The sequence below is a fragment of the Gordionus sp. m RMFG-2023 genome, chromosome 4 (assembly GCF_954871325.1).
Source record: "Gordionus sp. m RMFG-2023 chromosome 4, tfGorSpeb1-WG-v2, whole genome shotgun sequence".
In the NCBI taxonomy this organism is placed as follows: domain Eukaryota; kingdom Metazoa; phylum Nematomorpha; class Gordioida; order Chordodea; family Parachordodidae; genus Gordionus; species Gordionus sp. m RMFG-2023.
The window spans coordinates 15,101,498-15,219,741 of record NC_088778.1 but is presented as its reverse complement, the minus strand read 5'-3'; the positions used below and the strand labels follow the sequence as shown (position 1 = coordinate 15,219,741).

Below are 118,244 nucleotides of genomic sequence, written 5' to 3'. Positions count from 1 at the left end.
GAGAGATATAAATGGTTTTGATATGTAAATTATAAATTTGAAAAGTGAATGAAAGTGATACATCCTATTAAAAATTTTAATTTTATTAATTATATATGATAATGGTCGAGTTTTAAAATATTCAGCTCTGCCCGGGTTTACAGGAACAACTCGGCCTAGTCTGGGATGTTGAAATTTTTTTGCGGCCCGCTATACCCGGGTTTTATGCTTGGCTGTATCTGATAAATAGAATATACATAAAAAAGAAAGAATTTATTTTTAATATTAAATATTTTGCAATAGGAATAATTGTATACTTAAAATTTGGATTAAAACATCTTATTTATATGACTTTTTTTAATGCATTCTAAATGGCATATATATTTTTTTAATAATTTATTTTAAATCTTTCCCCTTAAGGTGACTACTCAATAATGGTAAGGCCTGGGATAAAATATATTTTTTTTTAAAAAATAGCCTAAAAAATAAGAAAACCAGCAATAAAAATAAAATGCCATTTTTCTACTCAATTTTGTAAAATTGGCGTTAATTATAAAACCCTAAAAATAGCCAGCGTCTACATGAGCGGGTGGGGGGTCCAGTTTTTCTTGAGGGGGTAGTGGAAGGTGTATTTAAGGGGGTAGGATAAATTTATTGGGAGGTTATGTATAAAATTTTTAGATAAAATAGGAAAAAATATATTGCTGTAAAAATTAATACTTTTATTATAGACCCAAAACTATATATTGCAAATAATCATAGACATTATTTTCCAAATAAAACTTTCTGATATCCTTTTAAATGCTATTTAAAAGGGTTAGACATTCTCAGTAAACCATATTCATGACAAACAATATGCTATAATAATGCCTTCATTGTAAATGAGGGGTTTTTTAATTGAATTCATGATTTAAAAAATAACTCCTTCACAATATTTTGATAGTTGGTAGTAGAGCTAAAATAATTTTTTTTAGAAGGGTAGATATAGTTTTTCAGGGGGGTTTGCATGCAGTGAAAATCCTGTCATGTAGACGCTGAAAAAAGTAAAACAAAAAAACTAAAGCAGGACAAAATACTCAATGGTTCTTGATTTTTTTCCCCAGATGGATGATCCTCATTTCGAAGTAAATAGTTTTGACCGAATAAAAAAATTAAAGATCTTACAATTCCAATAAATATTAACAACAACTGTTTAATTTTTTAAAAAAAATGCTTTTTTATAAGGTTAAATAAACATATAATGTGTTTATAAATGTTGTTAGATTTATAAAAAGCTATGAATAATATAAATACCTTATAGAAAAATATTCTTTAAGGGTGTAGATAATTAAATTAACAATAGATCCTTTCTCTAGAGATATTGTGGGAAATATAAATATAGATTTAAATTATGTAATAGGAAATTTTTCTAATCTTATAGGAAGATAATAATTTTTTTTTGACTAAGTCACCAATTATAAATAATAAAATGATTGGTTTCACAAATTATTATTATTAACATTTAAATGATAAAAATTTAAAGGGTGTAATAAAAATATTATATCGTTAATAGGAAGGGATAAAAAAAATCTCAACTTCACCACTAATTATTATCTAGTAACTTGCCATTGGTCTCTAACTTTGTGTTCAGAGGTAAGACAATGCTTTGGTGCTAGAAAAAGGATAGAGATATCTTTGAAAGTAGATAGTGTAAACTCTCATTTTTTTTACGTCCTGCTCCTCCCGTCCCCTTATCTAATTGAAGAAACGGGAGGACTTTGTCGTGATCACTAATAGCGGGGCTTCTTGTTTTTAGTAAATCTACCGAGATTAGTCTTGGTAAATCTTATACGTAAAGCTTTTATATATTTCGATTCAGTCCAATTTTAAGTTTTAATACTTGATGAAATTATAGAGCTAGTTAAACCATGGCAGACCCCTTTATCCCATCTTTAACTTATAAACACCAGGATACTTGAATTTTGTTTTAATATAGGTTTTAGTAGTGAAGTGAACATCTACACATAAAAAATATTTTGAAATAATTAACTATTAAAAATTTATATGATCAATAAAATATTAATTTTTGGAAAAGTTTTGCAATTCAAGATTATAATTGATATTAAATTTTCAAAAATATAAATATATATAATTTAACATTTATATAGCAAAGTTTGAACCCTCTTTTATAATTTGAGAAAATTTTACAAAAATTTTTGAAAGCTAGATATTATATTAATCATGTTTAGTAAAGCTACTTTTATTGGATGCATAACCAAGGTAATTTGTATGGCTAATATATCATTATAAAATATTTTTTTATATTTCTATTTTATCTTTGGTTATTTTATGAGTATTTTATCATATTTCATGAGATATTATAAAAAATGTGAAGAACGGAGTATTTTATATGTCTTAAATGTATTTAAAATTATTAAAAGTATATTATAATTTTTATTTGTATTTTGGCATATTTTAATGTATAGTTATAACTTAAACAAAAAAATATTAAAATTTTTCTATAAATATCAATCTTAAGAAATAAAAATGACATTATTTTTCCATTATAAAGCAGGAAATCAAAGGTTAAGAAGCGTCACAAAGTTACTCTTACAAAAGGTGAAATTAAGGAAATATATTAGTGAATTGTTATAGTATAGTGTCTCTTAAAATATAAAAAGTTATGGAAGTATTAAAAGATTTTTTAAGAAATGGCTTGACTAACCCCGGTCTCCTTTACCTTATCTCATTTGCAGCGAAATTCAGAATTTCTATCCAAAAGACAACTTATTTTTTGATCAGCAAGTTCAATGGGTAAGATAGATTACAACATGGACACTTATTTAATTAAGCAAATATTATTATAACTGTTATTGTAGCTACCCTTTTGCTGGCTTAGTTTTCATAAACAATTTATCTTGTAACTCTAAATGTAAAATGGGTTTACAAGAAATTTGCTCAATGCTATTGCCAGATTTTTATTAACAACAAAAAATGGCTATTCACTTATCTAAAGTATAATTATTCAAAAAAATTAATTAATGGAGAAGTTAGGTCTTCTTCTAGCGACAACATATATAATCTGTCATAATTTACTATTTGAATTTAATATTAAATTATGAATGCACAATATGACATCATTTTAATAGTTATAATAAGAGTCATATAACCTCTCATGGTTTCTTACCAATAATATAGATAGTTTTATGGGTGGTGTTAAAAAAATTACGAAATAAAACTAAGATGTTTTAGAATATTAATTATTTATCTTTAGTTTTATTATAATAATGTGACCAATATTTTAAGAAATTGTTAATTAATGAGATTATTTGACATTATTCACTAAAAAATTATTTAGAATATACATATGCATCTGAATCTATTTATTGATTTTGAAATATAATATATAATCTCGTCACAATCATAACAATGATAGAGTATATAAAAATATATTATATGTAAATTAAAATTTATACTTGTCGTAAAGAATGATACAATTCAACACGAATGATGATTTTTTGACTAGTTAATTTTATTACATATATAAACATAAATTATTTATAATAAAATATAGTAATTTCAACATTATTATAGTAGAATGCAGATTACGAATAATGATTTATTCTATTCTAAAAATCCAGTTTTTATTAATTTATCTAAGAAAAATTTAAGTTCTGAAAGACTACTCTCTTTAATCCTGAGACTACCGAATGTTTCTGAGTCCCCCTTTTCAATCTTCATTAACATTGATTTTAGATGCACAATATCATTTCTCATCAAATTTAATGCTTTTGCAAAATCTTCAATAGTTTGACTCTCTAAATTTAATAATAAATATATTTCATAAATTTATTATACGTCTCGGAATATATGTTACAGCTAATATACAAACTTAGCGAGAGGCTTAGCTAGTTTATAAACTACCGAGCTAATGTACAAACTATACATAAAGCTACCTAATTAAAATAAATTTTTCTACTCATTTATGAGAATTTTATTATTAAAAAAATATTAATCTGGATTTTCTAGTTTTTGACTATTTTTTTAAACCTATTTTTGATTATTTAAATTATTTGAAATTTATTTCATTTCAATCTATTTATTTCCACCTAATTTCGATTACTTACAAAAAAAAATTTACCTAATTTTCTTAACATTTTATAAATTTTTTCCATATATTTTTGAGTGTTTTATGATTTTTTAAAATACATAACTTATTTTCATTTTGTTCGAATTTGGGGGGCTACAAAATTTGTTAGCAGTAATTATTAGTCAATAAGATTAATTTTATTTTCTTGGGATGACGGTTCAAGGTGTTCTAAATATGTGTTACGAAAACAAATTAAACAGTGTTGAATATATATTAAAAATAATGCTAAGAGATACCAAGTGAATTGCATTAGCATTGTATTATTACATACAAAATAATAAAACCAAAATATAAGTTAAATAAAACTTCAAAAAAATGAAAAATAGCAAAAATTGAGCGGTAGAGAGATATAAAAGTAGAAAAAAAGGAATAAGTTTTGAAGACATAAACAAACTGGAAATACAAAATAAGATTAAGATTATGATATATTAAACTAAAAAAATCTAAATAAATACTAAAAAAAATCGATGAAAAAATTATGAATAACCAAAATGGAGAATATTAGATTAAAATTTTAAAAATATAATTTATTGTTAAAATAAGTATTAAAAACATGTTTAAATAAAAATTTAGTGAAGATGTACCATAGAAAAGTGACAATTGTCATAATCGTTATTTTATAAGTTTTTTGAATTTTTTTGAAGAAAATATGTTAAAATAAGTATTGATAACATGTTTAAATAAAATTTAGTGAAGATGTACCATAGAAAATTGACATTGTCATAATGGTTATTTTTAAAGTTTTTTGAATTTTTTGACGAAAATATGTTAAAATAAGTATTAATAACATGTGTAAATATAAATTTAGTGAAGACAATGAAAAGTGACAATTGTCATAATCGTTATTTTTAAAGTTTTTTGAATTTTTTTGACGAAAATATGTTAAAGTAAGTATTAATAACATGTGTAAATATAAATTTAGTGAAGATGTACCAATGAAAAGTGACAATTGTCATAATCGTTATTCTTAAAGTTTTTGGAATTTTTTTGACGAAAATATTTTAAAATATTGTCATAATCGTTATTTTTAAAATTTCTTTGATGTAAATGGGTAAAAATATAGATTGTAAAATTAAAATTGTCTGAGTATATGCCATAGAAAAACATATGGTAATAATAGATTCTTCCCCAAAAACAGGAGCAAATTGGCATTTTATTACATCCGTTCATCGGGTAAGAAATTAATATGCAAAATTTATATCATAATATATAATCCTAAGTTAGAAATTATTATTTTTTTACCAATTTTCACCAGACAATAATATCGATGCAAGTTAACTATTTTCACCAGACAATAATATCGATGCAAGTTAACTATTTTCACCAGACAATAATATCGATGCAAGTTAACTATTTTCGTCAAAAAAAATCAAAAAACTTTAAAAATAACGATTATGACAATTGTCGCTTATCTAGAGTACATCTTCACTAAATTTTTATTTAAACATGTTATCAATACTTATTTTAAAATATCTTTGTCAATAAATTACAAAAAACTTTAAAAATAACGATTATGGCAATTGTCACTTTTCATTGATACATCTTCACTAAATTTATATTTACACATGTTATTAATACTTATTTTAACATATTTTCGTCAAAAAAATTCAAAAAACTTTAAAAATAACGATTATGACAAATGTCACTTTTCATTGGTACATCTTCACTAAATTTATATTTACACACGTTATTAATACTTATTTTAACATATTTTCTTCAAAAAAATTCAAAAAACTTTAAAAATAACGATAATGACAAATGTCACTTTTCATTGGTACATCTTCACTAAATTTATATTTACACATGTTATTAATACTTATTTTAACATATTTTCGTCAAAAAAATTTAAAAAACTTTAAAAATAGCGATTATGACAATTGTCACTTTTCATTGGTACATCTTCACTAAATTTGTATTTACACATGTTATTAATACTTATTTTAACATATTTTCGTCAAAAAAATTCAAAAAACTTTAAAAATAACGATTATGACAATTGTCACTTTTCTATGGTAAATCTTCACTAAATTTATATTTACACATGTTATTAATACTTATTTTAACAAATTTTCGTCAAAAAAATTCAAAAAACTTTAAAATTAACTATTATGACAATTGTCACTTTTCATTGGTATATCTTCACTAAATTTATATTTACACATGTTATTAATACTTATTTAACATATTTTCGTCAAAAAAATTCGAAAAACTTTAAAAATAACGATTATGACAATTGTCACTTTTCATTGGTACATCTTCACTAAATTTATATTTACACATGTTATTAATACTTATTTTAACATATTTTCGTCAAAAAAATTCAAAAAACTTTAAAAATAACGATTATGACAATTGTCACTTTTCTATGGTACATCTTCACTAAATTTATATTTACACATGTTATTAATACTTATTTTAACAAATTTTCGTCAAAAAAATTCAAAAAACTTTAAAATTAACCATTATGACAATTGTCACTTTTCATTGGTACATCTTCACTAAATTTATATTTACACATGTTATTAATACTTATTTTAACATATTTTCTTCAAAAAAATTCGAAAAACTTTAAAAATAACGATTATGACAATTGTCACTTTTCATTGGTACATCTTCACTAAATTTGTATTTACACATGTTATTAATACTTATTTTATCATACTTTCTTCAAAAAAATTTAAAAAACTTATAAAAGAACGATTATGACAATTGTCACATTAAAATATTATCCTTGAAAAGATCATATAAAATAACATCAAAAAAGTTTCATAAAATCCACCTCATTTAATAATAAATAGATAATTTTAGAAAAAAGATAAAATATTTCACCTAAAAGATTGTTTATTTATCTAATAAAATTTACAATATAATTCCTCAATAAAAGATGTATTTACAAAGAAGATTGTGAAAATCACTAATAAATTATATTATAAAGAATATTACATTTTTACAATATAGCAGCATATTATTTTTTTTATTAAAAAAACATCAAATAAATAAATTTATTTTCATTTCAAAATATAATAATATAAATAAAAAATATTAAATCATATCATGTTTATTTGTTGATAATAATAAAATATTTACATTAAATATAAATAAAATAAATTATTTTACTAAAATAAATAAATAATAATTAATGCTAAGCATCGATGCAGAATTTTGACTAATTTATTTTAGCCAATTTTTAGGTTAGCCCATTTTTAGGCTTAGCCAATTTTTAGGCTTAGCCTAATTAGGTTTAGCCGATTTTTAGGCTTTACCTAATTAGGCTTTACCTAATTAGGCTTAGCCGATTTTTCCACCTAAAATCTCTGCTAAGCCGTTTTTAGTCGGCTAGCTTTCCCCATGAGAGGCTTTTGAGCTACAAAATATTGATTATTTTTAATATAAAAATGATATTTTTATTGATAAAAATAATAAGTCATAATGGTGAATAATTATAAAAAAATAAGTGATATTTGTAAATTAAGAATGAATTAAAATTGTAACAGGATTCATATTCCCAAAAAGTGCATTTACTTGGGACAAATACCCATAAACATTTTAGATGCATTTATTAGAAGATTGTATAATATGTATCTTGCTCTTTCTCGAATATTTGTCATCTTGATGTAGACAAATTTAAAATCTTGTTGTTTCATTAATTTTGATTTATATCTTTTTAGTGTTGCATAACCACAGTTTGTTTTCTCCAGAACGGTTAGCAAGGATGGATTTTCATTAAAAATATTAATGATTTTATCAATTGTTAATTGTTTCATTTTTCTAATATAATTTCTTACCATATTCAAATTTCATCAGACAAAAATATATTTTAAAAATAAGGCTCAAAAAGCTCATAAAAACTTCTGAAAAGTAGTCTCGGGCCCCAATATTCTTAAAATTTAATTTTACGGTAGCTCAAACATTTGATAGGGTTTTATTTTTTATATAAGATATTTGGATATTTAAAGCCTTTATTATTTTTTATTTTTAATAATTGGCAGCATTTTAAAAAGTTACTTTCGAGGGTATGAAATATACAATGTGTTATAAAAATTTTACATGTGATCCGGTATTAAATAAAATTATAGACGAAGCATTATTTATTAAAAAATTAACCATTAAAGTTGAGTACTTTAAAAGAAAACCCAAAGCTCGCAAGAACCTTGGGCTTATAAGATCCCCGATCTCCCCTACTCTAAAATGGGAGAAAGAAACATAAAATTAACAAAAATGAAAGAAAAAATTAGTTTAAGTAAATCAAGATATAATTAAAAATGGGTTTAAAAAAAGAATAGGGATACTGGGATTAGGTAAACCTGGGGGCTTGGTAAACCTTTTAATCTAATTTTAAAATATTGAAGACTAGAAGGTTTAAATGTTATTCTAATATAGCTTTTATTAGTATGCACCTATAGGCAAAAAATCTTTTAAAATACTTAATTATTAAAAAAAATTTGATATAAAATTTAAAAGATTTTTACATTAATTAAGTTATATAATTATTTATATATAAATTCAATTTTATAGTTTTTTTATAATTTGAAAAAGTTTTATTTTTCTATATATTATTTCAATCATGATTAGTCAATTTAGAGCTAACGGGGCTTGCTAAACCATACACGTCAATTATGGCAGTTAATATGAGAAAATATTTAAAAATCTTGGAAAGAAAATTTCATGGCTATGCATGATTGGTATTTAGGCTTTATGCTAAGAAATCATAATCTCTCATTAATATCCTTATTTTTATATGTCCAAATTGTTTATTACATTAATTAAGTTCATATTATTATACTAATTAGCTTCAATTTAAACGCATTATGATATCTTGAACAATAAAATTATTTTATACATATCATTATTCCGCCATTGGGACTTGTTTGGCAAAATTTATTTCAAAAAATAATATTTCAAAAATATGATTATATACTTAAAAATATTTATAAGGCACCTTTTAGAGTATAGTTATAGGTATTGATTCATATATTGTTTTTATAATATATGAAAAAAACATAGAAGTTATAGCCTATTTTTCAAAATTCGGTTCGACTAGTCTGTCTCCCCAATGGAAGAAAAATCATAAAATACACCAAAGCCTGGAAAAAATTGATAAAATGTAAATTAGCGAGTTAGTTTGTATATTAACGAGTTAGTTTTATATTAGTACCTAGTTTGTATACTGACTAGCTAGTTTATATATGAGATAGCTAGTTTGTATATTAGTTAGCTAGTTTGCAACTTAGGCTAGTTTGTATATTAGCTAGCTAGTTTGTATATTAGCTAGCTAGTTTGTATATTAGCTAGCTAGTTTGTATATTAGCTAGCTAGTGTGTATATTAGCTAGCTAGTTTGTATATTAGCTAGCTAGTTTGTATATTAGCTAGCTAGTTTGTATATTAGCTAGCTAGTTTGTATATTAGCTAGCTAGTTTGTATATTAGCTAGCTAGTTTGTATATTAGCTAGCTAGTTTGTATATTAGCTAGCTAGTTTGTATATTAGCTAGCTAGTTTGTATATTAGCTAGCTAGTTGTATATTAGCTAACCAGTTTGTATATTAGCTAGCAGTTTGTACCATAGTTTGTAAACTAGTTAAACTTTTAAATAGTTTGTGAACTATCAAGTTTGTATATTATCTGTAACTGTAACTGTAATATGCATATATTATACTAAAGCTTTGTAGGAAGGCAAGATAGATAGATTGAGAAGAAAGAAGAGAAAGAAGAGAAAGAAGAGAGAAGAAGAGAGAGAGAAAGAAAGAAAGAAAGAAAGAAAGAAAGAAAGAAAGAAAGAAAGAAAGAAATGAAAAGAAGAAACAGGCAGACAAAGAAAAATATACCAAATAACAGTCACAGAAGTAGGGCTGAGGAACCAATATTAAAATCCCAAGATTAACGAAATATTGCATTGGTATTGGGCCCAAAATACTGGTATTGGTTTAAACAATATTTTCAATTTCTTGCATTAATATTGGTTTTGGTATTGGTTTATATTCAAAATATTAATTAAAAGAATGGAAATAGTTATTAAAAACCCAGTCATTTGTAGTTTTAAATAAACATGAAAAAAAAATCATGAAGCATTACTTAAAAACAGGGCTGAGAACCAACTCTCAAAATTTTACTGAATTCATATTCCTTTTTTAAACTAGAAATTTTAGTGATGTGAACAGGCGCGTAGCTAGGAATTTTCTATGGGGGGTGGGGGGGGGGGGTAATTTTTTTAATATTGAAATGATTTTTTATGGAGTATTAAAAATTTATTAGAACTAATCATCATAAAAATTTTATTAGAACTAATCATCATATAGAATTTATTAGAACATGATTCGCAAAAAAACCTAAATAAATATATATATTTATCTATTTTTAATATTGGTATTTAGGTTTTGGTTGCAAATAGTTAATTATATATTGGTTAATATTAGTATTGGTCCCCACCTCTACACAGGAGTTCATGGAGCGGGTAAAAATATGAGTAATACACAAGGATATTTTTTTTAAAATAAATAACTTTTGAATGGATGGCTAATATAAAATAAAATGTAAAACAGTATAAAATAAATAGAGAAAAATTTTTATATTTAATAAAGCTACATTATAATATATGTATTTTTTATAATTATCAGAGTTGTTAAAGTATCTAGATACAAGTATCTAGATCCTGTATCTAGATATAAAAATGTGGTATCTGTATCTAAATAGATTTTTGATAAAAATATCTGTATCTAGATATTATTTTAGACGTATCTGTATCTGTTTTTAGATACTTTTTAAGATACATTTGGATATTTATACGTTTTTTATATTATAAATAAAAATACTTGAATACAAAATTTATTTTATTTCACATGAGCATATAATTTAAATATATATATTAAAAAATATTTAGACTACTCTAATAAAAAATTATATACATATAAAATATTAAAATATATTAAAAAAATAGATATATAGATATTCATTAAATATTATGTCAGAGTTTATCAATAAACCAGACAAATTTTGATATTACAATGCAACTCAAGAAATCTGACATTTTAATTTTCAATGGAATTAGTTATTTTATTTTATTATACTAATTTTAAAATTTATTTTAGAATAATATTAATAGTGATGAAGAGGAAGGAGTAATAATCAATGAAGCATCAACAAGTTCAGACATTGTTTTCATGGCCAATTTATAGAGCATATTTTAAAATAATATCTCAAAATAAAAAAACAAATCTTTGATAGTAAAATTTTTGCCATATCTAAAAAAAAATACGAAAATTTCAGTTAGCATTACCTTAACTTACAACATTGTAAAACATTTAAGAGTATAGATACTAAATAAAATGTTTAAAATTGTAATTTTCAATTTTAAGAGAAAAAATCAAACACTGTTAATGAAAAAAACAATTAATACAAAGATTAGTTGATGAATTATCAAGATCTTCAACTGATAACAAATAACCTGCGAAAAAAAACAATTAATTTAATATCCTATTTCTTTCAGTACCCCGCAGCAGCAGATATGATTGTTAATAATGATTTAAATTTTGATGCTCAACAAATTTTAAATAATTTTTTCGAAAATGAATGCCCAGATTTTATATTTTTAAAGAATATCCTGATATAAAATTGTTATTCATAAATATAACACCATCCCTTCAAGTGCCCCGGTAGAAAGGCTTTTTAGTATAGCTAAAAATATCTTTACGGATTAACGAGGATGCCTTAATGACCAAAATTTTGAAAATATTTTATTATTGAAATCTAATATATTTATAATCATTTAATCATATATTTTTATATATTATATTATTATATTAAAATCTAAATATCATTTTTTAATTTTGATAAATGTGACATCTAGTCAATAAAGTTTTTATCTCATTTCATACATTTTCACAATAGAATCCTAATTTAGGTTTATGCAATTATATAAGAGTATTAAAAAATTGTATCTGTATCTAGATACATTTTAAAATTGTATCTATATCAATATAACTTTTTAGACGATGTATCTGAATCTGGATCTAGATAACTTTTTTGACTATGTATCTGTATCTGTATCTGTATCTAGATCCATTAAAAAAGTATCTTTTAACAACTCTGATAATTATACGGTTAAAAATAATTTATAAACATAAGGATTTGGCGGAAAAAAATGTTTAAATTTAAAAAAATTATTTCATTTGGCTTAAGTATTGAAAAATATCCTAAAAATATATCCAGATTTTTCTTCTCGTCAAAATTACTATCCAATTGGGAAGTTTAACATTGTGTTAATAAAATATAAATATATAATTTTTTGCCTTCAAACCCATCTCTAAATTCATTTATGTCTGTTTTAAAATATTTTTTAGTCACGTGTCACTAATTTAACGAAAGCCTACCTCTAAGCCCTTTCCTCAGCATTCTTCCTTTGCTACATACGCCTTATTTTTCTTACTTAGGGTGGATGTATTTCAAATGTAAATATTTGCAAAACATAACCATGCTCAGCAATTTACAACAGAATTTATATACATTGATTTATCTTTCTAGTTTCTAAGGCGCCTGTATAGTAGATTCATTTCAACTGATAAACTAATCATTAAGTTTATCACGAAACTCAGTCCTTATATTTATCGTTATACTCAGCTAAACCTTCTACAAAAGGGACTCTTATAACATCTCATTAATCGTTTCGTGCTAACTTATTTAATATACCTAAGTAGATTTGTACTATAACTAAATCCCCGACATATTTACGGACACTATGCATAACAGCATCAACGTGGTTATGAATTTTTAAAATCCCACAATTATCTTATTTCCTAACGTCTCGATGGATCTAAAACAGTCTTAGTAAATCCTATTCAGATCCATTTTCTTTAAATTTTTGCAATTTTAATTTAAAATTGGTTTCAAAAGATATGATCCTGTGTTTATTCTAATCTTAAATAATTAGTCTGAGTTGTTACAATATAATCTCTTTTTATTATCCAGCTGATATTGTTATAAAATATTTAGCTCAGTAATGGGAGAGATTATCTAGCATTTAAATAAAATCATTCTCGATAAATCAAATGGATGGACAATATTTAATATCTAATGATTTTCCTATTAATTAATCATTAATCTATAACAAAAATCAATATGATGCTCTCAATACACTTCTTCTTATTCCGATGAATCTTTTAGGACTCCTAAAAAATATTCTTCAATCTTCTTATGAATCATTAACACAAAAATTCTTATAGTAATTTCCCTCGTAGCCTACAATGTAAAGTCTCAATTCTTTTTAAACTTTTTCTTTACACCATATTATATTTTTCACTTAATAATGTAACGACAGAATCTTTGTGCTTTGATAAAGCTGCTATAAGGGCAATCTCCAGAGATCGATTTGGCATTTATGTTAATTATTTATATTTGTATAATCATCTAATTATTTGAAATAGTGGTAAGTATCTAATTTTTTCAGACAAGCCTGAAAATTGATAGAGAGGCAAAAAATTAGTCCCTCAAGAAGCTAAGTATTTAAAAATTATATTCTTAGATTGTTCATCAGATAATGATAAATTTAATTAATATGAGTGATTAAAATGAAGCCTCATAATGGTCATTATAAAATTGTTTTATAGGTAAAAATATGTTCTGATCATTTTCGGCATGTTTAAAAATTACCCATATTTTAAAGACTTATAATAAAAATAAATGACCATAACAACGTTATTTCAAAATTCAGATTTATATTTGTTAATATTTATTCCTATCTCATATTAAATATTTAATTACATTTATTTATCAATCTACTAAGTTATTTTATCAATTAATTTCGATTTTAAGTTTTCCGGCGTGATATTTACTTATAATTTCGAATTTTTAGTGGTGTAATATTTATCTACCATTTTCAAATTTCTAGTCAAATAATAAATATTTCTGAAACTCATTGTCCAACAGGGAGAAAGAAATTGCAAGCTTGTCCAACTAGATAGATTCTTTGCCATCAAGCATTAACAGCTTTTATAGAGTTAGAAGAGCCTATTATTCGCTATTACTGAAATATCACAATGGCCTGAAAGAAATATTTCCTCAGAAGCAAGAAAATTATTGGATTCAATGCTTATTCCAAATTTTTTTTCTCATTAGAATGTATTATTTAATTATACAACTATATGTAATACTTTTCAAAAATATGACATTGACTTGATTAAGAAGATGAGAATAGCGGAGAGCATTTTATTAGAACTCAAGGAAATTAGGGCTAATGTTGATGAAGAATTTCATATTTTAAATGTTATTGTTGAGTCAAAAGCAGAGCTATACGTGTTTAATATTTGTCTCCTTCGACTTGCAGCAAGGCAAGTTCATCGTTAAAACATTAATATAGGATCAGTAGTATAAAACAAATGTCTCCTCTCTTAGATACATTTATAACCCAAATAAATGAATGGTTTTTAATTCATCGTGCAGCATTTATCTGCAAATATTACTTCCGCAAAAGCCTTACCAACCTTTTTCAGATAGTGATAAAAAAAATATTTGTTAGATTTTTATCATGAAGATGTTAAAGTATCTTATGATGCCTTATTAGCTGAATAACTATATTTATAAAATTAACTATGGTTGATATAGTCCCAAAATATGCTATCAAACACATTTAAATTATATTCTCAATGTTTTAAAATAGTTTATATATATTAGCAACTCTTTCCATTAGTAAACTAATGAGAGAACATTCTCATTTTTAAGAAGAATAACAGAGCCCTGCAGAAGTATCATTTGCAGGGCGCGGACCGGATTTTTTTTAAAAATTTTTTACGGCCTGGTTTGGGTTTTTTTAAAAAAAATTTCAGGCCCTCCCCGGCTTTTTTTTAAATAAAATTTTCAGGCCCGGCCCGGATTTTTTTAAAATAAAATATATTTCTTTTAGATTTTTATAGCTAATAATAACAATTTCAATTATAGGCTGTTTTAAAATTTACAACCCGGGCCGGATATTTTTTTAAAAAAGATTTCAGGCCCCGCCGGTCCGGGTATATTTAAAAAATTAAAATACGCCGGCCCGGGGGCCGGGCTGCAGGTCTCTGAAAAACATAACAAGAAGTACAACTCATTTGACGACAAGCAAGGATGAGATAATTGAAAAATTAGCTCAATCCCAACAAAGATAGGATTTTACATGTAAATATATAACAAACAAAATACATTTATTCCTAAGAAACTTTTTGTTTTTTAATTTATATTTCCAACATTTAAATTTTTTATGTATATAAATTTTAAAAGCTCAAAAAACTCAAAATTCTATTTTGGGTCATTTAAGTGATAGAGTGGTTATATTCACTTTATATTTTATAATTCACATTTATTTTATAGTTTTTCTATATCGCCAGTTATATCCGATATTTTTTAATTCACATTTATTTTATAGTTTTTTTTATGATGACGGGTTATACATATAATTTTTTATAATTCACATTAATTTAAAATTGTGTATTAGAAATAGTTATTAGTTCTAATAAATTTATGCTTGATTATTTTAAAAAACAATAATATTTCTTAAAAAAATTTAATATCCCCCCCCCCCCCCCAAGACCAAATTCCTGGAAAATATATATTTGTTTTGATAAATATAATATATTAAACATACAGAACACACAATTAATCAAAATATATATATATATTAAAAATAATGGTTTTTTAGTGATAAAAATTAAATCTTTTATTATTCGTTTCATATATTATATTTTTATTGTAACTTGACTGTGGATGTTTATCTCTCTAAATAACATAAACAAAGCTAGGTTGGTTATATTAATTATATATTTTATGTTTACTTTATATAGTACCTTTTTTCTATTAAAATAGTAAAACGAAATGATAAAATTTAAGTTTTATTTAAGTATTACGGTAAAATGAAATTATAAAATTAAAGTTTTATTAAGAATTGTATTAAAATACAATGTCACAATCACAATTAAATACATTTTCATCTATTAATAAATTAGAGTCTTTTTATCAATTATTTTACCATTAAAATCTACAAATATTCTTTATTTTTATTCTACTCCTTTCTCCCTTTAATTCCTATCACCTATACAAATATATCCCCCCTCCCAACCCACACATAGACGGGCATTGAAATATAAATTTAAGTTAGGCGAGGCGTCGTATTAATTTTAAAGTCCCCCTGATGTGAGTGAGACGTAGTTTAGTGCACTATTGGTCAAAGTTATTTATAGATTTGCACCAATTAGTACTCTTGAAACGATTGATAATGGCCAGGCGGTCAAGCCTAGAGCAATTATGGCATGATGCGGTATAGTTGTGAATGATTTTGCCAGATATGATAAAGCCAGAGGAATTTTTGGCTTGCTATGATATTGCCTGTGCTGCTCATGGTGTAGCATAGGGCCATTATAAAGTATTGTATAGTTTATTATTATAAGTTACTGTGGTCAGGCGCCTATGCAGGAATTTGGTCTGGGGGAATAATGAAATTTTTTAAGAAATATTATTGTTATTTAAAAATATAAAGCATATTAGGACTAATAACTATTTATTTCTATACACAATTTAAAATTAATGTGAAATATAAAAAAATTATATATATAAACTGGCACATAAAAAACTATAAAATAAATGTGAATTAAAAAATATAAAACGGATATAACTGGCGGCATATGTATAAAATAAATGTGAATTATAAAATATAAAGTGAATATAACCACCATATGAATCACTTAAATGACCCAAAATAGAAATTTGAATTTTTTGAGCAATTTATATATAAAGTATAAAAAATTTAAATGTTGGAAATATAAATTAATACACAAAAAAGTTATTAGGAATAATTGTATTTTGTATGTTATATATTTACAATGTAAAATCCAATCTTTGTTGGGATTGAGCTAATTTTCAATTATCTCATCCTTGCTTGGCGTCAAATGCCTATGAATATTCAAAAGATCCAAACTATTCAATCTACTTTCAGAAGTTATACTTCTTAGGTATGTTTTTCAGAAACCTGCAGGCCCGTCCCCCGGGCTGGACCGTACTTTAATTTTTTTAAATATATCTGGGTCGAGCCTGAATTTTTTTTAAAAAAAGCCGGGCCGGGTCTAAAAATATAACCCGGGCCGGGCCGAAAAAAATATGAAAAAAAAATCTGGGCCGTGCCCTGCAAATGGTACCTTTGCATGGCTATGTTATTCGACTAAAAAAAGAGAATGTTCTCTTATTAGTTTACTTATGGGAAGAGTTGCTGATATATATATTAGAGAGCTGCAAAAGTAGGCCAGGCCCGTACCCAGCCCGGCTCAAACAAGCTTCTAGCCGGGTTCAGGCCTATATTTTAAAAAAATCGGGTTCGGGCTGGGTCGGGTATAATATTTTTTTAAAAAAATTCAGGCAGGGTCGGGTCGGGGCATGAAAATTTTGTTAAATATATCTAAATTTATCAATTTTATGTTGAATTTTTTATGTAAAATAAAAATATTTGATTTTATTTATAGAAACTAGACTCCATATAACATATATCTTTTATTTTGAGTACTTATAAAAATAAATTTCTATATTTAAATAAATTCGCACCGGGTCGGGCCGGCAAATTTTTTTAAAAAGTATTTCGGTTTCGGGCCGGGTCAGTAAAACTATTTTAAAAAAATTTACCGGCCTGGCATGGCCCGATTTTATTTAAATATAGAAATTAATTTTTATAATAATTCAAAATAATAGACATATGTTATATGGCGTCTAGTTCTATAAATAAAATCAAATATTTTTATTTTACATAAAAAAATTTAATATAAAATTAATAAGTCTAAATATATTTTAAAAAATTTCTAAAGCCCGACCTAGCCCGAATTTTTTTTAAATATAAGACCCGAGCTCGGCCCATGTGTTTGAAATTATGCAAACTATCCATAGCATTTTTTGGTATATCATAGATAATCTTTTAAACATAGTTATTCAGCTAATATGGCATCATAAGATACTTTTACATCTTCATGATAAAAATCTAACAAATATTATTTTTTTCTATCACCATCTGAAATAGGTTTGAAAGGTTTTTGTGAAAGTAATATCAGCAGATTGGTAAGTGCTGTATGATGAATTAAAAACCATTCATTTATTTGGGTTATAAATATATCTAAGAGAGGGGATATTTGTTTTATAATACTCTACTAATGATCCTATATTAATGTTTTGACGACGAACTTGCCTTGCTGAAGTCGAGGGAGACAAATATTAAACACGTATATCTTTGCTTTTGACTCAGCAATAACATATAAAATATGAAATTTTTCATCAACATTAGCCCTAATTTCCTTGAGTTCTAATAAAATGCTCTCCGCTATTCTCATCTTCTTAATCAAGTCAATGTCATGGTTTTGAAAAGTATTAAATAAAATAGTTATATAATTAAATAATACATTCTAATGAGAAAAAAAATTTGGAATAAGTATTGAATCCAATAAATTTCTTGCTTCTGAGGAAATATTTCTTTCAGTTGTGATATTTCAGTAATAGTTAATCGGCTCTTCTAACTTCATCACTGCTTGATGGCGGAGATTCCATCTCGTTGTATAACTTGCAATTTTTTTCTCCCTAAGAAATATTTGACTAGAAATATGAAAATGGTAGATAAATATTACGCCACTAGAAATTTGAAAATAATAGGTAAATATTACGTTAAGGAAAACTTGAAATCGAAATTAATTGATAAAATAACTGTAGATGAATGTGTAATATTAACAAATATAAATTAATATAAACAATAATATTTTTGAAAATATATCTGGCATCTGCATTATTTGGCTTGGGGGGGGGGGGTTGTCCCATTGCCCCCCCCCTCGCTGCCTACGCGCCTGACTGTGGTTATTATGGAAGTTAGTATATAATAGTTAGTATTGATATTTTAAGGCCAGATAGAGTATAGCCACAGATAATTAGGTTATAATACTGTGTAAACCCAATATAAATCAGGATAATGCCAGACATGGTGACCATATATTGTATGGTAGTAATAAATTTGTCAAAATGATCATTAAACTAAATAGTGTGATTTTTTAAAAAGGGGATTGTAGAACTGCCGGGGTTTGGCACTGTCTATATGAAAGAGGAGGGGTTGTATATCCTTCAGAGGTGAATAGTCGGTAAGCTACAAAGGTGATAGGGTGTATAATTATTTGAAGAGGCAAATCTACGAGTTGCCTTCAAAAAATTCTCTCTCATTAAAACATTGCTGTCTAGTAAGTAATGAAGATAATCAATCAACTCCCGTTTTTCAGCATCGATCTGTCAATCCGAAACGATAAAATATATTTATTTTATAATTTTAAATATTATTCTTATTCATATTAATAACATTAATTAATTTCAAAAGAGATTTTTTTTTATAACTATTTAAATTCCTTATTTTATATCTTGGAAAAAATTTGTTAGTACTAAGTTCCATCAAATCTTTGAATTAAAGTCGCGGTCTCACTCGGTATTTTATATTGGGACCGCATCCTATAACTAATTGATTATAAAGTATAATTATTAATATTATTTTAAAAACTTTATATTTTAATAATTTTAGAAAAGTTCATAAAAGTTGTAGATATTAATGAGTCATTGAGAAGAAATTACCGTTGTATAATGACATTTACTTTACAACGCAATTTTATGACGCATTATCCACTGAGAAATGACTGCCCATGATAGCGTGAAATTAGTAACGCTGCAAACCTTATTTCAAAAAAGAAACGTGTTACTCCTGTCTGAAAAGAGAATGCGTTATCGTTACCTTGTAAAAAAGAAACGCGCGTTACTAGCTATTCAAAAAAGTAACGCGTTACTCGTTATTTAAAAAATTAAATATTATATATAAAAAAAAATCTATATATATATATATACAATATAAATTATACAAAATTAATTATATTATAAGATAAGATTCTTTTATGATAAATATAATATAAATAATTTTCAAAGTTCTGATTAGATAAAGAAGAGCTCTTTATGCTCAACACAGCTTCAGTGCTAAACACACGTTCAACTGGCGCAGAGGATAGGAGGGTTGTATTATATTTAATAAATAAACATTTTAATTGGGTGAATTTATTAAAAATTAAGGAATACACTTTTTAAAAAAAAAGCTTAATAGATTATCTTAAAATGAATTTTCATTCATATACTTATCAAAATATATTTTTATATTTAGCATAAAATAAACTGTTATTTGTGTTGTTTTTAAAAGGAATCAAGTCTGTTTTTCTTTGTCAAGATTTTTTCTCAAACTGGAAAAAACTTCAAGCTTTCTTTCTTCGTCGACCTCTAATTTTATCCAGGGTCAATCCAATTTAAATGGAGGGTGAATTATTACTGATAGTATATAATCTATTGAACATTATAACTCCGTGAAATTAATAATCTCATTAAGGAGATTAATCAATTTGATGAATCTTGTGATAAATCCGAATTGCAGAGATTTTCAGATAATGATACGTCGTTCATATATATATTGTATGGTTAGTGTTAATTAAAAAATATGATATGTATATATATGATTTCATGTTATGGAACCTGTTGCTATGGCTCTTTCATTTTAGAACATTTGGAATATCTTGCTCTCCTATAAACTATTATAATATTAAAACAAAATTGCGTTAAATAATTTCAAGTTTGTAAGACACTTATTAATGCAAAGTTGCAAGACAAAAAGGTATACAGTTGAAATATTGTTCACAACTACTTTTATTTTGATTTTATAACAAGTTTGATCAGATATCTTTTCATTTTTTTCATAAAAATGGCTTCAGAGTTTCGATGCTACCATGTTTATTTCATAATTGAGTGAATATTTGAGTTGGAATACAATTGTACAAAGTGTAGAATGTAGACTTTGTACCATTTTTCATTGGTGTAAAAAATGTTTCATATTGGAGCCAGGGCAGGTTAAACCATCTTCAACTAAAGAAATATGTACAATTGACATAAAATTCTTTCTAAAATAAATTATAATATTAGAGAATAAGAATAAAAATTAATATACCTATATTGATTTCATATTAATTAGATTAACAATCATGACTAAAAATTTAAAATAATAATAAAAGTAGTTTTATAATATAATAAAATATGTTTTTTCCATATTTTTTAAAAAAAACTAAAGTAATAAGAAACGTTTTGTATTATCATTACTCAAAAAAAGAAACCCTTTATTCGTTATCGTTAAACGAATGCGTTCTTTTTTTTAAAAAAAATAGCACTGTTAGTATCGACGTTACTTTAATCATTAGAAATTAATTAATTTAAAACACAGTAGCTCAGTAGCTAGTTATCAGTTAAATTTTAACTAAATTAAGTCATAAAAAATGACTAGGGTTAGATAATTGCCGGTAAAGTTTTTCGCTATAATGGTTTTGATGCATTTTTTAAATTATATTTTAGTAATTCCTCAACGATGATATTTTCGCAATTATTTACGAAAATTAAATTCTTTTTTTACGATTTACTTGCAATAAAGCTTTTTAAGGAAAAAATTTTGCGGAAGAGGATCTGTACCAAAAAATTAATACAAAATAATTTTTATATTAGTATAATAAATAAATATATTCTACTAATATTTTATTTGTTACCTGATAAGGCAACCGCAAGTTGTTCTACTCCTCCTAGAGGCTCTAAGGTTTCAATAGCCTTTGGTCCAAATAGTTTAATTAGAAAATCATTCCCATTTTCAAGAACCATCTTTTTTAGAAAGCTAGCTATATCATTAACAGGTGGCCTTTTAGCTAAATTTCAATAAATGTGTACATTACATAAAATTTTAAAAAAATCTGAAGTAAGAAAAAGGTTAACATTAGTCATAAATAGATCGAACCTCGCAAAATATAGACCTCCCAATATATTCTGTAACCGACTTAAATAACATATTATGATTGTATTAAGTTTAACTTAAATAAAATAATAACCATTCGTTGTGATTTATATATACACTTATTAAAACATTGAAGCCATTTATAAAAAAAAAGCATTAATGAATATGAGGAACTCTAATTAATTGTTTTACTACTGTAAGTTTATTTGGAATAAAGAGCAATCCAGAATCTCCCACCTCTCCGTGGCTATTCCTAATCTTTAAATTTTTAACCAATTACAGTGAGCGATTTTTAATTTGAACCATCTTTTTTTACAAAAGTGAATCCCAGCATGCACAAAGTACATACCCTATTAATTTAAGGCAATTTTCTCCATATTTTTCTGTATTAATTTATATGAAAATCTATAATATGAATTAAGATTAGTTCAAAGTTCATGGGATAAAATTTTATGTTCCGATAAATCAAATTGTTTAAAATTAAAAATTTCCCTCAATGGTTTAAAATTGAGAGATATCAAATTACCGTGGGGGGGGTCCGGATTAGTCTATATTCCTGATTGACTTAACATGTACATCCAGTAGTACTACTATGTGGGCGTAATTATCCTTTATTTAATCACGATAAATATGGTAACCAGTCTTTATAGATAAACTTCTACAAGGAAAACAATTACAAAATATTTTAATGAACAACACCTCCCCCCCCCGCCCAAATCTCCCCTCACACCTCCATATACCTTGCAAATAATTTACCTAGTTTCTTTATATTATAAGGGTAAAAGTACTCTAAATATTGAGAAGCTCTAAGAAGGACTGGTTTAGAGATCAATAAGGAATTATTATTTATTCTTAAATGTATTATATTTTGCATTGAGATAAATTTGGAATAGGAAACATTTAAATCTGATCTAAGCATAAGAATATTTGACAAAAGGACAATCTAATAGCTTTTCATAAGTTATGGTAACGATGTCAATTAAATTGAGAATCACTATGAAAGAACTAAATATTAATGCAAACCAGATAAAAACTTCTATATTCTCCGTTTTAGCATGATGCCAATTTTTTTCTAATTTTTTTCCTTTAAACTATCTACCAAACAGAATAAAACAATATATTGTACTAATTAAGCACCACCTCTTTAATAGTTTGGTATAAGTTTATTCGTATTTATAAAAGCTTGGCTCATTTTATGTTTAAAGCATAACGTAATAATTTTCATTTTGTATACAACTCGATTTCTATTTTGGGGTTCATAAAATTGGTTGGAGTATTAATAAGTATATTATTCTGGCACTAATTATTAGCGCAAACCAGATATTTAGTTTTTCTATATTTTCCATTCTGTCAATCTGATAATATTAGAATTTTTTTAATATTTTACCGATAAGTTTATTTCTCTAAACGGATTAAAAAATAAGCACTAAATTAAATTTTTTGGATAAAAGCTTTCAGTCTCTATTTAATCGTAAGGTTGGCCATAGTTTTGTTTATAATAATTTTCTAATTTATATTGGTTACTATATTGGTTACTATATTGGTTAAAGTACTTATAGGCACTAATAAAGCACTAAACACATGTGTAGATTTTAGAATTAATGTTTCCAATTATTCAGATTTTAAAGGAGATGGAAACAAAATCCACGGAAAAACCCCCTGGAAAAACTCTCTAAATAAAACCCCCGGAATTTTTTTTTCATATTTACAGAATTTAATTAGACCTAATAATGTAGGTATATTTTTATTTAGATTATAATAGATAAACTCATATTTATAAGGTATAGACAAATTAGTATAGAAAAAAATATTATAAAAATATAATTTATTAATAAGCTAAATTTTTTTAGGCTCTAATTCATTTTTAAAGATTACTCATATAACCTACATAAAAAATGCCAAAACAAAATAAAATGCTGATGTTCAAACTGGTACTAGGAAAAAATACCCCAGTAAAATAACCCATGTATTTCTTATTTTCTTAAAAATTATTTCCTATAATAATAAATACAATATCCATCCTTAGTTACGATATTAAATAGACTAAATTTGACAAAATTTAGTAATAAGATATATTTATTTTATTGGCAAATCATGATTATGTATATATAAATTTAATAATTTAGAATATGAATTATATGGGTTGACATCGAATATTGAAGAAAATCGCTCTTATAAAATCTGTAAGGCTTCGCCCCATCACGGTATTTTTCGCAAAGTTTCTTTAATCGAATCTGGGTATTATAACTCTGATTTTGTTTTCGGTGTCCAACTAACACGCCATCTTTCAAGTTTATTTTCATCTGTAGCCACATCGCATTTTATTTTCTTAATCAATACCCAGATTGATGAGTGTTTATTCCCAACCAGATTAGAAAAACGGCATTGATTATTTGTGCGTTCTTCGTCGGATAGTGCTCTGATTCACGTTCCAAGTTTCTGGAGGAAATCGATGCTCAATTCGTCGTGTCTGGGATTAAAAATTCTTGTGTCCCTTGATACTCCATTGATATAAATTTTATCGAAATAATCAAGAATACCCTTACCATTGCTCGGAGTAACCGAACTCAGGATGCATTGCCCATATCACGTAAAGGAAAAAATGCCAAGCCATCCATTAGGCCACTAAAGAAGCTTAGAGTGCGCCCATAACAGACTTTTCGAAATGTATATACACTACCGGCCATAAATGATTGCCCACCCTGCATTTTATTAGCATTTTTCTTAAAATAAAACAAATAACACACAATATGAGGTTTATCGAATTTATTTATGAGTTTACATATTATTGCATAAAAATACAAAAAATAAAAGACATAGCAATTAATTAAGATCAAATTTTGGTCTCATCAATATGACCCCCTTTATTCTTACTAATTGCTGCAAAAATTTTTGGTAATCTTTCGATGAGATTTTTTAAATATTCCGAAGTGATATTGTTCCATTCTCTCTGCAATACTTCCCAAAGGTGCGAATGAGAGGTTAGTGGGATTTTTCGCGCTTGTCATCAAGGTGATCTCATAAAAGTTTGATTGGATTGAAATCGGGAGACTGGGATGGTCAATTCATCAACTCGAGAATACCATGTTGTTGTAGATTTTGTAAATAATCTTTGCAGCCTGGATGTATGCTTTGGGTCATTATCTTGTTGAAATAAAAAGTTATTCCCGATCAAACACTTTCCTGCTGAAATCACATGGTCCTCAAAGATTTGCCGGTATCCCACCTTGTTAAGGATTCCTTTATTTTGACAATGTCGACCGTTGCCCCGGCGCCAAAGCACCCCCACACCATAACAGACCCTCCCCCAAATTTGACTATAGGAATTATGCAGTGATTGCTCATTCGCCCTCCAGCTGAGCGGCGGATATATTGCCTTCTTTTAGAACCGAAGATTTTGAATTTTGACTCATCACTCCATAAGACGTGGTACCAGTTGCAGATGTCCAAAATTGATGTTTTCATGCCCAGTCTAATCGCTTGAGTTTATTTTTTTGCTCAAGTGTCTTTTTGACCGCTACCTTACCATAAAGTTCAAAGCTCCTAGGGCGCCTTTTCACATTGTGACACTTATCGGGTTTTCCCGAGTCAGATTAATCTCCGCAGCTATCTCTGAAGCGACAAGGCGTCAATTGTGTTTAATAATACTTGCTATATACCTATCATCGCTTAAAGTCGTTTTGCGGGGTCTTCCAGGCCTCTTTAGATTCGATATTGTATTATTGTTGCGTAATCTTTTAAGTAAACAATCGACTGTTCGTCGAGCTAGGGTTAATTCTCTGGCAATTCGGCGATTACTTTTACCACTTATGTGTAAATTAATTATTTTGCATTTAGTTGGAATAGAAATTTCTTTTCTTTTAATCATTTTGGTCGAATGTTCTTTAAAATATATATAAAGACTGAAAGTTTCTTTAAACAATGATTTAAAACAAAAAAAAATCTAGGAATTTTTTTTAAAATAATTAAAAAAAGGTATAAATAAGCAGATTAGAATGTGATTAATGACTTTCTTCCAAAAAACAATGGGCAACTTAAAATTTTTGCTGAAAAAAACTAAGGAACCCTATTTTACCAAATTAGTCATTTTTGACATGTTATTTTCAAAGGCTAAAATTTCAAAGAAAGATTTATAGAAATTCCGAGGTTTTAATTCTAAACATGTCTAGACATCTTAAATTAATTAATCAATTCGCTATTACCCAAATAAGTTAAAAAGTTTTAAGTTATAAATTTTTTTATGTAAAAATGCAGGGTGGGCAGTAATTTATGGCCGGTAGTGTATATAAAAGATCAGGAATAGCGGTGATAAAAATAGTGTTTATTTAATCAGATATAATTGCAGAAAGATATAACAAAATTTTTATATATATACCATGCTGTCGTATTTGCAAATTTAAGGATTCATCCGTTGCAACTATGATTATATGTGAGAATTTCATAAAGTATTATTTATAAGCGTCAAATTTGACAAAAAAAATACTATTTTAATTAAAAAATTTTTAAGGTTATTTCCAGGGGTTGTCCATGGGTTTTTTTTCCTGTAGTTTTTCCTCAAGGGATTTGTTTTTCGGAATTTCTTTTCCAGGGGAATTTTTTTCCAGGGGATTTTTTTTCCAGGGGTTTTTTTTCCAGGAGTTTTTTTCGGGTTTTTTTTTCCTATTACCGTTATAAAGATATTACATATTATAAGAAAGTAAAATAAAAATAACCTAGAGAAAATAAAAAATGCGTAGTAATAATTTTTCATACTTGAAAAACATTCTTTAGAAAATCCAAAGATATATATAACTAGATTGATGATTCATTTATAAATATGTACCTCAATAGCCTAACTACGAGATGTGATTCTAGGACAAGACACCCCTTAATTCAAATTTTTACACGATGTAAATGTATAAATTTTTTATAATATATAGGTTAAATTATTAAATTGGTCAAAAGTTATTTTATAATGATATACATTTTATTTTTTTTTATAAAGGTTTCTTCGTAATGATTATTTACAGAGACCTGCAGAGGTACCATTTGCACGGCTCGGCTAGGCCCGGCCCGGATATTTAAAAAAAAATTTTTGAGCACGGCCCGGATTTAAATAAAAAAAATTTTTAGGCCTAGCTAGGAATTTTTTAAAATTATATTCGACCTGGTATATACAAAAAATTAACCTATTCGGTATTATCATATTTTTCGGCGAGTATTATCATTTAATAAGGAAGCATATTATTACATATATATTTTATTTTTTTTATTCTAAACAGATATTTAGTATATTACAAATTGATACTATAAAAAATTTGTCTAAATAATATTTTAAGAATATACTATATTAATTGTATTGTATTTATAAAAAAAATAAAACTGATATTTTAATTAATAAAAAATATAACATATATTATATAATAATGTATATATTACCTATTATCCTTTCCTTATTTATTTCATGGCAGGAAAACTATTTATATTATGTAATAGATACTATGAGTGTTAGTTATTGTTAGCTTTCACCCAACATTATATTAATCATAACTATATATAATCATTATAACTATATCTAATTGACGAATATAATAATTCATGTTGTATAAATTTTTTAAAAAATTTTTCAGGCCCGGCCCGTGATTTAAAAAAAAAATTCAGGCCCGGCCCGGGTATATTTTAAAATTTTAAAATACGGCCGGGCCGAGCTTAGGGTCGAGCCAGCATCTCTTATATATATAAATAATTTTCTCATGAGCTTTATATATAATAAAAAATATATCTTTTTTTATAAAATGTAAATCAATTACGGTTATAAAACATATCTGCAAACTCAAATTAACAATTTAAAAGTAATATTAGAGACCTGCAGGTCCGGATATTAAAAAAAAATTTTTTTAGACCTGGCTAGGAATTTTTTTTAAATTCGGCGATATTATCATTTAATAAGCAAGCATATTAGCTAATGTTGCTAAACGGCTCGTTTTGAGCCGATTTTTAAAAACGGCTAACTCAATATTTTCGTCAGAAAAATATTGACCAAGCCTCGAAATTTCTATACTAAATGTCACCTTTGCCCCTTCCATGAACAAAATTTTAAGACTTGCGTAATATCAACCAAATATTAATCATAACTATATATAATCATTATAACCATATCTAATTCGAATATAATAATTCATGTTGTATAAATTTTTTAAAAAAATTTTACGGCCCGGTCCGGGTATTTTTTAAAAAAAAATTTTTCAGGCCCAGCCCGGGTATATTTTAAAAATTTTAAATATGGCCAGGCCTGGCCCGGCCCGGATACCAGGCTTAGGGCCGGGCCTGAAGGTCTCTGATTATTTATTTGGGATCGCTTGTGTACAGTTATCTTCAAACAACACATCTGATCATAATTCAAGCATTAAACGAGGCAAAATATATTTTAGAAAATTTAATATGTTTAATTTAATACGACACAAGTATTTCAACACAAATTTGCTTCTTCCAAAAATCTAGCTAATAAATTGAAAATTACTATAAAACCTAGGGCAATTTTAAATGATTACTAACCCAAGCTAGAACGTTTGAATAAAATAATCAATACTTATAAATAACTTTCATAGGTGCATTAATAATATAAAATCAGCTGGCCATATTAAAATAATTAAACATTTTTATTTTTTATGGATTTAGCTAGCAAAAATATTACCTCTGTTTTAAGTTTTCTATATTGTATGTAGTTATGGGCTCTCATTTCCAACTATAAAAAATGTATGAAGAAATGGCCAAAGGCTCGATGTGAATTAGACCAAAAATTTTATTTATAGAAATTTTAAACATATATTTTTTAATCATTTTTACTAAGCGCTACATTTTATTTATCTTGGCATTATTTCTTAGATTTTCTTATACAATACTTTTTTTCATATAATTTATATATTTTTACCTTGTGTAATTAATATTTTTGGCCATATTTAGACATTTTTTATTCTCAATTTTATTCTTTAGCAACAAAGTAGTATTTTTAATTAGTTTAGTATAAATATCTAGATTTTTGAATAAATCTCATATCAAATAAATATATAATTTTAAAATCCTTGTGGTATTAGTTCGATTATAATTAAATAGATGTTTGATAAAATTGACAAAATTCTATTTAAGGTTCATGTTGTAAATAAAAAATTTTCAGACAAAAATTTGGGCCGATCATTGGAGAAGTAGGAGTCAACGGTAGACGCCATTTTATAGTCTGCACGTAAACTAAATGATATTTATCATTTATTAATACATTGTTTAAATTTTTTTTAATAATTCTAAGTAGAGGTTATTTAGTTAATGCGCAGTCCATAAAAGAATTTATGACTTCTATGTATGTACACTTTTAAATGCATTTTATTAAATGAATCACCATTCGAGTTAATAAATTTATCATTGATAAAATCAATCCCTATTAAAAATACATTTTCTTATTAAAATTGTTTTCTATATAAAATTTCACTTAAAAAATATTTTTATAATAAGTAAAAAAAATTATATTTTATTTATAACTGAATAACAACTCAATTAGCATTAAGGATGATTTATTGATATATTATACTAATCAAGGATTAGGCTATGTAGCACTTGAGATAATAATAATATTATTCACGAATATTTTTAAATTTACACCTGCTGTACACAATTTTGAATCTTCGTCATAACCATCTGGGCAGTCAGAATTATCATCGCATAAATATTGTAACGGTAAGCAAACTTCAGAATCAGGACAAGTGAATGGTTGAAATGGTAAACATTTATGATCTAACAAAATAAAATGGAATATTAGCATATAAAATTATGGGTTTAAATTTTCTTAGCAGAATCTGAGAACTATTTTTAAGAATGTTTGAGAATTTTTATTTTTCCTAAAATAATTGTTTGCTTTAATATTTTCATTGCCAAAAAAAAATCCATATTTTTATAATTTTAGTCCTATTATCTACTCGGCATATATGTGGTAAATTTATTCGGAATATACGAGGATCTGTATGAATCTCCCAATTAAATAAATTTCGAGGGCGAATTAAATTTAAAAAATTTGATTTTATCAGAAATGTATTACAGCATGTGTAAAGAACCTACCATAATAATTTCTCCATTTTTGCCGTGTATTTATTTACAGATTTATGATTCATGCATGCAACATGCATCGTTGCATATAAAACTAAATAAATCCAACATTTTCATATTTTATTAAAACTTTGACATAAAATATACATATATATGATTGTTATATTTTAAATTGGAGTGATAGCTGAAAATAAAAGGTTAGAACTGAGGGCCTCAAACTATTTCTTTCTTTATTTCTTTGTCCTAAGTTCTCAATTTGATATATCAATTTATTTAGAGTAAAAAATTTAAAAATTACCTACCTTGCAATGCATTTGTATGACCCCACCAAATAACAGATTTGATTTGGGGTTGGCTTATATTGAAAAATAAAATTTGAACGTTTTTAAATAAGTTGCTATATGTTGTTACTTGCTGCATATCTTTCAATATCCTAGATATTTTATAAAAATTAAAAAGGTACTCAAAGGTTTATGACGAAATGGTATAAAATTTATAATTCATTGAGGACTCTAACACATGCTAGAATACATTTCTTTAAATCAAAGATATTGAATATAAAAATGATTCTCGTGGATATTTTATTCTGAGAAGTTTAGAATCCTCACGTGAGGCCTCTAGACGCGTCTTTATTCATAAAAACATATCACCTTACACATCATACAAATTTATTTAAAATATATTTCCAATAATAAACATTTCGAATCAATGCACAAAGAGAATCACATCATAAGCCGAATATAAGTTAAAATTAAAAGAAAAATATATAAATATTAGAATCAATGCAATGGATAAAGAATTAGGTTAAAAAGGTTTAATAAATACACTAAAATGTAAAATATTATGAGAAAAAGAAATACCAAATACAAATCGATTAAATTTATTATAAAATTTTCCCCTGCTCTCTCTTGTTTGAATTTAAAAAATTTCTTACAAAACCAATTTAGCAAATTTAGGTCCTGTTCTAAGCTAATCCAATTAAAACCCCATTTATCTATTATTGTAATTTAAGTTTACATTTAAAATGCCCCTATTACGGTTATATGAATAAAATGCTGCGTTTAAATTTATTTATTACCTGATGGGTATCGCGTCATTGCAGAGAAATTATTACAGAAAAAACAATTATAGTGAAACTTTTACATAGAAAACAATTATAAAGAGTGTCGCTTATAGAGAATTATTTTATAGAGAATGTATTTTACAGAGAATTTTTTATAGAGAAAACAATTATAGAGAATGTCGTATATAGAGAATAATTTTACAGAGGATGATTTTATAGAGAATGATTTTATAGAGATTGATTTTATAGAGAATGATTTTATAGAGAATGATTTTATAGAGAATGATTTTATAGAGAATGATTTTATAGAGAATGATTTTATAGAGAATGATTTTATAGAGAATGATTTTATAGAGAATGATTTTATAGAGAATGATTTTATAGAGAATGATTTTATAGAGAATGATTTTACAAAGAATAATTTTATAGAGAATGATTTTATAGAGAATAATTTTATAGAGAATGATTTTACAGGGAATAATTTTATAGAGAATGAGTTTGTAGAGAATAATTTTATAGAGAATGATTTTACAGAGAATGATTTTATAAAGAATGTATTTTATAGAGAATTATTTTATAAAAAAATGTTATATAGTCATAGAAAAAAAAAGTTATTTTATTTGACATAATTTTAAATATTAGAATTACCTTATATAAGCCAAGTTTTTCGATTATTAAATGAATTAATGGTAAAATAAAATTTTAACATGATTTGTAAGGAATTTTACGAAATTTATTTTTAAAGATAAGTACAAAATAAAATAGATAGTGTTGTTAAAAGTTACTTTGGCAATGTAATGCAACTAGTTAAGTTAGTAAGTTAAATTTGGGAAAATATAACAAGTTACAGTTAATAGTTTTCTTTTTTTAAATATAACTAGTCATTAGTTACAATTATTTTTAGTGGATAGTAGATTCAGGGTTAATCGATTATATTACGTTAAATCGAATATAATTAATATAAATTTATTGGCTCATATTTAAATCATATAGTAAAAGAATGTAAAAAAATTTTACAAATTTAAATTTATTATTTAATTATATTTATTGAAATATATATATATAAATTAAGTAACTAGTTACTTATGGCAGTTACTTTCTAAAAAATGTAGCCAGCTACAGTTACGATTTTGTATGCAACTAGTTATATTTATTTTTTAGCAAAAGTGTAGCTAGTTAATTTGACAACACTAATGTAAAGATTTTCATTTATAAGCTTTTTTTATCTTCAGCAAAATTTATTTTAGTTCTTACTTATATTATTATTTTCCTTAAAAATTTTAAATTCTAGATGGGACACATGCAGTGGCCCCTACACTTTCTGAGGGATGGAAGCAAAATACCCCCCTGAAAAGTACCCCCCCCCCCTCCCTCGAAATAATTGGCAGTTATTTTTTGACACCCATAAATTTTAAAAATAATTTTTATTGCAAAAAAATATTATTTTTAAATTAATAATTTAGATAAATTGGGGGAAGAGAAAGCGAAGGAATTTATAATTATATTATTATTTATTGCAGATACCTTCATGGGCCTTAATTTTTTGATTAAGCCTGCAACCCCGTAGGAAAATTTTTTTTAGGCCCTAGCCCGATTCGGCCCATATCTAGGGGTGGGACCAATACCAATATAATATTGGTTTACAATACTAATACCAATATAAACCAATATATATTTAAATATTGGTATTGCTTTTACAACCAATACCAATACCAATTACCTAAATATATTGGTTTTGATATATTGTTTAAATACAATTTTAACCAATACCAATACCAATATTAAAAATATCATAATTATTTGGGTTTATCGTGGATAATTATATCGTGGTATTTTTTTTACTTTCATTGCAAAAACTGATTACATCTGTTATTTCTTCCAAATACTACTGTGATATCAATATTTCTGTTATTTATAATTATAGTTTATTTTTATTATGGAAGTAAATTTTTTACATGATATCTATCAATTTTATCTATTTATTTAGGATATTATAATAAATGAAGACCAAATAGAGTTAATAAATATAGATGCTGTTGGTACTAATAATAATAGCGATAAGGAACAAGAAGAATTATCAATATCTAATAAAAGACGAAATTCAGCAAAAATCTGGGAATTTTATACTACTTGTGATAATAAAAAAAAAGCAATTTGTAATAAATGTAAAAAAAAAATATCACTTCCCAATTTTGGAACCTCAGGATTATGGACACATCTTAAATCCATCCACCCAACATTATATAAGAAATGTGAGCAAATAAATATTGGCAGTAAAAAAATTAAGACAATAAAATCATTTTTACTTAATAATATAAATAATAAAGCTAATTTAAATAATTTAATTATAAACTTTTTCATTCAAAATAATTTAGCCTTTTCAATAGTTGAGGATATCACTTTTAAAAATTTAATAGCATATTGTAACCCTTCACTAACATTAGTTTCTAGAAAAACACTAAAAATAGAAATTATGAAACATTATCATAGTTCTTTTATCAATTTAAAATCTGTACTTTCTAACATTACATCTAAATTTTCCATAACAATAAACATTTGGTCCTCTCCAAATAAAATACCCTTTATGGGCATAACAATTCATTATATTGATAATGATTTTAAATTAAATAATCATTTATTAGATTTTGATACAATTTGTAATTATAAAAAATACAATACAATATAAAATGTAAATTTAAAAATATCGATGGCTCTAAAAAGAGCTTATAGTAAAAATGTACCTAAAAAACATGTATAATTATGTTTAAAAATTTCTGATTGTATTTTTTGTTTATTCCTTTTAAATCAGCACTTCTATTAATATTTTTAATTCTGTATTAAAAGTAAAATTTGAAATTGATTTTTTTTGCATTACATTAGACAATGCAATTAATAATTTAGCAATTCTAAAAATTTTAAAACAAAAAGATAATTTTGATAATGTGTGTGTGCAAATGCTTTTGCCATATTATACATTTGGCTGTCATGGCTGCATTGGAACCCTTGAATACAACTTTAAAAAAAATAAGAAATTTTTTAAAAATTTTTAAACTTTCTATATCTAAATTTAATAAACTCGAAAAAATATATCTTGAAAAAAATCCACACTTAAAATTTCCTCAAATTTTGGATATACCAACACGTTGGAATTCAACATACCAAATGCTTGAAAGAGCAATATTGCTCAAACCCTATTTGACAACATATACCAATCATTTACAAAATACCAATCAAGAAAATTATATTAGTGCCTTAGCCTGGAATAATATAGAAATATACCGAGAATTTCTGGAACCATTTAATTTTTCTACAGAGATGGCCTCATGTGCTAATACTCCAACAATTTCAACAATTATTTCTTTATATTCCAGTATTTTTGAGCATGTGGAGAGTTATATCCTAATGCTATTTTAAAATAGCTTCTTTAGCTGCCTTAACAAAACTTAATAAATACTATAATTATAATAAACACCTCTTTATTATTTCAACAATGATTGGCCCAAGATTTAAACTATCAAGTCATTTATTAAAGCATAATAATATGGAAACTCTTATTGGATATCTTACTAATGAATACAATATTTATAAAATAAATAATCAAAAATTGCCAGAGATTATCTAGCAATTCCGGCCACCTCATCTAGCTCTGAAAGGGCTTTTTCAGAAGGACGGTATGTTATAACAGACCAACGTTGTTCACTAGATGAGCATACTATACAAGCTTGCTTGTGCCTAAAAAGTTAGATGCGCATGCAAGATTCTTCTTAAATACATAAAATTATTTCCTCTTCTTATATTAAAATTATATCATTATTTTGCATTATATTTTGTATAAATAGACAGTTATGTTACATTTTTAGTTTACTTATTTTGCTATGTTCTTTGTGATAAATAAAATGGTTCAAAATCAATACGTTTATTATTGTTGATACAAAAAATACAAGAATAAATCAAAATTTTTTATATTCACATCACCTAATAAATTCCTAGTTTAAAAAAAGAATTTGAATTCAGTAAAATTTTGAGAGTTGGTTCTTAGCCCTGATTTTATGGTATCATGATTTTTTTTCCCATGTTTATTTAAAATTAGAAATTAAGGGTTTTATAATCACTATTTCTATTCTTTTAATTAGTAATTTGAATTTAAACCAATACCAATATAAACCAATAGTTACCAATATAAACCAATACCAATAGCAATACCAATACAAGAAATAGAAAATATTGTTTAAACCAATACCAATATTTTAGACCCAATACCAATACCAATACAATATTTTGTTAATATTGGGTTTTTACTATTGGTTCCCAGCCCTACCCATATCTAATGTTAAAAAAATTCCCAAACCCGGCCCAAGCCCATGATAAGTTTCAAAAAATTTCCCAAATCAATTTATTATTATAAGAAGAAAAAAGGCAATATTTCTTTAAATTAGCAACTGTTTTAAATAATCTAAATTTAAATTTAATAATTTTAGACCCAAACCTAGCCCAAGCCCATTAAGAAAATTTTTTAAAAATCCAGGCCCGGCCCAGGTCGGCTAGACATGAAGTTGTTTAACTAAATAAAATTTCAATGATAAAATTAGATTTCTCTCCTTCATAAAATCTTGTGCTTTTTAAAAAACATCCAAAAATTGAGTGTTATTATCTATTAGGAATAAAAAATAATTAAAGACAATTTAAATTATACTTGCCAAATTAATCAGGCAATCTTTTGCCAATTAAATTTGATTTATTGAATATACCCTTCGAAATGGTTTGAAATTTTGTACAAGCAAAACTTGTTATCAACAAAAAGTGATAAAATAAGATAAAAATTTTCTATTCTAAAGACTATAGCACTAGCCATAGTGGAAGTGGCAGTATCTTCAGAATCCTTTAAATTTGTTAAAGCTGCCCTCAAGGCATCATAAAGTTGGAAAAATTTACAATAGCTTTATAAGACGATAGCCAGCGTCTATCTAAACAAATAAGATAATAATAAGTCGTATTCTTGATGCGTAGAAATCGCTGCTATTTTGTCCAAATCAATATTTAGCATTTCTCTATGGAATTGCTACGAATCGACATTATCTCGTTAACCGAATACAAATAATTCAGTAGAGGGCTGGCATCGAAGTTTATCGTCTCATATAAGTTCCCATCATCCAACGATCTGGAAATTTATAAAGAGTTAGTAATTATATTATATTTTAATTTTTAGCCCTCAAAGACGAAGATAGCCTGAATTGTTACAAATTGGAACAATATTCTTTAGGACTATTGGCTCCACTGTCAAAGAAAGAATAACGCGAAAGATCCAAAAGGATTTTTCTAATTGTTGAAGATTTTTATTCAAGAACCATGCTGTGGCTTTATCCCATAATTTAAATTTTTAATTTAATCATATAATTGTATTTTGTATATTATTTATACAATGTTTATTTGGATTTTTTATGAATAAAAATTTATTTGATATTTCGAAATGAATATTGCTAAGCTCTTAGTATATTATCAAGGTTTATCTTATAAAAACTTCATATACAAATAGTATTAAACATATTCTTTAAATCACATTGCCAAAGTAACTTTTAACAACACTATATATTTTATTTTGCATTCTTATCTTTAAAAATAAATTTCGTAAAATTCCTTACAAATCATGTCAAAATTTGGTTCTAGTGACAAATAACTTTTAACTTAAGAATGGATTATCGGTGTGTCCCATCTATAATATAAAATTTTTAGGAAGAATAATAATATAAGTAAGAACTAAAATAAATTTTGCTGAAGGTAAAAAAAGCTTATAAATGAAAATCTCTACATTAGTTTTGTAAAATTAAATGGTTACCATTAACTAGCTACACTTTTGCTAAAAATATCTATAACTAGTTACATTTACAAAATCGTAACTGTAGCTGGCTATATTTTTTAGAAAGTAACTGCCAAAAGTAATTAGTTACTTAATTTAAATAAATATAATTAAATTATAAATTTAAATTTATAAAAATTTTTTACAATCTTTTCCTATATGATTTAAATCTTAGCCAATGAGTTTATATTAATATAAATATATTCGATTACGTAATTTAATCGATCCGGCTAGCTATGAATCTACTATCCACTAAAAACAATTGTAACTAATGACTAGTTATATTTAAAAAAAACTATTAACTGTAACTTGTTATATTTTCCCAAATTTAACTTACTAACTTAACTAGTTACATTACATTGCCAAAGTAACTTTTAACAACACTATTTATTTTATTTTGTACTTATCTTTAAAAATAGATTTCGTAAAATTCCTTACAAATCATGCCAAAATTTTGTTCTACCATTAATTCATTTAATAATCGAAAACCTTGTGCAAAGATAAACAAATAATTTTCTGTACCGATTGTAATAATTCAATCGCTTATATAAGGTAATTCTAATATAACATTTTTTATAAAATAATCATTTTCTTAAATAAAATTCTTTATAAAATAATTCTCTATAAAATAATATTCTTTATAAAATAATTCCCTATAGAATACATTCTTTATAAAATAATTCTATAAAATACATTCATTATAAAATAAATCTCTATAAAATACATTCTCTATAAAATCATTCTCTATAAAATCATTCTCTGTAAAATCATTCTCTATAAAATCATTCTCTGTAAAATATTCTCTGTAAAATTATTCTCTATTCTCTATAAACGACATTCTCTATAATTGTTTTCTCTATAAGTTCATTCTCTATTTTTGTTTTCTCTATAAAAGTTTATCTGTAAAATACATTCTCAGTAATGACGTGGAACCTACATGATGTTATTTAAAATACGATTAAAATATAAAATTACTTTAAAATTTTTATTTTAATCGATCAATATGAATGAGTAAATCTTTTATTAAATAAAAGAAAATTAAGTATAATAGTGTAGTTAAATTGAAGCGTTTGTGTTTTTTCTTCTTCAAATTTTATTTTAAATGGAATCGTACAAATTGGGTAAGCGTTTTTTTTGTGTTTTATAATATTAAAAAAATGAAAATGCAATAATGTTATGTTTCAGTTTCACACATTACCAGTTACCACTTCAATTAAGTGGAATAAAATTCAATTCGGAAGCACGGTGATGACTAAATTCCTTACCACAGACCATAACAACATATTAAATAAACTAAGAAAATAAAAACTCTATACATTGTGTTCCCAAGAAGGAACCATGATTATATCTAAAAAGTAAAATTTTTTGTCTAATATAAAAAAAAAAATTCGTGACCTCATATGTAAAGTGTTTAATTTCCAAGCCTGCGGTTTTTAAAATTTAAAAGTAATTGGCGAAAAATGGCCATTAAATTATTAGGATTTTTATATTGGTTAATTTTTTTGTCTCATTGAAGACTTGATATTTGAAAGGAATGAAGGCAGGCACTTAACATCCAATATTAAAGATTTTATTGACTTGCAGAAAATTATAGTAAAACCATATGGTGTTAGGCCCTCCTCTGTAAAAACAGATAAAACAATATCAAGTATTCTATTTGACACAAGGGTGTGGTTGAATAATATCACAATCTAATCAGCCAATGGCGACTCTTAATGGTTTTCTCCTTCATTGATTGGTTAGAAAATGTGACTGAATAAAACTTATCGATGGCAGAGGTTTTTTGTGTGTTATGATTACAGGATAAAGTGTTCGGAGCCAGATGTTAATAGCCCCTAACATTATTGAATTGCTTATTAAACTTAAAGATAAGAAAAAGATAGTGCAGTTGAGGAGAAAGAAGTCGAGACCATCAGATTTTAATGATAACGGTGAGAGTACCAATTTAAAGAAGCTAATTAGGTTTTGAATGTGTGATCAAATTTTTTCAAGAAATTTATGTTTCAAAATAAATACGAAGATTAGAATATATGCAAATTTTTTAGGATATATAAACATTATTAAAAATATAGATTGATGCGCGGGTAAATGAGATAAAATGATTTCCATGCTGTAAAAAATATGGAAAATTTAATTAAAGAATTCTTCGGAAAATATTTTATTGTTTATTGGAGAGCTAAGTAGAATTATTTATTGGTTGATTTTGTTTTTCTATCCTGCTTAGGTTGATGACCTGCTGTTTAAAAATATTTCTGTTTTACTTCTGTTAAGTATAAGGTTGTTGATATTGCTGTTAACATTAGTTAATATTTTTATAAGGAAATTTGATATCAAATATCTAAATTTTATGGGTAGGTGAATCAAAGTAGACCCCTTGGAGAATTATTGTTTAAATTTCCCTCAAATTGGAATATAGTTAATAATAAAGTCGTAGAATATAAAATAAAATTAGAATTTATACAAAGAATTGTCTATTTCAATTTGAAAGTAAATCGAATATTATTGTGGAAAGAATCAGACTATTTAAAAATTGTGGATCGGAGTTTAAGTTATTTGGCCATATGCAAAATCTAATATTAATATAGAGACATGTACACTCCGACTGGAACCTGAATTTAAAAATCCAGGCCTGCTTTAAAAAAATACGAACTATTCATATTTACAATTTGGCTTTAAAACACTTAAGGTGAAAAAAACCGAGATCCCAGCTGATCTCTGATATTATATATACTATTTTATATATGAAATCTCTCTTCGTTGTTCAAAAAATAATATCTAATTAAAATACTTAAAAATATGACAAGAATTCAGTTGCAGAGGATTCTTTGTGTTAAAATTTAAAAATGGCCTCCAGAAGCGACCACATTGCAAATAATTTTTAAGTAAGCATGGAATTTGTGAATTATACGCTCTTTATTAAAAATTTTCCTTTAAATGATAAAATAAGGATCTAGGTTCGTCATCTTTATAATGGAATTCGTGAAGCATCTTAAAATATTAATTAGGTAATGTTTATGCAATATATTATAATGAATTCGAATAATTTGTAATTACCGGCTTAATTAGATAATTAAGCGCAATTTATAAATAATATTTTCTTTAAATTTGCAATTCACTTTTAATTATAATACATAGAAACAAAATTTTGATGTCCAAAGATATAGACCTACAAATTCATTTTTTATCGGCCTGAGCTTGGCCCGAAATGTTTATCAATTTTAAACCCGGTCCGAAATTTATATTTAACAAGACCAGGTACCAATTATTTTATTATAGGCCCGATCCCGGCTTGAAATTTTATTAAAATATATATATTAAAAACAATTTTATAAATATTGAAGTAAAATCACAGATAAATTATAATCATCAATTTATTATAATAAAACAATTGGAAAATATCATTTTCTATGCAATTTTTATTTTTTAATATTCAAGCCTGCCAGCCCGGATGATTTTTAAATGTTGGGGGCCAAATTTCCGCCGGGCTTTTGACCAACTTGTACGATTCTACCCAGAACGGCCGCCCCACCCACTCTTCTGTTTGTTCGAGCAAAAGACAGAATAAATGTTTAAAAAATCCATTGCAAACTGATTCATACCAATGCATGTACACTATTTTAAAAATACATAATAATATATGTTATGCAAAAAATATACTATCTCTACTAGAGACCAAAGATTAATTTTTTTCCCATCCACTCAAAGCCCGTACGCAAATTTTAGATATATGCCCAGCCAAGCCTGTGTCTCGACATTTTATAAAATCACATAAGGGAAAATATTAAATTCAAGGTATATTTATTTTATTCTCTATTTAAATATTATGCATCAAATTTAAATATTCACCAATAACTTTGATAAATAAATGATGTTTATCTATTTATTTATTACAACGAAATATGATATGAAAATGAATATGAAATATTTCAGGGATTCAAACCGTAATGCATATCGATTTGATTCAGATTTGGTTCGTAAAAATAATAACTGTTCGGTTTGACCTTTAAAACCCGGTTCAAACCTTTTTACATATAAATGTATTAGAAATATGCAAAGAAAATAACATTTTTTAATTTTTCAGAGTTGTTAACACTTCTTTTTTAAAAGGAGCTAGCTCCCGCTACCGCTACTAAATTTTTAAAAGAATCCCGCTCCAAGTAATGAAGTGCCACCATAGCCGCCGCTCCTTTGATTTTCATTTTTTAGAAAGTACTGGGAACAAAATCATATTTTTATATTATAAAGGTTTTATTTATATTAACATTACAAAAATCGAACGCGTTCACGTTAACTTTCAAAAAAAAGGAATGCGTTCATGTTCATTCAAAATTTTATGATTTTTTTTTAAAATTAAATTTAATATATGTTAAAAAATAATATAGTTTATTTTGATAATATAATTATAAATAAATAAAATATAGCGAATAAAAAGACATTTTTATTTATAAAAAAATTTTCTTATTTCTTTTTACTAACAATAGTTTTAAAATTTTTTATCTGATAGACAGGAACGCTTGGCAGTTAATACAGCATTTGCTATATTAAAAACGCGCTCTACCCGAGCAGATAAGGGGATTGCGGTATTATACTTAATAAACAACTCTTTTAACGTCAGGAATTTATTAAAAACATTTATTGTTTTGTCCTTTGCTTCAAAAAATTGAGATATGTTATCCTCCTCCAATCCATCTACTTCTTCGTCAAAAAAAGGATACTTCGAAATTAACAGTTCTTACATTATCATTTCTAGGGTTTTCAATTAATTTTTCCAATTATAAGTTATTTTTTATACGTTCGTTCTTCTGAGTAAGTTTTATCCATGGCCATTGAAGCTTGAATATTGGATGTATAATTGCAGAAAGAACATATTGATCTTCATATATATGTTCAAATCTTTAAAAAAATAAAATATATGTAATTAATTTGATAGTGATAGGTTTACTACTTTTTTATTAATCCCATTTACGTCTATCAATAGTTGACCATAATTTAGGCCACTATTTTTTTAATTTTAAAATAACTATCGTTATTGTTGAGGTCAAATAACCTAAATGCATTTTTTCAAATTTAATGATTTTACTTAGTTATATTATATTATATAAAATAAAATAATTAATATTGCATGTCGGTTTAAATTGGAACTTGAAGATTTTGAAACTGATATAATACTTTTTTGGGTCCATTTTACATTTGGTAAGTATTGAATTAATTCCTTCAATTTAAGATTTTACTATAAAATATTTATCATATGGTAATGTTAATTCATCTGATTTTGAATTTTCAGAATCAGATAATGATGTTGAAATAATAATATAAATATAAACAATAATATCCAAATTAATAAACCATAATAATGGCGTGTTAAAAAAATTAAAATGTGAAAAAGAAAAATCAGTTGATTATAATATAATACTTTTTTCTAAAAAAATTCGGATTAATATTAAATTTTTCATATAAATAAAAAAGGTGTTTTTAAAATTGAGCGAACGTTAAATTCGAACGCGTTCACGTTCAAAGTTAGTCAAAAATAAAAGGAACGCCGTTAATCATTTTTTCTCAAAAAAACGAACTTTGTTCACGAACGTATTCAAAATGAATGCGTTCGTTTACAACACTAATATTAAATGATATATTAAAATATTTATAATCTTTTATTAGCTTTTAAAAGTAATAAATTTTCTAAATTTGAACAAACATCCACGCAATCTTCCCTAAAACCTATTTAACAATACTAAAGAGGGGCATAACAGGGGCACTAGAGGGAAGCGGGGTATTGTATTTTATAAAAATATTTTTTAATTCAAGAAATTTATCAAAATTACTAATTTTGATATCATTATTTAAAAAAAATATTTGTCCAAATGATCAATTTATTGAATCTAAAAAAATCCACCAAATCATTGCAGGATTCCCGTAAACTAGTGGCTATTTTTGCATCAGGAATTTGTTTTTTTAAAAAATTAATTTGTATTTTAGTTCCATATTTTGTGCATTTTTATTTCCAATTTAATTTGAATGCAGAATGGATAATAAATTTTCATCATTATAAACATTTGAAAATCTGCAATAAAGTTATTTAAATAGATAATTTATTTTTTATTTTAATTTCTTCTATGATATCTGGATCCATAATATCAAAAACTATTTTTTGTCATATATCTATAAAATGAATATTAATATGACTTACAAGATTTTCCAAGTAATTTTTAATATAAAAAGAAAGAAAAACTTGATGTTTAATATGTTAACTGATTAGATGAAAAACCAATATAAAACTCGGCTCAACAGTTAATATTGTATGAATTTAAATAAAATGTCATGTTTATTTAATTTTAATTAACAAATATAGATATATTAATATTTAAATAATAATAATTTATACATTAAATTTAAATGACTAGGAAAGGCGCTCTAGGTGTTTTGGAAAAGTGTAGCGGCGCTCCTTAACAGCTCTGAAAATTTGATAACTATTAAACGCAAACAATTAAAATATTTTCAAGATTCTCTTCTGTCAAATTAGATCTAAAAGGAGGAAGAATAAATTTTATAACAAGTTTGGTTTAGGCTTGGTAAATAATATTGGTTAATAACATTTTATTTAGATCATGTTCGATTCAAACCCTGAAATATTTCCCACCGTCTAATTTTAAAACTTTCTTATTTTTTTGAATTCAATTTATAATTGAAATATTCGTTAAGACAAGGAAGGTAGAATAGGAAGGAAATATAAATTTATTTTCGGATCACAAACTGGTTTTATATTTTAGATGTTACGCTAGACCGAGATGAAGGGTCGGCCTTACAGGACTAAAAATATTATGCCACTGCTGGGGAGGGGGGGGGCAATTTTAAGCAAAAGGACTTAGTGACTTAGGAATTGATATTATGGTTAAACAGTAAAATAATTCATTAATCCAAAACGCATTGAATAGAAAGAAGTGTGTTTAAAAATCAGAGACTTCAAAGCCCGGCCCGAAAATTTTAAATCATGTTTATTTTATATAAAATAAATAGATAACAGACTAAATAGATAATACCAACTAACAAAACCTATTTGACTATTCATCTATTATATCAATGACCAATTGAAATAACCTTAATCAAGCAACTCCATCTTTTTTTATACACATCAGAAGTAACATCTCCCCAATTATAAATCCACCTTACCATCCCAACCTTAAAATTGAATTTAGTTGGCATTACAAACTGAAGCAATTAATAAATTTACCTTAGCATCATTCATCAAGATGGTTACAGCACATTATTATATCTTCAAGCATTTATGACATTTGACACTCTTTTTAAAGAGAAACAATAGAGATATAAAGTAACATCTTCTACAGCAACCACAAATTCACCTTAACATCATCATTATGTCACCCAACCTCATAAAATTGAATCCAGCAATATAACAGAATGTTGCAAAGGAAAACTAATTGGAATCTTAACAACAATTATGTACCAACAATAAATCCGGTCTATTTTCTCTATTAAATCAAACATGTCTATTCTTCAAGAGGATTCAATTCCAAAGAAAGGGATAATTTAACTTCAAACATTAATATTCAAAAGTCTTCTCAATCCACCCAATTTAGACTCAAGGATTGCCTCCCTTTTTTTTCACCAGAAGTTATCTTACTTTCTTCTTTTTTTTCAATACTTATTTTTAAAACTTATTAAACAACTTGTTTTTAAAAATAACTTTTAATCTTCAATTAGTTCAACACTTATAATATATCAATAAATTTACATATAGACTTTTTAATATTTAACATTATAACCAATTTAACACTTATTTTATACATTCACGAATTTCCATATTGATTCATCTTATAACATTTAAATATTCAATAAATTCACATATTTTTTTAAACAACATTTAGCTTTCAATTAATTTAACACTTATATATATATTTATTCTTTCTTTCATTCACAACTATAATCACATATTCTCTTTTTACATGCACATTTTTTCTTTGTACACATTTATTCCTCACAATTGAACCAAATTAATTTTTTTTTTCTTTTTACTTTTTCATTTATATACTCTTCAAGACCCAAATTCTCTCACATTCCTTTTTATATCCCCATTAATACAAAATAATATTTCTTCTCCCTTTCATAAACATACCCAAAATAATTTTTTTTTCTCCCCTTTTATATATTGTTTCTTTTTAACAACATTCAACATTTCAACTAATTTAACATTTACATATATATATATATCTTTTTATTCTTTCATAATCACCACAACTCTCTTTTTACATGCATAATATTTTTTTTTTTTATTTGTACACATTTATTCCTCACAATTGAACCAAATCTTTTCTTTTTTTTTACTTTCTTATATATATATTCTTCAAGACTCAAATTATCTTACATTCCTTGTAATATCCCCATTAATACAACATAATTTTTCTTTTCCATTTCACCTAAATAATTATCTTTTTTTCTCCCTTTCATAAACATACCCTAAATAATTATCTTTTTTTCTCCCTTTTATATATGTTCCTCAGTCTTTCAATCTTTTATTTACTTTAACCATTACATTTATTAAAACAAATAACCAACCTCTATCAAACACCAACCAACCCCAACAACCTTTATGCCCATTCTTTCCTCTCATATTTAATAACCTTATCTTTACAACATCATTATTCTCTGCAGATTATTTCTTCCTAGTCCCTGTCACATCCCCATTCTCAACACAATTATTCACAACCTTTCTTTATCCACACAATGGAACGCTGCCCCACGTGTTCCAAAAACATAAAAATCACCAAATCCGGCCTTTTCACCAAGCACAAATCTAAAGGCAGTGCTTGTCCTGAGTCTGGAAAGCGTCCTTCCCCTCCCTTCCAAAATCCCCTCTCCATTTTTTCTACTCACAGTTATACTTCCACCTCATCCAATAACGCCCACATACCAACCACATCAGACACATTCATTTCCCTCCCACCTACCACTCACGTCGACATCATTAACTTTCTAAAATCCGACAAACCTCCCATTATTTCTAGAATTCCCAAAAGCTCTAGAATACAAGTAGCCAAAGCTCTCTCTACCTGTCTTCATTCACTATTAAATAACTTTTCCTCTCTAGATAATTGGCTCAAACTTTTTTCATTTTCTTTCACGACTCTCCAACCTCCCAATCCTGAGATTCACAAATCTTTAACCCAACAAATTAAAGACGCAACCATACACCCCCTCACCCTCACATCCACTTTTTCTCCTCATAATTCTAAAAAACTTTCCAGCCTCCAATTAAAGGCTAAGATAATTTCTAACAAAATAAACAATCTAAACATCAAATCTGCTCTCCGCTTACTAGCATCTGACGACTCAATTGCAACCAGTAATGAGGAGAGCTACAACAAACTTAAACTTAAGCACCCTCCTGGAGGTGACCTCATACCTCCTCCTCCGCCCAACATATTTCCCACTAATTTCACCCTTGTCGAGGTGCGCAAAAGTATCCTATCCTTTCATCACGACTCCTCGCCCGGGTATAATGGGCTTCGCCCCATCTTCCTCCAGGACCTTGCATCCCCCCTCATAGTCAGCCAGGTCCCTATTTTACAGAATCTAACAACATTCTGCAACAAAATTGCACATGGACCTGTTCCCGAATCCATCAGGCCACTCCTGTTCGGCGCTAAATTAATCGCACTCGAAAAGCATAACAAGGACATCCGGCCGATAGCAATCGGGACCGTATTCCGTCGCCTCGTTGCTAAACTCATAGCTTCCAAAATTAAGGACAACGCAGTCTTAATTTTAGCACCCCATCAACTCGGTATTGGCATCTAGGGAGGTTGCGAAATAGCCACACACGCTACTCGCATCCATCTCCAAACCAACCCTAGCGACGAAATCCTCGTCAAAATTGATTTTTCTAACGCCTTCAACTCCATTCGCCGTTCCCACTTTCTTCCACAAATATACCACTCATTTCCCACCTTCTCCCAATTTTTCCACTCCTGCTATTCCAAGCCATCTCATCTCCAATTCAACAACTACTTACTTTCATCATCTGAAGGGATCCAGCAAGGCGATCCTCTAGGCTCGATACTTTTCTGCATTGGAATCAACGAAATGGTCAAAAACATTTCTACCAACTGCAATCTTCCACTCCACACTTGGTACATCGACGACGGAATGTTCTGCGGCTCCCCTCACGAGGTCGCCAAGGCCCTCGCCATCATTAATACACATTCCGCCGCAATTGGACTTTCACTTAACGAACAAAAAACCGAGATCTGTCCACTTCATTGTTCCATCCCATTCACCCATAACTTCCTTACAACCGAGCTATCATCCCTCACTCATCTCGGCTCACCTGTCGGTGGCTTGCAATCCATTAATCACTTCTTCTCTAACGCATCATCTAGCTTACTTCATTTCAAAAACATCTCTAAATTTCTCCCTCGCCATCAAGCTTTTTTTCTCCTCAAAAACTTTTACTACATTCCTAAAATTCTTTACGCTCTTCGATCCACCTCAATCTTTAAATTTCCCGACTCACTAAAATCATTTGAAACTTCCGTCAAATCTCTTGCCGAAGAGATCCTTAATCTTCGCTTCAACCATAATTCATGGCTACAAGCATCACTTCCATGCAAGCTCGGGGGCATCGGCTTACGCTCACCTTTAACTCTTTCCATCAGTGGATTCATCGCCTCCCGCCTCTCATCTGACTCACACATTAGCCAGCTTTCTCACTTTCCTGACCCATTATTAGCTGAAGCCCAGACCATTTGGGACAATTCCGTTGTCCCAAACACTCCTCGACCCTCCTCCTGTTTACAGAGAGACTGGGATACTCCACTCAACGAAGGCTCCGTCGCTTACCTAAAATCGAGCCTTCATGACGACGATCTCACAGTCTTTCACCAATTAAACCAAGGATCGGGTTACGAGTTTCTGGAAACTATACCCTCCAACAACCTCGACTTATTGCTGACCGCTGACGAGCTAAGATTTGCCATTGGATTACGGCTCAATTGCGAAATTGTTCTACCATACCAATGCAAACACTGCGAAACCAGCGTCGATCGCAAGGGCAGACATTGCCTCCATTGCCGCTTTTGCCGAGGCCGTTTTCCACGGCACACCAATTGCAATGACATCATATTGCGCGCTCTCAAATCCGCAGGCATTCCATCAAGACTTGAACCGACCGGTATTTTTAGATCCGACGGAAAACGTCCTGATGGAATGTCCTTGATTCCTTGGTCAAGGGGCCAGCTACTAGTCTGGGACTTCACCTGCATAGACCCAAATGCACCATCCAACCACAACGTCGATGCCCTCGCTCTAGCAGAAACTCGTAAAACTATCAAATATAGTTCCATAGACCCCTCTTTCTTATTCATACCTATCGCCTGCTCTACTCTTACCACCTTCGGTAGCAAAGCTCTAAGTTTTTTTAAAGAATTAGGCAAACGGATTCGGGAAAAACCCGATCAGCCTAAAGAGTCCCTTTTCTTACGACAAAGACTTGCTACCGCCATCATTCGCTCTAACTACCTAAGTTTCATCTCTTCCATTGAATAATCTCCTATGTCTATGCTCTCTCTCTCCCTTCTCTTTCCTAGTTTCCATTCTTTTATCCCTTACCCTCTTTCGCAAATTATATTTTTATATTTTTTTTACCTTTATTAATTTTACCATATAAAAAAATTTATTATTTACTATAAACTTTTGATAACATATTATATCAGCAACTATTGAAATAAAGAGACCCGTAAAAAAAAAAAATAAAAAAAAGAAAAAAAATTGTTGTATATATTAATTAAATTCATTTCCCAAATTCCCTATATATTTAAAAACAATTTTATCTAAAATTTTTATACACATGGGCCTGGTCGAAAATATCAATTTTTTAAAAAAATTCAATGTTCGGATTCCAGATCACTTATTTTATTTCTGATTAAATTTAATTTAAATATTTTTTTTTGTAGGTATAGTATATTAGCCTGGACTTGGAGAAGACTGTAAACAATATGAATTATTAATGGTAATGCTTAACAGAGGTTTGCAATTCCCGGCCTGATAAGAATTTTTGCATAATTTGCCACAGGCCCTGTCTGCAAAATTTTTTGTCCGGCCCAGCCCGAAATTTTCTAAAAAATATTGTCTAAAGCTTGGCCAGGCTCGAAATTTTCTACAATTTAACAAGATATATATTACTTTAAATGGGGTTTGACTAAACTGCAAATGCCTAGGTAGCAAATGCCAAGACAAACTGCAAATGCCAAAGCAAATAGGTAAAATTTTTAGTTATATATTAATTGAAGTGAGATTCATTTTCTTATGATATAAATAACTTATAAAAATTAAATTATTATATCTCATAATAAATAGTTAAAAATAATATAATTACATTTTAAATTTCAATAATATTAAATCCGTCAGTTGGCGTATGATGTTTTATGAAAAAATTTTTAATTATTTTTTGTTTTAATATATTTTAAAATCAGATTATATTATTGCTCAAAAAGGTGTTTGATTAAACTGCAAATGCTCAGGTAAAAAATGAGATAAAAGGAAATACAACTATTAATGTTATTTATTTATTATTGAATATATTAAATAATTTAATTTTTATAAGTTATTTATATCATAAGAAAATTAATCTTACTCCAATTATATAAAAAATTTTGCCTAAGCATTTTCAGTTTACCTTGGCATTTCAGTTTACTTAGGCATTTGTAGTTTAGTCAAACCGCTTTAAAATGATATATTATATATAAAAATCTATAAATGAAATCTTCCAAGCACCAAAAGACAATTATAAATCAAAACTTTTAATTGAAATTAAAATTAATTTTGCACATACTAAAGGATCTAGATAAAAATATAGAAAGAATTTTAAGTAATATTTTTACCTTGATTTTTTGGATAGAAAAAAGTTAATTAAATAAAATAAAATATTTATTTTTTATGAATATGAAATATAAGTTAAAAATTTTATACTAAATAAAATTAAAATATCATATCATACAATAAAATAAATGGTTTGTTTTTAATATTATCTATTTATCATTATTTCATATAATAGTAACCTATTTATCTCCATCTATTTATTTTTTTATTTAACATTTAAATTTATCTTATAAGAAAAGTAGTAAAACTATTATAAAATATATTTTATTGAGCAAGAAATACATAATCTTGAATAAAAATATTTTATGAAGAAGAATAAAATGATTATAAAAAAAAAAAAATTAACCTTTTATATATAATTATCTTTATTATACTTTTTCAATTATAAAAAATCCTATATAATTAGAAAATGTGTATAAAAATGTTATGAAAGCCCAGCAGAATTTATTTTTTTTATTTAATTGCCTAAACATAAATTTTTTTATGTTTGATTTGCCCGGCCCAACTACTTAAACCGGCATGGCCCGTTTTATTTTATTTTAAAATTTTCCCGACCCGGCCTAAGGACCGAGGTTTGGGAGGGTCAGGTTTTGTATATCTCTAAATTAGACACTATTTATATGCCGCTTAACATTCTTAAAATAAAAAACCTAATTAAAAATATTTATGGAATTGTATAATATTTAGTGTTTAAAAAATAAATATTTTGTATAAATTAATTCGCCATAAAAAGGCGGTGGTTTTCCCTCAAGGCAATTTTTAAAATAAATATTTATATTTTATATGAAAGGCTTGGTTTGTAAGTATATGAAATTGTTGATATCTTAAAAATTTTTAAATAAATTTATTCTCTTTCAAAGGTGGTAGTTTTTTTGGAAATTTTTAAATGAATAATTTATAAAAGATTCTTTAATAATTTTTCTTTACTACTTAATTATATCTTGGTAAAATATAAATAATTTTTTAAATGGGCATAGAATTTTTTTTAGCATATTATTATACAAATCAAATATATGCAAGCACAGATAAATTTCGAGCCGGGCAAATGAGTTGTGCCGTTAAATTAGAAATAGACCAAGGGTAGGGGCATCTTGGCCCGATTAAAAATAAATAATGCATAAATTATATCAATTAATTAGTTAAAAATCTTACAATGAAACATTTCACATTCATTCACTGATGATATTTTCGATTTCCTTTTGAAACAATTTACAAAATCATTCAAAATAATAACGAAATTTTAAAAATTCCAAGTCAGGCTCTAAAATAATAATCGGGCCAAAAAATTTCAAAAAAATAATTTTCAAATCAGAGATGTGTAGTACAGCAGATATCTGATATAAATAATAATAATAATACTCTGAAAACGAAATGAACTTTAAGGCAAGAATTAGAGGTCTGCAATGGATGGGCTTTAGGCAACAAGTTCGCCTACTCGTTGTTTAAAATTTTTTTAGCCTGCCTTTTCAAAATTTACCCGCCTGCCCATTTATCTAAGAATTTTGTTTTTGGCTCTTTATTTATTTTAATGTATTATTAATTAAACTTAAAAAAAATGTAATATTATGAAATAAAAAAAGAATTTTGATAAATTGAAGTCTGTTCTGCTCATTTCACCCAGAAAATATTTAAAATTCCCCCGCCAATTGTTTTAAAAATATTTTTAACCTACCTTCCACCCTCCAAATGTTCAAAATATTTTAGAAGGAAAATAGGTGGACGGGCTAAAAACCGTTCATTGCAGACTTCTAACAAGAATAGGAGTAATTCATATAAATGGATTTAAAAGCAATGCTGATGTGCAAGCTTAGTTAATAATTGCAGGATAACACTAATAGATGGAGATGTGAGACAATTTAATTTTGAAAGGTGTTCATATTTATGGTTCATTATTATGTTATTTAGAAACAACGAAAGGAAAGTTTAGGCAAAAATTAGAGCAGGGGAGACATGTGAGCCCAATTAAATTTTTTTAAACGAAATAAATTCAAGGTTTAACAAAAATTCTGCATTGGCTAATCGTCCGTCAGCGTTCCGTAAGATATGCCTAGCATTAATTATTATTTATTTGTTTTAGTAAAATAATTTATTTTATTTATATTTAATGTAATATTTTATTATTATCAACAAATAAACATGATATGATTTAATATTTTTTATTTATATAATTATGAAATTAAATATAAATTTATTTATTTGATGTTTTTTTAATGAAAAAAATGATATACTGCTATTGTAATTATATTTTTGTTACAATTTATTAGTGATTTTGATTCCTAAAATTTTAAGAAAAAAATATTTTTTGAAGTTCAAAAAGATATTTCACATATTTTGATTTGATAAGAATCTTAAATCTTCTTTGTAAATAAATATTTTTTTGAGGAATTCTTTTGTAAATTTCATTATTAAATAAACAATTGTTTAAGTGAAATCTTTTATAATTTTTTTTATCATTTTGTAAAATTATCTATTTTTTAAGTACATTAAAAGGGTTCCACGTCCTTATAGAGAAACCATTATAGAGAATGTATTTTATAGAGAAACATTTATAGAGAAAACAATTATAGAGAATGCATTTATAGAGAATTGTTCTATAGAGAATGTAATTTATAGAGAATGATTTTAAAGAGAATTATTTTATAGAGAATGTCCTTTATAGAGAATGACTTCAAGGAGAATGATTTTATAGAGAATGCCGTTAAGGACCTTCTCTATAAAATAATTCTCTTTAAAATCATTCTCTATAATCGACATTCTCTATAAAACCATTCTCATAGAGAATGACTTCAAAGAGAATGATTTTATAGAGAATGTTGTTTATAGAGAAGGATTCTAAAGAGAATTACTTTTATAGAGAATTATTTTGTAGAGAATTTCATTGTAGAGAATTATTTTGTAGAGAATTACATTGTAGAGAATTATTTTGAAGAGAATTATTTTCTAGATCTTGATTTTATAGAGAAATATTGTATGTTCAAAAAATTTATGCGGGATTTGAAAATATATTAAAATTAACATTTTAATAATACAATTCAGTTTATTTGTTGTATTTTTTCGATGACTTTATTTGTTTCAACAATGGTTTTTTGTAAAATCTTTTTAGTTCATATCAAGGTAGCTTGATTATTAACTCAGCTAAACCAACCCTGAAACGATTTGTTAAATATGTATTAACCGTTATTAAAGAGAATCTAAACTGAACCAACCATTTTTAAAATTTTTATATATTGCATTTATATGTCAGCTATCTAAATTAGCCTTTAGAAGGGTTCTTAACTTTACCCTTATGGATATATGACGGACGAGAATCTTATTCTAATTTTAATTAACAAAAGGTTTTAACCAGTTGTTTGGGTAAAAAATATGTCACATTCCCGTTCGTTCTGCGTTTCGGAACACGTTTCTAAATATAATTTTCTTTCTATTTTATTATACAAATTTTATTCATAAATCTTTTTAATATAGATAACTAACAATTCATTAATCTCTAATGATACGCATTTAGATGTATGCGATGGCTTTAATATATTGAGTGTCGAAAAGTGCCGATCTCTACTTGGGGTTCCACATATTTATAGAGAAACCAATATTTTTGATTAAATAGAAGCACCACAATTTTGTCCTACCTAAAAAACCAAAACCGTCAATTGAAGGTTTCTATATAAGATATTATAGCGAATGCATTACCGCGAATGCACTATCGCGAATGTATTATAGCGAACGCATTACCGCTAATGCATTATAGCGAGTATAATATAGCGAAAATATTATAGCGAATGCATTATCGCAAGTGTATTATCGCGAATTCATTGTCGCGAATGCATTATCTCAAATGAATTACATCAGTTGCGATATCTGGAATGGAGTTTGATGAAAACTACAATTTTATATTTATCGGCCTTTAGACAGACTTAGTTGAACCTGGAAATTAAGTTAAAGTCGGGCTTGGGTCTAAAAATATTTTTTTTAAAATAGGGTTATTGATTTTTTTGACTCAAAAAATGTAAAAAAGATTATAAGCAATAAAATAGATTTCTCTAAAGAATAGGGTAAAGGAATTAAATTTTTATATTAATTGATTGTTTAAATATGCGTTTAGTTATATTTTTCAATTAAATTTGGGACAGGACAGGCTCAGGCCTAAAATTTAAAATTATGGCTAGGGTCCTAAAAATAAAAATTTTGGATGGAGCTTTGGCCGAAATAAATAAAATTTGCAAGGCACTAAGAAAAAAAGTTTTATTTAAAATATTGAGCCAAACAGATAATTAGACCTTGGATTTATATTATTCTTTGACAAAGAATGCTTTAATTAGTGAGGGATTTAGTATGGACTTGATAAGCATTTTATGATAATAAATTTGTATTAAGTTCTCTTATTGTTTAATCAAAACGACAAGGTCAAAACTTATCACAACAAGACATGAAACAATATTCAGCATCATAGGTAGATTGTTGAATTGAATTTCTATCCATCTCAGTACTTAATTCGTGTAATCTCTGATAATGAAATTGCCACTATTGTGACTAAGGAATTATGAAAAAATAGATTATTGATTTCCTTAATTGATTCTTGCTAAGTTCTTGCTTCCTGACGAGTCTTTTTTCTAATTATGTGATCAAAGACAAAATTGTATAAAAATGGATATAGAAATATAAAAAATATAAGTAGAGCTAAAATTGAATGAATAGAACATGCCTCATATATTATTAAAAATAACTTAGCTATTTTTAACACAAATTACAGTATATTTCCATTTCAGTTCAGTTGCTATATTTTATTAATCTGATGAATGTCATAAATTTTATTAATGTGGCGATAATAGTGATTGGACATTACTATCATCGCTGAAGATGAGAAAATTTAATGGAATAAAAAATTTACTTTGTGAGTTGTACTTCAAGGAGTAGATACAACCCTAAAAAATCGAAAGATGGAAAATATCTCTTTTTTACATTTTCTATGCCTTCATATTTTTTTAAATGTGTATTCTTCAAGACTAAAAGAGGTTTAGAAAGATTTAAAATAAAAGTTTTAAAAGCAAGCATTGATGGATATTAAAATTAATTAAACAAGCTGAAGCGATCATTTATGACTCCCCTTTTTACAGTAGAAAGCAAGGCCCTATAAAAAATATATAAGAAAAGTAAGATATCTGTCTCATGAAGCGTTGATAATGAAAATTATTATGTTATGCTGGAAAATAAAAATATTGCTTTAATCATAAAAAATTTTTTATTTAATAAACACCCACCCCCCCCCCCCCACCCCCAAACAGAAAAGTTTGAATAAATAATTAGCCCTAATGATACGAAGTTAAATATTAATGATTATTATACTTGCTTATAACCAGATCTATAGACCGACTACCAATAATAAAAAGACGCTTAACCATTCAAACAATGTTAAACAGGACCTTTTACCACAGGAGAAGGGGTTATAACTCAAGATTGACATTGAATTTAAAATGGGTAGTTTGTATTTGGTCCGTTGTTCTAATTTTGATGTGGTATAGGAAATGAGTGAAGTGGGGGAAGAAGGTGGTAGTATTATAATATATGATGCAAAATCTTTTGATTATTAGGTATTTAAAATATCTTCTAAGTGTAAAAGAGTTAGTAAAATATTGTGCAATCTGCTGCAAATATCAAGCTTAGATATTTGCTAAAGAAAGACATTACAATGCGATGGAAATCAGTGTATATCATGATACAAAACTTCTTATAATCATATGATGAAATTCAAGTTTGTCTGTGAACCAACCATATTTAAACAAATTGGTATCAATAAATATAATCCCTATATGTAAATAAAAAATTTCTTATAAATATTAAAAGTCTGATCTTCGGAAAGTTTAACAAGTGCAAAAAACCTATAAAACATTTTAAAATTTTGATTCATCTTTCTTTACACTGCTAAGGAGTTTAGGCTTGTAATAAGAAATTTCCATTTTACTAAAATCGATTTAGAGAAAAAAGTGTATTATTTTAAATTTTGTCGGTGTATAATTTTTAGGTAAGGGTTTGAACTATCATCTTGTAAATTCAGATACAATTATTTTCGGACCTTTGACGATTTTGACAGAAATGATCCAACCACCCCCTGGTCTTCCTTGCCTACCCTGTGAATATTAGACAGCTCTAGTGATCTTTTAACTAAACTTAATTTTGGTAAGGCTATAGTTTGATGGGTATTGTTTTTTTTTGTTATTATTTGCATTTAAAATCATTAATTGAGTGCGTTTTATTAAATTTAAAAATCTGATTTTGTCAGAAATGCACCTGAATAAGTGTAGAATGCCCATCCTTAATGTTGCGCAATCGGTTAATTTTAGGCAATTCCAAAACGGTTAGCCAAGTTTTTAGGTTAAAAAATCGGCTAAGCATAATTAGGCATCGCATAAAAATAGGCGAAAACTAATTATTCAAAAATTAGGCATCGGCTAAGGAGCTCGGTTAATCGCCCGTCATATATCTTTACATAATAAATATATTAAATAATTTTAATAAAGGCTAGGCTTAGTGATGCGTAACGCTGACGAGCGATTAGCCTAGCTCCTAGTCCCTACATTTTGTCTAATTAGTTTTAGGCGATTTTTCGGTTAAGCCAAATTAGGTTTAGTTGATTTTTAGGCTACTAACATTACTTATAAATTTCAGATTAATGTAAATTAAAATTTCTTCAGAGGTTCAATATAAGATCTTCTGAAATTTATAGGGTGGGTATTCTATACATATTATAATGCATTTTCAGCGAAATCAAATTTAAAATTTAATAAAACGCGCTCAATTTATGATTTAAAATGAAAAAATAAAACAAAATAAAATTATTAAATACAAAAAAATATTGGCGCAATCGTATGAAATTCCCAGGGTAGATTCTCTTCGGAATTGGTAAAATCAGATTTATTAGGGAAATTATAAAAGCGCACTATAAATCAGAGACCTGGCCAGACCTTAAGCCCGGGCAGTATTTTAATTTTTTTAAATATACCCGGGCCGAGCCTAAAATTTTATTTTTTTAAATACACGGGCCGGGTCAAAAAAAGCTTTTTTTGAAAATACTAGGGCCGGGCCATATATTTTAAAACCAAATATTTTAAATCACCATTATTATCTAGGCAAATTAAAAATATAGAATATATTTTTAAAAAATCGGGGCCGGGCTAAGCAGATTAAAATAATGCACAAAGCAACTAAATATTGACAAAATTTTCTAAAACAATTGGTGTAAGGCTGGCTTTGTTGCTAATAGTTTTTTTTTAATGGCTACTCTACTAGTTAAAGCAAAGCACTAATAGAAACTGATAAAGAAGGAAACATTTTCATAATTTAAGCATTACTACTTCTAATTGTTCAGCGTATTTTAAAAAAAATAACAACAGGAAACTCAAAAATATTATCATAATTATTCATAAGCAATACAAATCAGGAACGTGAATAAATTTTTTTATGATTATTTTTTCCCTTTTTCTATTCAAGGGTTCCGAGAATTTATATGACGGCATCTGGCTTTTTTTGAGAAAAATTATTTCTAAAATAATACTTAATTCATTTTCTATAAAATTCTATAAAATTATTCTCTATAAAATCCTTCTCTATAAAATAATTCCCTCTAAAACAATTCTCTGTAAAATATTCTCTATAAAATAATTCTCTGTAAAACAATTCTCTGTAAAATATTATCTATAAAATCATTCTCTATAAACGACATTCTATATAATTGTTTTCTCTTTAAAAGTTTCTCTATAAAATAAATTCTCTATAAAATCATTCTCTATAAACGAAATTCTCTACAAAATCATTCTCTATAAATGAGATTCTCTATAAACGACATTCTCTATAATTGTTTTCTCTTTAAAAGTTTCTCTATAAAATAAATTCTCTATAAAATCATTCTCTATAAACGATATTCTCTGCAAAATCATTCTCTATAAATGAGATTCTCTATAAACGACATTCTCTATAATTGTTTTCTCTTTAAAAGTTTCTCTATAAAATAAATTCTCTATAAAATCATTCTCTATAAACGATAATCTTTATAAACGACATTCTCTACAATTGTTTTCTCTATAAAAGTTTCTCTATATTTGCATTCTCTATAAAAGATTCTCTGTAAAGACGGGATACCCATTAAAAGAGGTGGTTTTTTCTAAATAATTTATAAAAAATATTTATATTAAAATTTTTTTATATTATTATATATGATCTTTTTAAGGATAATATTTTAATGTAATAATTGTCATATTCGTTATTTTTCATTTTTGAAATTTTTTGAAATAAAATGGTAAAAATATAATTTATATTGTTAAGATGTTAAAATATAAATTCTATGAAGATGTTCCTTGAACAAATGACAATTATCATAATCGGTATTTCTAAACATTTTAGATTTATTTTGACGCTAATGGGCAAAAATATGTATTTTTAACATGTTAAATTAAAATTTCAATTAAGATGTACCATATAAAGGTGATAATTGTCATAAACGTAATTTTTAAATTTTTTTGATGTAAAGGGCTAAAATAAGTATTGCTAACATGTTTAAATAAAACTTCAGTGAAGATGTACTCTAGATAAGTGACAATTGTTATAATCGATATTTTTAAAGTTTTTTTGACGAAAATGGGTAAAAATATAGATTGTAAACATGTTAAATGAAAATTTAATGAAGATGTACTATAGAAAAGTGATATTTGTCATAATCGTGATTTTTAAAGTTTTTTGAATTTTCTTGACGCAAATGGGCAAAATATAGATTGTTAGCATGTTAAATTAAAAATTTAGTGAAGATGTGCCATCGATAAATGGCAATTACTTTTCCATGCTACATCTTCCTAAATTTTTAATTGAACATGTTTACAATATATTTTTACCTATTTGCGTCAAAAAAAAACTCTAAAAATAACGATTATGACAATTATTACTTATCTAGGCTACGTCCTCTCTGAAGTTTTATATTTAAACATGTTATCAATTCTTATTTTAACCTATTTTCGTCAAAAAAATTTAAAAAACTTTAAAAATTACGACTGTGACAATTGTCCCTTTTATATGGTACATCTTCATGAAATTTTAATTTAACATGTTTACAATCTATTTTTCCCATTTGAGTTAAAAAAATTCAAAAAACTTTAAAAATATAGATCATGACAATTGTCACTTATCTAGGGTACATCCTCATTGAAGTTTTATTTAAACATGTTATCAATATTTATTTAACCTATATATGATCATTACTTCTGTTATCACAATTATGATAGGGATTTATTAAATTCATAAATGATTATCAAATAGTTTTATAATGATGTTGATATAGATTTCAAAAAGAAGAGAGGGAGGTCCTAACTTAAATGACAACTAGAGGCTGATTATGCAACCAACTATAAGATTTAAAAAAAATATACAACAAAAAGGGCCAGGTATATATTTTGACACTCTCATCAATTATTTTTAGCGCCTTTGCATGAAAAAAAACTTAAATAACACTTTATAGAAAGCTATATTCTTCTTAAATTTGTAAATAACTAACTAATTAACTTCAAACATAATAAAAATTTGTGTCACATTTATTTGGAATAAAGTGCAAATAAAAAGCTTAAAAAATAGTAAAATTAAATTGAATCAATTTTTTTAAAAAATATTGTTAAAAATGAATTTCTCAAAGGATATGAAAGCGATTAATATATGTTGTGCAGAAAACGTCTAAGTAAGTATTATGCACATTTTTTTAAAGTTAGTTTGATTGATTGGTTAAGCGAAAAAATGGGCAAAAGAGTATATGGTATGCTACCCCAGATTTCGGTTAAAAGCGAACGATTCACATTGAGTATTTTATTATATCTAAAGCAATGCTATCAAAAGACGGTCTTTCCTAATAAAATGAAAACGTTCTGACTAAATATTTTGAAAGTTTGGTAGTTAATGTATGACTTGGAACCAGGATAAAAATGAATATTGTCAAAGTGCAAAGAAGATGTTTGCTACGATTTTCTAAGTATGGCATGTAGGCCTTTCTATTTGCAGTAGTGGTGTACAAAATATTATGAGAAGAAGGTCCAAAATCTTTTAAACACTTGCAAATACCAATACTAACTAAAAAAAAAGACTTCAACCATAACGAAATTTGTATGATTAAAATTTAGAGGAATGATATTACAAAACGGACTAAACAACCATGTTCACTTTTTTACTTCTAAAAAAACAACGATACCTCTACTTTATTTATTATAAATTCACAAGGTACGAAGGTTAATAACCAAATATATTATAAATAATTTTCTTGAACTATTACCTAAATGCCGGATGATAGGAATACAATGTGCTATCACACAGTGTCAAGATTACCCAGAAATTTATATTGACCAGCGTCAAAAAACAATGGCCATCAAAGGTATATAAACCCCTTCAATTACCATTGCTAGAACAAACTTATATTAGCTGGTGTATACAAAGACTAGAGACAACCTTTTCAGACTCTTTTGAGATGAGTAAATTAAGATAGTTGACCTCTCGCATCCAAAATCAGGTAAGCCATCAGCTTAAAGTTGGGTTATAACCATAATCCCAAGAATTGGGGTCTATTTAACATAGATTTGGATAAAAAATATATTTAGAATTAAATATAATGTATATTTTTTGCATCCATGGTGTGAAATAATTTTTTATACTGAGCGAATCAAGACAATATAAAAAAAATCCACCATATTTTTGAGTTTTTTTAACAACATTATCCCAGTATTTCTTATAAGTTACAGAGAGTTAAAACTATTTTCTAAGTCCGCACTTATGTTATTATGTTTTTAATTCATTTAAACTTTTACAAAATATACTATACCTACAATTATTTTTATGCGCTTATTTATTAATAATGTGTATACTTTTTTAAAAATTAAAGGTCAAGAACTAAAAATCCTATCAAATGACCCTAACTATACTTTATAATTAAAACATAAAATTAATTTGAAATATTTCGAGGTAACTACATAGGTTTGGAATAAATTTCCTCTACCAGTTAGATCTATTTAAAATTGTCTTTCGAACACTACTAAACAGTTTCAAAGCCTATCTCTAATATTATATTGACATATTTTTTTTATTCTTATAATCATCTGGCGCTTATTTATTTCCATCTATACTTCTAAAATGTGAACAAAAATTAAAATCGAGATTGGGAAATACCCTATTTCATCATAATAGCTGGCTGCAAACCACTCCAACAAAATCTGGCGGACTAGGCTTACGATCACCATTAAACCCCTTTAGTTTCTTTTATTACAACATAATTAAAAAACAAAAATCTAATTCTCAAATTATTTAACTTTTTGAGGACACCATGTTAACTAATGCTTTGTTATTCTGGTTTGCTAACACATCCTTTGGCGCAATTTATCCCTAATTTACAAAAGGATTGGAATGATGCAATCGTGTTACGCTCCGTCGATTATCTACTTTCGAGCAATGACATACAGCAGAGTACTAACCTTCTTTCATCGGTAATAGTAAATCAGCGAATGGTTAGTAGCTTACCCAAGCTTTTTACTAAATGTCTTTTGACAAATAAAGAATTTAGGTATGCTTTGACTATCAGGCTTATCCTAGAATATCTTCACCCTACAACTGTAAAAGATGTGGGGTAATTGTTAATTCTAAAGCTAGACATCCACTCCATTGTCTTGTGAATAGATGCAAATATGTAAGGCACGAATTTATAAAATATAGTGATTCATTATTCAAAGCAGATGTTACTTCACATCTCGAACCACGGGATTCTTCTGTTATTGATAACTCGTGGCCTGATAGTCATACATTAATCCACTGGGATATAGGCAAACACATGTATTGAGACTTCACATATATTTTACGCTCCATCAAATAATAATTACGATCCATTAGGTATAAGGAAAAAAAAAGAAAATCCCAAAAATATTCACATCCAGCCGATAACAATATATTTATAGCTATTATGGTTTCAACAAACTGCTCATTTTGGAAAGAGGCTAAATCCCTAGTCAAACTAATAAATCAAAAGGCAAAAAACAATCTCAATGACCCTTGATTAAACAATCTGCTATTACGTTACAATTTTAAATTATTTAAAGATTACAGTATAAATAAGTAATTAAAGCCGAACTTGCTAGGTTCTAGCTAGAGGTCTTCATTAGCAGGGTTTCGGCGGGCAAAAAAATTTTTAAGATAGGACAGGCGGGCAGGCAAAAAATTTTTTAAGATAGGACAGGCGGGCGGGTTAAAAAATTTAAAACTATGGGCGGGTGGGTGGGCGGGTTAAGAAATTTAAACAATGGGAGGGCGGGTTAAAAAAAATTAAAATCATTTAAGTAAATATTAATAAAAAATAGTTCCTATGAACTTTTTGGGATATTAAAAATTAAAATGTCCTTTTTTGGAATCATAAAAACTTTTTTCTTAAAATAAATAAACTTTTTTATATATTGTAAATTACTTTGGTGGAAACGACAAGAAAGAGATTTGCTAAAGCTATCAAGATTAACAAGAAAAATATTCTCAATTCCTGCAACTAGTGCTTCTTCTGAACGAGGATTTAGCATTGCTGGTAGATTTTTAGAACAAAGAAGAACTTATTTGAATCCATAAAATGTCGATTCATTATTATTTTTGCATTATTAACATATAATATCAATTTTATATTTATATAATTTTCATAAATATTTTATTTGATCAAATAAATTATTCATAATTAAATTGAATATTTTTTATACTTTATATAGTAATTTCCTAAAAACTTTTTGTAGAGGTGTAATGCTGAAATTTTTTTTATTAGATGTTTAAAAAATTGAAAGAATGCCCATAATTAAATTTTATAATAGCGGGCTCGGGTTAAAATTTTTTATAAATAATGGGTGGGCTGGTAAAAAATTTTAGACTAATAGGCGGGCGGGTTAATTTTTTAAAAAACATTGGGTGGCGGACTTAAATTAATCAAATATTTGAGATTCATTTATGCAATATTATATTAGCTCTTAAATATTGTTTATTTTACAATATTTTACTAGGGGGAAATGTGGCATGAGTTGCCATATTTTTGCTTTTTTCAAAAAAGGAATCATGATTTGAGTTTAACCAAACAAATTTTATATCAATGTGTAGCCCAATTCTTAAAAATAAAATTTGAATCAAAGCTCTATCTATAATAGTTTATGAGCGATGAGGATATGTGAAAGTTGTTTTTCTGGCCAGTCAAAACAAGTATATATTACTGGCATATACTATGTGTTAACTTCATAATATATAATTTAAGAATTTTATTATAAATATGAAATATAATATTAAATACTTGTAAAAGATCTATGTTAATATTTCTTCATTTTTTAAATATATAAAAATTTTATTATTATATATCATTGTTATTACTACATAAGCATGAGCCTATTCTTCACAATGAATGCATTTAATCCCCTCTTTCTTGCTCTAGGAATATTTCTTTTTGCATATAGAACAACCACTCATCATAATCTTCTTTAGGTTTATTAAACTTTAACTCATAAAATCATGTGCAAATATTCTTATCAAAAAATAAATAATTTTTAACATAAAAATTTATATAATTATATCTATGATAACTAAACAAGTAACTCTAATATATAATTAATACCATTAAAAAATATTCTAACATTTAATTATTTTCATTAATGCTAACATATTTAGAAGTTTTAACTATTTTATGCTAAACCCATTAATGATTTTCTAGCTTGTCTTGTATTAAATAATCTTATAAAATTTCCTCTGAGGTTTGGTGAATATTAATCTATTTGAATTGCATTCCATATGGGGAATTTGTTCCATTTTTTCACCAAATGTTAGTTTACACAAGCTCTTTATTTCAATATGAATGTATGAATTCACCTGTCTATTATCATTAAATGCCATTATATGTATATTAAATAAAACTTATAAGCTCTAATTTTTTGGTGTGAACTATGCTAAATGCCTAAGGATAATATTTATATATATCAATATCATAAATTAGTAATTTTTTTACGAAACAAAAAAATGTATAACAAGATTAGAAAGAGGTACTATACAGTTTATTTAAGATATTTTTTAATTGGATTGCTCTAATCAATAAATAAACTATGATAAGGAACATATCTTAAATATACACATTTCGACTATTTTTGAGAGAAATTGTTCAAGTAGATAAAAAGTTAAAGGCGGTGGCCAGTCATCAAACATGACCATTTATGCCATAATCTCACCTATTTCTATTTGTGTTCGAAATTATCATTTTTTAAATATGATTGGTTGTAATTAATTATGATTCATTTTAATAAATTTATAATGTTCCAAAAACTTTTCCAATATTAAAAAAATTAACCCCCCCCCCCCTCCCCCCCTTATAAAATTTTATATTTTATTTGCAGTGAAAAAGTTTCAAATTATTTTGATGAAATGTTAGATAAACATAATTCCAAGGAAAATTTGAAATGGATATTAGCGTATTTATTTTTGCGGTAAATATGATAAATAAATGCAAATCTATAATAATAAAATAGTAATATATTATATTTTAGCCAGTAGGGGAAATGTGCCATAAATGGCCATGTGTAAAGACTGGTCACCACCCTTTATCTTTTTAACAATTGAACCAATTTCTCTCAAAATTGGTCAAAATGTGTATATTTATGATATGTATCTTCTTACCTAAATTCATTTATTGAATAGAGCAATTCAATAAAAAAATATTTTAAATAAACTGTTCTTATTCTTAGTACCTCTTTCTGGAAAAATCACGTCACACATTTTTTTGTTTGGTGATAATTACTAATTTGGATTACTTAGATTTTATATAAATATTATCCTTAGGCATTTAGCATTATTCACAAAGAAAATTAGACTTTAAAAGCTTTATTTAATAGACATATAAAGGCGCTTAATAATAATAGAGAGGTGAGTATTATCCATGTATTGATTGGCCACAATTAGCACATTCACATATTCATATTAAAATGAAAAGCTCTATCAAAACAACATTTGGTGAAATTAAAATGATAAACAAGCTTAAGAATATTTTGCAAAATGATAATTTAGATATTAATTTATATTATTATCATTAAATAGATGTGATAAATTGAGATTTTAATACTAATTAAATTAGTGTATAATTAATTTTTTATATAACTAAAAAGTTTAGAAATATTAACATAGGTCTTTAACAAGTATTTCATATTGTATTATTTCATATTTATAATAAAATTCTTAAATAATATATTATGGCCAGTTAACACATAGTATATGGCCAGTCAATACATACATGTATTGACTGGCCAGAAAAACAACTTTCACATAGTCTCATTTAGCTCATAAAGTATTACAGATAGACCTTTGATTCAAATTTTATTTTAAAGATTAAGATTTAGGCTACACATTGATATAAAATTTGTTTGGTTAAACATAAATTTTAATATCTTTTTTTCAAAAAAGCAAAAACATGGCCATTCATGGCGCATTTCCCCTATGTAAAATAGGTTCTTCAAAATTTTAATTAAAAAAATGAAAACTTTTTGCCATCAGCGATGGGTTCGTTACTATTTGCTTTGAATGGTCAATAATTAGAAGCTTCTATAAAACCTTCTTAAAAACATGAATTACTTTTCAGTGGTTATAAAGAAGGAAATTAAAATTTCATTTAATCTTCCCAAATTTTTAATTAAATCAAATTAATTTATATTCAAATTTCAATTCAGTGACCTGTTATATGAAAAATATAACTATTTATATAACTTTTAAATGAAAATGTAGTGTCAGTGCAGCAATCGTAATTTATAATTTAAAAATTTTAGAATTTCCCTAACACGAATAAAATTAACCTGTTTTCTTAAAGATCACTGGAAATTCCCTATTGTATCTTGGTAGATAATATGAATAAGAAGATATCCATAGTGGAAAGGTCAAGGCATATATAATAAAAAAGGTCTTGGACATAATAATTGTTTTAATTTAAAATATTAAATGAAATCTAAGAATAATTTTTTATGGTTTATTATATAAAATATTTATATATAAATACTGGAAAATAGTGAAAATATAATGGATAAAAAATAAAAATTATTAATAATAATTAAAATGAATATTTAATTCATTTGTTATTATAATAATTCATTATTTGAAAGTAAAACAAAATTTAATAAGGATTTATTTATTGATTTCTTATAATTACTTTTGGCATATAAGACCAGTATCACCTTCTAGAATTATAAATATATATTAAATCTTAACGATTAAAACAAATTAATTATTGGTATATTAAATGTTATAAAAGTTCCACGACCGTTAATAAAAATCTATGTTAGAAATTAAACAAAATAATCAAAAGATACTCAGAGACTCCTTAGAATTCAAAAGATTTTAATTAAAACCTGTAAAAGTATTTCTAATTCACTTTGAGTTAAGAATATGATACCCGCAACTTCTTTTTTTTACATTTATTCCAATATTATGTCAATTTATTTTTAAAAAAGACGTTTTTCACTTAATCATGTGACACAACTTTATCATACCGACGCTTTATCTCATCAAAATTTGATTACTAATTTATTACGCCTATTGGTAGTTCATATGATTGGAATATTAAAATATAAAGGTTTATTCATTTCAATCAATGCTTAAGAGAAGATAGTATTTCTGCTGTTAGAAACTTTTAGTATGTTTAAAAACGTTAAATGATGTATGGATACATAATATATAAATAGAGGACCAATTAAATAATAAAATTAAATTTTCCTTTCCCCAGTATTAAAGAATAATAGTTGTTTAGTTAAATCGAATATCTAGAGTTTAGATCAAATATCGCTCGATTAGGTGTTGCATGCATGATTAGGTGTCGCGTAGACTTGTACAAGTGGCAGAATTAGCAAGGAGTTGCGGCATAATCAAATGTTTTGAGATAAAATTGGAACTATTTTTTTCAAAAAGTTTTCATTTCATTATTTATGGTAACATATTATTTTCGCAGAATCGCGAACATTGGGTTTTCCAGGATTGGCTATTTTTAGCGACTTTGCTCTAGTGTCTGAATGAAAAATAAAAGCTTCTAAAAATCATATTAGAAGTTCATAATTAAATCAGAAAATTATTTTGATTTTGAAAAATATTCTTGAATAACGAGCACTTACTCATGTCTATTTAATATATATTGATATAAAATAAAATGATAGTTGATAATATTTTTGAGAAAGATTAAGGAAATTTTAAATAAAATAGTGAAGAAAATAAAATATTAAAGTATATAATTTGAAAAGAAAAATAATCAAATATTGTTATAGCGTAGTTTAATGAAATATAGTTTAAATGTGAAAAAAACAAATCCGGCCTAGTGCGAAAATCAAAATTTTAAAATCAGATCCGCCCGATCAAGTTCAACTCACCTAGGGGTGCCTTACAATATATATTGTATTGATATTGTTCAAAATATTTTATTAGTTTAAACAATATTTTTGGTTCATATTGGGTGGGATATATTGGTATTGGTTTTAATTATTATCCAAAAGCTATTGATTTTTGTTTAAAATAACATCATCAGTTTCAAAAAAGGGTGTTACTGGGATGATTGTTCTTGTTGATTAGAATAGTTTTCAAAATCAGCTATTTTTATTGCTATTAGATTAATTTATCAGCTATTGGAATTGGTTTTTATATATGTTTTAGTAAACCAAGAAAATATTGGTATTATGCCAGCCCTAAACCCATCCTGGTTTGATTTTGCTCTCTGAGACTCAGGCAGAATCATGTCCGGCACGATTAAACTATGGTTAAAACTTTTATATTTAATTTGTATTATAATAGTTTGAAAATCTATGTCATATGAATGTTGATGCTAAATTAGTAAATTATTTTAATCCATTTGGTAAATTGATAGTATTATATAGAAGAAAAAAAGGTTATTAGTGAAATAAGACAAATTTCCAAATGGGCCTCAAGCTAGAGTGATAAATATATTCAATATCTTGTGTCTCTAATATTTAATCTCGGTTTTGCAAACCTCAAAATAAGAAACCGAGTTATGAACAAAATGAAAACTATGACAACACTCTTTATGCCGCTCAGTTCTGTCTTAAATTTTTCAGATGAGAAGTCCCAAAAACGTCATTACCTGGGACGCTATTACTCCGACGGAACGCCTTTCAAGAATGCTATACCTTGGCCGCACTCAGAACAAGATGCGCATGCGTCTCTTCCATACTTTTTCATCTCAATAATCTTATAATAAAAAGCAAAAATTCATAATAATATATTATTTATATATATTTATTAAAACGTATTTACCCTCTGATCAATATTTATTAGTTTTCATTTCATATTCTAATGCCAAGCCATTTTAAATTTACAAAGTGTGATAGTTAGGTAGTAAAAATTTTTAGTTTCATTGGTGATAATTGTTATAGGGACATCTATTTCTTTTTTTCATTTCCATCGCATTATTTTGAAAATTTCTTCTTTTATTTAAAAATTGAGGGAATTATGCTAAATATATGACATCGCGCGGCCCAAAGACGTTTTACCTTAAATGCGACATTTACATTCAATCTCGAATGTTTGACATGCTTATATACTTTAAATAGCGAAACATACACTTTTTATGAGTAAATTATATATGGTATAACATATTATTTTAAATTTTTTTTATAATGGACCTATAACTTTACTCAAAGGATTAGAAATATATAAGAGAAATCGTAATTGCGTCTGCGTGTATTTTGAAACATTATTTATGTGATAATTATTATGTTAATATAATGTGTATACAATTTCTCAAATTTGGAATTAAAAAATTTTCATCGATTTTTAACTGTTACAAAAAATAATATACATGTTGGTATGGTAATCCTAACGCATCATTTATAATTAAATGTGATTTAATTACCCTAAAATGAATTCAATTAATACCTAAACCTTTAAGGAATTATCTATACTATGTATATATGTATCAGAGAAGATTTTTTAAAATTAAAGTTAGCAAAAAAGCAAGAAATTTCTTATTCTAACTAAAATTTGCAAAATTTTTTAAAATTCTTTAGAGGGTTATGCTGCGGAATTAATTGGCTAAATCGAGTCGGCTTGTAGCTGAAGTTTTAAATCAATTACCAAATGTTGTGCAATCACGAGAACATTAAAAAATTTATTACTTAAGCGGGTTAAAAGTTAGTGGTAGTAGAATATAGTTGCAAGATTACTTTAAGCTTGTGTTAATAAGTCAGGTCATAAGCTTTTACTAAAAAAATAAAACAATTATGATATCAATACCCAATTTTGGATGGTGATCAAAGGGTTGATATAAAGTATAAACAGTAAATGAATGCTAAACTATTATTTCGAGCTGGCCAGGTCTGTGCTTTACCCTAAAAAAATTTGATGCAATATAATATTTTGGCATCTGGGGTCAAAAATAAGAAAGTTAAAGAAAACAGATATTAAAGATTCCTTATTATAATGTCTCCATTTTTTTATATGAATATTATTTAAATCTAGTTCTCAATATAGTCCGATTAAAAGAATATTAAACAGTAAAATTATTTATTGAAATTCAGAATTTGTTATATATTTACAATTCATGATTTACAAATTAAAAATATTAATGGCCAATTTTCTAACTTTCATGTTGTGGTATATCAAGTCTTTGAGCATTTAATAAAGGAAGATAGAGCTTTAAAAGATCCAATATCGTAGGATTATCAGGTGATTGTTGACTCAAGTCTTCAGTTGGCCATAGGCCGTTTTTATCTGGAATCAAATCAAATCTCTGATTGTTTAAGTAATTCAAAAATCGGTCAGTGTCATAAGGTTCTTTTAAAAAATCTGGATAATAAGGAACAACCAATGAAGTGATAAGATCCAAAAAGCAAAGAATTGAAATGCTTAGAATAAAAATGATAGGAATCAAGGTTGGCATCTTTACAAGAATTTAAAATACTTTTATACGATAAAAAATCCCTAATTATATACTTATATAAAAAAATATTTATACATAAATATTCAGAGTTTCAATTTGAATAAAGAAAAGCTCCATTTTAAAGCACATTATTAATGTAATATTAGAGCTATTTGAATATTATTAATGTATAAACTTTATACTTATGTTGATTTGTATATATTTTTAATATATAACCCGCATAATATTCAAATTTAAATATATATTTCATGTAAATTTTACAGAAAAATCTATTCTAATATTTTAACCCAAATTTTATATTAATATTATCCTAAAATAATAGTTTGCAAAGCGACTCAGGTTTTTTAAAAAACTTAATGCCAAGAGTATGTAAATTGATTAAAAAAAATATATTTCTCTTTAACCTATTTATTAAAATATTCAGTCATTAGCCGCATATTATAAAACACATACTTCCTCGCAAGTGAATATAATTCTTTAGTTAAAAGATCACTTACTATTATACAAAAGTGTAGTTATAATAAAAAATTTTTAAATTGGCATATCTGGAGTTATTTAAATATGAACTTTCTCACTAATTTGTTACAAAAATAATCGTGTTCATCCATGTATCTTACAACCGAGAAAATAATCAATTTCCTCATAATATACGTTCAGTATAATAAAATTCAAAATTGAAAACTTTTGTTATATTAAGAAATATAACAAAATTCTCGTTAAATAATTTTGTAACAATATTCTATTATTCGGTCTATGACAAATTTAAATCAAAATCATGTTATTTTTACTCAAAGGCTAACTAAAAGAAATATATTTCTTAATTATATAAAAACATGTTTAGAAATAATTATGGGAGGTTATTTAATGTAAAAGAGTAGAGGGGCCCGAAAAGTTAAAATCAATTTTGGTCAAAAGGGAAATTGAAACTCTAATAATTAAACGATAATATATAATATGTAAATCAGAGACCTGCAGAGGTACCATTTGGCCCGAATTTTTTTAAAATATATTATGTTATTTTTAATTTTTATAGCCTAATAATGACGATTTTATATATTTGTTTTAAAATATAAAGCCCAGCCCGGGTATTTTTTTTTAAAAACTTCAGGCCCGCCCCGGGTATATTTAAAAAAATTAAAATACGGCCCGGCCCATGTATACCCGGGTCGGAGATGTAAATTTCTATAATTATTTATATTAATTTCAGATAAAATAGCTCTGAACATGATAGGATTTAAGTAAGAGACGCGAGAAATGTGATATAATTAATTGTTATACTTAAAATTCGTCCAAATTAACATTCAAAAATTTAATTTTTCCCAGTGTCACAATTTTTAACGTTTTTATCACGCTATAATTTTTTTATAAAATTTCACTGAAAAAATATTTAGAGACATTACAAATATAAACATAGTATTATTGTCTTCGATTTTATATATTTTTAATTATTTTCGTATTTTCTGTTATATAAATAATTTATAAGATTCATGGTTCATGAATTTATAGCAATTTTATTTATTTATCAAAAATAGTATAAATCGGTTTAAAAAGGTTTTTTAAAATAAAAAATAACAAGTTTAGAGTAATGAAGAAAGATGATCTATATATTTTAAAAGAGAATAAGCTACCCAATTATGCTAAATGACAGTAAAGTGAATTTAATAATAATACATTACATAAAATATTTTTCCTTCCGCAAATTCTAATGGCGATTGATAATATATAAATGGACTTATTTAAATAATCTATAAAAATGACTAGAAATTCTCAACATACACATTAAATAATATATTCTCTTTATTCAATAATATATATATATACATATATGTGATGACTAACATAATTTAATATTTATAAGCGATCGCAAATATTGTCATAAGTTTAAAATAAAATGAAAACATTTTATATATAAAATTTTTTATCACATCAAGTTAATAATTTTTGCGTTATCATTATCTATTTTTCCAAGCAAGTCTTTCCCGTCAATTTCAATATCTTTATTACTCAAGCGGTCTTGTAAGACGACTTTGATCTTGTGATCATCATAAGATTGTGAATGTAAACCGGAATTATTTTGATGGGTGTTTATATTATGAGTTTTAAATTTGTAAAAATCTTTTGGTATTCCATCTATTATCGTTGTATTAATAGTTTTATCTGTTAGATTGGTTTTGTTGTACTCCATTCGATTATAACCTTTGGAAGTGACTAAAGATACCATAGGGGCAAAACAGTTGGCATATTCTGAACACGTTTGAAATAGGTTAAACAATTCTACCAATTCTTCGGGTGTCAGCTCATCTAAGTTAAAAAAAACTATATATAATCTTGCTTTAAATAAATTGATGTTATTATTAAAATTAAGTCTAGAGAAGGCCAATAAAATTATCAAATCAGAAACTATATAAATATTTTGAATACGAATATGTAAACTAATTATCGATTAATTTAATAGCACATTTGTGACAAACACACATTATATAAATATTTAATATATATTTATTTAAAATATAAGGCTATTGAAAATCTTTTTTAACAATCTTAATCAGAAGGAAATATTAATAAAAAATATCTATTTTAAGGATGTGGAAAACTTAATTTTCTCATTTTTTAAGAGCTTACTTTTTATTAACTAATAAAAATATAAAAAATAAGTGAATTAATTGTTTAAATAGAGACAGATTGATATTAAATATAACTTAACTAAGTGATCTTATTGACATTTATGAATTATGAACATGATTGATTGATTATATAAAAAAAACATTTCTGAATTGCAATTCAAAAAATAATGCACTAAATTTTTTAACTGGATCCGCCAAAATTTTTGCCAAGTTCGGTACAGGTCCAAAATGGTGTTAGTTACAGGCGGGTTAGGGTGAGAATTCGGCATAAATAGAAGTAGATTACCCAAAATGGGCATAGAATAAATAATGTATGTAAGTTTATTTTATAAAAATAGGAGTAAAAAAAACTTCCAATATAATAGATTTTATATTACATATAAAATTTTACTGGTAAAAAGAATTTGAAAAACGGCAATCAAGAAGATAGGACAAATTGTGTTTTAGTGCCCTGGGAGTAAAAACAAAAATATTAATTTTGGACGGCAGCTACATTTTTTATAGTTTGTTATGACTGAAATTTCTGTACACGAGTTTAGGGAAAATTCGGGTACGGTCTAGATTCATATATTTAATATTTCCGGGTCCAGGTTGGAAAAAGAGCCCCTAACAAGAGTCTGAAAGCATAAATTTGGTCCAGAATCCTGGTTATAATTTTTATAATAGATTTTCCCGTTTTATCCACATTATTGAATTATAATTATTAACATGAATATAAGCAATTTATTAGATTGTGTCTTGGAAGGTAGAATAACTTGCCTTCATATAACATAAAGGTGACAGGAGTTAAGGGTTAGATAATAAAAAATGAGGGTAGGTTGAGAGGAAATTGACATGCTGCCTCCAGATTATTTTCTATTATGTACATGCTGTCAGTAAATAAAAATACCATAGTATTAGCTTAATGCATGTTCTCTACCTACCCTGCATGCCTATTGAATAAGAGATAATTGAATTGAATATAAAATCTTTAACAAATTTAGTTTATTGATAAATTTATTAATGGCTTATATTATCTTGCGCATAATAACAACTGAAAAGCTTACATTTTTTCTCCCTTAATTTCTCCGAATAAAACACTCAAAGCTCAGAATTTCATAGCTATTTTTCTTACCCTTAAAGCCCTGCGAGCTAATTTTAAATCATCAACTTGCATGTTATTTTATAACCCTAAGAACGCTTAATGATTTAATTTGACATTACAATATAATTATATAATAAATTCAATTATATTTTTCAGGCTAGTATAGGCTTTAGTTTGTATTTTGTTACGTTATAACTTTTCTTAATTTTTATGTTCCAATTTTAGCCAAATTATGAACGTTCTATTTATTTTAGTTTTTATGATATACTTTCTATTACTGGTGGATTGCTTATAGAATCGGATAATATTTATTATAATGCTAGCATTTTTATCATAAGGGCTGTGCCGATTCACATATTTTTCACCGATCAGATCCGATATTGGTTCAAAACATATCCGATATTTATATTAATTTTTCACCACCCCCCTTTGAAACAAATGTAATTAAGTAATTAATATTTTTTGTGCAAAAAATCGAATTATGCATTTAATTTAATTTCTTTATTTCTACAATAATTTTAAAAAATTTATGGATATTGGTAGTATTAATGAATTTTTCATTATTCCTCCCCGTGAAATTAGAATTCCGCAGATAACGCATTTTGAAAAATTATCTTTATCTTTTGTAAAATATTTCCATAATTCAGATACCACATTTAAAAAAATTCTTTTATATAATTTTAAAGTATAAATAATAAAATTGGCGTTATTATTTAAAAAGATTTAAAATAAATAAAACTTTGGGTGTTCCTTTCTATTTTTATAAAAAAACTTTTAAAATACTATAAATCTATTTTAAAAAATAAATAAAATTTAAGGGGTGTTGTGCATTTGCGTTGTTTAAAAAAAAATTATTAATGTAAAATAAGTATAAATAAAATAACAAAAAAAAAGAAAAGTAAAAATATCGGATCGGATTTTACATGTATCAGCCAGATCCGATATTTTTGGAAAACGCTAAGTATCGGCGTCGATCCGATATTTAATATCGGCACAGCCCTAATTATAACAATACTTTTGTATTTAAGGTGCATATAGATGTTAAATGGAATCATTATTTTTTTGATAAATACATTGTAAAAATATACAAATAGTATAAAAATAATGAATTTATTTAAAAAATTCTTTTATTAAAAAAAGTAGGGCTAAAGGATTAAAATTTAAAATGACATTCTGAGCGTTTTATATATTTGAGCGATTCATTGCGTTTCAGTTTTATACCTGGGTTAGTATTTTTTCTGGGCAATTAAGTTTTTTATATGAGCATTCAGTAATTTTCTGAGCGTCTAAGAATTTAGCATCTTAGTTTTAATTCTGAGAGATTAAATAAAAGCCTTTATTAATCAAGTTAAATTAGTGTAATTTTATATAAGATAGAACCTAAAAATTCAAAATCACACTTTTATTAGTTATCAGTATTAGATATTAAATATTATTTTAAAGATTAGATTGCTTCAATTTTTATTATTTATTTTTAAGGGATAGGTTAGACTATATTTTATTTATTTAATGACCTTAGCTGATAAGTTAAAGTCAAAAAATTCCAATAAAAGAGGACTTTATTATATTAAAATTCATTCAAAATATTTTTCAAAACTAATTTTCACCTAAAATACTTGAAAGAAATCCCAATCAATTTTCAACAAATATTTTTGCGAGCCATTAATTCAACGTGACGATGTTATTTGCTGATTTATAAGTTAAATAAAGATTGATGATTAAATCTGAATTTAGCCAATCTAATTGTCACAGAAGGAACTATTCCCGAGGATTGGCAAAGAAGTATAAATTCCAGTTTAAAAGTGGAAAGGTGATCCTTTAGATTGCGGGTTTTATAGAGCTATTAAATTCTTGGAACATACAATGAAAGTATTTGAGTGTTTAGGAAGCAGATAAGGGAAGTAGTGTTGTTAAACGGCTGAGCCAAGCCGGCTTAGCTCTAAACACATCTAGTTTTTGTGTCGAAAATTGAATCAGGCTCATTGAGCCATATTAGTCGACTGGCTCGAGTAAGCTCAAGCCAGCTCAGAATTTGACTCAAGCCAGCTCAGAATTTGACTCAAGCCTATTTTTGAGCCGAAATTTATTTAATTGCGATTAGTATTGTAAAATGGCTGAGCCAAGCCGGCTTAGCCCTTGACTCATCTAGTTTTTGAGTCGATTGACTCATCAAGCCAGCTCTTTAATTCATATTAGTGGCTGGCTCAAGCCGACTATTGAGCCGAAATTTATTTATTTGCGATTAGTGTTGTTAAATGGCTGAGCCAGCCTGCTTAGCCCTAAACTCAGCTTGTTTTTGAGTCGAAAATTGACTCAGGCTTATTATTTAAATATATTATCATATATTTGGTTTATTTTGGCCTAATTTTAATATAATAATTAAATTAGACATTTCAAGTAAAAAGTAAGTGAAGTTAACTATAGTGGCTATTTTTTATTTTTTTATTGTTATCAAAATAAGTAAATTATAAGTAAAAATGGAAAATATTTAACCAAGAATTTTAAATTGTTTAAATTGTTTTCAGCAGGGATCCAAACCGAACCTGAACCGTTAAACCGCTAAAAACCGGTATTTTTTATCAAACCTGAACCGAACCTAAACTACTTAAAAAATTCTAGCATAACCTGAACCGAACCGCTATAATGTCTCTGAACCGGTTCGAGCCTCAGGATTTTATGCTTATAAAATAATATGTAAGTTATTATTAGTATATTGAAAAAATTAAAATTACATTCAAATTATTCATCAATCACATTTGATTGATAAGTGTCGGTCATAATTTTTATAAACTTTAGTATATTGTCGTTTTACAACATTTTTTTATATTTTAAACTTGTAAATTATAATGCTCAGAGAAAAATTAAATTAAAAATATTATTATAAATGACACATCAAATCTGATATCGTATTGGCAGTGCCGGCCACCCAAGTCAGTGTGGAAAGATGTTTTTCAACAATTAAATTTATACTATCTCCTCATAGTGTAATTTGAGTGAGACGAATTTTGAAAATATATTAATTGTGCGGCTTAATAAAAAAAAATTAAGTAAAAAAAAGTAAAATATTGTTCATATTAAAATTAATCATTGATATTATTCTTATATTTATAAATTAAATATCTAATATATATAATCTCCATAAATATAACACGATCGTTTTCGTATCTCCCTAATGTACTTTAAATTTAAGGAGACTATATAGTGTAATGTTAATTTTTTGAGCCTCCCGTTTAAAAGGCATATGCTTTACCGCATGCACCAACTTGAATATAAATAAATTTAAAATATTAATTTATATATATTAAAGTTTCACGCATGCACCAATTTGAACATAATTAAATTTAAAATATTAATTATATAGATATTGAAGGGTAATTATTTAGTTTGTGTGTATGGTATTAAATATACTTTATTAATAAATTTTTTAAAATTTAAGAGTAAAAGAGGTAAAATTGTTATGTATACTGTGAGCATGTATTAGAAATATCAAAATTTAAAAATGTGATGGAAATCATATTGAATAAAATTTAAAATAGAGGTGCTTTAAGATTTTTGAATTTTAAATATGGGTTATAGATTGGTCTGAAATTTTTTTTGCAGACATAGCCAGGCCTGATCAAAAAACCATGAGTTGAAGGGTAATTATTTAGTTTGTGTGTATGGTATTAAATATACTTTGTTAATAAATTTTTTATATATATTAAAATTTAAGAGTAAAAGAGGTAAAATTGTTGCAACATATACTGTGAGCATGTATTAGAAATATCAAAATTTAAAAATCTGATGGAAATCATATTGGATAAAATTTAAAATAGAGGTGCTTTAAGATTTTTGAATTTTAAATATGGGTTATAGATTGGTCTGAAATTTTTTTGCATACATGGCAAGGCCTCATCAACCAAGGCCCATGCAACTTTCATATTCTGATTGTATTTTTAAATGCATTGTGACTTTTTATATATTATTTCAGTCCTCAACTATCAAAATTATTATGGTCTTTTGCGGGTTTGAGAAAACCAAGTGCGAGGACCTGGCTTGGGAATTTTTTTAATATTAGGCATAGTTGTAATATTTAACACAGAATATTTATATGGCCCTCAGGTAAAATCTAATTTAAATATATTTTTATTCAAAAAAATAGTATTCACTCTTAGTCTTAATGGGTTGGCCTTGGTTGGGGTGAGCTGGGTTAAAATAGACTAAAAAATAAATATGGTTTTTAGATCTCCAGGCTTGGAAAAAAAATTTAAATTACTATCGGTTGGCCAGGTTTGAGAAAATTTTTTATAAAATTATTATGGGTTGGGCTGGGCTTGGGAAATATTTTTATAAATTATATTGGGCTGGGGTTGGGGAAATATTTCAAAATTATTATGAGCTTGGACGCTTGAGAATTTCTTTATTATTAATTATAGGTCAGACATTGGCCCAAAACAAATTTTTTTTGCAGGCCTAGGCTTGACCTGAACAAAAAATCAAGGCCCATGAAAATCTGAATTTTAATTGTATTTTTAAATTCATTATGATTATTTAAATATTTTATTTCAGTTCTTAACTACCAAAATTATTATGATCTTTCATTGGGCTTGGAAGAATTTTTCATAATTATTATGGCTTTGGACTTTGACTGGGAATTTTTTTTAATAGTAAATATTAGGTATAAGTAATCAGTAATATTTAACAAATAATATTGGTATTATCAAGTAAATGTTTTAAATTTATTTTTACTCCAACCATAGCACTTAGTTTTAATGGATTAAACCTGGCCTGAAGGGATGAGGGGGTAAGAAGAATAAAAATTGGATATTATTTTCAAATAACAGGTAACATGCATAAAATTACGGGCTATCTACTAGTTATTTTATAATGTGCAATTAATAAAAATGAAGGTTTTATACATGTGTTTTTTAAATTAATGATAAAATAAATATTTTCCCTATACATAATTCGAATGTAGGTTTGGATATAAAAATGTTTAAACCGATTCTTAGAGATTCGAACCGAACCGATATTTTAATTTTTTACGAACCAAACCTGAACCGTTATTTTTATCCGAACCTGAACCCGAATCGATATTCGTTTCGGTTTGGATCCCTGGCTTTCAGTATTGAATGTTATTTCCTTTCTAACACATTTTTATAAACAATAAATAAAAATATATAAAATTTGACATTTATTGAAAATATAAAGTAAAATAGACGAAGCGGCATTAAAGGAAAATTAATCTTTGATATTTTTGAGTTTTTAATAATTTCTTAAAATGTAAAGTTATTTAAAAAAAAATATTCATAAAATTATCCAAAACAAAGTACTAGACTGGAGTGAAAGAATTTTAAAATATATTTATAATTTTAGTTTAAAAAAAGCACGTGAGCTGCCTAAGAGTTCTGGAGGCCACTCATGTGGCTCAACGAGAGGATTTTTCAACAGGAGATAAAATGTATATATATATATTATAAGGTTAAATCTGTTAATATTGAAGATAGAAATATCAATAATCAAATATAACGATTGAAATATGGTGGTTAGTTAGACCTAAAACAACATTAAAAAAGCATGGACTATGTCTAAATATATTTTTAAAAATCCTGGCCAAGCCTAATTTTTTTTTTAAATAGGAGCCGTGACGAATTTTTCTGAAAAATAAAAATTCGGGCCATGCAAATGATAACTCTGCAGCTATCTGATAAAATAATATTTAAAAAAACCACATTTAAAAATTCATAAACAATACTATATTAATAAAAAAATTAATTAATATTTATATCAAATTCTATGAAAGAATAAAGAAATAAAATGTTGAGTTAATGAGTGATTATTTATCAAAAATATCTTTAGCTTAAAAGAAAATAATGATTTATATTTTAATTTCTATACCTATAAAATAAATTATAACACTAATTTTAACCCAAAAATTCAAAATACTTTAATAACGATTATGACAATTGTCACTTATCTAGGGTACATCTTCACTGAAGTTTTATTTAAACATGTTAGCAATACTTATTTTAGCCCATATACGTCAAAAATATTTAAAAAACTTTAAAAATTACGATTATGACAATTGACACACTTATCTAGAGTACATCTTCACTGAAGTTTTATTTAAACATGTTAGCAATACTTATTTTAGCCAATTTCCATCAAAAAAATTCAAAAAACTTTAAAAATAATGATTACGACAATTGTCACTTAGGTACATCTTCACTGAAGTTTTATTTAAAGTTAGCAATACTTATTTTAGCCCATATACGTCAAAAAAATTTAAAAAACTTTAAAAAAACGATTATGACAATTGACACTTATCTAGGGTACATCTTCACCGACGTTTCATTTAAATATGTTCGAAAAACTTATTTTAGCCAATGTTCCATCAAAAAACTTTAAAAATAACGATTATGACAATTGTCACTTATCTAAGGTACATCTTCACTGAAGTTTTATTTAAACATGTTAGCAATACATATTTTAGCCGATTTACGTTAAAAAATTAAATTAAAAATAACTATTATGACAATTGTCACTTATCTAGGGTACATCTTCATGTTATCAATACTTATTTTAACCTATTTTCCTTAAAAAAATTCAAAAAGCTTTAAAAATAACGATTATGACAATTGTCACCTATCTAGGGTACAATTTCAAGGAAATTTTTTTAAACATGTAGCAATACTTATTTTAGCCCGTTTACGTCAAAAAAATTATAAAAAACTTTAAAAATAACGATTATGATAATTATCACTTATCTATGGTACATCTTCACTATATTTTTAATTTAATATGTTAGCAATACTTAATTTTGCCCATTTGCAATTAAAAAATTTAAAAATAACGATTATGACAATTGTCACTTAATATGGTACTTCTTAATTGAAATTTTAATTTAACATGTTAAAAATATATATTTTAGCATCAAAAAAATCTAATGTTTAAAAATACCGATTATGATAATTTGTCATTTTTTCAAGAAACATCTTCATTGAATTTATAATTTAACATCTTTACAATATAAATGGTGTTTTTACCCTCTTGCGTATAAAAATTTCAAAAATCTTAAAAAATAACGAATATGACAAATGTCACATTAAAATATTATCCTTCAAAAGATCATATAAAATAACGTAAAAAAGTTTAATATAAATATTTTTAAAAAATCTATTTAGAAAAAACCACCTTTTTTAATATATTAAAATAAATAGATAATACAAAAATGATTAAAAAAACTATAAAAGATCACAATCCTCAAAAAAGATTTATTTACAAACAAGATTTAAAAAAATATGTTCAAAAAATATTTTTTGCTTAAAATTTTGGGCGTGAAAATCACTAATAAATTGTAGCATAAATAATATTACAATAGCAGCATATCATTTTTTTTATTAAAAAAACATCAAATAAATAAATCCATTTTCATGTTTAAAAAAAATTTTTAAAAATAAACTATAAAAATATTATTAAAAAATATATGAGGGAACTTGGCATGGTACACGAATTCTAGATTTTTATTATTTAAAATATATAAATAAATAAATTTTGACTCAATGAACCGGCTTGAGCCAACTCCTGAGCCAACTCCTGAGCCGGCTTGAGTCAACTCCTGAGCCGGCTTGAGCCAACTCCTAAGCCGGCTTGAGCCAACTCCTGATCCGGCTTGAGCATATGACAATTTTTCGGCTCCAACTTCGAGGTCGGAGCACTAGGCTTTATAACAACACTAAAGGGAACAAATGATAATTGATAAAATGTTGTAATATTCGCTTGTTGTTTTTGGAGAAGGCATTTGACAGAGTGCCGCCTAGGGCCTTGAGAAAATCATGTGGAAGAATGGTTGGTTATGGCAATGTATGTGGGGGAGCAGAAACTGCGATACGGACGGATAATGGAAATCGTGAAAGGTTTGAAGTGAAGGTAGGACTTCATCAAATATCCATTCTGAGTCTATAATTATTTATCTTAGTAATGAATATGGTGGCTAGAGCGATGCGTGAGGACTTCCCTGGGGTCTATTGTATGCAGATGGCCTTGTATTAATGACAAACAGTGAGGAAGAATTAAGAGATAAAATTAGTAGATGGAAGATGGCTATGGAAGCAACCTGAAATGAATGCAGTAAAGACAAAGGTGATGATTGGTGAGTTAATCTGAAGATGAAGGAATCCGGCAACTGGCCTTGTGGTGTATATGGGAAAGGAGTTGATAGAAATTCAATCCAATGCACCAGATACCAGAAATGGGTGCATAAAAGATGTAGCTGGAAAAAAGTGTGGTGTTAGCAAGAATAACCTTTATTTGTAGAACGAGTATAAAGGGGTAAATAATACTGATAACGTAGAAAATGGTGATTTGGATATTGGCAATATGCTAACCTTGGGAAAAGTGAAAAAGTTTTGCTATTTGGGTGATATGCTAAACGCAGATGGTGGTATAGATTCTGTTGTTGCTGTAAGGGTCAGACAAGCATGGAAGAAGTTCAGAGAGATGTCGTATATTCTAACAAATAAAAAGGTCTCTTTGAGGTTAAAGGGGAAAGTTTACATAAGCTGTGTGAGGGTTGTTTAGTTTATGGCGGTGAAACATGGGCGATGAAAGCGACCCACGAAACAAAATTAGAAAGAACAGAGATGAGGATGATTAGGTGAATGTGTGGGGTATCTCTGAGAGAGAGAAACTAGCAAGGGATTGCGAGCAAGAATGGGTATAGAAGTGATTGGAGTAATAATGCTAGGAAATAGACTAAGGTGGTTTGGGCATGTGGAACGTAAGACAAAAGATGACCGAATAAAGAGACACACCTTGATGGAAGTAGGAGGATCAAGACCTAGAGGAAGGCCCAAGATGAAGTGGATAAAGGTGATAGTGACGGATATCAGAAAAATGAATACTACATAATATATTAAATCAAAAATGGAAAAGAAAAATCAGAGGGAACACTGGCCAACCTGGAAATTTCCATTAAACGGAGAAGAACATTTGCTTTAAAATATTTTATAAATATTCAAAGAGTAAGAAATTAAATATATATACAATCAATTTAAATAAAATATGCCATTTCAAGTAATTCTGTCATACAGAGGTCGATGCCTTAAAAAATGATTTCAATAAAACAAAAATATACAGTTCTTTGAGGAATAATATTCTAATGAATAATAATGATTATTTTATAAACATTTAGGATAAAAATTATTATTTAAATCCAATATATTAAAGTTCCCTAATCCATTATATTAAAATAAGAATTACAAAAATGTTAAATAAACTTTTCCAATATTAAGTGAATAAATTCAAATAGTCTAATTGCAAGATTAAAAGATAAATTATTCATAAATTTCTCAAACCAATAAAATTAGTTACAAAAAGAAATATGCCAAAATAAGTACCAAAAAAGAAACTAATCGAAGTACGTTTAAATTTGTGCCGTTTGAAAAAAAAACGTTTTAAATTAATCCTAAACCTAAAGAAATTGTTTGATATTTTTCGTAATTTAAAATGTAAAATAATAATATTTACAAGACTTTCTGAATAATAAAATTTAATTTTTTTTAAGATAGGCTGTTATATTTGTACTTTATTGTCAGAAAGAAAAATATTAACTGTGGAATAAATATATAATGAATTTGATTTAGAAGTTCGATTAAAAAATTGTACATTGATGAGATAACAGAGAACAAATTTTAGATCTGATTAACGAGTCTAAAAATGTAGGTAGTAATTTTCTTGGCTTGCTTAATAATTTTTGACTATTTTACTTACACGTTTCATAACTAAATGATAATTACATTCACTAAGCTTGGTAAATAACAGAGACCTACATTCTGAAGCATGGAATGATTTTAAAAAAATTAGAGGCTGGCAGAGCTTCAAAATAAAGATAATTATAAAGGCAGGGACAAAACCTATGTCGAGTAGATTAAAAAAAAATATATAAATTACTCAGATGGAAAATTATAAAATGAATCGTTTAAAATACATCTACTGCTCATATTTTCCAATTCTCTTGCTAACAATTTACAATTTTTTTATATATAAAAAAGGTAAATTTTTATTTGTATAAAATAAAATATATGCAGTCTTAATTTTCTTGGATCTCAATGAGAGCCTTTTTTTCTTTTCATTTTCAGCAGGATTTAGTGAACCATTTATAGAAATAAAATTGAATCGGTAAATTTCGATTGATATCCTTTGCGGTGAGTAAAAACCCTCTTTTGGAATGTAACTTTTGTTTTATTGGTTTGAATACTTTTAGGACCTAAGGTCCAAATGAACCACAGGTGTTTGAAACCAACGGAATAAATAAGAGATTGTTTAGATGGCTATATTTATTGGTTCTGTAAGTTTTCAGCTCTCATGATGAAGTTGGCAAAAAAGGATCTGGCACGAACTACGTAGGTATAATCCCAGGCAAGGTATACTTTGGTTCCAAGGGGGTAGGGTCATCCCATCAGGTCTTTTTAGTTGTCAAGACCGAGACCAGAGGATTCCACTAAGGATGGAATGTTTTGGGATCTCAAGGTTATATTGACGATCCAATCGATGGCATATTGCCCCTCTTGAAAGCGACAATATAGATGGTGGCGGTCTAGGCTGTCGATATGGGTGTTACAGAGAGCAAATGTTGTTGGTGTTACAACTTCGCAGCCAAATCGAAGACCAATTGCGATTATAGTTCTTTGATGGTAAGTAGGAGACAGATTAGAACTAGATATCGTAACCATTCATAGCTTAGGTGATATGTGGCTATTAGGTTAGGGTGAAATTATTTGGTTTGATAACAAAATTCTGAAAATACGGGTCGGGACATAATTAAATGAGATTGATTTAAATCAATTTACTTTTTTTGTTTGTTTTAAAATAATTATTAGTATTTTTTCAATGAAAAACATCTCTGATTTTACTATTTTGCTTCAAAGTTTTGATTAATTGCTAAATTTTATTATTAGAAATAATTTTATAAGGTGTGATGATCCTGAAATCAGAGATAACCGATACAACCTTTTTAGTTGATATCGATGCCCAAACTTACACACCAAAAATAATGATGTAGTATATTTATATTTATTGGGAAAAAGTAAAGACATCAATATTTATCATTGTTTATTTATGAATTATAATTAAATAATTCATCAAATTAATTTAGATAAAAAAAAAGTAAGCAACTTATTTTTTTCTTCCTTTTTCATTTTTATTAGGTTATAAAATTCATATAATTTGACTAATAATATTTTTTAATATATGAGGCCGTTCCTGACCGTCGTATTTATAAACATAAATATGTTTAGCCGTTTATATTAGAGGTCTGTAATGGACAGGTTTCTAGCCACCCACTTGTTTTGAATTTTTTTTAATCAGCTCGCCCTTTTATCTATATATATCAGAGACCTGCAGAGGTACCATTTGCACGGCCCGGCTCGGATTAAAAAATTTTCGGCTCGGATTTTTTTTTCAAAAATTTTTTACGGCCCGGCCCGGATATTTAAAAAAAAATATTTTGGGCCCGGCCCAGATTTTTTAAAAAAATTTTTTTTTAGGCCCGGCTTGGAATTTTTTATAATTATATTCGACCTGGTATATACAAAAAATTCACCTATTTGGCATTTTATCATATTTTCGGCGAGTATTATCATTTAATAAGCAAGCATATTCGCTAATGTTGTTTAACGGCTGGTTTTGAGCCGATTTTTAAAAACGGCTAACTCAATATTTTCGTCAGAAAAATATTGACTAAGCCTCGAAATTTCGATACTATATGTCTAGACCTTTGCTCCTTCTTTGAACAAAATTTTCATGCTTGCATAATATTTTTCTGGATAAAAAACTGAGTTAGCCGTTTTTAAAAATCAGCTCAAAACTAGCCGTTTAACAACGTACATATTTTTTTTTTATTCTAAACAGATATAGTATATTACAAATTGATACTATATAAAATTTGTGTAAATAATATTTTGAGAATATACTATATTAATTGTATTTATAAAAAAAATAAAACTGATATTTTAATTAATAAAAAATATAACATATATTATATAATAATGCCTTAGCGTATTTATTCCATGGTAGGAAAACTATAATTATATTATGTAATTACTATAAGTGTTAGCTAGTGTTAATTTTCACCAAACATTATATTAATCATAACTATATATAATCATTATAACCATATCTAATTGACAAATATAATAATTCATGTTGTATAAATTTTTTAAAAAAATACGGCCCGGCCCGGATATTTAAAAAAAAAAAATTTCAGCAGGTCTCTGATATATATTGTTTAATCCGCCCACCCGCCTGCCTAATGTTTAAAAAATATTTTAATGGCTGATTTGGATCCATTTATTTTAATTAATCATATATATGTAAAATTATGAAATAAAACTATTTTTAATAAATTAAAGTCTGCTTAACTCATTTAGACTGAAAAGTATAAAAAATTCACCAGCCCACGCGCCCATTATTTAAAATTTTTAACCAGCCCGCCAGCCAACCCTTCAATGTTGAAAATATTTTAGAAAACCCGACTATGCCAGCCCGAAGTATGAGCGGAAGGGCTAAATACCTGCCCATTTCAGACCTCTAATCTATATAGCTTCCTCTAAACAGAATACGGTGGTGTTATAATTTAAAATCTAAATAGACTGGTTTAAATAGAAATAAGTTTCAATTATCATCTTTTGAGCATCGGCCACTGTTATCAAGCAAAACATAAGTATTGAAGTTCTTCTATGCATTAAATTATTTTTTTTTTATAAACTCTTATAAAAATTATTTTAATAGTTTTAAATTTAACGAAATTTTATAAAATCTCTATAATTATTTATGCTCATTTTAATAAAAAATATTGACAATATTTTATCAATATTTTTGTTGATAATAAAATTAATTCAGATGCAGTTAAAAAAATTAATTAAGTCTAAATAATCAAACCCTGGTAATTTTAAAGTTTCTTTTCTTCAATTAAGGCTAAGAACCCTCCTTTCAGTGGCGTAGCTACGGGGGTGGTTTTCGGGTTTGGACCCCTCCCAGAGCAAATTTTTTTTTAGATTATACGTTCAAAAGACTTAAAAGTGACTTTGTATCAAATAAATACCATTAATATTTATATTTTTCTGGTTTTGATGTTTGTGAAAGGATATTATATTACTATTGAATTTATTCTGGGTAGTATTATTATAAAGTCATTGAGAATAATCTACTAAATTATAATAACATTATTCATGCATTTAAAAATATTTATATATATTGTCGAAGATGTGGTTATGATTTTTAAGATAAACCCGGCCGAAGGCCGGGCAAAAGGGCTAACCCAGGATTTTATATGTATGGACCCCCTCTAAGGAAAATTCCTAGCTACGCCACTGCCTCCTTTTAAAAAAATGGTTCAGATTTGGGTTCTGGTTCAGTAAAATATCTCTGAATCAACTCAGGGTTCAGGTAGGTTCAAGGTTCGTGGTCCAGAAAAATAAATGTTTATAAAATTAAATAAAAAGTAAAAGAAACAACAGTTTATTATAAACTTTATTTTGCTATATTAAGCCCTATCATAAAAATAATTTATCATTATAATTAGAACATATGCAAATTATCATGATATCTTCCAAAATTGGGATGTTAAAATTATTTTGATTTTTATACCTAACCTCGATAGTTTATTATTTGCATTTAATAAAGCTATTTTACCTTGTGATTATGTTCTTTTCTTTGGTCTTACATTTAAATTAATAATCCAAACAAACAAAAATATATATTTCTAAAATACATAATATTAGATTGTACATTATCTGTTATAAAAAAAGTTACAAAATATGCTGGTAAATTTTTACATAAAATCTAAAACATAATAAAACAATTACACGCAAAATAATTTTCACCAAAAAATGTTTTTATGTGTTTTACCTTTTATAATAATCCTCAAAAAACGTCAATCAAATTTAGCTAGTAGTGTTCTTTTAACAAATATTTGTCCAATAAAAATGATTATAGAGTAATCGGTCCAATAGTAATCACCATACCAAACTCAACATTCATTCTATTTAGCTACCAGTTCTATTTATAAATCATATGGAAAACTCTGTGAAAATATTATTATGATACGCAAATATATACCCAGATTTCAGAATAAATTTATGGAAGATTTAAAGACTCAACTACAGAATAATTAATTAAATTATTTTATAATCATTCATTAATTTTATTTCTAAATTTACCATTAAATATACTTGATTTTGTTACAATTATGGATTCATGTAATCATTTTAAAACCTATAAATAATGATTACCATCAAAATTTCACTAATCTATTGAAACAAATATTCTAAAAAGATAAGCACACTATTTACTATTCATACCATAATCTTTGTAAATTACTGTCAATCAGTGGATCCACAAGAGGTATCATCAGTCCTCTTAAATTAAACGAGCCCTGACAGTAGGGTAAATTACTGTCACTTAGTGGATCTTGGCTTATCGACAAGAGGTACCACCATCCCTATTTAATTAAATGGGCCCTGACAGTAGGGTAAATTTTACTGACAAACAGTGGATGCAAATTCACTGCACTGGATACACCCTCTTTTGGGTGGTGGAAGCCACTTAATTGTGTGTTTCCCCAGTGAAGGACAAGACACGCTACCAGTTATAAACATATTACCATAAATGTCTCTAGGAATTTAGGAGTAAAAAATTAATGAAATGTTCTCGAAATTTGTTATCAAAAGCATTTTTAAAGTATACCTTAATAATATGCATGTTAGGAAGAGGATTCTGAATATAATCGAATGGCATGCTATTTTGACTTCTTCCTTAACACATCCTAATTGTGTATACCTAATATATTAAGACTCTGGATTTTAACCCATAGCAATTATTTTTGATAATAATCTTCTAAATAGCCAATTGCAATGGGATGGATACCACCACAGAGTTTTTGTGACACAATCAGGTTGACCCCATATTTGATTCTAATCTAAGATAGGAGGTCGTTTTTTAAAAGAGTATTTATTAAGGTCTTAAAAGCATTTAAATGATTTTTTGAGGTAAGTGTAGGTTTTATATGAAATTCATGTGTATATTTAATAGTTCCTCATCACTTATTTCTTAAAAATTCATTTTTATTATTATTCTAAAACTGGAGATAGAATAAATACCAAATTTTATTTTTATTATTTTAAGAAATATTATTTTATTCTCCAAACAATTTCTCTTTAAATCCAAAAATTTTATTGAATAATAATTATTGTAAACAAGACAACCGACGAAAATTTGATTTTAAAAATTTAATTATATTTTAATGAAATGAATCAAAATTATGATAATATTATTTTTCTTTAAAATAATAATAAAAAATATTCTTTTTAATATTTTGTTTTTTGAACCAGATATCGGAATCTTTATATAAAACCATACAATAAGTTAAATAAACTCTTAATTCCATTTACATAATACTTGAAAACGTTTTAAAGAATCATGCTGGATGAATTGATTATTTTTTGTGAATGAATAATATATTTTTCTTAATAAGAAAAAATAGGGAGATAGAATAATCTAATATTAGCTATAATTTATTTATAAGTTAAAATTCTAAGATTTTTTATGTAAATAGTTAAATAATCAATCAATCAAAAAAAATATTTTTGATAAAAATGGAGATATAATAACCTCTAACTCAGGTGACAAAATACTTTAATGATTGAAAATGTTTTAACATTTCAATCAAAAATATTCATGGGGAGGCTGCAGCCCATGGGATGCCAGGTATAATATATTTACTAACGTGCCTGGGTCAGGACAGGGTTTTTGATAAAAAGCCTAAAAAAATTTTCATTTAAATTTACTTATTAAACTGTGACTATCTTAAAAACATATAGCATTTTTTTCTTCTAATAATAATAAATTTCAGTATTGCAAACAAAGTGATTGCCTAAATACACTTAAATATTATTTATTTTCATTTAAAACAATAAATTAAATTTTTGGATATAAACTTGGGAAAAATTTTTGAAACTTATGATGAGCTTGGGTTTGAATATTTTATTAAATATGGATTGGGCCTGCAAATTATTTTTATTGCTGACCTGGGCTGGAGGCTGATGAATAAATCAAGGCCCGTGAAGGTCTCTGTTGTAAATAATAATATTTTTTTTTAATAATATTTTTTGTGTTGTGAAAAAAAATAAAAATTATAATCATTATTCGATATTATTTTTTTATGTTGTTAAATTCAAAAAAAGAAATAAAATTTTAAGTGTGAAAAATCTTTTTGCAGAATTCTATAATTCAGGGCCTTCGTACATTTCCAACAGTCTCTAATTTCAATAACTGAATTATTTCATTTTCCATCACTTTTTATAAAGAATATTTAAACCACAGATATGCCTTATTTAAATCATTTGAAAAAAAAATCTAATAATTGCTGGATTCAAGAAATTGTTGTACATAAGGAAATAAAGAAAGCCATTGTGAAGTGTATATATGGAGGAAATATTAATCCATTTTTATTTTAGCATAAATAACAAAAAAAAATGCCTGTTGTGACCTTGCCTTTTACATATATTTTAGGGATTTTTAAGAATTTGTTATTAAAAATATAAGTCACTAGCTGATAGCCTGTCAAGAATGACGGGGAATCAGAATTTTCTTCTTTGTTCAATGATGGATGAATAATACATTTTTCCCTTATTTGAAGATGAATGAATCAGAAATTTTCCTATCTTATGTAATGTGATTCAGAAATTTATATTTATATAGATGAGGAGTTATTCTAAAATTTTTAATTATTTTTTATAAAATATGTTTATGAAGTATATGGTTAATAATTTTAATTTATGTGCACAATAAAAAATCTTTTAAATTAAATTATATTCATTTGTATTTGTAATTATAATATAAAAAACTAGATGAGTTTTGTGTAAAAAATATAAATTTATAAATCACACCTTATAAGAGAGGAAAATATCTGATTCATTCATCATCAAATAATTCATCCATCATTGAATATATAAGAAAATTCTGAGACTATCAGCTAGTGTTTTAAATAATTTACGTTTTTTTATATTTTAATATCGTGTTATAAATCGCCGCCTTAGTATTATACTATTCTATCTCCACATTTCCCAACTTTACAGGAGAGCGATTTTAAAAAATGATCCTCCTCTTTTCAAAACGGTAAGAGCTATAGAATAAAATTTCAATTGAAAAAATTCGTAAATGTTCTCTATGTCCTGGAGATAGAATAAAAATGAATAAAAATTAAATTTCAAATTCAAAATTCATGTTATTCTATATCCATGTAAAATTAGCATTTTTTCTTAAATTTGTCTCCAAAAATAACTTTTAACAGGTAATTTCTCAAATTGTATTTATCGGTTTTATAATAATATAACATATAAATCAGAGACCTGCAGAGGCACCATTTGCACGGCCCGGCCCGGCCCGGTTTTAAATTTTTTAGGCCCGGCCCGGATATTTTTTAAAAAAATTTTTTACGGCCCGGCCCGGATAAATTTTAAAAAAATTTTTTACGGCCCGGCCCGGATTTAAAAATTTAAGGCCCGGCCCGGATATTTTTTAAAAAAAAAGTTTCAGGCCCGGCTCGGAATTTTTTAAAATTATATTCGACCTGGTATATACAAAAATTTACCCATGAGGTATTTTACTATATTTTTCAGCGAGTATTATCGCTTATTATTTAAAAAATACATGAAAAAGGCTAATATTTTGAGAATATTATATTGAATTTATAAAAATTATAAAACTGTTATTTATAAAAATGGATATTTTGAGCATACACTATATTTTTTGCATTTATAAAAATAAAACTAATATTCATAAAAATGGTAATAATATTTTGAGCATATACTATATTTTATATTGCATTTAAAAAAAATAAAACTAATATTTAATTTATAAAAATGCAAAATATTTTGAGAATATAATATATTGTATTTAATTTACTATTTAATTTATAAAATAAAAATAAATCGCTATTTAAAAAAATGCATGTATAATAAATAGTATTTTGAAAATATAATCTAATTGCACAATATTAATATAATTTATTTTATAATTTTTAAATATTTTATATTACATTTATAGGTTGGTTTTTCAGGTGTAAAAAAAATTTATTAATTTTCATGGATTTACCATCACATTTATGTCTTTTTAGATGTGATGTACCATGTTTATAATTATAAGATAATATACTTGAACAATTCTTACATTGTACGTAGCCAATGTTTTTTTTATTTTCATCTATGATGATGTTAAATTTAGCCCATATTTAAGATTTTAAATTATTATTTGTATTTCTAAAAGAATAAATATTATTTTTAATTTTATTAATTATATCATTAGTATTTTGTGCCATGATATTCCTTTATTTGATTGTTTTGGTAAATATTCAAAAAATTTAGATATGAATTATAAAAAATATATTATTAATACTCGAATATTGGGGCTTATTTAAGATATTCCTTTATTTGATTGTTTTGGTAAAATATGTTGTAAAAATTTAGATATGAATTATAAAAAAATATATTAATACTTTGTATAAATTTGCAGGAAATTAATAATTAGATCGATCTGTGAGTGTTAGGTGTGTTAACCATCACCCAATATTATATTAATCATAACTATAATATAATATAATCTTATAACCATTAACTCATAATGTAAAAAATTTTATAAAAAATATTAAGGCCCGGCCCGGGTTTAACAATCTTAGGCCCGGCCCGGATATATTTTAAAAAAAATTTTTTAGGCCCGGCCCGTATATATTTTAAAAAAAATTTTTTAGGCCCGGCCCGGGTATATTTAAAAAATTTAAAATACGGCCGGGCCGGGTATAGGGCCGGGCCGGGCTTAGGACCGGGCCTGCAGGTCTCTGATATAAATATAGCATAATGTTTGAAGAAATTTAAAATGTAAAAAACTTTTTAAAATTATTTATCCCATTAAAGATTATACATAAATTCTATCAAATTCTGGGGAAAATTTGAGCATTGACTTGTGGTCTTCAACCTTTTCCTTGATTATCAAGCAATTTTTACTAGTCGCAATACTTGGATATATCCGGAATTATCTGACTCATCGTAATATTACTTTTGGATTTAGAGCTATTTATGGAATTACTTAAAACATATCGTCTTTTTGATTAGTTTTATAAAATAGGAATATAGGGTGCCCTTGACTATATAAAATTTGTTTAATAGATGGGATCTTTTGGTTAAAACATTTGAAACTTCCTTGATATTCCAAAAAATCATTATTTAGGTGGTTAAAATGGATTAGATCTATTCATTGGTAAAATATGCAATAAGCTCAAGGGGCTGTAAATCACAGTTTTAGAAAGACCTATATGATAAAATTTTTGATATAATAAAAAAAATAACGATCTGACTATGTACGTTGTCGATCTCTTGTATATTCGAATGGCCCGTTTCTGAGTATTTTTGTGTTATGCTTTTAATTGAAGGATGCTTCACGATAAAATGGATCAAATTAAAGAACATGATGGAATTTGATTTTGGCGAATACATGAATCTGAAAAATATTTTCTCTAAGGTTAGGTACATCTTTTAAAATTAGATTTAAAATTTTTATCAAAGCTGATGCGCACTCCGCCTGAGATTCCCTATGAGCATAGAGCACAATATGCCCTTTTATAGATGTTACAATGGGCTGTGTAAGTGTTTAATTTACGTTGGTAAAAAAATGAGGATGTTGAGTTTAAAAGGGACAGAATTTTTTCTAAATCAAAACAAACAACAGCGACCTCTTTGTCGATATTAACTCGCGGAATTTTGTTGCTCCCGAGAGGAATTCTAATTATTTACATGATTGTTATATTTGTATAAAAATTCAATATTGGACTGTATAATTTTAAACTCCTCATAGATCACATCTTTCATGGTTTATGAAATCCTAGATTAAAGCCATAATTAACTATTGTATAAGCATGTTCTAGGACCGGTTAGATATTTTCTATTCTACATTTATCTTAATATAGATCAAACATCATCTTACTTCATTGTTTAATACTAGAGATATAAAATTGTAGAGCCTATCTATCTTTTCTTCTTAAATTATTTGGGCCATTTTAAATGAAAAATTATTATAAAATTTATTTAAAATAGATATAGCATATCCTCAAAAAGTATAAAAATTACCAAATAAACATATTTTTAAAGGATAGAAGAAAAAAAAACTTTGGAGTTAGAATAATTTGACAATTTATCCTTTTTTGGATATATAATAATATAATCCTATTAGTTGGATGGAAATAGAATAATATAATCTAAAAAAACACATTGTAGAATTTAATATTGGGGATTCCTGGAAATCTGGATTCATTTTTAGCATTTTTGTTGTTGGGATAGATAGTTCTGACCTTAAAATATAAAACTCTGTGAAAAAATAATTTTTTTCAATAAGTGGACATAGAATAGTATAATCCTCAGGTGACAATATGTTATTCGATCCATATATTTTTCGCCGATCCGATAAGTTCCGACATCGGTTCAAAACCGATCCGATATTTATACTGATTTTCACCCCCCCCCCTTAAACCAAATGTAATTAAGAAATCAATATATACAAAAAATCGAATTATGCATTTAATTAAAAAAAAATTATTTCTACAATTAAGACTATAATTAAAAAAAAATATAGATAAAAAAAAATATTATAATTATGTAAAATAAATATATATAACATTAAATAACAAAAAAATAGAAAAGCAAAAAGATTGGATCGGTTTTTTACAGGTATCGGCTCGATCCGATATTTTTGGAAAACGCTAAATAACGGTGCAAATCCGATACGATATTTAATATCGGCACAGCCCTAGTTATTATTAGTATATTCTTTAAAATAAATAAAATTTTAATAATTTTTTAAAAAAGTCATTGAACCCTAAATTTTAAAAAAGGGCTCGGGTTTAGGTTCAGTAAAATATTGAGTGCTCGAAGCGTTTTGGTTCAGGGTTCGGGTTCACAACCCTGTCTTGAATTATAAATTATATACTCAGAATGTTTAAGAATTATTAAAAATGGGAAAGGTTATATATTGATATGATAATAGTATATGATAAACTACTTTCTAATCAATATTATTTTGCTAATTAACAATGGTTAAACATAAATTCCACAAAAAAAAGTTTAATATAGTAAAATGAATGCATGCCTGATTAATAACTTTGTCTCAATAGTTACTTTCATCCATGGCATATTGTATAAAATTGTTTTTATATTATTATAAAAATTTTAAAAAAATGATTTTTTTGATTTTTATAAAAGGCCGGGCCATAAAATAATCAAAATTTTAAAAATTCGGTTTGGGTAAAAATAATAACCGTGCTTAGCTTGAAATCATAAATACCTTGCTTAAAACTTCGACCTATGACGGTCTTCGATAAATATGAATATAATAAAAATTATCATGTCGCGTAGTGTTGTTAAACGGTTAGATTTGAGCCGATTTTTAAAAAAGCTTAACATATTTTACCCAGAAAAATATTATGCTTGTTTAAAATTTTGCAAATAAATGACACAAAGGTTTTGCCATCTATTAGCGGAATCTTGAGAAGTAAGCAATATTTTTCTGGCTAAAATATTGAGCTATTGAGTTAAACATTTTTAAAAATCGGCTCAAATCGAGCTCAACAACGTTAACTGAAACATTCCCTATTGGTCAATTTTCATTCCCTTTTTTTATTAGATCCCTTAAGTAGTTTTATTAGATTTTTTTTGAACCTGTTGTCAGTAAATATATATGAAGGTTAAAAGAAGTCATTCGAGAGAGATAAAATAAAACCCAACTAATTTATACTAGGTTTTTCCCGTTGAAAAAGTTTTATCGTGGAGGGCGTGTTGACGTTTTTCTCCAAAAATCTTTTGTATTGGTTAGCGCCCATCCATTTGACGAAGAAAGATTTTATATCATTTCCAGCGGGTTTTCTTAGCAATTGCCTTAGAAAAGACATAAAAAAGGTTAAACTTTCGTGATCCCAATCGTCGTACAAAGACTTTTTAGGGGTCATTTTGACAAGGTACATGTGAGAATAATCGAATTTAGGCCTTTTTTTCTAAAAATAAATATAATATATATTAATATAGCGTTTCACTTTAAAGTATCACTTCAAACTTATTTTATATATTTAAAATACTTGTTAATTTCAAATGATACACTACAGGAGATACATTTTATATAAAGGTATATTTTTTAAAAAAAGTAAGGAAAGAGTATAAGCGTAATAGATAATCCTACATTGTGAATTCTAGAGGGATTTCCCGTTAGTTAGAATGCTTATTTTCTTTCTTCCAAATGGCGTCAGAACTAGAACTTTGAAAGTGTTCAATTATGATAACTCGTCTTAATTTTTTTCAACATTTATTTAAAAAGTATAAACATGTTTGAAACAGGATTTTATAGATATAACTAGGAAACAAATATATTTTTTTAAATCCTTTACAAAAATTTGATTAGTGATTATATTCGGTTGGAGTAGGAGAGCTAGAGATGTAGTGCAAGGATTTTATTCCTCCCGATCAATCTTAATTTTAAAAAAAATTATTGTTGCTAAAAGTTACATTTGTAACAAAATAATTTTTCAAATTTTAATATATTTAAGGAATTTAAATAAAATACAATTCAAATATCGCACTGAAAAAATATGCCACTATATAATATTTATTTGCATTGATAAAAAATAAAAATCACAATATAATATCTATATGAACCGAAAAAAATATAGCACAATACAATATTTATATTTTATAAAAATTGGGTTTAATAAATTATTGTTGGACTTCATTAACAATAAATTTTTCAAAATTGGTGTCTAAATGAATACTCGTTTATATCTAAAAATAAGCTTTCCTAGTCTAAACAAATTTTCTACAAGAGCGTTTGTTTATGAGACATTATATTCAGTAAACAGTAAATTTAAATTTGAGAAATTATCGTATACATCGAACCTAATTTTTCAAGCCCGGTCAGAAATTTTATTTAAAAGATTTGTCCTGCTCAGATTGATCCCGAACAAATTTTTTTTTATTTTTCCCGAACCGATCCGAAATAAAAATTATATCTGACCCCGCCCGAATTTATCTAAATATAGAAAAATTTAATTTTTTTTAATAGTAAAAAAAAATTCTACAAATAAAAAATATTAGAGCCTTGTTTCTTGCAAGAATTTTAAAATATATCAATTTACCTGACAAAATGTAATATCATATTTAAAATTTAAGCCCGACCCGGTCCGAAATTTTTTAAAAAATATTAGGCCCGACCTAGCCCGAACCGAAATTATTTTTAAATAATAAGGATAATGAATGAGATATACAAAAAATATTTAACAATAAAAAGAAACTAGAAAGTAGTTATTTACTTTTGAAATTACTTTTTAAAAATTGCAGTTACTAGTTATATTTAAAAATAAGTAACTATTTTTTGGCAAAAATATAACTAGTTACTTTAACAACAGTAGCAAATAGGGATTAACCGTAGCAAATTTAAAAAAAATGATTAATAGGAAAAATTCAAATTTTTATTCAATTTATAAAGCTATTCTATTCTAAAAAAATAACATTTATTTGATATTTTCTTAAGAATAAAATTTTCATCGTATCATTGTAGGATCAAAGCCAAGACCCTGAGGTTCTTATCGAAAGATTTGCCAGTTCTTACAATAACCATAAATCTTATATTCGGTTTCATAAGATTTATAAAGGCCAATTTTTATAATATGAAAGATACCCAATTAAAATCGTAGTTTCTAACGACACATTAGGCCATTTATTATCGCTGTCATATAACAAACATCTAATTTGAAAAAACTCATTATTCCATTTTTAGACTCCAATAATTTTTGAATTAAACTTATTATAAGTGCTGACATTCTTATTATTAAGCCATTTATAGAATAAGTGAAAAACCTCATTTGATAATAAATTTCATTATTCTACTAAGTATGAAGGCCAATTAAAGAATGAAGGTTAAATTTTATTTATTTTCCAAATTCAAATTTTATCCTAAAAATTACATATTTTATACATTAATTTATGATAAAAAAAAAATGCATGTATCTAACAAATCATATAGATGTTATTTTAAATATTATTCTACATGTGGTGAATAACGACTATTTTGGCGCTTTTCATTGTATCATAAATTAAAGAAATGCAGCATCTAGATTTAAAAATGACATTCAGCTTTTTTGAAAAACTACATAAGCTTAATATTTCATTTTAATATTCTTATCAAAGATCTTCAGACCCAAAACCTTTCCCAGAACATGGGCTAAAATGGCAAAATTTTAAAAATCCGGGCCAGGCTAATTTTTATAAAACCCTGACCAGTCCTAATAAGTTTAAATGATATCAATCAATTAACAAGTTAAAATAATACAAGTAGTATATTTCCAATTTCTTTTAAAACAATTTACAACATTATTTAAAATGACGAAATTTTAAAAACATGGGATGAAAAACGGATTTTAAAATCTGGGTCTGGACTAAAATTTGGACCCCTGCAAGCCTCTTATTTTCATATTAATGCTATTAGAAAAAAATGAAAAAAAATTTGTTGCCAAAATGAAGAGTCTAAGAATGTTCAAACAGAATTTTTGACCAAATTTTACCTAAAATTATAAAGTAATTTTGTAGGAAATCTTTTATAAGTAAATCTTTGGTGATATTTATGCATAAAAATATATAATGTTGAAATTATAAATATTTTTAAAAAAAATTTTGATCTTTTAAAAAATGTTCAATTTTATGATTTACAAAGATATTTTGCTCAAAATCATTTGTAAACCTGCTATGGTAGAAGGGTTTACAATTCATGTTTTATCAAAATTTATTAGGTAAAATATGATATTTTCAAATGAAAAAAAAACTATTTTATTATTTCTAATTTCTAATAGAGTAATTTTTTTCACAATAATTTCTAAAAATTTCTTAATTTCTGGGGGAAATTTCCATCATAATATATAAGGTATATTGTTAACCCGTTTGAGATGGGCTATATTCACAGGCATTTATTTATGGTCGATGTTTACTAACTTAAAAATTATGGGTTATACACTTGCCTTTTTAAAAATGATATAATATAAGAATAATTTTGGCTACATAAAAATTAAAAAAATGTATTAATTCATAGTGTACTAGTATTTGTAGAGTTGGCATGATTACATCAAAATGATTTAATTTAAATCGCAATTTGAATAAATTCATTGATTAAATATTTTACTGATGCAAAAAAAGTATTTGCCTCAAGACTATAGTAATTATTATTTTAGGAGTAAATTAATTTTATTGTTAAAATTTAAGGTGTTTTTGTGAAAAATAAAAAATATGGTAAAAAACGTATTTTCGACCTTAAATTTAAAAATAAGGAAACTTACTAATAAAAACTTGACTTTATATTAAAAATTTAAACTTTTTATTGCAATTTTTTTATTTATGTATCAAATTTGATAAATACTATTTTATTGTTAAAATTTAAGGTTTTTTTTATGGAATATAAAATAAAAAAGTGTTTAACGTTAAATTTAAAAATAAAGTATTTACTTAACATGATTTTTTTTAAAAAAAATCTAAATTTTTATATTTGCTATAAGGATATTTTATATCATTAAGCACCATTATATATTTTTGACCACATTCTTTCTTTTCTATTATTAGAAAGCATATTTACACTGAAGAACTTGAAAGACATAAATAGATTTTGATCAATTTCAGATGCATTCAATGAGAATGAAATTAATTTCAATTAGAGAACTGGATGACGAGCTTTTGTTCATGTACTCAATTTAAAAAATATAATTTATGTATGCTTAATGAGGCGAACACCCAACATTTCAAAATGAAGCGTGGAAGAAAGGCATAATAAGCCTCAGTCCTTATAAAAATTATAATTATCATTTTAAATAACATTTATCCATTCTTAAAATAAATATATGATATTTTACCAAAATATTTTAAAATATTTCAACAATTAAACCACTTAAATTATTCTATGATTGTAATTTTTATCAAATAATCAAATTTAACACCCCGCCCCCACCCCTTTCAAATGAGGCATAGCGTAAGAAAATTAAATGGATTATCACTAACAAAGGGACTATTATATACCAATTCACTTCCTAAAAAATACAGTAAAACCTGTCTAATTTGCGCACGATTTGAACCAAGAATTTGCACAACTTAGATGCTCAATTTTTTAAGATCTTTTAATTTCGAATCGTAGTTATTATGAATTTGATTGGCACTCAAAATTTTAGTCAAATTAGGGAATTTCTTAAATATCATGTCCAGATTAGATAAGTTTTACTGCATTTAAATAGAATACCGATAATTTTTTTCATATAATTTTAAAAATATTTCCATTGTAATTTGTATAAAAAAATAAGTAATATGAAATTATTTCTTTTGCTTTTTTAAGGATAATAGTTGCCATTTTTAGTAAGAAAATTAGGACGAAATCATGTAAAATTAAGGAATATTTAAATCCATGAATTTGTTTTAAATAAAATAAAACAATGTTTTAATCAAATAAATCGATTTTTTGAATTTTTATAAAAAAACTTAATTTTTACCAATCCTAGTATTTTGGTTTTATAGTAGGTTTTATTTCGCAGTCTGGGTGCAGAGGGAACGAGACGTTGATTAATAGCAATCCTTATTTAATAATTAACAGCTAACCTACAAACTATTTAAGTACCCTGGATAGGGTAAAACAAGTATAAATCGCTTATAAAGTTCTCGTTTATGAGTATTTCCCTGTTTTTTAATTTAGATAACGGGTTAGATAAATTCAAAGGTTTTTATACTTATACCGTTAAAAGAAGAGGTGAGAGATCAGGGTAAAAATCACCCAAGGGTCTTTTGTCTAAGAATTCGATGTCGTAAAACATTTTGTAGCTAACGGATGCATAGTTGTACCAAAAGCTCCTGTAAGGCGGTTTATCATACATAGCAGTTCTCATATACTTTTTTGAAGGGAGTGGAATAAAAATAATAAATGTATGAATAGGTAAGATATTAGAATTTATAACCTTCTATATAATAATAATGACACAAATTTGTGAACTACCATAATTCCCTCAAAATTTATGACAAAATATTATATCTATGAATTTATAAATATATTCTATTCGTTAAATATTTTATTAAGCTTTTGTTAATAGATATCAAATTATAATATTCTCAGTCTCAGTTTTTTTAACAAATCGATAGGTTTCTTATTTTTAAATATATGACCATGTTTTAATTATTTTGCTAAGCTTCTAATTTTTTAAAAAGAATTTGTTTAGTTTTAATTTAACCTTAAGAAATGAAGATTTTATAAAAGTTTTAAGGATTTTATGGTGCAGATATAAATAAAATTATCATTCTGACTATTTTGTTTGGTATTTAAATCAGATGTTAAATATATCATTTTCCAAAAAAAGTAATAAAATAATTAGTAAATGTTTAAAAATGACTAATGTGTGTAAACAAGGATAATTTTAATGATAAGAATTACTGTGGCTTCTCGTCCAGAAATGTAAAATAAAAATTGGATACGCCCATGAGAGTACAAGCTATCGTTATTTGGGTATTGAAGTTGTAGTATGGCGTTGTGCAAAAAGCCCGCTTCGTATTTAAAAGGCATAATCGAGAACATTTGGATTTTTGGATCTTAAAAATTATTTATTCATTAATATTTATATAAATAATAACACCGCATTAAACATCATATCATCAAATAGTGTTAATCACAAAAACAAAAATTATTTTTAAATTTTAATACTTCTTAAAAGTATCTAATAATTGCCGCTTAAAGCATATATCCCTATTGTTAAATTATGTTATATATTTTTCGTAACATCTCATAATTTTAAATATTATTGTGCGTTTAAGGAACAACAATCTCCATAATTCTATTTTCACGTAATGATAATGTGATTTATATCTCTATAATAATACATAGTTTTCCTTATCTTCAAAATGCCATAATTACGATAATGATAAAGTAAAGGTTTATTATATTTGAAAAGAGTGGCACTTTTTTGGATTCAAGCCTGCGCCATTGCCTAGGAGTCCACAACAAAATGATTTATTTATTTTCAACCTGAACTTAACCCGTTTTCCAATTTTTATGGCATCAAGTTAAGGTTCAAGGATAAACTTAAAATGGATTTCGGTTTGGTTTAAAATAGAATTGAACCGGGTTCGCGTTTCAAATTTAATTGATATCTTCAACATGATCATCATTCAGATCCTCATATTATTTTTTCTATCTTTTAGAAAATAATCTGGTGATGTTATTTAAAGGAATCAAAGTCTGCCTTTTCTTGTCATGATATTTTCCCAAACTGGAAATAACAAGCTTCCGAAATAACAAGCTTCCTACTATCGTTGACGGTTAATCTAATTTAAATAGCGGGTAAATTATTATTGGTAATATATTCATCTTCATAGATGTGTTCGAATCAATTGAAAATTATAACCATTAATAGTCTCATTAAGGAGAATAAACAACTTGACGAATCTTGTGATAAATCGAATCGCAGAGATTTTTAGATAATGACAAGTCGTTCATTTATATTCTATGGTTAGTTTTAATTAAAAAATATATGTATATATGATTTCATGTTATGGAACGTGTCGCTGGGGCTTTTATATTTTAGAACATTTGGGATATCTCACTCCCACCATAAACTATTATAATATTAAAACTTAAAAAAATTGCTTTAAATAATTTTAAGTTTGTAAGCTACTTATTAATGCAAAACTGCCAGACAAAAAGGTATACAGTTGAAATATTGTTGACAACTTATATTTTGATTTTATAACAGGATTTACCATTTTTTCCTTAAAAATGGCTTCACAGTTTCGAGACTGTCCATGTTTATTCCATAATTGAGAAAATATTTGAGTTGGGATACAATTTTACAAAGTGTAAACTTTGTACTTTTTTTATTGGTGTAAAAAATGTTTCATATTGGGGTCAGGGCAAGATAAATCATCTTCATCTGAAGAAATATGTACAATTGACATAATATTCTTTATAAAATAAATTAATATTAGAGAATAAGAATATAAACTAACATATTTTTATTTATTCAATATTAATAAGATTAATAATCTTGACTGAAAATTTAAAATAAAAATAAATAATTTGGTATCTGATTAAAAAACTTGGCTTAAATTATTTGACGGGTAAATTCTCTCTTTATTTCAATAGTTGCTGATTACATAATTTTTTCGAAAAATAAATTTTATAATAGAATAATAAAATGTTTTTTCCATATTTTTCAAGAAAAAAAACTAAGATAACAAGTAACGTCTTGCGTTACCCTTACTCAAAAAAAAGAAAAGCGTTACCGTTACTCATTATTTTTAAAAGAAGGTAACGAATGGCGTTCCTTTTCTTCAAAAATAGTAACGCCTTTTTAGTCGACGTATCCTTACTTAAAACACATGAAAGGTTTTATCATTTTTAATATGAAAGTATTTAAATTTAATTAAAAGTAAATTAAACAAGAAGGTTCTTACCACGAAAAAGACGAAATTATTTTTATTAATTTTAAATTAATACGGAAAAATACATGTACTAATTATAAATTATGATTTGAATAAATGTAAAACATGAAAATTTGTAATTTAATTAAAATTAAAAATTCCCTAAGAGTAATTAACAATCACGGGCCAACAACTTTTAAATTACCATGACCAATTAAAAAATTCTCGAATATTTTTGCAAAGAAAAATTGATGTTTGCTCAAATATGAAACTGATAATTTAAAACAGTTTTTGAAATCTCAGACATATATCTGCACTACTGCAGATATTTAGACTACCAAGAAGAAAAGCTTTCTTGGGATGACTTGTTAATGGATAATGAAATGATTAATTTATAAATTAAATTAGCTCTCAAAAGATAGTTCACAAAGAAAATCTCAGGCCCTTGTTGTAAGGAAATTTTTGGGAGCGCATAGGATAAAATAGATGAGTTAGTTGGTGAAACCTATCGTGAGTCTGAAATTGATGAAAAAGTTATAACAACTGAGACGGACAAAGGATCAATTTCATTAAAATTTTTAAGCAGTTTGAATATTCATGGAAGAAGGTATGGAGAATGATTTTGACATCAATGAAGACGAAAAATGTATAGAATTCGAAGTCATTTAAAGTATTATTTAATAGTATCTTTTTTAAATGCGATATTTATAATGATATCGTAAATTAAAAGATTTTATTTATTGTTTATTTAAAGGTTAAAAGGAGATATCAATATCATCAGCACATTCGTTATCTATGCCATATGGTGAGCCATATTGCCACAACATAGGTTCAGAATGCTATTAAGGATCCACCCACCATTTCTAGAATTTATCACCCCTCACTAGCCAAATGTATTAGTTATGGGGATGTTAGTAATAGGCCTAAATTGCAGAGGTGATTAGAGCAGTTTTAGGAAAACAATTAGTTATACCACGCTGTAGGAGATGGAATAGCATGTTTGATAGCGTAACTAGTTTATTATAATTTAAAAGCGAACTACCAAATTTATAAGAAAAATTAAAATTTTGAAAATAAATAGATATTGGAAATGCAATATTTGAAAAAATATGCAAAATAATGTCCTCATTGGATATAGCGATTGACAAAAGGCAAAATCAGCTACTATAAGGGAGAATCGGCTCCAATATTAAATGTAGTTATTCAAACTGATTTTTGAGATTATTCCATATAGCAGTCAAAAAATCTTTAAATAAAAACTTAAAAATATATATGAATTTGATGTTAACTTTAAAACGGCATTTTTGGCCACTGTTTCTCATCCTTAAAATACCTTCAGGATTTATTAATGCACGAAGCTTTAACTATTTAAAAAATAATGTCAAAATTAATATGCCAGAAAATTCCATGATTACTTTTGTTTTAAAATTACCACATCCAATTCAAATAATTCAGTAAATGATATTGAATTAGGGGTCTTACAACAGGCGCAATATAAATATTTTAAATAGTAAAATACAAAAGAAATATTTTCAAATTTAATAAAATGTAATTATCCTCTACCCATGTGATCGATTATTCAGCTTCGCTAATGTTATCAATGACGAAATCGTCAAAGGCTAAACGACAGATTGTTGAAAAATTTATGATATTAAAAAATAATGAAAATTTATGTTAATTTATTTACATTTATTTTTTTTTTATCTAATATTTTTTCATTATATACTATTTTTAAAAATATATCTTTATATCATATCATCTTACATAACAAATTTGTCAATTTTCTACAATAAAGTTTAAAAAAAGTATCATAGATCTTCGATATTTAAAAAAAATAAGATATGGGTATAGTATATCTTATTGAAATTTTTGTCTAGTATCTTAAATACAAAATTTTAAAAAGCATCTGTATCTGTATCAAATTAAAAGTCATTTTGAATATTTAAATTTCTTATATAACATTAAAATAGAGAATAAAATAAAATTTTTAAGTTAAAGATTTTAAAATTATTTAAAAATTCTGGCTGCAAACCGCAACTGACTTGGCCTAGATTTTTAAATTGCCATTAAGCGGACTCAGTCAAAATATTTCGATTTTGCAGGTCTCTTTCGATCTCTCAATTTTAAGCCATTTACTGAGAGCGATTCTTAAATTTTTAAGATTTGATTTGACCAATAATGTATTCCAAAGTGTATAGGGTACCCCAAGAGTGGGGCAAATTTTCAGAAAATTGTACCCAGATATAAATGCTTTACAAATTTTGTATTTAAGATACATAAATTTCAATAAGATATAAGAAACTTGTATTTTTTAAAGTATCTAATATATAAGATACTTTTTTTTTAAACTTTAAATAGTCAAAATCAAAATGATCAAGATTTAAAATTGTAAATAATTAACAAATTTGTTATTTAAGATGATGCGATAGAAAGATATATTTTAAAAAAACTGCATATTATAAAAATGAAAACATTATCAGAATAAAAAATTAATTGGTAAATATAAATAATGCAATATCATAAATCAGCATTATTTTTTAATATAATTTTTCAAACAATTTGCCGTTTAGCCCTTGACGATTTGGCTATTAACCATATTGGCTAAGTGGATCGTTCAAGGTAATATTGATTAAATTTAATATTTTAATCATTATTAGGGCTGTGCCGATATTAAATATCGGATCGGATCGGTACCGATATTTAACGTTTCCAAAAATATCGGGTCGGGCCGATACCTGTAAAAAACCGATCCGTTCTTTTTACTTTTCTTTTTTTGTTATTACATTATTATAATATTTTCTAAATAATTTTTTAAATTTTATATCTTTTTTAAAATAGATTTATAGTATTTTAAAAAGTTCTTTTTATAAAATAGAAAGGAACACCCAAAGTTTTATTTATTTTAAATCTTTTTAAATAACGCCAATTTTTTTATTTCTACTTTAAATATATGAATTTTTTTAAATATGGTATCTGAATTATGGAAATATTTACAAAAGACAAAGATAATTTTGCAAAATGCGTTATCTGCGGAATCATCTGAGTCTGCCTTCCGTACGGCAGGAGATATAAATAGTCTATATCGTAGAAGCTTATTCCCAGAAAATCTAGAGGCTCTCATATTTATTAAAAAATCTAATATATTATAATTTTATATATTAAATATTACAATTTTATAATTCCAACATAAAATGGATATATTATTAAATATATATTTTTTTATTATAGTCTTAATTGTAGAATTAAAAAAATTAAATTAAATTCATAATTCGATTTTTTGCATAAAAAATATTGATTTCTTGATTACATTTGGTTCAAACGGGGGTGATTAAAAATCAGTAAAAATATCGGATCGGTATCGGATCGGGGTTGAAGCAATATAGGAAATATCGGATCGGATCGGTGAAAAATATGTGGATCGGCACAGCCCTAATCATTATTTAACATATTTATATTACGCCTGTGGTTTTTCATATAATTTTATCCTTTACTAAATTATCTGAATTGGATGTGGTGGTACTTTTGGAACAAATGCAATCATAGAATTTGCTGGCATATTAATTTCGACATTATTTTTTAAAATAGTTATCATGTATTTATAAATCATTAAGGTATTCTTTTTGTTATCTTTTTCATCATCAATCTAACGATTTTTAAAGTAAGGATGATAAACAGTGGCCACAATGCCGTTTTAAAGTTATAAAATTCATATATATTTTTAAATCTTTTATTTAAAGATTTTTTACTGCAAAAACTAATGATCTGCAAAAATCAAGATCAGTTTGAATTAAATTTTTAATTTTTTAATGAAATTTAATATTAGAGCTGATTCTCCAAATAGCAGGTAATTTCGCCTCTTATTTTGTCAATTGCTATAACCAATTGGGACATTATTTTGCAATGATAATTTTCCAAATAATTATGGTAGTTCACTTTTAAATTATAATAAACTAGTTAGACTATAATATGCTATTCCATCTCGTACAGCGTGCAATAACTAATTATTTCCCTGAAACTGCTTTAATCAACACAGCAGTTTTAGACCTAATATTAGTATTCCATAACTTAATACATTTGCGGGATGATAAATCTAGAAATGATAGGAGAATTCTTGATAGCATTTTTGGCATTTGGTGGGGTAATTTGACTCATCGTGGCATAGACAATGATGCTGAGCAATTATATTGATGGTTCCATTTAACCTTAAAATATAAACAAATAAATAATTTATATGAATAAAATCATTAATTAAATTTACGATATCATTATAAATTTTACATTTTAAAAAGAATCTATTAAATAATACTTTCAATGACTTCTAATTCTATATATTAGTCTTTATTGATGTTAAAATCATTCTCAATACCTTCTTCCATAGACTCTATAAATTGTTTGTAAGCTTTGATGAAATTTGATCCGTTGTCCGTCACAGTTACTATAAATTTTTTATCAATTCTAAAGTCACGATGGATTTCATCAATTAATTTTTTTTGTCATATGTGCTCCTAAAAATTATAATGTATCATATAATTATTATGCATTTTTTTTTAATGTACCTGTATATCAATTTAATAGCATATAAATATAATATTGAAAATTTTGATTGTTATTTCTGGGAATTTTCGGAACTTGGAATTTTTGGAAAATAATAAATTTTTAGAAATGGTATTTTTAAATGTGATTATCCCAAATATGTTTATTTTTAAATTAATATGTCAAAGTCGATTATTCATGAAAATATATTGATTATATTTACAAATACAATATTTCTTATTTTTTTTATTTGATTTGTTTTGTTAAAATATTAAATGAAAGTAAACTGTTGTGTTTAAACGAAACCCCGTTGCTTTTTTGTATACATTTTTTTTATACGACTTTACATATGATATTTTCTTCGCGTAAAAATCTTATATAAAAGTATTTCTTTCAAAGCCTCCGCACATTGTTTATCATATTTTATCCCTTTATCCATCATCATCTTTACATTCTTTTAGACTATATTGTAACTGTTATTATATATATATTTTTTTAATACTATACTTTTTTAATATAATCTATCAAATAAAATTATATGAAAATTAAAATATCAAATATAAAATAAAACCTTATTCTATAAAAACGGAGGTGGGACTACAAGTTCCCAAAAAGAATAATTATAATTTAAAATAGTAATTTGTAGATTTTTTTTAAAATAATAATATTCTTTAGGTTCTGATGTAAGGGCTCTTATCTTGTCGCCTATATTATTCATTTGAAACTGATCCTAGCCAGTTTTAAGGATGGCCAATATGTATAAAATCTTTATAAAAATACTTCATTTTTATTTTTTTGAGGACAAGAAAAAAAGTTGTTGCCAACGAATTTTTAGTATATATAAGATGTGTAATATATTTAATCTGGATCATTAATTAATTATGAAATGAATTTTTTTTGTTATTGAATTTTATTGTATATCATTTGATTTGAAATGAATTTTTTTTACGATTTAATATGGCGAATATTCGAAATTCAATAAATTCTTACTTTTTAACTCCGAGAGTAAAAATATTTTATTTGTTTCCTACAAAACGACCGTATCTAGTATAAAAGGTTTTGTAGATCCAAAGATATTAAAACTTGATGAAATGTTTGAAAAGACTGTTTAAAAGCAATGTACAGTTTTATATTACCATAAATGCAAGAGTTTTTAAAAGAATACACCTTATTTATAACTTATACAGTTGAAAGAAGTTGGCGAGACCTCTTATAAATAAAGTTTTTGAATTTATAGAAGTGAAGGTTGCGGATATTATACATAAAGCTTCTCATTCATCAATTGTTTCAGATGAGTGGAGCAATATCCAATATGTAAGCAATATAAATTTGAAGGTAATTACACTGATTCCTGTATTTTATAAGTTTTTAAATACATAGGAAAATCGCTATAAAACAGATTATATTTCTCAACAATTATAAGTGTATTCTTTAGTTACATGCGATTAATATGAAAGCTGCTTGGAGAATTTTAAAATCTAATTCGGCTTTAACCATATTCAATTTTATGGATGTGCAGCATACACATTACAATGTAAAGTTTCACGGCATACAATTTTTTAAAAATACGTATACCATGTGCAGTATTTTCCCGCTACAGAAATCAACATGCCATATTATTTGCTTAAAGTATGATTAGTTTAACGAAATGGGCTTTTCAATAAAAGGTACTTAACAAATACAAATTTGCAAAAGAGCTTTAAAAGCGTCTGTGGTTGAAGAAACAATTTGTGATATATACCCATGAAAAATAAGTAATTTATTTAAAGCTTTAATTTAAACCGCTGGCTACATTGTTGAGAATTCAAGGAGACAAATGCACTTTGTACTAAATAAAAAAATGTGACGTTATCTTTAGAAAAACATATTGTTCATTCATGGCAAGTCCCATTATTATCTTCAAGAGAAGGAAACAATTTATGTTTGAAATAATAAATAATGGTCTAAATAGAATTGTCAGAATGCTGCCTACTTACCAATCCCCAATATCAAGGACAACATCTCATGATTAATGAATTCGACGAAGCTTGTGATATGATAAAAGAACTAGGAATTCTACAAGGTGGTGATAATTAAGTCATCTTAGGTGGTATAATAAATTTTCGCTTAAAGGCGGTATCGATTAACAAAATATGTGAAATGCGGTAGAATCCCTAACCATTAATCAGATTTCAGCATCAAGCTAGAGGAAGGGGCTTTTTTCACTTCGCCCTTTAAGGAAGTAGCAAGTTCAACTTCTTCTTCAGATATAAATTGGTCTTCTGGGGTAATATTCATGAAAAGAACCGATATAGATTGAAAACTCTTACTACGGAAAATTAGTTAGCGTTTTTATGATTTATTAAAAATATAAAAGAAAGTCATTATTCAATTAAACCAGGAAAATACTCTGCCGTAGAAAGTGAAAAAAAAAACAGTAATTCAAGAATGAATCAAAATATTACCAAATTTAATAATATGCATTTATTTATGAATATATCTTGTATAATTGTTATTACAATACAGACCCGTGCGCCATCAGTATACGCCGGTTTACCCCCACGCCGAAAAAGCCGTCAATTAAGATGAGCCGCGCTCCAGGCTCGTCGTCAATTTTTTTACGACGGCGGGGCGGCGTGTAAAATTTTTAAATGATATTTAATTATATCTATACATTAAATTATTATTTTTTTAAATGTGAGTATTAAGATTAATAAAATATGAATTATATAGTACTTATTGCAATACAAATCGAATTAATATGAAAACCTTAAAATCAAAATTCCCTATCAATTGGGGTAGCATATTAATTATGCAAGAAGGTGTGGGTAATAGGGCAACAATCTTTAAAACTTTTCAATAACGAATGGGATTTAATTAACAAATTATTCACATTTACTAAATCCATTCAGAGAGTCTGTAGAATTTCTTTCCTCTCAAAAGCTATAAACAATTAACCTAGGTTTATTATTTTGTAGTTAAATAGAAACAAATATAAAAATCAATGAATCTGATTGGCCAGATATCATTTGTCTAAAAGAAAAGCAAAAAAAGTTAAACCATAGGTTTACTCAATGCTAAATACCTCTTTATGACCAATCTCTGCAAAATAATACTTAATACTTCAACAATCTTTAACTAAAGTTGATTACAAATTTATTTATATTTTGCTTGCATTCCACAAATTTATATATAAATTTGTCTTAAAAAAATCGATAGAATAATGCATGACCCAACAATCTTTAACTAAAGTTGATTTCAAATTTATTTATATTTTGCTTGCATTCCAAATTTATATATAAATTTGTCTTAATAAAAATCGATAGAATAATACGTTATGAGTGACCCTGAGTAAAAATGCAATTCCTTGTTCTATTTTGGAAAATGAAAAATACATAAATTTAATTAGTGCAACAGAAAATGATTTAAGAACCAAACTATATTAACAATCTTGAAACTAAGAGTGCCTAAATAAATTAAAACAATGAATTACAAATAATTCATTTTTTAAATGTAGCTAATTTGGTGCATCGATGAATGATGATGAAAATTTTAAAAACCACTAAATTAAAACTTTAGAGCACAGGTTAACACATCTAATAAAGTGAATACTTATAGAAACATTTAATTGAATTTGATCATATTTGATCGATAAAATATACAACATTACATTTTTATTTCTAAAATAATAGAATAAATATAAAAGACCTGCAAAATCCAAATTTTTTGGATTTATAAAAATTAGGAATTTAAAATAAATCAGGTAATATATGAGCAAAATATAGGCTCAGCCTGTTGCCTGAAAAAAATTAAAGTTATATTTTCTTTCTATTTTTCCTTTTAAGCCTGATTGAATATCACAATGACAAAATTTATTTAAAAAGGGCATGACTAAAATATGCATGGAAACTATGTGTACCCTATCAAAGAAGCTTAATCTAAATTATATTATAATAGAATTGTATTTAGCATAAGATGATTTAAAAAATGTTTTTTTTTAATTTAAAAAAAAATGTAACATAGTAAAATTATAAAAAAATAATTTTTTTACATGACTACTAAAATAGAAAGTTAATTTATAAAAAAATGAATGCAGAATCATATATACAGTGTTGTGATGATTTAATGAAACATATTGACAATTAAATTAAAACCCATCCATATAAAATTATTTTGCTTGCAAAAATAATTAAAATAACAAAAGGAGGGATAAAATAATTTTCAATAATGCTTTGTCTATATTTTAATTATTTTTGCAAACAAAATAATAACAAAAGGAGGAATAAAAGAATTTTCAATAATATAAAATGAACATTTTTTAAATCATCTTATCTAAATACAATTCTAAAATAATATAATTTAAATTAAACTTCTTTGATAGAGGGCACGTAGGGGTGCATATTTTAGTCATGCCCATAAACATCATTAAATTACCAAATTTATTGTTGAGTATTTAAATTTTATGCATAGCCTAAAATATAGTAGGCCAGGCCCAGTCTTATGATAAATATTTTGAACATAAAGATGTATAATTACTTTGTTTCCATTGTGATATAAAATTTTTCCATTCATTTGTATTTTTGCCATGTTTAGTAAATAAATTATAAGGTTTTGTAAGTGTATTATCTGTATAAAGAGGTATTATTTGATCATTAGTAGTCCAATATTCTTGTTTATGTGCTTTGAAGGCAGGCATCTCATTCAAATCAAAAAAATTCAAAAGGTTAAAACTTTTGATATAATTTTTATATTGAAAATGATTTGTTTTTTTCTAAACAATTTATTAATTTTTATATAAATAAATTTAATAAAACTTGATGCCTTTGATAATATGATTTTCTACCTTCCAAAATATTAATATCTAATTTAATTTTTTTATTAAGAAATCCTGTTATCAATCCTTTGCCTATAAAATTGCACAATAAATAAATTCTCATGAAAATATTACCAGAATTAATTTCATAAAATCTGGATTTTTTACATATATGAGGTACCAATATATTTGAGATATCATCTTTTAAATAGAAATGTTAACAAATACTAATAATACTTATTACCAGCCACAGATTTAGAATTTATTTCGATGTATCTTATATTTGGCAATAAGATATTTTCTTCTAATTTTACTTTTGATGTAATATTTTCAGCTTCACATGAATTTGAGCATGGTAATTGTTTAATATTATTATCAGCATCAGAAATTTCTTTTAAACACAGCGTAGATAGACACTTATTGTGAAATTTAAATTTAATTTTTAAGCATATGTCATTTAAAGTTCTCATTCTCATTTGAAAATCTAGTTAATCTCTCAGAAAATCATTTCTCTGTACTCAATATCCAAGACTAAAGGTGAAACCTGTCAAACGGCAAACAAAATATTACAGACAGATATCAGGTATCTATTTATGACATGTCATAAGAAATATAAATTTTAAATAGTTCAATATATAACTTGCTATAAATTAAAAATAATATACAAATTTTTACTCGAATTTTAAACTTGATAACCAAACTACAGCAACAAATTATTTGATAAGGCCTAACATGGTCTAACCGGTTTATATGCTACCGTCTTTGACAAATGCTATATAATATATTATTATAGTTCATACATTTTATATTACATTCTATTTTGATTATATTATCATTATGATTAACATTATATATTTTCTAGCGAATGCAACAGTAAAATCATATTTAGTATAATTCAGTAGATTGTGTAGTATTAGAGTAATTTATTTACATATTATGTGTTGTATTCGTCATTTGGATATGATTATATATTTATATATTTACGATTAATATAATAGGTGTTGGTTAACTTTCTAATAGATTACTAACTGTTAATAGTGTTGTTTATTCAAATTTGTAAAATAATTAATTGAGTATTAATTTAAATGTTTTGTTATATATTGTGTTGTTTATTCAAATTTGTAAAATAATTTATTGAGTATTAATTTAAATGTTTTGTTACATATATCAGTATATATACCAGTCGATGATATACATATTATAATTATTATTATTTTATTTTTTAAAGTAGAAATAAAATTTAATTAAAACAAAATACAATTTAATTAATTCTTGTTTCTTTCATGGCGCCGTTACGTTTTTGTAAAAAAAAAAAAAGGAAGAAAATATATAAAATTTGCTTAAAATTAAAATAAAAAAATTAAATAAATTAAATTCGAAATTGTGATGACTACCTTATTTATTGATTTGACTACCTATTGTGACGATTGCTTAAACCATTGAGATGACTCTATTTATATGACTACCTATTGTGGTGACTACCTATTGTGGTGACTACCTATTGTGACGATTGCTTAATCCATTGAGATGACTCTATTTATATGACTACCTATTGTGACGATTGCTTAATCCATTGAGATGACTCTATTTATATGACTACCTATTGTGACGATTGCTTAATCCATTGAGATGACTCTATTTATATGACTACCTATTGTGGTGACTACCTATTGTGACGATTGCTTAATCCATTGAGATTATGACTACCTATTGTGATGATTGCTTAATCCATTGAGATGACTCTATTTATATGACTACCTATTGTGATGACTACCTATTGTGTTGATTGCTTAATCTATGGAGATGATTAGAATCAAACCTTAGCACTATCATGCAAAAAGCTTCTTTCTTTATGGTGTCCTGGCTCTGGATGTTGGAATGGAATATGATAACCAGCACCTAACCTAATGTGACAACCTAGAAAGAACCAATATGGAAGTTGGACGTTAGGTTATGAATTCTATATTGTGAGACCAATTATGATTACTTATTATTCTGATCCACGTAAGAAGAAAAGTTATCATAAATTAAAATTTTATGCCGAGATAAAGGCATGTTGTAAATTTACTTATTAAAATAACTTAAATGTAAATCAATAATGGACATATTTGAACACATAAAAGCCTTAAAAAATTATTTACTTAAATATTGATATTTTTTTTTGGATTTCTTGTATGATGTGATGACCAATTGTTGTAAATTAACTAAAAGATGAATTTTTAGATTTAATTAAAAATAAACCATTAAAAATCCTAAACAAGAAGATAAAACTTTAATTTTAAATATATTAAAATGTAATTAAAACATGAATTAAAAGGTTTAAATCACATGATAGATTTACATAACCCTTATAAGTAATACTTAATATGATAAAAATGTTTTTGAAATAAAGCTTTTGAAGACAAAAGGTTATGTAAAAATTAAACATCATTATTGTAGAAAAATATTGTGTGAAATTTAAATTTTTTTTAAGAGAGGGAAATGTGCATAATATTTGCATATTTTAACCTCGGAGATTGAAATTAAATAAATTAAATATTAAAACGCTACTAATTAAATATTAAAACGCTACTAATAAAATATAAAACGCAAAATTTAAAAAAAAAAACGAAAAATTTTATATAATTTTTTTGATTTATCATTCTTATGGAATTCTACATCATTCCATATTCCAAAAATTTTATTCCAAATTCTTTTATTCCAAAATTTTATTCCATATATTCAAACTTGATCCTTATAATAATCATAACGTACAGCAACTTTTCTAACCTACAAAAACGTATGGACTCACGCCATCAGACAGACTTATGCGCCCTCTGAGCAGCAACTTGATGCTTTGTCGAGGAGGGGAATGTTAATAGAGTTGTTTATTCAAATTTGTAAAATAATTAATTGAGTATTAATTTAAATGTTTTGTTATATATTGTGTTGTTTATACAAATTTGTAAAATAATTTATTGAGTATTAATTTAAATGTTTTGTTACATATACCAGTATATATACCAGTCGATGATATACATATTATAATTATTATTATTTTATTTATTAAAGTAGAAATAAAATTTAATTAAAACAAAATCCAATTTAATTAATACTTGTTTCTTTCACTAACATCACTTATCCTTCCATGACTTCTTTGTGATTGGGGATCTATCGTTCACATATCTTTTCCTTACTTTTCTATTTTGATTCTTATGTGGATTTATTTCTTTTTGAAAGTATTCTTCTTTAATTTCCCTCAAAAAATAAATAAACTAGCATTAATACAGTAATCCACCTCCCACCTTTAAAGTAATTAAATTTAATGCAGTTCTTGGGTTTGGGCTCTTTTTTGGTCCCGCTCTAATGTTGTGTTTACAAGTACTTGCGGCTTGCCCACAAACGTGTGGAGGGCTCAGCGTCTACATGACAGGATTTTCACTGGATGCAAACCCCCTTCAAAAACCTTTGTCTACCCCCCTAAAAAAATACCCGCCGCCTTCGGCGCAGATGTCTCTTTATCATTATTTTCACCTATTTATTTATTGATACTTTTTTCAAATAATTTATAAAGGATAACTTAAATTAATCTATCTCTACTACCAACTATCGATATTTTGTGAATATAAAGAATTTATTTAGTTAAAGAATTTAATTAAAACCTCCAATATTTACAATGAATTAATTATTATGGCATTATGAGCTTGCTGAAATATCTAAACCTTTTAAATTATATTTAAAAGGATAGTTTATTTGGAAAACAATGTAGATTATTGTTTGCAATATATAGATTTGGTCGATGAATTGTATTATAATAATACTATAATAAAAGTATTAATTTTTACAGCAATAAATTTTGTCCTATTTCATCTCAAAATTTAATAGATAACCCCCAAAAAAATTTATCCTACCCCCATTAAAGCAGCTTACCCCCTCAAAAAAATAGGATGCAAACTGTTCCTACCCCTACCGCTCATGTAGACGCTGGAAGGGCTCCTCGTATTTTTCTTTTCCCCAATATTAATCAATTCCAATTAGATGGAAATGAGGAAAACCTATCGTAGCTTTGTTGTGTATTCAACGATAGAAGGCGATGCGCTATATATCACGTATCACGTAAATAAAATGTGTGTTGTGATTGAATTAAATAAATGAATAAAATGTATTAAATCATTAAAGATTTGCGAAGAGTAATTCTCTAGGATTAAAGAAGAAAGACTAACTACTGTATTGATAAAAGTGATAAATCAAACATTTTAATTAATAAGAGTGGTGAAATAAATATTTTAAGTGAAACGATGGCAATCAAGTAAATAACGACTTAGAATCAAGAAATATAATAAAAGTTAAATTTGATTATTTTGTTAAGCAAAACAATTTTCAAGATTATATTAAATATATAAGATGATATGTTCGAGATAAGAGGGATATTATTAAATAACATGATTATTTGCATACATGGGAATTAGTAATTTGGTAGAGATGATGTCATTTATATAGCCAAGAATCTTGAAGGAACTGTATTATGAGGAGATAGTTGAAGTTGGTAAGGCAGTATTTAAGCCTAATTCAACGACTACCATACATAGGCATAGCCAGGATTTTCATAATGGGGGGGGGGGGGAATTAAAAAATTAGTTGGGGCTTCGCCCCCAGACCCCCTTTTGGACGGGCCTTCAGCCGGGTTACCTTCTATATATAGTCATAAAATATTTTTACAAATTTTAATTAAAAAATAAGCCTAGAACAAATATGATTTATATTTTTATTAGTTTATATAAAATATAATAAATTACTTGTATATACATTAATATAAAAGCATGGTAATAATTTATTCCAAATAATTATAAGAAATTTATTTATAAAAAGTATAATAGATATATAGTTGATATTCCTCTATTATATAGAATTAGTTACAAAATACTAGGTAAAATTCCACTTTGACAGTTAGAGAATATATTACAGATAATAGTTTAACAAATTTTACTAATCAATGCTTTTGATAATAAATATAGCAAGAATTTGCATTCAATTATTTAACGCCATCTATTTTTTAAGTAAAAAATGATATTAAAATTTAATCTTTATATTATTCATCCCACTAATGCAGCGTCTACATGACAGGATTTTCACTGGATGCAAACCCCCTTCAAAAACCTTTACCAACCCCCTAAAAAATTCTTTATCATTATTTTCACCTATTTATTTATTGATACTCTTTCAAAGAATTTATAAAGTATAACATCTATCTCTACTACCAACTATCGATATTTTGTGAATATAAAGAATTTATTTTTTAGATAATAAATTCAATTAAAACCTCCATTATTTACAATGAATTAATTATTATGGCATTATGAGCTTGCTGAAATATCTAAACCTTTTAAAATACATTTAAAAGGATTGTTTATTTGGAAAACAATGAGTATGATTGTTTGCAATATATAGATTTGGTTGATGAATTGTATTATAATAATACTATAATAAAAGTATTAATTTTTACAGCAATAAATTTTGTCCTATTTCATCTCAAAATTTAATAGATAACCCCCAAAAAAATTTATCCTACCCCCATTAAAACAGCTTACCCCCAACCCTCTCAAAAAAATAGGATGCAAAATGTTCCTACCCCTCCCGCTCATGTAGACGCTGCCACAATGTCTTTAAAAGATATTTTCTGATGTCCTTATCAATATTTTATAGTTTTCTGTAAAATATATAATTCGCTATATTGGTAAAAATTACTTGATTGTCATATGATAATTGATAAAATTAGATATACTGTAAATCTACGACATATAATATTCCACTGTTTGTATTGTGTTTTAATATTTTTATTTAATTTATGATTTAATTTTATCAATAGTTTTATAATTTTTTATTAAGATAAATAAATTAAAATTACTCACTTTATAAAAAATTATATTTGATATATTATATTATTTAATAATTTTATGTATCTAATATTAATAATTATAATACATTTCACTTTTG

The 118,244-nt window shown here is 26.2% G+C and overlaps 2 protein-coding genes across 2 annotated transcripts; both read right to left on the bottom strand.

Annotated features, from left to right (window-relative positions):
* Nucleotides 1-3,544: 3,544 nt before the first annotated feature.
* LOC135928392 (IDLSRF-like peptide) lies at nucleotides 3,545-65,816 on the bottom strand. The gene is made up of 4 exons (XM_065464846.1): nucleotides 65,662-65,816; nucleotides 29,565-29,696; nucleotides 21,694-21,846; nucleotides 3,545-3,776 (listed from the first exon to the last, which is right to left on the bottom strand). Exons 1-4 carry the CDS (start codon nucleotides 65,774-65,776, stop codon nucleotides 3,583-3,585), a joined length of 594 nt encoding a protein of 197 aa, XP_065320918.1. The 5' UTR covers nucleotides 65,777-65,816; the 3' UTR covers nucleotides 3,545-3,582.
* A 5,730-nt stretch (nucleotides 65,817-71,546) lies between these two features.
* Nucleotides 71,547-112,794, bottom strand: LOC135928243 (uncharacterized). Its single transcript, XM_065464647.1, has 8 exons — nucleotides 112,516-112,794; nucleotides 112,407-112,472; nucleotides 112,273-112,364; nucleotides 111,995-112,229; nucleotides 100,965-101,119; nucleotides 100,276-100,428; nucleotides 95,265-95,520; nucleotides 71,547-72,041 (listed from the first exon to the last, which is right to left on the bottom strand). The coding sequence occupies exons 1-8, from the start codon at nucleotides 112,745-112,747 to the stop codon at nucleotides 71,662-71,664; spliced, it is 1,569 nt and encodes a 522-aa protein (XP_065320719.1). The 5' UTR covers nucleotides 112,748-112,794; the 3' UTR covers nucleotides 71,547-71,661.
* Nucleotides 112,795-118,244: the final 5,450 nt, after the last annotated feature.

Coding starts and splice junctions, on each gene's coding strand:
- LOC135928392 (XM_065464846.1), bottom strand. CDS start 65,776: ATGTCCAAGACCTTTTTTATTATATATGCCTTGACCTTTCCACTATGG. Junction 29,697..65,661: donor AGTGATCTTTAAGAAAACAG/GTTAATTTTATT, acceptor TTATTTTGTTAG/ATCATAAATGTTTACCATTT. Junction 21,847..29,564: donor TTCAAAATTGTGTACAGCAG/GTGTAAATTTAA, acceptor ATTGAAATTTAG/CTAAAAGGCCACCTGTTAAT.
- LOC135928243 (XM_065464647.1), bottom strand. CDS start 112,747: ATGAGAATGAGAACTTTAAATGACATATGCTTAAAAATTAAATTTAAA. Junction 112,230..112,272: donor CATATTATCAAAGGCATCAA/GTTTTATTAAAT, acceptor TAAATTGTTTAG/AAAAAAACAAATCATTTTCA. Junction 100,429..100,964: donor TTTCTGGACGAGAAGCCACA/GTAATTCTTATC, acceptor CCTTCAAAAAAG/TATATGAGAACTGCTATGTA.